We start from the raw sequence: 140,455 nt of genomic DNA on the forward strand, positions 1-140,455 counted from the left end.
GGGAAGACTGGCTTTGCCTGGAAAGCTGTTGCTATGGAAGTCTCTTGTGACAGAGCGTTCCACCAGATTGGAGCCGCGGCCGAGAAAGCCCTGGCTCTAGTTGAGGCCAGCCTAACCTCTCTGTGGCCTGGGACCTTCAGGATGTTTTTATTTGCAGACCGTAGGTTCCTCTGCGGGACATACCAGGAGAGGCGGTCCCGTAGGTACAAGGGTCCTATAATAATAAATAATAATAATAATAATAATAATAATAATAATAATAATAATAATAATTTATTATTTATACCCCGCCCATCTGGCTGGGCCTCCCCAGCCACTCTGGGCGGCTTCCATAAAAACCAAAAATACAGTAAAATCACACGTTAAAAACTTCCCTGAACAGGGCTGCCTTAAGATGTCTTCTGAATGTCAGGTAGTTTATCGCTTTGACATCTGCTGGAAGGGCGTTCCACAGGGTGGGCGCCACTACCGAGAAGGCCCTCTGCCTGGTTCCCTGTAGCTTTGCTTCTCGCAATGAGGGAACCGCCAAAAGGCCCTCGGCGCTGGACCTCAGCGTCCGGGCAGAATGAAGGGGGTGGAGACGCTCCTTCAGGTATACTGGACCGAGGCCGTTTAGGGCTTTAAAGGTCAGCACCAACACTTTGAATTGTGCTCGGAAACATACTGGGAGCCAATGTAGGTCTTTCAAGACCGGTGTTATATGGTCTCGGCGGCCGCTCCCAGTCACCAGTCTAGCTGCCGCATTCTGGATTAGTTGTAGTTTCCGAGTCACCTTCAAAGGTAGCCCCACGTAGAGTGCATTGCAGTAGTCCAAGTGGGAGATAACCAGAGCATGCACCACTCTGGCGAGACAGTCCGCAGGCAGATAGGGTCTCAGCCTACGTACCAGATGGAGCTGGTAAACAGCTGCCCTGGACACAGATTTGACCTGTGCCTCCATGGACAGCTAGGGCGTATAGGGCTTTAAAGGTTAGAACCAGCACCTTAAACCTGATCCTGTACTCCACCGGGAGCCAGTGCAGCTGGTATAGCACCGGATGAATGTGATCTCGCAGCGAAGACCCCATAAGGAGTCTCGCCGCGGCATTCTGCACCCGCTGGAGTTTCTGGGTCAGTCTCAAGGGCAGCCCCACGTAGAGCGAATTACAATAATCCAGTCTGGAGGTGACCGTCGCGTGGATCACAATGGCTAGGTCAGGGCGAGAGAGATAAGGGGCCAACTGCTTAGCTTGGCGGAGATGAAAAAATGCCGCCTTTGTTATAGCTGTAATCTGCGCCTCCATAGAGAGGGAGGTATCAAAGATTACACCCAAAGAAGAAAGAGTTAAATTCACTGACGCCTTGTGAGTTACTGCTGGCCTGTGCCTTACATCCACCCCAACACCTACTTTTGAGCCTCCATGATTATCCCCAAGACCCCAAGAGCAGAGACGGGACAGGTCTAAGCCAAAATCTGAACCAGAAAGCACAAAGCACGCTTGGCAGGAAGTGGACAGGCGCCTGAGTTGCCTCTCTAAAACCTTTCATTTGCCTGTTGTTGGGGCAACATCTCATTTCGAACAGCTACTAGATTTGCACTCTAGTTCTGGACGTCTGGGGAAATGGGGAATCTAAGCTGGACGGCAGTGGTGGAGACTGGAAGAACAACAACAACAAGACACCTAACCTCAACCACAGATCTTGCAAGAAATGCATTATTATTTTTTATACAGGGCCAGGGAGACGAGAAACGCAGAGGGAAACAAGTTTATCTCGCACAAGGGGCAAGCAGATTGAAACAGGTACAAAAATTAAAAAAAACTGACCATCTGGTATCTAACGCTCTGTCACAACAGAGGCCATGATCGGCCTCCACAGTTGTAGGCAGTATACTAGGTGCTGGGAACTGCAGTTTGGAGAGGGTACGATTTGTGCTCAGGGTCTGCTTGGTGGCTTCACATTGGGGCATCTGGTTGGCCACTGTCAGATGATAATAATAATAATAATAATAATAATAATAATAATAATAATAATAATAATAATAATTTGGCTTATTTCCTTGACATCTGATGGGAGGGTGTTCCACAGGGCAGGTGCTACTACCGAGAAGGCCCTCTGCTTGGTTCCCTGTAATTTTGCTTCTTGCAGGGAGGGAACTGCCAGAAGGCCCTTGGAGCTGGACCTCAGTGTCCGGGCTGAACGATGGGGGTGGAGACACTCCTTCAGGTATACAGGACCGAGGCCGTTTAGGGCTTTAAAGGTCAGCACCAACACTTTGAATTGTGCTCGGAAATGTACTGGGAGCCAATGCAGGTCTCTCAGGACTGGTATTATATGGTCTCGGCAGCCACTCCCAGTCACCAGTCTAGCTGAACCTGATCCAGAAGGGCTCTTTCTTATGTTCTTATCAGTTGTTTGAGCACTACATTTATTTTTTGTTTTGGTTTATTAATGAAAACTTAGCACATTCACACTTCCAACTCTATAGCTCTACCTTGCTTATACTACTAGGATGGGACTGCAGTCTCTGCAGGGGGAAAAACCCCAGAGGGATCTAGGAAAACGTTACATGCACATGAAACTGTTCTGCTGCACGACCGTATCATAGAAGTGGAGGGTACCCAAAGGGTAATCCAATCTACCACCTGCAATGCAGGAATCTTCCACCTCTCATTTGTGTGAGCAATTTCCTTCTCTCGTAAGACGTCATCTAATGTGTCATCCTCTTGTGCGCTGATTGATGCTTTTATTTTTTTCATAAATGTCAAAAAGCCGTCGTTACGTGTTCACTCTGGCGTGAATTTTCCAGTGCCGAATGAGATTTGGACTCTGAGTGAAGCTCTTCCCACATTCCGAGCACTTGTAGGGTTTCTCTCCAGTGTGGAGCCTCTGGTGCCTGATAAGATGTGAGCTCTGGTTAAAGCTTTTCCCACACTCGATGCACTTATACGGTTTTTCTCCCGTGTGGATTCTCTGGTGTGTGAAAAGGTTTGTGCTCTGATTGAAGCTCTTCTCACAAATGAAGCATTTATAGAGCTTCTCTCCTGTGTGGATTCTCTGGTGCCTGATAAGACTTGATTTGTCGCAAAAGCTTTCGCTGCAGTCCGAGCATTTATAAGGTTTCTCCCCTCTGTGGTATCTCTGATGTGTAAGGAGGCTCCAGTTGCGACTGAAGCTCTTTTCACACACTGAGCATTTATATGTTTTTTCTCCCGAGGGGATGCCTTGATGTGTCATAAGACCGGATTTGTCTGGAAAGCTATTGCTACAGAATTTGTATGGTTTCTCCTCTAAGTGAATTCTCTGATGCTTAAAAAGGTTGGAGCTCTTACTGAAGCTTTCCCCACAGTCAAAACATTTATAAGGATCTTCTTCCGCATATATTTCTGGATGTCGAAGAAGACTCATGTCATCAGAGAGGCTCTTGCTAAAGATTACGGAACTACAGAGATCCTTCTCTCCTTTGTGAATTTTCTCATGTGAATTGTGCTTAGACTGAACAGAGAAGCCCTTGCTACCTTTGGAGTGATTACGGGGTTTCTGTGTCGTGTGGATTTTCTGGTGAGCAATAAGGTTTGAGCTGCGGCTGAAGCTTTTCCCACAGTTCAAGCATTTATAGGGTCTCTCTCCTGTGTGGATTCTCTGATGGGCGTTAAGACTCGATTTTTCGCAAAAGCTCTTGCTGCACTCTGAACAGCTATACAGCTTCTCCCCGGTGTGCAGCCTCTGATGTGAAGTGAGTCGCGTCCTTCGGTTGAAGCTCTTTCCACAAAGTGCACATTTGTAGGGCCTCTCGCCTGTGTGGATTCTCTGATGAGTAACAAGGCTCGATTTGTGACTGAAGATCTGCCCACACACAGCGCACTCGTTCCTCCTCCTTACTTTGCACGCTTCCTTTTGGAACGAGCTTTCGTGGAACTCCACATCCTGCAAATAAAGGAATCTGCCCTTCCACTTCATTGCCGGCTTTCCAACCTGAATCTCTGGTCCATCTTCACTCACAAATATCTCTTTCACATCTCGAGTCTCAGTTCCCTCCGCAGCAGCCTCATAAAGTTCATCCTCGTTCTCCCTCTTCCAGCCTGAAATAAACAGAGACGCTTGTTTATTTCCTGCTTCTAAGTTGTGAAAAAATAAACGGCCTCGGTCCTGTATACCTGAAGGAGCATCTCCACCCCCAGTGTTCAGCCCGGACACTGAGATCCAGCGCCGAGGGTCTTCTGGCAGTTCCCTCATTGCGAGAAGTGAGGTTACAGGGGACCAGACAGAGGGCCTTCTTGGTAGTGGCGCCCGCCCTGTGGAACACCCTCCCACCAGATGTCAAGGATATAAGCAGCTATCTTCTCTTTAAAAGACATCTGAAGGCAGCCCTGTTTAGGGAAGTTTTTAATATTTAATGCTGCATTGTTTTTAACACTCGATTGTAAGCCGTCCAGAGTGGCTGGGGAAACTCAGCCAGATGGGCGGGGTATAAATAATAAATGATGATGATGATGATGATGTTACAAGAGAGAAACAAAAGATGAGTCTTTTGCCCACCTTTAAAACTCTCCCCTTCCTCAGTACACTGCTCAATGAGCTCCTCCTCTTCCAACCGGCAGATGAGGTCAGGCTTCGTAATCAGCAGAGCTTCTAGATATTCAAAACATTAAAAAATCAAACAGCTGGTTATGTAGGGGCCGCAAGAGAACTTCCAAGCTCTTTCCATCCACGTAGGTGGGACTGTTGCTCGGTGCTACAGCATTTACTTTTGTATGTAGAGTCCCAGATTCAATTCCTGGTACCTCCAGGTACGTCTGGGAGAGATTCACCGGCCTGAAACCCCGGACAGAGACTGCTGGTCAGGCCACATTCACCCCTCACATTTAAAAGCACTATCACGCCACTTTAAAAGGCAATACTAGAGTTTTCACAGCCGAGTCCTCAATTCCTTATCACTACGGCTTGGCTTGCTTTAAATAGGGCTGTGTCTTAAACTTGCTATTGAGGTTTTTAAACCTTTTTTGTAAACTCAGGGGAGCGTTTCAGCCCTGTTCTTGAGTTTGTTTAAAATCACCTAAGGTTTATGATTTTTCTATTTCCTTCTGAGGAAACTGAATAGTTCAGTGAAACGAGGTTTGTAGCCAGCATCCTGTTAAGGTTTTATTCAGTTCTAGGTTTTTCTACTTTTCCCCTTAAACTTTGTGATTTTTTGTTATTTAGTTTAATATTTTTAGTCGATTACTCGTTTCAGGGATTTTCATGGTATTTCATTTGTTTTGTGTAGTTTTTGGTTCCGTGACTTTTTTCTGCTACTTTAAATGAATATGGCTGCCCCCAAGGGATTCTGGGAGATGGTGTCTGATAAGGCTGCTGGGAGCGGTTAGGAGCCCCCCTATTCCCATCATAGAGTGAGAATTATAGAGTGGTTTACCTCAGTGTTCCCCAACCTTGGGCCTCCAGCCGTTTTTGGACTACAACTCCCATCATCCCTCGCTAGCAAGACCAGTGGTCAAGGATTATGGGAGTTGTAGTTCAAAAACAGCTGGAGGCCCAAGGTTGGGGAACACTGGTTTACCTGATTTGGCACGGGCTGGCCGGTGGGGGGGGGGGGCTGAGGGAAGTTGGAATCCAACAACAGGCCAAAGGCGTCCTTACCTAGAGAGGCCACCATCCCATAATTCTGCAACATGACCTCCCGGTACAATGCTCTCTGGCCTGGATCCAGCAAGGCCCGCTCCTCCTCTGTGAAACTCACAGCCACCTCCTCGAAAACCACAGGCTCCTGAAACACATACAAAACTATTTTCCTTTTCTTTATTTTCTTTATGCTTTTCGGGTTTATACATTTCAATCATTCTACAATCATTTTAACATTTCAAAACCCCTCTTTCTGCAGTCCCTTAAGTTTATTTTCAATAACTTCTGCATATCCAAATGAACTTAATTTGCTCATTTATTCATCTACAGTGGTACCTCAGGTTAGTACTTAATTCGTTCCGGAGCTCCGTTCTTAACCTGAAACTGTTCTTAAGCTGAAGCACCACTTTAGCTAATGGGGCCTCCTGCTGCCGCTGCGCGGCCGGAGCACGATTTCTGTTCTCATCCTGACGCAAAGTTCTTAATCCAAGATACTATTTCTAGGTTAGCGGAGTCTGTAACCTGAAGCATATGTAACCTGAAGCGTATGTAACCTGAGGTACCACTGTACTTTAAATGTATACTCTTATAAAAATTATTACAATAATCCTGCCAATGTTCTTATCTGTTTACAATTTATCTGTAAATATTCAATAAACCACTTCCATTCTTTTACAAAAAGTTTGTTATCTTGATTTCTTATTCTTCCGGTTATTAATTCTGCTTATTCCACACGTTTTTGAATTCATTCTTCCTTTACTGGGTCTTCTGCTTCTTTCCTTTTGGGGGCGAATAACATTCTTGCTGCTCTGGTAGGATACATGAATAAGTTTCTATACATTTTGGGTAGTTCTGTCCTTATAATACAAAACTATTTCCTAGCCAAACATCCCAGAAAATGGGGTGATGATTGCTCTCCTTCTATCACACGCACAAAGGAGACAATAGGAACAGGTGGTTGTTTTCAGGGTGGAGAATCTGCAGGTGATATTGGACTTTCTGTTCCTAGAATCATAGAATCCTAGAGTTGGAAGAGACCACAAGGGCCATCGAGTCCAACCCCCTGCCAAGCAGGAAACACCATCAGAGCACTCCGGACATATGGTTGTCAAGCCTCTGCTTAAAGACCTCCAAAGAAGGAGACTCCACCACACTCCTTGGCAGCAAATTCCACTGCCGAACAGCTCTTACTGTCAGGAAGTTCTTCCTAATGTTTAGGTGGAATCTTCTTTCTTGTAGTCTGGATCCATTGCTCCATGTCCACTTTTCTGGAGCAGCAGAAAACAACCTTCGTCCCTCCTCTATGTGACATCCTTTTATATATTTGAACATGGCTATCATATCACCCCTTAACCTCCTCTTCTCCAGGCTAAACATGCCCAGCTCCCTTAGCCGTTCCTCATAAGGCATCGTTTCCAGGCCTTTGACCATTTTGGTTGCCCTCCTCTGGACACGTTCCAGTTTGTCAGTGTCCTTCTTGAACTGTGGTGCCCAGAACTGGACACAGTACTCCAGGTGAGGTCTGACCAGAGCAGAATACAGTGGCACTATTACTTCCCTTGATCTAGATGCTATACTCCTATTGATGCAGCCCAGAATTGCATTGACTCTTTTAGCTGCCGCATCACACTGTTGGCTCATGTCAAGTTTGTGGTCAACCAAGACTCCTAGATCCTTTTCACATGTACTGCTCTCAAGCTTTCTGTTCCTCATCAGGCAACGGTGTTTCCACCTGCCTTGCCCAACCTAGCCTTTCCCAGGCTATGACTTTGAGAATAGCAGCAGCAGTAGCTGGCGACAGAGGAGTTCAGGGATATTTTTTTAAAAAATAGTTTTATAAGTTGTGCTTCTTTGTTTCTCAGCTTAATTCTTTTACAGTGGTTCCTCGGGTTAAGAACTTAATTCGTTCCGGAGGTCCATTCTTAACCTGAAACTGTTCTTAACCTGAGGTATCACTTTAGCTAATGGGACCTCCCGCTGCCGCCACGCAATTTCTGTTCTCATCCTGAGGTAAAGTTCTTAACCCGAGGTACTATTTCTGGGTTAGCGGAGTCTGTAACCTGAAGCGTCTGTAACCTGAAGCATCTGTAACCCGAGATACCACTCTACATGGTTTTGTATGTTTTGTGGTATTTTATGTGATTTGCTGTTACTTTTATTGATTGGTAATTCTTTATTGTGGTTGAAGTGTTTATTATTTGCTGATGTTTAATTTGACTGTTTATTAGATTCTGATGGACTGCTGCTTTGTTTGATATAAGTTGTTTATTTAAAAGTTATTGTGATTTTTATATTGCATCAGACTGTTACTATTAATGTTTGATGTTTTATTGTGTGTTTATGTATTGGAAGCCGCCCAGAGTGAAATATTACTACATTATTATTATTATTATTATTATTATTATTATTATTATTATTATTATTATTATTATCAGTCACCCAGCCAGCACAGCTGTCAGTCATGATGGGTGTTGCACTGCAGCGACACCTAGAAGGCAACAGGTTCCCCTTCCCTCTTCTGCAAGATTCAAAGGTTCATGCCATCAAAATGGGCTGAACTCACAGCTTTCCCTGTGGGTGGCCTTGAGGGCTTTGAATAAGAGCGGGGAACCTCCTGGGAGGCCAAATGCACCCCTCTCCCAGCCCCTCTACTGCACAAAGGTAAGAGCTGCATTTGCTGCTCCGCCTACTTTTGCCTCTGGCCCCGCCCACTGCTGGACTGTGGCCCCAGAACGGAATGTGGCCCTCAGGCTTAAAATTGTGTGCACACACAAAATCCTTGATCTTGAAGACTGAAAAGAGAAGGAGGGGGAATTGAGAGAGGTTCTTTTGTGGAATTGTGACAATAGTACTGACAAAGTGGAACGTGTCCAGAGGAGGGCAACCAAAATGGTCAAAGGCCTGGAAACGATGCCTTATGAGGAACGGCTAAGGGAGCTGGGCATGTTTAGCCTGGAGAAGAGGAGGTTAAGGGGTGATATGATAGCCATGTTCAAATATATAAAAGGATGTCACATAGAGGAGGGAGAAAGGTTGTTTTCTGCTGCTCCAGAGAAGCGGACACGGAGCAATGGATCCAAACTACAAGAGAGAAGATTCCACCTAAACATTAGGAAGAACTTCCTGACAGTAAGAGCTGTTTGACAGTGGAATTTGCTGCCAAGGAGTGTGGTGGAGTCTCCTTCTTTGGAGGTCTTTAAGCAGAGGCTTGGAGACGTGGGTGGCGCTGTGGGTAAAAGTCTCAGCGCCTAGGGCTTGCCGATCGAAAGGTCGGCGGTTCGAATCCCCGCGGCGGGGTGCGCTCCCATTGCTCGGTCCCAGCGCCTGCCAACCTAGCAGTTCGAAAGCACCCCCGGGTGCAAGTAGATAAATAGGGACCGCTTACTAGCGGGAAGGTAAACGGCGTTTCTGTGTGCGGCTCTGGCTCACCAGAGCAGTGATGTCACGCTGGCCACGTGACCCAGAAGTGTCTCCGGACAGCGCTGGCCCCTGGCCTCTTAAGTGAGATGGGCGCACAACCCCAGAGTCTGTCAAGACTGGCCCGTACGGGCAGGGGTACCTTTACCTTTATCTTAAGCAGAGGCTTGACAACCATATGTCAGGAGTGCTCTGATGGTGTTTCCTGCTTGGCAGGGGGTTGGACTCGATGGCCCTTGTGGTCTCTTCCAACTCTATGATTCTATGATTCTATATTCTTTAGGGAATTGTGAGAATCCTTATTGGGGGTGCTAATGATGGTATTTCGTGAGCGACGGCGAATTATTGTGCCACCCTTCCTCCCAAAGAAGCCCAGGGATATATAAGAAAGTGGCACCCCAGTTGTCCGAAATATGTGTCCCCAATGGGCTTTCTCCTACCTGAGTTGGCTGGACGGTGGCTTTCCCCCCTCCAGCAGAAAAAGGAGAAGATTCAGAATGTGCCACAGGTGCCATTTCACTGTCTGTTAATGAAACGGAGGTAGAATCAGAAGCAGAGAGCCAAACAAAGATTTAAAATCAGCCTCCTAGCCAATCAGGGTTTATTTTTTAATCAGCCTCCTAGCCAATCAGGGTCTAATTTTTCATCTGCCTCCTAGCCAATTTTTTTTTTAAATGATATTTATTAAAGTTTCAAAAAAGATTACAAAAATAAGAAAAGAGGAAAAAAGAAACAAAAGATACAAAATACAGAAAAATAAAAACAATTAAAAACAAATCAATTTTTCCATGTCTTATCTTTCATTTACTAGTTTCACTGACCTCCTCACACCTCCCTTTTTTGTATTCCAGTTTAGTTAGTTAATTCAGCAAATCCTTTCCCTCTTTGTTTTTATCTTAATCCTTTATTTTATTATAACTTTACATTTCACCTGTTAACAATCCATTTTTTACATACTCCTTTGTAACGTTACTGCTAAAACCACTTAGCTTCATTCCAACATCATTCTAACATTCATTAATTTTGCAATATTTCTGTAAATAGTCTTTAAATTTTTTCCAATCTTCTTCCACGACTCTTCTCCCTGGTCTCGGATTCTGCCAGTCATTTCCGCCAGTTCCATATAGTCCATCACCTTCATCTGCCATTCTTCCAGGGTGGGTAGATCTTGTGTCTTCCAATACTTTGCAATGAGTATTCTTGCTGCTGTTGTTGCATACATAAAGAAAGTTCTATCCTTCTTTGGCACCAATTGGCCGACTATGCCCAGGAGAAAGGCCTCTGGTTTCTTCAGAAAGGTATATTTAAATACCTTTTTCATTTCATTATAGATCATCTCCCAGAAAGCCTTGATCCTTGGGCACGTCCACCAAAGGTGAAAGAATGTACCTTCAGTTTCTTTACATTTCCAACATTTATTATCGGGCAAATGATAGATTTTTGCAAGCTTGACTGGTGTCATGTACCACCTGTATATCATTTTCATAATATTCTCTCTTACTGCCTCCTAGCCAATCAATCAAGGTTTATTTTAGATTCAGAATGTGCCGCAGGTGCCATTTCACTGTCTGTTAATGAAATGGAGGTAGAATCAGAAGCAGAGAGAGCCAAACAAAGATTTAAAATCAGCCTCCTAGCCAATCAGGGTTTATTTTTTAATCAGCCTCCTAGCCAATCAGGGTCTAATTTTTCATCTGCCTCCTAGCCAATCAATCAAGGTTTATTTTTTAATCAGCTTCCAAGCTTGAAGACGCAAAGCAAAACAAAATAGCACATTATAAAGTGTCACACCTTGGTGGATCGCATTAAGCTTGTGATCCACTAAAACACCCAGATCATTATCGCGCGTAGTATTGCCAGACGAGATCACACCACCTCCCCCAACACTAAATGCAGGATTTTACCTTTATCTCTGTGGGATTTCATTGTGCTGGTTTTGGCCCCATGTCCTGACCTGTCAAAGTCGTCCGACGGAACCTTATTTGCACCAGATAACGGGCCGACCACCTCCATGAACGGCTCCTGGACCCAAAACAGGAGAGACGATTAAGGGCATCAGAATATGTTCTTAATGGACGGCCATCAGTCATGGATGCTTTAGCTGAGATTCCTGCAGAGCATGGGGTTGGACTAGATAACCCTTGGGGTCCCTTTCAACTCTACAATTCTGTGATTTCCCCTTTTCTACTCCTTTCTCAACTCCATTCGTTCATTTAAATTTTATTTAGTTTTTCAATTTTGAAATTTACAAACAAACAACCAACCAACATAAAAAGAGGATTCCGAGGAATCTCCTGGACTTCCCTCCTCCCCTCTGCGGGTCCTTGTCTTGCTCCTGCATATTGTCTATTAATCCATCGTTTATTTATTTTAGGTGGGTGGCCAACAGAACAAACCTTCTGAGAAGGGCTGTAAAACAACTTCCTTGTAAAACAACAATTTCTTCATGCCCACAGCATGAACCACCAAAATGTAACCCGCTCACCGTTTGCCTTCTGTCCTCCTGCTGCTTCTGTAGAAAACTTTCCGCCAGGGTTACGGCCTGGACGCAGCTCCCTGGGCGGCTTTCCCTGACCCAGCTCTCCATCTCCGGGGGCATGACGGACAGGAACTGCTCCAGGACCACCAGCTCCAACATCTCTCCCTTGGTGAGTCTCTTGGGCCTCAGCCACCGGCAGCAAAGGTCCAGGAGCTGGCTACAAACCTCGTGGGGGCCAATGGCCTCTTGGTACCTGAACTGCCTGAACTCGGCACCAGAATTTGGGGCATCCTGATTCAAGATCTCCGGAGCTGTTTTTCTGCAGGTTTCCATGCCACACCCAGCCGGAGCGCTTTCAGTCCTCCTTCTCTCTGCTCTGAGGGCAGCTGAGTCTTGAAGAGCCTCCTCGGACTCCAGTCCCACAGCCAAAAGATCACCTCGCTTTATGGCAGCCATGTTCTCTCTCTCAGGACTGGCAATGGGGCTCAGTCCCACAGGTCAACAGCATTTCCTCTAGTCAAGCAATATATCCAGTTACCGAGAGCAGATTCTTCTCCTTATGGAAACAGAAGCTGAATACAGTGGTACCTCAGGTTAAGAACTTAATTCGTTCCGGAGGTCCGTTCTTAACCTGAAACTGTTCTTAACCTGAGGTACCACTTTAGCTAATGGGGCCTCCTGCTGTCGCCGCACTGCCACCGTGCGATTTCTGTTCTCATCCTGAAGCAAAGTTCTTAACCCGAGGTGCTATTTCTCGGTTAGCGGAGTCTGTAACCTGAAGCGTCTGAAACCTGAAGCGTCTGTAACCCGAGGTACCACTGTAATAATAAAACAAAAGGTAAAGGAACCCTGGATGGTTAAGTCCATTCAAAGGCGACTTATGGGGTTGCGGCGCTCATCTCGCTTTCAGGCTGAGGGAGCCGGTGTTTGTCCACAGACAGCTTTCCAGGTCATGTGGCCAGAATGACTAAACCACTTCTGGCACAATGGGACACCGTGACGGAAACCAGAGCGCACGGAAATGCTGTTTACCTTCCCGACGCAGCGGTACCTATTTATCTACTTGCACTTGTGTGCTTTCGAACTGCTAGGTTGGCAGGAGCTGGGACACAGGAATGGGAGCTCAGTCCATTGTGGGGATTTGAACCGCCGACCTTCTGATCAGCAAGCCCAAGAGGCTCTGTGGTTTAGCCCACAGCACCACCCACATCCTGGAAGCTGTATATTGTACTGAGTCTCAGCTCACCCTAAGAAATTGGAGGCATGGGAATGGTGTGGGGAGAGAGGAGCTGAGCTCTGCTCTCCTAAAAATGACAAAGGATCCAAACCTTCTCGTAGGTTGAGAGATGCAAGATACAGCACCTGTGTCTCTGCTGAGTCTTTTGAAAAATTGGGGAAGGGCCATATCTTACTGGCAGAGTATGTGCTTTGCATCTGGAAGATTCCAGATTCAATCCCTGGCTTCTCCAGATGGGGCTGAGAAGAAGAGACTCCCATTTCAAACACTGGAGAGCAACTGTCCGCCAGTGTCAACAACTCCAAGCTACTCAGAACCAGACAGTTTCCTTTACTCCTTAAGCGGAGATGCGTTGTATTCATTGTATTTAGATCACACCCTTCCTCCAAACATCTCAGTGTTTCATACTGTCAGGAGCAAGCTGGCAATAAATCACAGCATTCAATTTGGAGTTAACACTTTACAGTCAAACTTCGGTTGTCGAACGTAATCCGTTCTGGAAGCCCGTTCAGCTTCCGAAACGTTAGACAACCAAGGTGTGGTTTCTGATTGGTTGCAAGAGCGTCCTGCACTCAAGTGGAAGATGTGTTGTACATTCGGCTTCTAAAAAACGTTCAAAAACCACGGCGTTTACTTCTGGGTTTTTGGCGTTCGAGAGGCGAAACATTCCAAAACGGAGCTGTTGGGGAACTGAGGTTTGACTTGTACAGTGGTACCTCTGGTTAAGTACTTAATTCATTCCGGAGGTCCGTACTGAACCTGAAGCACCACTTTAGCTAATGGGGCCTCCTGCTGCTGCCGCGCCGCCGGAGCACGATTTCTGTTCTCATCCTGAAGCAAAGTTCTTAACCTGAAGCACTATTTCTGGGTTAGCGGAGTCTGTAACCTGAAGCGTATGTAACCCGAGGTACCACTGTATTAGAAAGAGCATGATCTGCACAGATTGGGCCAAATATCAGGCTTAAAGAGCCCAGCAGCTCATCCCTGTTAGGCCTTGCCCCTGCCTCCCCACAGCTGTCTAAGTCCCCTCCTCTCCAGGGCTTTTTCCAAGCAATTGGAGACTTTGCCTGCATGAAGCCAATTTCTCCTCCGCCCTTTTCATGCCTCTTCTGGTTCTGGGAGACAAGGGGGGAGAGGAGCTTGTCACACCAGAAGGAGGAGAAAACCCATGATTCTTCACCAGTCCGACCCATCTCTGCCTCTTGGCCTTCCCATTCCACTCTCCTGCTTCAGCTTCTGCCTCTGATTCTGAGTTCTCTCTGCCACAGACTCTCCCTGCTCACTAAACCTTGTTACCTCTTCAGCTTCTGACACCTTCTCCTCCCAGTCTTCTTCTTCTGACCACCATTCCTCTGCATCCAGTCCGTGACACATACATATGGGGTACGATCCAGACTTGAGTTTCAGTCAGTTCCCATTGAAACCAACTGGACTAAAGCCATTACAGTGGTACCTCGGGTTAAGTACCTAATTCGTTCCGGAGGTCTGTTCTTAACCTGAAACTGTTCTTAACCTGAAGCACCACTTTAGCTAATGGGGCCTCCTTCTGCTGCCGCACCGCCGGAGCATAATGTCTGTTCTCATCCTGAAGCAAAGTTCTTAATCCGAGATACAATTTCTAGGTTAGTGGAGTCTGTAACCTGAAGCGTATGTAACCTGAAGCATATGTAACCCGAGGTACCACTGTACTAACTTCACAATGATTTTAAGCAGCCTAAGCACAACTGACTCAAGTCTAGATCCAACTCAAAGTTCCTCCGCCTTTTTAAAATTATTACTACATCCTTGAAAAAAGATAGTGACTGGCTCATAGTCACGCAGTAACACTTGCAGGTGAGGCGATATGAACTAGGATCATACCTGTCCCACTCCAACCACTACACCATGCTGCCTCTCAGTTTAATAGCTGGGTGGTTAACATAAAGAGTTCTGTGGAACTCAAAAGCTTGCTCACTAATGGGTGACAATTGCAGTACAATCACCCTAACTGCAAATCATAGCATACTTCAAACAGCAATTACGTAAAACAAGGCATCAGTGATTTGAAGAAACGGAATCGGAATTCATAAATATAATCTGCTAGCTCAAACCTAGCTTAACATCCGCCAGACCTCTGAATCTCCTACACAACTTATTTGCAATACTGTCTAGCTCTCTCTTTCTAATCTTTCTTGCAGCCAGAGCATAAAACGCCACTCCATGTGTCACAAATCTGCCAGCGTCGCACAAACAGAATAAACCATTTCTGCCTCCCAGAGTTAGCAAAGGTTTCAGGAATTGGTCTCTTGGAATTCAGTGTTTCCCAACCTTGGGTCTCCAGCTGTTTTCAGACTACAGTTCCCATCATCCCTGACCACTAGTCTTGCTAGCTAGGAATGATGGGAGTTGTAGTCCCAAAACAGCTGGAGACCCAAGGTTGGGAAACACTTGGATAACCCTACATTTAAAGTATGCTTCCCTCCCTGCCCCCACCCCTGGAACCCTGGGAACTGTAGTTTGCAAAGGGTGCTGAGGATTGTAGTTCCGTGGGGGTCAGACTACAGTTCCCATGATTCTTTTTTGGGGGGGGTGCAGAATGGGATTGAAACATCCTTTAATTGCATGGTGTGTCTTAAATCCCAATGAATAAATGGGATTTTATTCCCAGGTAAATGCAAGCAGGAATGTGGCCTTCTCTGCTCGCGGTAAAGGTGCCTTTATTACCACCATTACTTTTAGATATTTTCCCCACCCTCTCAATAGACCAACCTGCAATTTCTTTAAACAAATATATATTTGTGACAATCATTCCTATAAATATGAAATCTGGTCTGCAATATTTTTTTTGCTCTCCGTTGCACCCTTTTCACCCCAAATGCATTTGGCACTCACCTCTTTCCAGGAGAAATTCCAAAGCCCATTCACCCCACCCCCTTTTTTATTTTTTGCAAAGGTAGAGCGAAGGGGGATAGGCAAGGTTGGCCGGAAGTGCCTCCACCAACGAATCAACCTCGCTTCCTGAAGGGACCCTCTAGGAATGCAGCACTCGGTCAGATTAACCCTTAACCTGTAAGGAGGTGGGAACCCACCACCCTGGAAAAGTGGCATCTGGCTAAATATGTATATATTTTTTTCTTTTAAGTTTACAAAAAAAAAATTATTATTTTAAATGGGAAAGGCTATTAAGAACTCAGAGAGCGGAAGTCTGGGGTTTGCAGTCAGGTGTGGAAAAAAGGTTGTTGAAACCATATTCAATGCGATTCAATCGGGCCAGACAAAATGACATGCTGTTTGGCAGAGAGCCCATCGCGAAATTATACTGTGGAAGATATGGAAGCTGCCCTACTATGAGCAGCCGGTCCGTTTAGCTCAGTAATGTGAGCTGTCCAGGATTTCATTGGAGAGGATTCTCCCAGCTGTGCCTGGAGATGTCAGGATTTGTGTTGTTTTTAAAAAAAAGATATTTATTGAAATTTTATAGACAGAAAAGGTTACAGAATAAAAAAGAGAAAAAATAAAAATAAAGGGGAAAGATACAAAAATACAAATTAACAAATACAAAATACATAAAAAAACATAGATAAAAATAAAAAAACATTAAAAACAAATCAATCTTTTCATATCTTATACGTCATTTACTTATTTTCCTAACCTCCTCGCGCCTCCCTTTTTTGTATTCCAATTTACATGGTTAATTCAGCAAATCCTTACCCTCTTTGTTTTTATCTTAATTTTGTATCCTAACATATTGAGCTTCATATTGTCATCTAATTATCAATCCATTTTTACATATTCTTTTAACTTTGTTGCTAAAGCCATCTCATTTCAATCCTACATCATTTTAACATTCATTAATTTTACAATGTTTCTGCAAATAGTCTTTGAATTTCTTCCAATCTTCTTCCACCAACTCTTCTCCCTGGTCTCGGATTCTGCCAGTCATTTGCGCCAGCTCCATATAGTCTATCACTTTCATCTGCCATTGGGATGTCAGGATTTGAACCTGGGACATTCCGCAGGCAAGGCACATATTGCACCACTACTTACACAAGGGGGCAGAGGAAACTGGCATCTTCTGAATCAGACCATAGGTCCTTATAGCTCAGTATTGTTTGCACTGACTTGCAGCAGCCATCCAGGATTTCAGGCAGGTCTTTCTCCCAGCCCTGCCTGGAGAAGCTACAGGATTGAACCTTCGGCACCCCAAACAGATGTTCTTTGTGACCCCCTGGACCAGAGCACGCCAGGCACTCCTGTCTTCTACTGCCTCCTGCAGTTTGGTCAAACTCATGCTGGTAGCTTCGAGAACACTGTCCAACCATCTCGTCCTCTGTCGTCCCCTTCTCCTTGTGCCCTCCATCTTTCCCAACATCAGGGTCTTTTCCAGTGAGTTTTCTCTTCTCGTGAGGTGGCCAAAGTATTGGAGCCTCAGCTTCAGGATCTGTCCTTCCAGGGCTCATTTCCTTAAGAATGGATACGTTTGATATTCTTGCAGTCCATGGGCCTCTCAAGAGTCTCCTCCAGCACCATAATTCTAAAGCATCAATTCTTCGGCGATCAGCCTTCTTTATGGTCCAGCTCTCACTTCCATACATCACTACTGGGAAAACCATAGCTTTTACTATACGGACCTTTGTTGGCAAGGTGATGTCTCTGCTTTTTAAGATGCTGTCTAGGTTTGTCATTGCTTTCCTCCCAAGAAACCCCTTTCTCTAGCCATCATTTAATTTCACTATTTAATCTCAGAAACAGACCCCATTGTCACGTAGGGAACAGTCAGAGATGGCTAGCCACAATATTTAGCTGATTATTTTATTATGCCTACTTGTTTTTAAAGTCTTTATTGTATCTGTGCATTCTCATGTCTTTTTTATACGATTTCATACAGTCCACTTAGAGGTGCTTTCTTTTAAAGGTGGTATATAAGTAAAATTAAAGTCAAGCTAGCTGCTGATCAGGCAAATTAATAGGATGGCAGAGTTGGAAGGGGGCCAGAGGGTCAACCTCTGCAGTGCAGGAATATTTTGCCCAACTGACATGCTGGAAATATTTTATTTTCCTCGTCCAGGTCTGCCTGAACCTCACGTAGCCAAGGGTGTGCAAACAGGTAGGTAGCTGTGTCTCCTACTTTAAAAAAGACTGAAATTTGGAATACAGAGTACCAGTTCTGGTCACCTCTCCTCAAAAAGGATATTGCAGAGTTGGAAAAGGTTCAAAAAAAGGGCAGCCCAACTGATTATTTCATCTCTATACCACTTAATACAGTCAAACCTTGGGTTGAAGATGCTTCGAGTTGAGCGCGTTCCGAGTTGCGCTCCTTGGCAACCCGGAAGTAACAGAGTGTGTTACTTCCGGGTTTCGCCGCTTGCGCATGCGCAGACGCTCAAAATGACATCACGCGCATGTGCAGAAGTGGCGAAAAGCGAAGCACATGTGCGCAGACACGTCGCCGCTAGTTACGTTTACTTCTAGATACGAACGGGGCTCCGGAACGGATCCCATTCGTATTTAGAGGTACCACTGTATTATTAAAAATATATCTAAGCAGCGTACAGAAGACTGAAGCAACAACAGACAATGATCAAGGAGGTGGGGCAACTCCCCCATGAAGAAATGTTGAAGCATTTGAGACCGTTTAGAGAAAAGACAAGGAAGAAGGTGGCATGACAGAAGTTTATAAAATTATATGTGGCATGGACAGGGTAGAGAGAGAAAAAATATTTCTTTTTTCTGTTTTATTTGTACAAAGTAATAATCATAAATAAGAATAAAAATGTGCACCCACGCCTGAGACTATTCCATTGTAACCATCCAACCTCCCAAAATTTCAACACCTCTTGTGATGGTTTGACCCCTTTCCGTTTGACAAATTCTATAAACACCTTCCATATCTCCTCAGAATCATTCCTCCTGTGTATTCCCCGTCTTTCCTTAATGGCACATGTTAATTTATCATTAATAGCTATATCCCACACCTCTTTATACCATTCTTCCATTTTATACAGTATTCTGCTTGCCCCTTCCACTTCCTAGCTACCATAATTCATGCTGCTGTCAACAAATTTGTGAGCAAGCCCTTCATGGCCTGTGAACCTTCCACCCCATCGTAAATTGATAATGATGCTACCTCTGGACTTTTGGTCAGCTTTAACCCAGTGATTTCTGTTATCTTCTTAAACACTCTTTGGCAGAAAAATTGTACTTATTTACACACCCACCACATGAGAACAGAATTCCCTGTTTCCTGGCATCCCCTCCAACCTAACACTGAATATTCCTTGTTTATTTGATTTAATCTGATGTGTTAAATACCATCTCCAAAGAAGAAAATACAGTTATAAATGGGGAAACCAGTGAAATTTATAAAATATTAGTAGAAATTTAGGATTAATTAAAAGAGGTGTGGGAAAAGGAGACAACAGGGCAGATAGATAGTCAAAGCTGGGGGGAATTATGGGAGAATCGTAGATTGAAAATGTTGTCTATAAGAATAAAAGAAAATTAATATATATATATATAAAAGATTTCTCCCTCTCTCGCAACACTAGGGACATCCAAGGAAGCTGAATGTGGGAAGATTTGGGACAGTTAAAAGGAAGGATTTGCTAACGCAGCACCACTAGGATGGCTTTAAAAGATGAAATAAATACATGGCGCATAAGGCTATCAATGGCTACTGTCTGCCTCCACAGTCAGAGACAATAATGTTGCTGGAAACCACAGAGGAGGAGTGCGCTTTTGTGCTCGGGTCCTGTTTCTCACAGACATCTGGTTGGCCATTGTGAGTCTCTCACTCTATGCTTCCTCAAAGCACTGCTGGCCAAAATACGGGGTATGGTGTACGCCAGTGTGGTGTAGTGGTTAAGAGCGGTAGCCTTGTAATCTGGGGAACCGGGTTCGCGTCCCCGCTCCTCCACATGCAGCTGCTGGGTGACCTTGGGCCAGTCACACTTCTCTGAAGTCTCTCAGCCCCACTCACCTCACAGAGTGGTTGTTGTGGGGCAGGAAGGGAAAGGAGAATGTTAGCCGCTTTGAGACTCCTTAAAGGGAGTGAAAGGCGGGATATCAAATCCAAACTCTTCTACGGCTGCGCTCTGCCCTTATTGGGCCCTTTATGAAGCATGCTAGATTCAGCACACCTCACACCATACCAGTTTAGACAATGGAAAACCCGTTTAGAAAATGTCCCCTGTCCCATCCTGTTAACACTCACTAGGGGAGAGCGCGAAAGGTGGTGAGGGAAAGCACACTGAAAAAATATAGAAGGAAGCGGACAACTCCCCCCCCCCCCACCGCTGGGGAAAAAATATCAGCGATTGTACAGGTAACGTAGCTTTATTTAGTCAGCGATTCAAAATAATCTCTTACCGATATACAAAAATAATTGGAAGCACTTGGAGCGGTGTCTAGAGCATGACTACAAAGCAGGGTTGTGGTGTGTTTTTTAAATTACAACAAGTCGAACAAGGGCTGGTAAATTTGCTAGTAGAACTAGTTACATTCAAACTGGATATTATTATTATTATTATTATTTCATTTCTATACCAATTTTTGTTTTTAAGAAATGACCGCGGGAGGAGGCAGGAGAACAAATAGTAGCTTGGTGTAAAAACTTGGTGTAAACTGATTCAGGGGCTTCCAGTTAAACTAGCGCTTTGTTTGGGCTTTTGGAATAGAATCGGCTAAAGGAGAGGAGAAATGTGCTGTGTAGCCATGCCATGGCCTATCCCACGGAATCCTTGTCTTGAGCCATGCGCCCCGCTCCCCAAATACATGGAGGAATGAATGTCTACAACAGGAAGTCCTCCTGGTCCCAATCTAAACAATGCGAGGAGCCTCTACCAGGAAGAGAGGGGCAGCAAGGATGGGACAGAGGCAGCAGAAGTGACCAAAACAACCCCACTCCTCCGGACTCCGTGCTGTGCAAGGAACACAGCTTCTAAAAGATCTTGGTATAGCCACGCAGCCAGGAAAAAGAGGCCATGCCATATGCAATGGGTTGGTTGCCACGGGACAGAGACCTCTCTCAGCGATAGGATCGTAATCCAGGGACCTTTCGTACAAGGGGGTTCATCAAGTTCATCCACCTGACGCCTTTCGGCAAGCATGCACAGATATGTGCGTACATGTATTTAATGTGTGTGTACGTTTGCATAGACACATTTCCAACTTGGCCGTTAAAAGATGAGGAGGACATGCCCCCCCCCTCAATATTTTATCCTTGCAGTCACAACAAAGGGAAGTGGAGGCTGAGGGCCTAAGACCAACCAGCCGAAGACCTACTTCATTCCAGAGTGCATGTATTTAAATTACATTATTAACGACATTTATCTATATACTGTTATATATTGCAATTTCATATATTCCGGTGCTTTTTTCTTTTTTAAAAAAACCTGCACTTAACTATAAACCACTCACAGAGGGCTTTGGGCCACAGAGCAGTATAACAAAAAACGTAATACGTAAATTAATAAAAAACTTCTTCTTTTTGTTCATTTTCAAGCTGGCAATCTTGATTGAGGAACCTGAAAAAGAAAGTGAAAATTTATTTGTTTCTAAGCTCAGGGAAACGCAGATGATTCTTCTCCCTGCTATCTATTTTATCTTCTGAATAAGGTTAGGATAAGGGATGCGGTGGCGCTGTGGGTTAAACCACAGAGCCTAGGACTTGCCGATCAGAAGGTCGGCGGTTTGAATCCCTGCGACAGGGAGAGCTCCCATTGCTCTGTCCCTGCTCCTACCCACCCAGCATTTCGAAAGCACGTCAAAGTGCAAGTAGATAAATAGGTACTGCTCCAGCGGGAAGGTAAACGGCGTTTCCGTGCGCTGCTCTGGTTTGCCAGAAGCGGCTTAGTCATGCTGGCCACATGACCCAGAAGCTGTACGCCGGCTCCCTCGGCCAATAAAGCGAGATGAGCGCCACAGCCCCAGAGTTGGTCACGACTGGACCTAATGGTCAGGGGTCCCTTTACCTTTACCTTACCAGTCCTAATGAGGGGAGTTCTAGTAAGATCTGTAGTGCCAAACAGTCCCCACACCAGTCCTAAGGGGGCCAGGATTTAATTTAATGCAGACTTTGATAACCTGATCCCCCATGCCAGATGTTCTCGACTACTGTCAGCCACAGTCAATGCCAAACTGAGGAAAAATGCTCTAATATGCACCGTCATAAAAATACATCAAGGTGGTATGTGACATACAGCCATACCTCAGGTTAACGTCGCTCAGGTTGAGCATTTTCAGGTTGCGCTCCGCGGCGACCCAGAAGTAACGGAATGGGTTACTTCCAGGTTTTGCCACTTGTGCATGCGCAGACGCTCAAAATGATGTCACGCGCATGCGCAGAAGCGGCGAATTGCGACACGCGCACGTGCAGATTGCGTTCTGCTCAGGGTGCGACGGGGGCTCCAGAACGGATCCCGTTCGAATCCAGAGGTACCACTGTATAAAAATCGTTGGCGTCCATCTGTCTCGATGGACAATGGAGAACGCACCAGGGGGTCAAGTCAAACCACTGTGTTAGCAGCACGGAAGTGACCTCCATAGGGCACAAGCCTGGGCAGTGTGTCCGGAGGTCCTGGGCTGCCCAGAAGACAAGACCCCCGTCTCAGCCTCGTTGATGTGGTCCAAAGGAAAGCAGAGCAAGACGTTTGGCGCTAGCTTGGCTGCAGGAATTGCCAGAAGGAGGTGAACAAGGCCTTTTCCAACCAAGGTTTACTCCTTAGCCTTTTCTCTTCCCGAAGATATCCCATAAGGCAGTAAAGGTTAAGGGTCAGAGTCTTCCTTCTCCTAGATGGGCTACCTTCCCAGGTGGATGAGCCCCATGTAAAATGCATATTAAAAACCCCCCAGCAAAAAACATGAAAAACAGAAAAACAAGTATTGATTCGTTAAAAAGGCAGAATTTATACTGCAAAGGCCCGTGTAAACAATATAGTTTTCAAAAGACCTCTGAAAAAAGGGAGGGATGGTTCTAGCTGAACCTCTTCCTGAAGGGAGTTCCACGGGGCAAGGACCTGCCCCACTGGAAGCTCAGTCCCCAGTGAAGGCCAAATGAATCTTAGCATCAGAGGATCTCCTAGAACAAGGGGGAGGATAAGAGATCAGACAGCCAAGATAGCTGGGCATGATGGGAGTTGTAGTCCAAGAACATCTAGTGACCCGAGAATGAAGAACACTGGACTAATCTGATTAAACCCTCATGGATACCTCATCGGTAACAGACAAGCCGGGAATATATTTAGAGATTATCTACTCAACAATAACTAACTGCTCCAAATCTTTAAAAAGATAACTTCATCTCAGGTATTACTTATATAAAAGGAAAGATCTGGAGTCGCAGAATGATGGTGGCTTTTGATTGGATAGTGGTCTTACCTCACCTCCGTTCCCCGGCGTAGCCAGTCTGAATCTATGCGGTAGTTTGCACAAAAAATAAATCACCATCCACGCTTATCTGGAATGAAAATGAGAATGAAGAACGCTACCAATCTCCCAGTCAGGCTCTTCCTGTTTTCAAAGAATGGAACTACATTCCATCCATCTTGACACAAGCAGGCCTAGCCTATGTAACAGGATGCCGCCTCAAATGTGCACATCCACACACAGGGTGGGACAAGTGGCAAGATGCCTGGAAAGAGATTTTTTATGTCCAAGAGAGCACAATGCAGGCATGAACTTCCCTGTGAACCAATACATGTCTACTCAGAAGCGAATCCCAATGGAATTTGCTCCCAAAATATATAGGACTGCAGCACCAAATGCCCCTTGTAGCATCACAATTGCAATTAACTACCAGGTGGGACCCAAAATTGTTCCTGATAATAAACCGCAACCTCTGAGAATTGGTGCTTGAGTTTGTGGTTTCTTCCTCCCACCCCATCGCCTTTTCCTTTTGTGTCATGTCTTCATACTGTAGGTCATTTTTTGTGTATTTTTCATTTACCCTTTTTCAGGGAGATGCACAGCTTATGGTCAAATCAGTGGTGTGATCACACTGCAGAGTAGCTGCTGGTGTGGGTTTTACTTCAAAATGAAAAGCAAATGTTAATTGTGCGCTAGTTCCTTGTAAGAAACAACACCTGTAAAGTTCTTGGACATTAATTTCACTATATGTGTTTTTATATGTACAGTGGTACCTTGGTTGTCAAACTTAATCTGTTCCGGGAGTCTGTTTGACTCTCGAAACTGTTCTAAAACCAAGGAGCTTCCTGCAGCCAATCAGAAGTCACGGCGGATGTTCAGCTTCCAAAAAACATTTGCAAACCAGAACACTCACTTCTGGATTTGCAGTGTTCGGGAGCCAAACTGTCTGAATACCAAGGCGTTCAACAACCAAGGTATACGACTGTATTGGAAGTTGCCTAGACTGGCTGGGGCAACCTAGCCAGGTGGAAAGGTTCTCTAGCAACCGAAAAAACAGCAGCAATTCATTTCTTACCACAGCAGTGCTTATTGCTTCCACAGGAAATTCTGTAACTTCAACAGGTTCAGCAACCAACTCTGAAATGGACAAAGAGGTTTGGCTTGTGTCAAAATACAATCATCGAGGCAGAAGTACAGGATGGAGTAAACAGAGACTGACAATCCCTGAATCGGGGTGAACAGTCCAGCCTCCACTTCCCACTGTGGGGATTTCAGGTGGTCCATAAGGCCATGACAAAAACAGTGAAGAGGGAAAGAGAGACCAGCTTCTTCAGTCAGACATTTCACCTATCCAGTGTGTTCAGGTTGATTCATTTAGTATTATTGTTATGGGTTTATTTCTTTAATATTATTTTTCTATTACAGTGGTACCTCGGGTTACACACGCTTCAGGTTACATATGCTTCAGGTTACAGACTCCGCTAACCCAGAAACAGTGTTTCAGGTTAAGAACTTTGCTTCAGGATGAGAACAGAAATCGTGCTCCAGCGGCGCGGCAGCAGCAGGAGGCCCTATTAGCTAAAGTGGTGCTTCAGGTTAAGAACAGTTTCAGGTTAAGTACGGGCCTCCAGAACGAATTAAGTACTTAACCCGAGATACCACTGTATTGGCATTACTGACAACAACAATAACCACCACTTTGAGATTATTCATTATCAAGCAATATATAAATGCTATGAAATAAAAATAATAAACAAACGTCCTCCCACCATTTTCTCCAAGGAGATGAAACAAGGTTCTCCACCCCCACTTCAGAACAACCCTGTGAGGTAGGTTAGGATAACAGACAGTGACTGGCCCAAGGTCACACAGTGAACTTTGGGGGCCAAAGCAGTATTTGAATTCTGGTCTCATAGCTCCTGGTCCAATACGCTACCTCCACTTTTATTGATTTCTGCATTGCAGGACGTCCCTTGCAACTCTACAATTCTATGGCAGCTTATTTGCAAAAAACATTAACTCTTCAAGCAGGCCTTTGGCTGATTGACATCTGATGCTCTTTTAAAAATACATTGTGAAAGGGCGGAGGGGTTATTGGTTTGTTTTTGTTCTTATTTTTATTATGTGCTTTGTGTTTTTCATACAGTGGTACCTCGGGTTACAGACGCTTCAGGTTACAGACTCCGCTAACCCAGAAATCGTACCTCGGGTTAAGAACTTTGCTTCAGGATAAGAACAGAAATTGCGCGGCGGCAGCAGCAGGAGGTGCCATTATTATTATTTTTTAAAAATAATTTTTTATTAATTTACATCAAAAGAAAAAACAAACAAAAATCATATTAATTTCACATCCAAATTTCACAACATATTCCTTTTTAGGACTTCCTCCAGCTTATCCGTAAATCATCCATAATTATAATTGAAGTTGCGCATTTCTTAATTTTGTATTGACATTGTTTATATCTTTCTTTCTATTCCCTTTAGACAATATTTCATAGTCTTTCACAGTGCTTCTTTAAATCCCGTTAGCGTTATCTGTCCCTCACTTATATGTTCCAGATATAGCAGGAGGTGCCATTAGCTAAAGTGGTGCTTCAGGTTAAGAACAGTTTCAGGTTAAGAACAGACCTCCAGAACAAATTAAGTTCTTAACCTGAGGTGCCACTGTATTGTAATTTTGTGAACTGCCCTGAGATCTACGGATGAAGGGCAGTATGCAAATTTAATTAAAAACGACAGCAAATTTAATTAAAAACGACAATTGCGGCAACCACCTCCTCCTGCCCCTTCTCACCTGTCTGCATGACGTGTGTCCTTTCGTGCCTCCTCAGCTGCGAGCACCTGATATACCTTTTCCCGCACTGCAGGCACTCGTAGGGTTTCTCCCCGGTGTGCGTCCTCTGGTGCACGAGGAGGGAAACCTTCAGCTTGAACCTCTTCCCGCAGTCGGCGCACGAGAAGGGGCTCTCTTTGCTGTGGGTGGCCTTGTGCGCCTCCAGGGAGGCTTTCTGATTGAAGGTTTTCCCGCACTCGGGGCAGGCAAAGGGCTTCTCCCCCGTGTGGATCCGCTGGTGCCGCGCCAGGTTGCTCTTGTTGTGGAAGCGCTTCCCGCACTCGGTGCAGAGCGACGGCTTCTCCCCCGTGTGGACTCTCTGGTGCGTGTTGAGGGACGACTGCTGGCTGAAGCGCTTCCCGCACTCGGTGCACTGGTACGGCTTCTCTCCCGTGTGCGTCCTCTGGTGCATAATAAGGTGGCATTCGGAGTGGAAGCTCTTCCCGCAGTCCAAACAGGGGTGGGTCTTCTCTTTGGCAGAGGGCTTGGGGCTCGCGCTGACAGCTTCCCCGCCGTTGAGGCTTTTCTTGGGGCTTTCGCGGGTCACCTCCCCTCTGTGCATTCTCACATGCAACAAGAACCCCCTTTTCCGCTTGAACCTTTTCCCACACTCTGTGCAGACGTAGGGCTTCTCTTTGCTGTGGGTCGGCTCGTGTTCAATCAGACACACCTTCTGAATGAAACTTTTCCCACATATGGGGCAGACGTACGGTTTCTCGCCGGTGTGGATTTTCATGTGCCTGATCAGGTTGCCTTTGTTAGAGAACCTCCGTCCGCATACGGTACACAGGTATCTCCTCTCCCCTGTGTGGACTGTCTTGTGTTTACTGAGGGCCTGCTTTTTAATGAACTTCTTCCCGCATTCGGGGCACTGGTAGGGCCTCTCCCCCGTGTGGATCCTCTTGTGAACTATGAGGGACACTCTGCTCATGAAGCTCTTCCCGCATTCGGGGCACTTGTAGGGCTTCTCCCCCGTGTGGGCTCTCTCGTGCAAAATGAAACTCCGCCGCCAACGGAAGCTTTTGCCGCAGATCGAGCACTGGTAGGTCCTGTCCCCCGTGCGAATCGTCTCGTGTGTGTTCCTCTTGTGCTTCGTCAAGTTGTTTCTGTACCGGAAGCTCTTCCCGCACTCGGGACACTGGTACGGCCTTTCTCCTGTGTGGATTCTCTCGTGTAAAATAAGGCGATGCTTCCAGTAGAAGCTTTTGTCGCAGTGCGAGCATTTGTGGGGCTTCTCTCCTCTGTGGCGCTTCTCGTGTCCGGTCAAGGCACATTTGGTTTTGAAGCTCTTACCGCAGTCTTGGCAAAGATAGGGTTTCTCTCCCGCGTGGGTATTCTGGTGTACGACGAGAGCTGCTTTCCCGTTGTAGCGCTTGCCGCAGTCTGAGCATTTGAAGGGCCTCTCGTCTGTGTGCATTCTCTGGTGTTCGATGAGGGAATATTTGAAGATGAAGGTTTTGTCGCAATGGGCGCAGGCGTGCGGCCTCTCTCGGGTGTGAGCCCTCACCCTGTGCGCATTCAGGTATTTCTCAAGGGTGAAGCTCTGGTCGCAATCTGAGCACTTGTACAGCTTCTCGGCCGTGTGGATTCTCTTGTGTATCCTAAGCAACGATTTCTGGTTGAAGCTTTTCTCACAGACGGGGCAGGTGTAGGTCTCTCCCGCATGGATTTTCTGATGTACGGCAAGGGATGTTTTCCACGGGTAACTTTTCCCACACTCGAGGCATTCGTACGGTTTCTCCCCAGTGTGGGTCCTCTGGTGCGTAGCAAGGGATGCTTCCTGACCGAAGGACTTCCCACAGTCGGAGCACTGATAGGGTTTGTCTCCTGTGTGAGATCTCTCGTGAGCGATGAGGCGTGCTCGCTTGTTGAACCTTTTTCCACAAACGGAACATCCGTATCGCGTGTCTCCTGGGTGAGATCTTCGGTGTTCGAGAAGGAGCGATTTGCGGCTGAAGCTTTCCCCACACTTGGAGCAGCCAAAAGGCTTCTCCGCCATATGAGACCTCTCATGAACAGCGAGTTTCAGACCCTGCAAACCATCGCATTCACAGTCTTCCAGTGACGTCGCACCACTGCCTGCCTGCCCAGGTCCTTCTGCCTGACAGCTTTCATCTTCCTTCTTCTGTGCTTGGTCGCTTCCTGCTGGATTAAATGAAAGAATTACAAGAAGATGGGATGTAATCACACAAGCTAAATGAAAAACACTGAAATCCTGGGACCAATGTTTTCTAAAACCTACATTAAGTAAGTGTTTGCAAACCATTTGCTACAATTACGAGAAATAAGAATGACAAGCACATGTTCCCATCGATAACAACATGGCAATAAATACCGTATTTTTCACTTTATAGGACGCACTTTTTCCCCTTCAAAAATGAAGAGGAAATGTGTGTGCGTCCTATGGAGCGAAGACGCCATAGCCCCGCGACCCTCTCCCGGGTGGAGAGGTGACACGCGGCTATGGCAGGAGCCTCTATAGCCGCGCGTCACCTCTTCAGCTGAGAGAGCGCGTGCGGAGCTAAAGCAGCCCCCCACGACCCTCTCCCGGCTAGAGAGGTGACGCACAGCTATGGCAGCCGCCTCTCCGCTGCTCCCTGACCTGCTCTTTGGGGCTGGTGGTGGGCTTCCCCCCGCCAGCCCCAAAGAGCAGGTCGAAAGGAACCTGAAGCCTGGAGAGCGAGAGGGGTCGGTGCGCACTGACCCCTCTCGCTCTCCAGGCTTCCAAGGTAGCTGCCTGAACGCACCTTAAACAGCACCTTGTTTTAGAGTGGGAAAACAAGAGGGGGAAAATTCTCCCCCTCTCTGCGCAGTGCCTCCTGTCACTTCGCTGAAGGGGCGCTGGGCAGAGAGGGGGAGATTTTTTTTTCTTGTTCTCCCCCCTCTAAAATAAGGTGCGTCCTATTGTCCGGTGCGTCCTATGGTGCGAAAAATACGGTAATAATAATTTTAACAATAATAATTTATTATTTATACCCCGCTCATCTGGATGGGTTTCCCCAGCCGCTCTGGGCAGCTCCCAACAGAATATTAAAAAACACGATAAAACATCAAACATTAAAAACTTCCCTAAATAGGGCTGCCTTCAGATGTCTTCTAAAAGTCAAAGAGTTGTTCATTTCCTTGACATGTGATGGGAGGGCGTTCCACAGAGCGGGCGCCACTACCAAGAAGGCCCTCTGCCTGGTTCCATGTAACCTCACTTCTCGCAGTGAGAGAACCACCAGAAGGCCCTCGGAGCTGGACCTCAGTGTCCGGGCTGAGAGATAGGCGTGGAGAAGCTCCTTTGGGCAAACTGAGCCAAGGCCGTTTAGGCCTTTTAAGATCAGCACCAACACTTTGAATTGTGCTCGGAAACTTACTGGGATCCAATGTAGGTCTTCAAAGCAGGGGCCCCCTCAAAGAATAAGTCCCCTCTTCCATTTCCCAAAATGCACTGAAGTTTGACAAAATAAAAAAGGTGTTCCATTGACCATGCAGGTGGGAACGGTGGTTCAGCAATATCTAGAACGCCAAAAGGTTCTCCACACCTGCACTAAGCCATAGTTAAGCTTAACTATGACTTAAAAGGGGAATGCTCCTCCTCCAGTCCTCCGGTTGCTGCGTTGCCAGGAGCTAAGTCATGGTTTGGCCTACCGTTTCCCCTCAAACTATGGGCAGCAAGCCCAAGAACCAACCTTGGCTACTGCTACTCATTTCTATTCAACTACCTGCCACTGTCTGAGTCTCTTTCTCCGTTGTTCTGTTCTCTTCCCCGTCTTTGTCCTTGCCTCCGCCTGGCAATTCTTCGCAGGGCTTCGCCTCCTCGCCTTGGCTCCACATCACGGTGCCTGCTAAAGAAAAACCAAAGATACACGAGAGAAACGGAGCCTCGGTTTAGTTGCGGCTTGAATTTATACATCAACTTCCCCCTCTCCTCTCCCAAGGAACTCAAGGGGACACCAAGAAATAGTTGCTGTCCCAAAGTTACTTGGCAAACTCTAGTCGCTGCTGACTTCGGATCTGAACCACAGCCTGCTTTCGATCTCTTACCACATGCGCTGCTGTGGAGGCTGTCTGAACAGGGAAGCATGCTAATAAATTATTGCTTTCAATAGAGCATGCATTTGTTCACCTTGCCCAGGGAATCTGGGGAGCTGGCAGTGGTATTTTGAAGGCGTTGCATTTTGAAAGGGGGGTTTTATTTTATTTTTAAATAATTTTTTTATTTGTTTTTAGAAGTATAAAATTATAGCAATACAACCATACACACCCACATTTACAGATTCCCCCACCTCTCCTCCATGGGTCCTATTATTAAACCTTTTCTACTGCATCTTATGTTTTATACAACTCCATTGTCTCCATAATACCGTATTTTTCACTCTATAAGACGCACTTTCCCCCTCCTAAAAAGTAAGGGGAAATGTGGTGTGCGTCTTATGGAGCGAATGCAGGCTGCGCAGCTATCCCAGAAGCCAGAACAGCAAGAGGGATCGCTGCGCTCCCTCTCGCTGTTCTAGCTCCTGGCTTAGCCTCTCAGTCCCTTCCCCCACCTCCTGGAAAAGCCCCCAAGAACCGCGCTCTTTTTAAAGAGCCACACGGAGCGTGTGTGCGGCTCTTGGGGGCTTTTCCCCGAGGTGGGAGAAGGGCAACCTGTCAGTGATGGACTGCCCTTCTCCCTCCTCAGGGAAAAGCCTGCAAACGCCGCACACACACTCCATGCGGCTTGTGAAAGGGAGCGCTGAGGAGAGCCTGGGATGCATACAGGCTCTGCTCAGCGCTCCCTTTAAATAATTCCCCCCCCTTGCATTCCCCCTCTAAAAAAATAGGTGTATCTTATGGAGCTGTTAGCACATTACAAGTGCTGTTGCAAGCCTGCTAAGGGGGAATTCTCAAGGAACTGTTGATCATGTGCTGTGCTCTTCATTTTCTTCCCCCCCTTTTTTACTGTTTTTTAAAACGTTTGATGAATTTAGGATCACATGAATTCAAATTTAATAGTGACTTCCCATCCTACCATCTTGAGGTTTCCTTTCCCATCCTTATGAGCTGCTCAATATTACGTACATTTCCAAGTTACATTTCGAAAAAATATTTCATCATTTTAGCCTTGATTTTTCCCCCCAATTTTCTTCCTTTTTATTTCCTATCGGCTGCTCGTTTTCGGTTCCTGCTAGACTTTTACATAACTGTAACATGTTCCCTCGTGCCAAGAAGAGTTACGCTTCGTTTTGTCGGCCCACAAGCTATAGCCCTCATTCGTTACTCAAAGTTATTTATTTACTGTTTTATTTAAAAGCTTTTTGAAACCACTTAAAAAAATAAGAAGCCCTAAGCAGTACACAAAACCAAGCAAAAAAGCAGTTAAATAGCATTACAAATCAGGAACAAATAAAAACAGGAAATCTGAAATAATAGGGTCTGATCTTATGGGTCAGAGAAAGTATACAAAAAGATGGCATTCAAAACTAGTCCGACCCAATGAAGTTAATGACTAAAATTAATTGCTATAAACGGATCTACTCAGTGTAAAATTTAGTTGGCTACAACCCTATATTTTTAAATTTTCGAGGCTAGCTCGTTTTTCAACATCTGGTTTTACCAGCAATTGTAACACATATTTTATATTTCGTGTAAACCGCTTTGAGGTGCAGCTGCTTAAGCGATATATTAATTTTGTTAAATACAGGGAGGAGGTAAAAGGAAGCCAAATTCCAACCCAAGGCCGGCTTGTTAATTTTATTTATTTATACAATCATTTCTACACTGCTTTATCACTGTGTTTCGCAGCAATAAAACCATAATGACTTAAGAGCTTTTTGCCCGGTCCCTTTCTGAATCCTGACAGGCTTCGCCCGAGCGGAAAAGTGTCTTATTTTTTAGGCCTGATGGCATTGCGAATCCCATCCCCCAAATAATCCTGTCACAGGATTTCTTTTTTAAAAAATAATAATATATATGAACACTGTATCCAAGCCTTCTATGCCTTGACACAGGGAAGGGTATTCGCCAGCTGCGGAAACCTATATATGTCTCCTCAGAGGTAAGCGCCACTGAGTTTAATGAGGCTTACTCTCAGGTAAACGGCCACCTGTTTTTACATTACGGCGACATTTTTAGCTCAGCTTCCTTCCAGCAAGCTCAAATCAAACACATTTGTTTTTCCCCTGCAACCTGAGGGTTAGGCAAGGCGGACAAAAAACCACTGGCCCCCCAGAAAAAGTCACCCAGACTACAAATCCCATCAGCCCCTGCATGTATGGACAGCAACCGGGCATGATGGGAGTTGGAGTCCACAGGTTCCCCCCCAGCGGTTCTCAACCTGTGGGTCCCCAGATGTTGTTGGACTACAACTCCCATCATCCCTGAGCTCTGGCCTTGCTAGCTAGGGGTGATGGGAGTTGTAGTTCAGCAACATTTGGGGACCCACCGGTTGAGAAAGGCTGCCCCCCTCCCCTCTGCTCTAACCACTATACGGCACTGTCTCCAACAGAGGCGTGACTGGCGATACGGGGACCCCCTGGAACTACCCCGAATATCCATAATGAGGACCCACTTTCAGCAGCCTCAACCACAGTGGAGACTTCCTCCTGAGAGACGACTTCTTCGGGCACAAGGACCTCCTCTGAAATGCCCTCCGCCCGGCCGTCACTCACAGTCACGTCTTCTAGAGGAAAGAGAGAAAGGGAAATAAATGGAATTAATTCTAGAATGAACAAGCCTGTCCCTCTCCCAGAAAGGAAGGAAGCAGACGATTTAACTTGTGACGTTTTCTTATGCTTTTTATATCCGTTGGGTGGGTACAAACTAATAAAAGAACGATAATGATAATAATAATAATTATTGTTCTGGACATATGGCAACCCTAACAGAACAACCGCTAAGGCGAATAGCTACTCGGGAAAATTATAAACAACTACATAGGCTATCGAGAGACACCTGAAAGTCAAAGGCAAGTATTTCAATTATATATTGTAGTTATTTTGATTGCTGTATTTCTGTAACTCATCTGAGACCATTTGATGAAAAGCAAGCTATAAATACAAATTAAAATCATATTTCTATTGTTCTATAGAGATGGACAGACTTTAGATAGATAGATGATAGACAGACAGACAGATAGTTTTTTAAAATAAACTGCAGTCCTCTTATTTATATATATATATTATTTTTTATTATTATTATGCCTTGGTAAAGACTTGACGTTTTCATCCCCCCAAAAGTTTTCGATTTGAGTTTCTACTGAAATGAGGCTGCATTTTAATGTTGTATTTTAATCTTGTTTTTAAGTTGTATTTCAATCAATTGTTTTTTATACCTGGTGTTAGCCACCCTGAGCCCGGTCTTGGCTGGGGAGGGCGGGGTATAAATAAAAAAATATTTATTATTATTATTATTATTATTATTATTATTATTATTATTATTGAAAGACAGGATCTCTTTGTGCCTGCAAATTGAGCATTTAAGACATCTCAAATGCCATCTGCATATGGGAGCGTGTCAATAAAGGGAGGCTGGAGACAAGCGCTTGCCTCACAGAGGACTAGCAGATTGCGAAAGCAAGTTCTCAAAAGTTTCGGCCTGGTGCAAGAAGAGCCAGGGGTTAATCTTGTCCCAGGACCTGTATACTCCCCCATGCAGAGACACAAGAAACTCGTACCCAGTGTGGCAGCACCCCCGTCCTCCATCTTGACAATTCTTCTGGCTTGTGCCGTACGCCGAGCCTGCGAGGGAGTCTTCTTTGCTTTGGACAAATCAGTCACTCCCTCCTGAAACTGGGCAGAGAGAGAGAGAGACAGAGAGAGAGAGATAGCAAATGGATCATAGAGTCATAGATGACCCCGAGGAATCTTTCACCCAATGCAGGATTCAAACCCATGACCCTGAGATCAAGGAGGGAGGTATGAGAGGGCAGCTCCAACCAGGGTTGTCTCCAATACTAGCCCTACTCAGTGTAGACCCACTGAAGTTAATGAATGTGACTAAGTTAGGTCTATTGATTTCAACAGGGTCTACTCTGAGTAGGACTTAGGCCACTCAGAGCTGGGTATGTTCAGCATGGAAAAGAGGAGACTGAGAGGAGCTAGGGTAGCCATATCTCAAGGGCTGTCACAGGGAAGAGAGAATCAGCTATTTTTATTTTATTTTTTGTCCTGCTCTGGAGGGTAGGATTTGAACCAATGGCTTCCAGTTACAAGAAAAGAGATGCTGACTAAATATCAGGAAAAGCTTTCTGACCGTGAGAGCTGTTTGACAGGGGAATAGTCTCCCTCAGGAGGTTGGGGACTCTCCTTCCGTGGAGTTAACAACAAACAACAAGAATAGCAACAACTGGCCCTCAAATGCTTTACTGCGTCTTAACTGTGGAGATACAGCACAGCCATCAGGGCCAGTTGCTGACGTAAGTAGGGGTGATTCCTGCCTGGCCTCTAGTGGCGGGAAGTTCCTCAGGGTAGGAACTGCCACACTGAAGAAATGGCAAAGGTAAATGCCAAATTAAGAGGACAGAAGTATTTAAGGAAGAATGGAGAGCACGGATGGTAAAGATAAAGGGACCCCTGACTGTTAGGTCCAGTCGTGGCCGACTCTGGAGTTGCAGCGCTCATCTTGCTTTACTGGCCGAGGGAGCCGGCGTACAGCTTCCGGGTCATGTGGCCAGCATGACTAAGCCGCTTCTGGCGAACCAGAGCAGCGCATGGAAACGGCGTTTACCTTCCCGCCGGAGCGGTACCTATTTATCTACTTGCACTTTCATGTCCTTTCGAACTGCTAGGTTGGCAGGAGCTGGGACTGAGCAACGGGAGCTCACCCCGTCGTGGGGATTTGAACCGCCAACCTTCTGAACGGCAAGTCCTAGGCTCTGTGGTTTAACCCACAGCGCCACCCGCGTCCCTGACCACTGATGGACAATCTATCAAATTATCACCCATATATGAAGTTGCTGGCAGGATTTAAAGCATAAGCAGTGGAAACATTTAATGGTAGCAGCGTTTAGACAATAAAAATACAGTGGTACCTCGGGTTACATACGCTTCAGGTTATAGACTCCGCTAACCCAGAAATAGTACCTTGGGTTAAGAACTTTGCTTCAGGATGAGAACAGAAATCGTGCTCCGGCGGCGCGGCAGCAGTAGGAGGCCCCATTAGCTGAAGTGGTGCTTCAGGTTAAGAACAGTTTCAGGTTAAGAACGGAGCTCCGGAACGAATTAAGAACTTAACCCGAGGTACAGTGGTGCCCCGCAAGACGAATGCCTCGCAAGACGAAAAACCCGCTAGACGAAAGGGTTTTCCGTTTTTCGAAGCGCTTCGCAAGACGAATTTCCCTATGGGCTTGCTTCACAAGACGAAAACGTCTTGCGAGTCTTGCGATTTTTTTCCGCTTTCCCCCCCTTTTTCTAAGCCGCTAAGCCGCTAATAGCCTTTTAGCCGCTAAGCCGCTAATAGCGCTAATCCGCTAATAGGATTGCTTCGCAAGACGAAAAAACCGCTAGACGAAGAGACTCGCGGAACGGATTATTTTCGTCTTGCGAGGCACCACTGTACCACTGTATATGTGTTATAAACAGCTCATAAAAAGGAGAAAAAGGGGAAAAAATCAGGAAAGGAGAGGTGGGAAGTGAAGAAGAAACACTGCATGTTTAAAAAAATGTATACTTTGAGAAACACGTTGAAATATTTTTGGAGACTTAGTAAAAATGATATGGGGGCGAGGAGGAACTGCCACATTGAAGGCTCAACCGGGGACCAGAATTGGGACCAGATGATCTGAGCAAAGCCCACTGGAATCACCAGCTGGACTAAAAGGAGCTCACCTCTGCCTCTTGCTGACTCTGTAGGAAATCCTCCGCCAGCGTCACGGCGTGGTCACAGTCGGTGGGTCCCTCTTCCTTGACGTAATCCTGCATCTCCTGGGGCAGGATGGCCAGGAACTGCTCCAGGATGACCAGCTCCAGCATCTGCAGTTTGGTGTGCTTCCCGGGCTTCAGCCATTGGTGGCAGAGGTCCCAGAGCCGGTTGCAAAGCTCTCGGGGCCCTTGGACCTCCTCGTAGCGGAACTGGCGGAAGTGCTGGCGCTGGGCGTCCGAGTTGTCGATGGGCTCCTCCGGGACGTTTGGCCCCGACCTCTCCCTGCATTCTCTCCTGATCCTCGCCTGGAGGAGCCGAGGGCTCTTCCTCGCCTCCGAGTCTGCGGTGCTGCTTTTCTCCCGGATCGAGGCCACCCGGAGATCCAAGGCGGAAGAGGCTGGAGAGGAAAGGGGGGGCATGCCAGATAAAAATTGATCGTGAGACGAGTCAAGAGGACAGTTCCCCATACTAGAGGAAAAGCCACACATTATCCATCCATTCATTCCTCTATCGTGACCAAGTAAGCTGCCTTCCACAAGACTAGACCATTGGCCTATGAAGTTCTACAGTGGTACCTCGGGTTAAGTACTTAATTCGTTCCAGAGGTCCGTACTTAACCTGAAACTGTTCTTAACCTGAAGCTCCACTTTAGCTGATGGGGCCTCCCGCTGCTGCCGCACCGCCGGAGCATGATTTCTGTTCTCATCCTGAAGCAAAGTTATTATTTTTAAAAAAATAATATTTATTGAAGTTTTAAAGGTTACAAAAAGAAAAGAAGAAAAAACACCAAATTAAACAAAACGAAGACAACACATCACAATAAAAAAACAGAAAAATAGAAACAATTAAAAAAACAAATCGAACCTTCCCATAACTTAACTTTCATTTGCTTGTTTCCTTGACCTCCTCACACCTCCCTTTTTTGTATTCTAGTTCGGTTAGCTATTTCAGCAAATCCTTTCCATCTGTCCCAATTTTTGTTCTATAATTTATCTTAATATGATGTAACTTTACATTCTCTCCTTTCACCAATTAACAATCTATTTTTACTTAATCCTTTATAACATTTCCACTAAAACCACATAATTTCATTCCAGCATCCTTCTAACATTCCTTAATTTTACAATGTTTCTGCAAATAAACTTTAAATTTCTTCCAATCTTCTTCCACCGACTGAAGCAAAGTTCTTAACCCAAGGTAATATTTCTGGGTTAGCGGAGTCTGTAACCTGAAGCGTATGTAACCTGAAGTGTATGTAACCTGAGGTACCACTTTATTCTGTCTACAGTGACTGGCAGGAGCTGTCAAAGATTTAGGGCAGGGTGGGTAAAAATCAATTATTTCTTTTTAATCAAAAATATTTGATTTGATTTGATTTTTTTAAAATCGGAATTTTAAAATAAAATGCTTTTGGAGGAAAAATATTTAAAAAAATAGTTTTCTGTTTAAGTTACATGATAGTCCAAAGGCTATTCATCAGGAAATAAGGATTTGTTTTAAGTTTTTCATTTGTGCTAAAACTCAGTCTAAGGTGTTTTTTTAATTGTTTAACCACATCAGTTAACACACATGGATACATATGCTATAATGTTATTGTTTCCGTTAAATAAATAGTTAAAATTGTTATTAAGGAAACAATTGCTTTTCTCCTTCCAATAAAGTACAGCAGAAAAGTTGTCCAAATATAAACAGTTAACTTATTAAATGTCACAATAATAGCCCTTAAAGCCCTAAACGGCCTCGGTCCAGTATACCTGAAGGAGCCTCTCCACCCCCATCATTCTGCCCGGACACTGAGGTCCAGCTCCGAGGGCCTTCTGGCGGTTCCCTCACTGCGAGAAGCCAAGTTACAGGGAACCAGGCAGAGGGCCTTCTCGGTAGTGGCGCCCTCCCTGTGGAACGCCCTCCCACCAGATGTCAAAAAGAACAACAGTTACCAGACTTTTAGAAGACATCTGAAGGCAGCCCTGTTTAGGGATGCTTTTAATGTTTGATGTATCACAGTATTTTAATATTCTTTTGGAAGCCGCCCAGAGTGGGTGGGGAGGCCCAGCCAGATGGGCGGGGTATAAATAAATAAATAAATAAATAAATAAATAAATAAATAAATAAATAAATAATTATTATTATTATTATTATTATTATTATTATTATTATTATTATTATTATATCTATGTACTGTATAACCAAATCAGTGGTTTTTGATACAGCTGTAAAAACTTCTCTGAAAATTTATTATTCCAAAAATGAAACCTTCATCTGGTTGTGAATATTAAGATTATACCAGCAAGAATGAGTCTTTCTTTAAAAAAAATGATTTAAATCAAGTCTTACTGACTAATGATAGTGATTTAAATCAATTTGATTTAAATCAAATCCACTCTGATTTCAGGCAAGGAGAACACAGAGAAATGAACCTGTATCCCTTCCCTCTGAGTAGTTTACAAGAAATTATAAAAGGCACCAGAAAGAAATTAAAAAATCCTTATCAAAATGGTATTCAGAGAGCATAAAAGCAACACAAACCAACACAGCACTGGTATAAAACCCATGCAGAACAGGGTTGGAGGACTGCACAGGGATGGGAGCCAAATGTGGCCCCCCATGGCATTATATCTGGCCCCCAGGACTCTCACTAGGCCACTGTTGTGGCACCCTTCTTCAACCTGGTGCCCGTCAGCCATTGTGGACTACAACTCCCAGAAGCCCTAGCAAGAGGACGCCATACTAGGCTGAGTTACACGTACAATGGTACCCCGGTTCTCAAACGAAATCCGTTCCGGATGCCCGTTTGGCTTCCAAAATGTTTGAAAACCGAGGCGCGGCTTCCCATTCTTGCACCCAGCGAAGGTGCGTTGCACATTCAGGTTCCGAAAAATGTTCGAAAATGGAAGCATTTACTTCCGGGTTTTCGGCGTTCGAGAACCAAAGCGTACGACAACAGAGGCGTTCGGGAACCGAGGTTCTGCTGTAGTTTGGTTTCGTTTCTGTAGGCTATGAGGACACAGGGGTCTTTGCAGGAAGAGGTGGGCTTTGAACGCTTCTCTCCCCCCTCTCCAAATAATTAAAATATTCTTCTGCTTGGCACCACCAAGCTGAGCATCTTTCACAGAGGCCTGTCATTTATTATGAACTTTTGTGGCATCGACTGCCTGGCTTCACCTGGACTTGCCGGTGCCGAGTACGAATGCTCCAGGATCACAATGTCGCTCTTGGAGGCTGCTGCTGCTGCTTCGACATCGCTTTCGCCGACTGCCAAAGTTTGGCTGCTTGGCTCCAGATCGGGCGCTTTACGGCGGACAAGGCACTTTCTCGTTTTAGCCAGACCCTTTCCAGAGCCCTGCGAAAGGAAAGTAAAACAAAGAGCAGTTAGGAAGCAGTCCTAAAATGCAACAACAACAGTAACCGAAGCCGCTTTTGCTGTAGGAGAAGAGAGCTTGGCTTTGGGCCTGGTGAGAGTCTCTGTCTCAGAAAGCCAGGCCTATTTGCAACACTTCCTGGTTGCAAATCGTCTTCTGCCGTTCTGTGTTTGTCATTTGTAAATGTCAAACAAACCAAAGAGCATCAGACCGATAGGAACACATCTTTATTTCCCCTCCTCCTCATGATCGCTAATGAAGTATACCTTCAGATACCATCAGTCCCAGCCAGCAGGGTTAATGGTCAGGGATGCTGAAATTCAACAATATCTGGGGGGACCACAGTTTCCTCAATCTTGAAACAGGCAAAAAGGAGTCCAGATGTGGTAGACTGCAACTCCCATCATTCCCGACAATTGGCCGTGCTTTCTGGGGCTCATGGGAGTTGGAAGTCCACAAATTCTGGAAGTCACCACAATGGCTACCTCTGGGGTAGGCAGCCTGGGGCAAGGTAGGCCAATGGCCTGATTTAGCAGCAGGGCACTTATAGGAGCTCTGAAGCCATTATTAAAGGATTATTGAAGGTGACCTGGAAACTGCAATTAATCCAGAATGCGGCAGCTAGACTGGTGACTGGGAGTGGCCGCTGGGACCACATAACACCGGTCCTGAGCGATCTGCATTGGCTCCCAGTACGTTTCCGAGCACAATTCAAAGTGTTGGTGCTGACCTTTAAAGCCCTAAACAGCCTCGGTCCTGTATACCTGAAGGAGCGTCTCCATCCCCATCGTTCTGCCTGGACGCTGAGGTCCAGCGCCGAGGGCCTTCTGGCGGTTCCCTCTTTGCAAGAAGTGAGGTTACAGGGAACCAGACAGAGGGCCTTCTCGGTAGTGGCGCCCGCCCTGTTGAATGCCCTCCCATCAGATGTGAAGGAAATAAGCAGCTATCCTATCTTTAAAAGACATCTGAAGGCAGCCCTGCTTAGGGAAGTTTTTAATATTTAATGCTGTACTGTTTTTAACATTTGATTGGGAGCCGCCCAGAGTGGCCGGGGAAACTCAGCCAGATGGGCAGGGTATAAATATATTATTATTATTATTATTAAGTCCACAATGATGTTTACGTTCCAAGACAGAGGGGCAAAATACAGAGTTGTTCCGGTTGTTGTTGTTTTTTATTAAAGTTTTCTTGGTTTACAAAGGTATGCGCAATGTCTCTTTTTTCAAGTTACATTTTCCATAGGTCAGTTTCATTTGTTGAGACATTAGGGTTACATTAGAAAGAAAAAGGAGGGGAGAGGTGGAGGGGGGGAAAGGCGAGAGAGGTGGGGTTGGGAGGTGATGTTTCTAATTTGCTTAATGTATGTGTGGGGTTTTGTGTCAGCGTCTTTGTGTGGGTTTTCTTTGCTATTCACTTGTGTTCCTTTGGTGGTGAGAGAAATTGGGGTTCGCCTCGGGTGCAGTTGCTTGTTTGTGATTGGCTGTGGTGAACTTTGTTTTCGTGTGTGTGTGTTTTTGAATCAGGTTAGCCATATTGATTTGTATGCTGTTGGTGGATTTTTGTCATTGTCTTTTTGGACTGTCTATGTGATAAAGGGGATAAAGGCATCTTCTTCTGTTTGTCCCCGTGTCAGTTTCAGTTTATTGGTTATTTTTTCTAGTAGGGCTGTTTCCCATACGATTTGGTACTATTGATCCATGCTTACTCCTGACAGGTCTCTCCAATGTCTGGTTATGATGTTCCTGGCTGCTAAAAGTAGGTGGGTTATGACTTCGTTATTTTACATATTTCTTGTATGGCTGTTGTCCAAAATAGTTGGATTTTAGTGCATTCCCACCACATGTGGAGGTATGTGCCTGTGGAGGTGCACCCTCTCCAGTATTTTGGTGAGGTTCCAGGGCGTATTAGTGCTAATTTCCTTGGTGTTAGGTACCACCTGTAGATGAGTTTCAGAGTGAGTTAGTTGTTCCGGTTGTTATAAGAATTTGAAGGTCTCAGACATAGAAGAAATATTCATAAAGGCACACATATCTAAATATATGAACCATGTGTCTGAAATACCACAGGAGAGCAATCCTGAAGCCATTTTGACTCTCCCTATGACCTCAGATGTTCCTCTGCAGTAAAGAAGGCAAATGGGGAAAGCTTTCCCTTTGTCTTTTTGCTTGTAAATCCTGTCTTAAGGACGTATTTGTGTATGAATAGAGTGAACCTGTGATCTGGATTCAGGAGCTAAAGTATTAACCATGACAAAAGAATGGCCAGGCTGCCAAGGTAAAGCAATCAGTGACCATTATCAGGTATCCTGGCAGGATAGGACTTCTGCTGTAGACTGCCTCCTTCTGTGATGTACGTATGATGGGGGTTTTTTTGGGGTGGGGGTGGGTCTTGGACTACAGGGTGGGCAATTTCAAAAGTTTATAAAAGGACTTGCACACCATTGTTCTGGGTTCTCCTCCCTCCTGTGTGTGGGGAGTGGGGACCCTGTTGCAAAAGTTCCTTGAATAAACTTCAAACTATGCTTCTCAATGTACTCTGGCTGGCTCTGGAATACCCCATAAGGAAAAGGGAGCAGTTTTTCTTATAACAGGAAGAAATTTGCCTTAACCCATTCCTATATTTTTAAAGGGTACATTAAATCAAATAATGATGACTGATTTTATTATTTTTATTTTTATTTATTAGATTTACGGTATATACCAGCCTTGATTTTCTCTACTATTATTTTTAGTTATTACATTTATATTCATCCAAAGATCTGAGGGCTGTTCACAAGATAAAAATACAAGATAAAAACACAGATAAGTAATTCCTGAGGATCGTCAAACGAACCATCAGGCTTTGCACACACCGTACATTTAAAGTACACAACGTTCTCAAAAAAATAATCCTGGAAACTGTAGTTTACCCTCACAGAGCTACAACCCCCCAACCCCCTGAACAAACTACACTTCCCAGTAGTGTAAATGTAGGGCGCGTGGGCACCTTCTGTTTGGTCTTTAAAAAATAAATAAATCCCCCACCTTTTTCGGTCGACGAATGACAGTCGGGATTGCTCCAGGTTTGAGTTCCCGCCGCCCGGAAGCTACTTTGCCCCAAAAATCCGTCCTCCTGAAGTGCTCTGAGCACACGACGTCGTTGTACGAGGGAGTGAAGTTCTGACGTCCGATGTTCACGAGCCACTTTTTCAACTGGTCCTCCTTTGTGAGAGGAAACCTGAAACAATTTGGTTTTGAATTTTAAAGAGTTGGGCGTTCACGTAGTCATGGAAAATGCCATCCATTATTACATTACATTAACCTGAGGGTTATGTTCCATCTCCACTTGGTTTCCAGAGCCTTGATCATCTTATTTTATTTTATTTATGATTTTAAACTTTATACATTTCAATAATTTTACAATCATTTTAACATTTCAGACCTTGGCTTCCTTCCCCCTCTTCCTGTGGTCCCTTCAATTTATTTTTAATATTTTCTGTATAACCAAATTAACATATTTTGCTCATTTATTCATCTACTTTAAATAAACTGCAGGTTATTACAATAATCCTGCCAATGTTCTTATCTGTTTACAGTTTGTCTGTAAATATTCAATAAACCATTTCCATTATTTTATTAAAAAGTATGTTATCTTGATTTCTTATTTTTCCAGTAAGTTTCGCTAATTCTGCCGATTCTTTAAATTTTTATATCTATTCTCCTCTTGCTGGGACTTCTTCTTCTTTCCACTTTTAGGAAAGTAACATTCTTGCCGCTATAGTCGCATACATGAAAAATTTTCTGTACAGTTTAGGTAGTTGTGTCTCTGTAATTCCCAAAAGGAAAGCTTCTGGTTTTTTTATACAAATGTTATTTTAAACATCTTTATCAATTCATTATATATCATTTCCCAGTAAGCATTAACATATGATAAAAATAACCTTCTTTCTCTTTACATTTCCAACACTTATTTTGATTGGGATTTATACATTTTTGCCAATTTACTCGGTGTAAATGACCCCATAACATCTTGGCTGCCCTCCTCTGCACACATTCCAGCTTGTCAACATAATAAAAATAAAAATAATAATACCTTTATTGTCATTGTACAACCTGTGTACAATGAAACATCCTTCTTAAATGGTGGTGCCCAGAATTGTGTCACAGAACTGCACTATATTTGAGCAAGGCAGGAGGAGGTTTTGCAATCATTTGTACCCCACCCACCACACTTCCTTCCAGGTGGCCCAGCTTACCTGTGAAACGTGACGTGGGATCCTCGCCAACGGCGGTTGTTGCATCTGGGCACTGCGCAACAGCTCGCCATGTCTGCGTGCGGACTCCTTCTGAGGTCGACCCAACGAGCAGATGGACGTTTACGTCTCTGTGTTAACTCCAGCCATTATGAGTGTACAGGTGAAAAGAGCTGGATCCAACCTATTAAAAAAAAGGCAAAGGAGAACGTTTGTTCCACTCACCCACCTTTCCGGAAGCACGCTGGGTCCTGGACGGTACTCAACACCCCTCAATTGGTGCTCAACACCCCTCAATTGGTGCTCAACACCCCTCAATTGCTGGGGTTCTTTCCATTGAGAATACTGCCACTATGATAGTATACAAGAGCCTAGTCAATGTCTTGCCTGTCTAGGACTTTGACCATTCACATCTTTGGTTCCTAGACAGTTATTCCTCTAGGAATCTGGACTTGGTGGATTTAACCCTCTAGAGAGAATCTCAAGGGCAAAGAATGAGAGGACATCTCCAGCTAACGCCTTGGAAAAGAAGAAACAGAAGAGGCATGAAATGCAAATATTCACTTCTCAGCACTTTATTTGGGGTAGGGAATAAAACTGAGCAAACCAACCTCGGGGTGGTGTACATGGTTCCCTCCCTTCCCATTTTATTAGGGTTGCCATATTTCAAATCCGGTGGATTTCATATTTCAAATCCGGTGGTGCTGTGGGTAAAACCTCAGCGGCTAGGACTTGCCGATCGCAAGGTCGGCGGTTCAAATCCCCGCAGCGGGGTGCGCTCCTGTCGTTCGGTCCCAGCGCCTGCCAACCTAGCAGATGGAAAGCACCTCCGGGTGCAAGTAGATAAATCGGGACCGCTTACCAGCGGGAAGGTAAACGGCGTTCCGTGCGCTGCGCTGGCTCGCCAGATGCAGCTTGTCACGCTGGCCACGTGACCCGGAAGTGTCTGCGGACAGCGCTGGCTCCCGGCCTATAGAGTGAGATGAGCGCACAACCCTAGAGTCTGGCAAGACTGGCCTGAACGGGCAGGGGTACCTTTACCTTTACCCTTATTTCAAATCCGGAGAGGAGGAGTCATTGAGCTTTTTTAGCAAAATCGTAAAGAAATGGAAATTTTTTGAGCTATTTCTGAGGCAAGAACGATACTGCCAACACATGGGCTGCAATATGTCCGGATTTGACCAGACAAATTTCACCGACTTCCACCCAGGCACTGTTTGCAGCTGCAGTATTCAGGATAAGTCCAGGAGATTCCAGACTTATGGCAAGCCCCATAATAACCTTGTGAGGTAGGTCGGACTGAGCCGAAGTCACACCCAGTGAGCTTCATGGATGAGCGGGGATTTGAACCCTGTTCTCCTAGCCTGACTCTCTCTAACCACTACCCCACACTGTTAGGCTGCAGGCTGACCGATTTCTTCTTTAGGGAGCTTACCTGTCTAACATCCCACAACCTTTAGGGGAAGGGAGTTGATTCAACAGTAACCATTTTATTTGTTCTGCTGAAACAAAGCAGGGGAAAGGCATTGATAGGAGACTCTTGAGAGTCCCATGGGCTGCAAGAAGATCAAACCTCTCCATTCTTAGGGAAATCAGCCCTGAGTGCTCACTGGAAGGACAGATCCTGAAGCGGAGGCTCCAATACTTTGGCCACCTCATGAGAAGAGAAGACTCCCTGGAAAAGACCCTGATGTTGGGAAAGATGGAGGGCACAAGGAGAAGGGGACAACAGAGGACGAGATGGTGGGACAGTGTTCTCAAAGCTACCAGCATGAGTTTGACAAAACTGTGGGAGGCAGTGGAAGACAGGAATGCCTGGCATGCTCTGGTCCAGGGGGTCACGAAGAGTCGGACACGACTAAACGACCAAACGACAACAGTTGAGCCGCAAATCTGGCTTTTAATTTCCCAGCAGCCAACACAAATACAAGGTAGCCTTCTTTTCCTTGGCCAGCAGTAAAAACCACACAAACTCAGTTGACGTAATAACATTTCCCCCACAGCTGAACTCAAGACAAATGTTTTCCAGGAGGATCTTTATAGAGGGGGCACTGGGTGATGTAATGAACAGTGTCTTGTCTTGCAGAACACACAGAAACACTGATCCAAAGAAAATCCCTTGCAGCTTTAAAGATGATTTCCAAAGGTAATCGAGAAAGGCAGAAGGCTATTAGATCAAGTCTTAATTTTGTAAATGCAATTGGGCGTTTATGGCCATGACATATCAGAGAATCTCTCTCTCTCTCTCTCTGTGAACGAGATCCCCCTCAGAGATGGTAAAGGAAGATGCAATCTTGGGCACGTTTATTCCAAGTTTAAGCCCTGTTTCGTTCAGTGGGTTTACTTCTGTCCGAGAGGTGAAATGGGGAGTGTGATTTACTGGGGGAAAGAGCAAGAGAAAATAGTGACAAACAGAGATATAGTTGGAGCTATAGACATAAAAATCCAGAATGATGCATGTTGCTGTGCCTGTTGCATTTTGCTTGGCTGGGCGATATGTATCCTGCTTGCATATCAGCAGAGCACAAGACTTTTGTGTAGGTAACTGAGCACTAGGTCTGTACAGAGAGTGCGACAAGGCAATTTTAGTGGATGTGTCTTGGGCCAGTCAATGCCTCTCAGCCTAACCTACCTCGCAGGGTTGTTGTGGGGATCAAATAATAATAATAATAATAATAATAATAATAATAATAATAATAATAATTTATTTATATCCCACCCTCCCCAGCCAAAGCTGGGCTCGGAGCGGCTAACAACAATAAAAGTAACACAGCACTCTAAAATCAATTCGCTCTAAAATCAATTCAAAATCAAATTAATGGGGGAGAACCATAAATGCCCCCTTGAGGTCTTTGGAGTAAAAAGTAAGATATAAAGGCAATAAACAGTAGTAGTAGTAGTAATATGGGATACATGACCCACCCCCAGGGACCCTCAACCTGCAGCAACAGTACCATGCTGATATATGAGCCTACTCAGAAGTAAGCCTCAGTACCTCGCAGAGCTCAATGGAACTTACTCCCAGGTAAGCGGGTACAGGATTGCTGCCCGAGAGCGTAACCGCACTGGGCTGAATTGCAAGGCTGGCACAAAACCAACCTCACAACCCACACTATGAGCAATGGATTACCTCAAAGGGATGCCAACAGTGTCCTTCAGCTCTCTATATTGGACAAACAGGCCAGACCTTACGCCAAAGAATAAACGGACATAAATCGGACATCAGGAATCACAAGACAGAGAAACCAGTAGGAGAACACTTCAGTCTCCCAGGACATTCTATACAAGATCTCAAAGTAGCTGTTTTACTACAAAGGAATTTCAGAAATAGAAATAGACTCAGAAAGAGAAGCTGCTGAATTGCAACTTATCACCAAACTTAAAACCATGGAGAGACCTGGTCTGAACAAAGACATTGGATTCTTATCTCATTATACATGACAAAGCCATTTTTCACCTTCTCGCCCCTTGCTTTTTCCTGTAAGACCTATTGCAGTCGTTAAGAGTCGTCAACAGGCTCATCACAGCTATCTGCCAATCACCCATTCCCACAACCCTTCTGAGTAATACCCCTCCCCACCTTCTCACTATATAGAAGGGTCTGGAAACTTCTGTTTCATAATAATAATAATAATAATAATAATAATAATTTATTATTTATACCCCGCCCATCTGGCTGAGTTTCCCCAGCCACTCTGGGCGGCTCCCAATCAGTGTTAAAAACAGTACAGCATTACATATTAAAAACTTCCCTGAACAGGGCTGCTTTAAGATGTTTTCTGAATGTCAGGTAATTCTTTATCTCTTTGACATCTGATGGGAGGGCGTTCCACAGGGCGGGCGCCACTACCGAGAAGGCCCTCTGTCTGGTTCCCTGTAGCCTCACTTCTCGCAATGAGGGAACCGCCAGAAGGCCCTCGGCACTGGATCTCAGTGTCCGGGCTGAACGATGGGGGTGGAGACGCTCCTTCAGGTATACAGGACCGAGGCCGTTTAGGGCTTTAAAGGTCAGCACCAACCCTTTGAATCGTGCTCGGAAACGTACTGGGAGCCAGTGCAGATCTCTCAGAACCGGTGTTATGTGGTCCCGGCGGCCACTCCCAGTCACCAGTCTAGCTGCCGCATTCTGGATTAATTGCAGTTTCCGGGTCACCTTCAAAGGTAGCCCCACGTAGAGCGCGTTGCAGTAGTCCAAGCGTGAGATAACTAGAGCATGCACCACTCCGGCGAGACAGTCCGCGGGGAGGTAGGGTCTTAGCCTGCGTACCAGGTGGAGCTGGTAGACAGCTGCCCTGGACACAGAGTTAACCTGCGCCTCCATGGACAGCTGTGAGTCCAAAATGACTCCCAGGCTGCGCACCTGGTCCTTCAGGGGCACAGTTACCCCATGTATCTGAAGAAGTGTGCATGCACACGAAAGCTCATACCAAGAACTAACTTAGTTGGTCTTTAAGGTGCTACTGGAAGGAATTTTTTTTTGTTTTGCTCAAAGGGATGTGAGGTAGCCGGATGCCAATGAGGCCAGGGCCCTTACAGATTTAACAGTTATGTAGAGGAAGGAAACTCCCTCTTTGACGTGACTAAACAGAGATCATAGAATTACAGCGTTGGACGGGACCCTGAGCATCATCTAGTCTGACCCCCTTGCAATGCAGGAAGATCCAGCTGCCCCATTCAGGGATCGAACCTGCAACGTTGCCGTCACCAGCCCCACGCTCTAACCAACCGAGCTAGCCCAGCTGGACTAATAAAGGGTGCAGGAGTCTGTGTGCACCAGGGCTCGTCGCAACCCAAGTTTCCACAACCCCGTAACACTGAGGACAGTAACAAAAATACTTTCCTTTGCAACACAAAAAGCCGCCTTGCAACTTCAGTTTTGCCTAGAGCAGACCCACTGAAATTAAAGTCAAGCATGTTCGTGGGTTTACTCTGAGCAGCAGGAGCGTTGACTCCCTCCCACGGAGCCCACCTAGCTCAGGGCGCACAGCTCCATATAGTCAACACGGGCTGGCAGCAGCTCTCCTGGTTTTGAGGCTGGGGGGCTCCAGGCTCTACCCGCAGACTGAACCTGGGGCCTTCTGCACCCAAAGCCACCGAGCTAAGGCTTGCTCCCCTCCTGGCGGAAGCTGCCTTCCCACGTGCATCTTTTCTAAACCAACAAATGCGTGATTTAAAAACAACAGCAACAACCACACATTTCTCCCTAGGAAATAAGGATGCGAGTTAGAAAATAAACACAGGAACACCCCTCCCCTGCCACCAAAATCACAGCTCCCTGTTTAACTAATAAATAATAATGATGATGATGATGATGATAATAATAATAAATAAAAATCCAGGATGTGTTTTCTCTGCTAGGCAAAGGTCTGCCTTCCTCGCCAACAAAATGGCTTCGCAAGCGACTGCGAAGTCTCCTCTGCGGACAATGAGGCTCTTCAGTCTATGCAGCCTTTTTTAATAAGTCTACGTTTCGGTGTCCAAAGACACCCAGAAATGCCAAGAGGTAACCCCACTGCTCCGCACCTTTGGGGCCCCCCTCGCACACCTGGAGGAAGGGGCAGGAAAACAACAGCACTCCCTTGCTTCTCCTTCCGATGCACTCAGCCCCTTTTGCAAGGAAACCCGCCGAAGCCCAGATTCTCCCCCTCTCTTTCCCCCCGCTTTTTTTTTTGCAAACACTGCAGCCTACCAGGAGTCGCATTCACACGTTCGCGGGTCGGGTCAAGGAAACTCTCTCCCCTCTTCTTCCTTTCTGGGGAAGCCTCCTTTCCCCCTCCCCCCTTGAGCTGGCTCAAACTATTCAAAGGAAGTCAGGAATGATTTAGGCCTTGGTCTCTTCCTTCTTTTTCCTCTCTCTATCTCCAACTCCTCTCCCCCCCCCCCGGAACAAGGTGGCGAAATGGTCTGCTCCGCTCCAGAAAGCGGGACATACCAACTTTCAAACGAAATGATATATGTAGGTCGTTTCAAAACCGCTGCAAGCAGAAAAGCAGCACGGCGTGGGGGAAAAGAAAATGTCCTACAGTGGCACCTTTCTCATTGCAAAGTGCAGCTGGTTTGTTCTTATTTATATATTTTTTAAAAAAATATAAACCTACCCCCCCCCTGTAGCCTGAAATGGCGCAGTCCATTTCAGCGCCGCTTCCCGCTTGGTGTAATAAGAGCCAGCCTAAGTGGAAGATGAAAAGGGGGGAGGCAGAGGCGCGTGTTGTGGGTTCCTTGCGCTTGCTGGTGCAAAATAATAAATGGCACTTTTAAAAATTTCTTGCAGTTTAACCCTAGATTGCATCTGTGCGTGGCCTGCGCAGGAGTAACCTGTGCTCAACGCTCGTAGGGAAATAGGAAGTTGCCTTAGCCAGCTCAGTGTTAAATTAAAAAAATATATTTATTTTTATTTTTTATTTTGTCTAGTAGCACCTTATAGACCAACTAAGTTTGTTCTGGTACTGTATAAGCTTTCGTGTTGTTTGCACTGACTGGCAGCAGCTCTCTGCTGTTTCAGGCTGGAAGTTTTCCCCGCCAGCTGTTCCTGGGATTCCTGCTTTGATGACAAACCTAGACAGCATCTTAAAAAGCAGAGACCTCACCTTGCCAACAAAGGTCCGTATAGTAAAAGCTCTGGTTTTCCCAGTAGTGATGTATGGAAGTGAGAGCTGGACCATAAAGAAGGCTGATCGCCGAAGAATGGATGCTTTTGAATTCTGGTGCTGGAGGAGACTCTGGAGAGTCCCATGGACTGTGCTGTAAATAAAAATATGCCCTTTTCCCTTAGTTGCCATATATCTAAGACCATAAAATTCCTATCACAACTGCAAGAAGATCAAACCGATCCATTCTTAAGGGAATCAGCCCTGAGTGCTCACTGGAAGGACAGATCCTGAAGCTGAGGCTCCAAGACTTTGGCCACCTCATGAGAAGAGAAGACTCCCTGGAAAAGACCCTGATGTTGGGAAAGATGGAGGGCACAAGGAGAAGGGGACGACAGAGGATGAGATGGCGGGACAGTGTTCTCGAAGCTACAAACATGAGTTTGACCAAACTGTGGGAGGCAGTGGAAGACAGGAGAGCCTGGCGTGTTCTGGTCCATGGGGTCAGGAAGAGCCGCACACGACTAAACGACTAAACAGCAAGACTAGATGACTCCTTGGGGTCCCCCTTCCCACTCTTATGATTCCAAACAGATGCCCGCAAGCAGGACTTAAGCCCAAGAGCACGTTCCCCTCCTGTGGGGAGTGATGAGTGGAAATCATAGATGAGTAGCAATGAGAAGGTGATGATGGAAATCACAGGATCTTGTCGACTGGAGTTTCAAAATTGTTGGGTGTTTGGGGCAGGGGGTTGACTTCCAGTTCCAACCCAGATATCACAACAGTGTGGCAAGCTTCCAAATATTGTGTTTATATTCTGAGTATTTATATGGTTGTGTTTATATTTGGAATATTGTTTCTGTAGCGTAAACCACCTTGTGATCTTAAGATAAGGGGTGGTACAGAAGTTAAAGAAATAATAATATTTATCTGTGTAGCTGAAGCTACATTGCCAGACTAATAAATAAACCAGAAGAAAAGACATAAAACAATAAAATGCATCGCAAAGTTAAACCCTTATCTGGCAGAATGCCTGGCAAGCCTCTGGGTTCCACAGAACCTTTCATCATCAACACTTTGTTAAGTACAGTACCAAAATTTGGCTGGATGTAGACGCAAGGTCAGCTTGTGTACACGTTTATCAGAGGCAGTTTATGCCTTAGAATCCTGTGGGAGTGAGTTCCACAGTTTAACTCTGCGCTGCGTGAAGGATTTTTAAAAAAATCTGTCCCAAATCTTTCAACATTCAGCTTGTATACTTATCCGTGGCAACACACAAACACACACCACAGATTGCTTTTGAATTGTTTTCTAGCTAAAAGAGCGGTTGGGGCAACCCAGCCAGGTTGGCGAAGTATAACTCATAAAATTATTATTGCTATTAAAAGTAGTCAATTGAGGCAATTTCCTCAAGGTCAGAAGGGAGTGCAAACCTCACAAAATGCAAAGCCTTATCTTCAGGTAGTGGAAAATCCTCTGGTTGCAGATTCAGCCTTAAACAGCTGGACTCTCTATGCTTCAAGGCTGAGCTCTCCAAACTTTTCATATTTTAGACATGCACCATTTCACGACACAGTTTTAATTCAGTTTTACTAGCAAACCAGAGGCTAAACTAACCCCTTTCCAGCTTGACTCGCTAATGTGTCACTACACACAGTTTGGAAAGCTCTGCTTCAAGGCCAGACTTGGTGCCCCCTCATATATTTTTTTCAACTACAACCCTGCTCACTGGGACTGATGGGAGTTGTAGTCCTGGAGGCCAGTCAATGTAGCTGTGAATTTCACCATCCCCTTATGGACCAGCAGCAGAGCTATATTTGCTTTTTCATGAGTTGTAGCTCCCCAAGCAAAGTGCCGTGCATATTAATGGCACCACATAAAGAACAACAACACTAATCACTTTAAAAGGTCAGAGGAGGGCTGGTGGAGGGAAACTTAATTTTTGCATTATGCTCCTTGCAGAGGCCTGAAGACAGGAGCCGGAAGTGAAGGCTCTGTTGCAATACCTCTCTTTTTCTATCTCTGTGGTGGGGCAGTTACAAAGCTGGGTGGGGTGGGGAGACCAGGAGGAGTGGAAAGGAGAAAATAATGAAAACATCCTGGGCAGGCCTGCCACAGTGTGTGCATCCATCAGGAATAAGATAGCAGGTTTGGAGAAGGGGAATATGATGAGCCCTGTGTGTTTTATCTCAGATGTAAGCCTCACAGAGCTCGATGGGCTTCTTCCTTGCAAGAAAATGTATTTTGTTTATTAAAGTATTTATTTATACGCTACGCTCTTGCAAAACTTCAGAGAGGTGAAGAGCAACATTAAAATGTTTTATTCATTTAGTATTATTATTATTATTGGCATCCATTTGTCTCAGGAGACAACGGAGGACTGCATTTTTAACAACACTTAAAATAAAGAACATAGAAAAAAAAGTGAAAACGTGATTTATATATATATATATATATAAAAGGTATGCTTAGTATACTGTATCACTATAAGAATTACAATTCCATATATGCTTATCTAATATATAGATGTTATTATCATCCAAATACATATGTCTTTATTTTTAACCTATATGTTGTAATTGAGAACTCACTTATACACTCGTCCATTCAAAGTCTACATTTACTGTGTAAGCAATCCTCTCACAAGTGGCAAGAGCAGTCATGTCTTCAATTATTCGATGCAGTCATACATTAAAACATTTTTAAGCAATACAGAACAATCAGGAAAGTGGCTGGCTACTTTTAAAGAGAAATTTAAAGAGTTTTTTTTTTAAAGAGAAAATTTAGATAAATTTTAAACAATGGCATACAGCTGTTGGCATAAAAAAAAGTTCTCAAAAAGCACTTGAAAGTCAAATACGGGACGAAGTGAAGCCTTGGTGCAGTTTAGGGAGAGAAAAATGGACTTTGGGGCAGGCGGAAATTAATTTATTGCTTTGTAACACCTGCTTGATGCAAATGGGAATATTTACTCCCAAAAGCATGTGCCTGATTTACTTAAGTTTATATCTCACCCTCCCTCCAAAAGAGCCCAGGGTGGCAAACGATGTGGATACAATACAATTAAATCTTCTAAAAACAGTTTAAAAGTCCTAAAACTCTACACCCGTTCTCAAAACCAGCAATTTCAGGGTTGCCAGGGCAGATGTTCCGGTCACCAAATCCTTGGCTAACCAGGGAAGGCTTTGAAATTCCTCCTGAAAGTTGAACGAGACCCGGGTTCAAATCCACGCTCTGCCATGAAGCTCACTCTCAGCCTAGCCTACCTCAAAGGGCTGTTGGGGGGATTCATTGAGGAGGGGGAGAAGAACCATGAACACCAGTGCGAGCTCTTTGGGGAAGACGGTGGGATAGAAATGCAACAAAGAAACCGTATTAGATAGAGGGAAGTAAAAAATCTTCGGTTTTCAAAAGACTTCTTCATCAACCAACTGGAAGGTGTAAAAGAGATGGGGCCAGAGACCCAGACCTCTGTGTGTGTTGGGTGTTTCTGTATTTTAGGGGGCCACCACCAAGAAGGCCACCTCTCTCAGAGGACACAAAAGATTTTGAGCAAGTCAATAAACTGTCAGGTTTTTTCCCCTTAAGCCAGATTTCCCCTCCCAATAACAACACCCTGATTTGTTTTTTTAAAACGAACCAACGAGGAAAGTGAAGCTTACAATCTGAAATGCCTGCCTTTCTTTCTTTCTTTCTTTCTTTCTTTCTTTCTTTCTTTCTTTCTTTCTTTCTTTCTTTCTCTCTCTCTCTCTCTCTCTCTCTCTCTCTCTCTCTCTCTCTCTCTCTCTCTTTTTCTTTCTCTTTCTCCCTCTCTCTTTCTCTTTCCCCCCCTCGTTCTCCCAACCTTCAAGATTCTTCGTCGGTTGCGCCTTCTCGTGTGAGTGCGTTTTGTAAAACGCGTGTTCCATTCCAACTTCAAAACAAAACAATACACCAACCCTGCAAAACCCGTGCAATGCAATTCTTCTTTTTTCCCCCTTTTTGCTCTGCCCCTAAATGCTTTTTTAATTTTTATTATTTTTTATGGGGTAAGTAACCCAGAAGAAAGAAACAAAAACGCGCGGGGGGGGGGAGTCCGCTGTCACCTGGCGGTTGGATCCCGCCACGAAGGAGTTAAGGCAACCAGCAGCCGAACTCTCGCCTTCCTAGAAAGGAAGCGGCCCTTCGGAGCCAAGGCCCGGTGTTGTCGGGGGGAAGGAATAGCGGGCGCACCTTCCGGTCCCGCTCCTCTCGGGCCACGAAGGAGGAGCCGCATTGCCTGGCAGAGCAGCTGGAGGCTGGTTGCATGGAGGGAGCCGCCAGCGGAAGGTGCGGCGGGGTTGGTTTTTGGGGGGTGGAAAAGTGGGGACCCCGTTGCTGTGGAGGCAGAAGGCGCTTGCTCGGAGGGCGGCTCCAAAGGCTGGAGCCCCTGGTTCAAATGCCGCCTCTCTTAGGGACTAGGAACTTGGGGGAGCAGCTCAATTAGCTGCCCTGGTGTTTCAGAAGGGATTCCTTCCTGGAGATGCCATTGCGGGGGGATCCTGGGATCTGCCTGCCTGCAGAGGTGGTGATCCGCCTCTGATTTTCGCTGCCCTTCGCCTCCCCCCCAAAAAAAGAAAAATATAACTGGGTTAGGAACCATAATGTGGTGTTACAGATAGGTAGCCGTGTTGGTCTGCCCTAGTCAAAACCAAAAAAATTCCTTCCAGTAGCACCTTAAAGACCAACTAAGTTAGTTCTTGGTATGAGCTTTCGTGTGCATGCACTCAGATATTTCAGATATCTGAGTGCATGCAGACTTCTTCAGACACCACTTCAGATATTTCGTGGTATCTGAAGAAGTGTGCATGCACACGAAAGCTCATACCAAGAACTAACTTAGTTGGTCTTTAAGGTGCTACTGGAAGGAGTTTTTCATAATGTGGTGGTTATGGTTTGCTAGGGAGAAGAGAGCAGAAGGGGAGAAACAGCAACTCCGAGGGGTTAAGGGTGGGAAGGCGTCAGAAAGAAGAGAAAAGGCGAAATTGTGGTTTGACGGTGTGTGTTGAAAATGTTGAAACTTAATAAACTAGAATTGGGGCCTGGGAACTGGATTGGGAATTAGGGACATAGGAAAGTGCCTTGAACGCAAGCGCTGTGGCCCTTATAGCTCAGTACTGTTCATACTGGTCTTTAAGGTGCTACTGGAAGGAGTTTTTCATAATGTGGTGGTTATGGTTTGCTAGGGAGAAGAGAGCAGAAGGGGAGAAACAGCAACTCCGAGGGGTTAAGGGTGGGAAGGCGTCAGAAAGAAGAGAAAAGGCGAAATTGTGGTTTGACGGTGTGTGTTGAAAATGTTGAAACTTAATAAACTAGAATTGGGGCCTGGGAACTGGATTGGGAATTAGGGACATAGGAAAGTGCCTTGAACGCAAGCGCTGTGGCCCTTATAGCTCAGTACTGTTCATACTGGGATGTCAGGAGTCGTTTATTGTTGTTGCCAGGATTGCTTTGCTGTTGTTAATGATTTAGAACTGGTCCGTGGACCCCCAGGGGGGTCTGCATAACTCACCCAGGAGTCTGTGAGCACCATTCACATAACAAAAACGACCATAGAAGTGTCAACATTTTCAAATTTAGGGGTCTGTGGCTGCGCTTTTGAAAAACAGGGGGTCCAGGGTGCATGCACACGAAAGCTCATACCAAGAACTAACTTAGTTGGTCTTTAAGGTGCTACTGGAAGGAATTTTTTTTGTTTTGACTATGGCAGACCAACACTGCTACCTATCTGTAACTTCACATAGGAATGGTCTTTCAGTGGTTCCCAATTAGATGAGTTACAGCCCCATCAGACAGGCCTTTGAAATGTAATACATTCAAATCTTTCATAAATGTGGTGGAAGGGAGGTTAGATGGCCATCTATGATTTGGTTGAGATTCCTGCATTGCAACTTTTTGCAGCTGTTGCAAAAAGAGAGAGCAATGGAGAAATCTCTGAAACAACAATGGGATATCAGCTCAGACACGATGGAGAACAGCAACAACCAGGAAAAGATAGACAAAGCATTTTACAAGGACAGGAAGAAATAACATGGACAGAATAATTGCCACAAACAGGAAGAACAAGGATATAGATTGAGTTCCTCATTTGTAGTTCTATAAATCATTTAATGTGTCAGCACGAATAGAAGTTATTAATATTGCAGTTGTTGTAGAAGGGATTATTATTTTGACTGGGATGTAATTGAAATTAATAAGATTTTGGAACTCACAAATAAAGAAAATCATCAAACCGTCAATTCTAGCACACGGGAGGCCACCTAAATTACACAATTTGGTATTTGAACAATTCGTATTAGTAATTGTATTATAATTTGGTATTGTTATAACGTGGTTATTATTGGTTTGAAATTGAAAATTAATAAAAAATATGATATAAAAAAGAAATTCCTGCATTGCAGGAGGTTAGACTAGATGACCCGGGGGGGGGGGTCATGTGTGTTTGTGTGAACGCACGCCAAAGTAAAGATGGATGTCTTTTGCATGTACTGCAAGCTGTACAATGAAGGTACCCGGCACACATCTGTGGGGGGGGAATTCCTTCTGGCACATCTGTGGGGAGCAGCCCTCTGTAGGAGCTGCTACAGAGAAAGCCCTTGTCAGAGCTGCCTCCAGGTCCCAGCTCACAGAGGACCAACGCTAGCCGGTAGTAATGTACAAAAGTCTTTATTGAAGTTCAGTTTCCATTTACAAGCCGCAGCGTGCAGCCCTACGTCTAGACGCTAGATCGGCGAAGCCCTGTCTGAGTCTCCACCCCCTGTACACCAGTTTAAGACCCTAGCCTTACTCCACCTTTTCCGTTGCTCCTTTCTCCTCTGGGTCCTTCTGCCCCCCCGGTGTCTCCTCCTTCCTGGACTCTTCTGACGCTGACCCCCCTGACTCCTGTCCCTCCTTTCGGCGGGCTTTAGGACCTGGCTCCCTATCCGGGCTACCCACTGTGCCGCTTGCCTGTACATTTGAACTTGGCGCGCGCGCCCAGCTTCCAACCTTCCTCTCGACCGTTTCCTCGCTCTCCGATGGAGGCGTGGCCAATCCTGACTCATCTCCTCCCGCTGGCGGTGAGCAGCCTGATCCCGATACCTGGGACTCCTCCCCCCTACTGCTCTTTGGTGGGGAAGCTGGTCCCGATTTCCAGCTGCTGCTCTCTGAGTCCCCTCTGGCCCCTTCTTCCTGGGGTGTCCCCCTTGCTCTGACCCTGGGAGCCCCTTTCTGTGAGTCTTCCGATTCGCTGGAAAGACTCAGAGACCTCGGACCACTGTCATCGGTTACGTTTCCTTCGGATTCCTCCCCCTCGCTCTCCGTTTCCTCCCTTTCCTGTGCCTCTGCTCCTGAGCCCCTGACATCCCTCTTTTGGGCTGCCTCTCCCCCAGGAATGAGGGTGGCGGAACTACCAAGACACCCCCCTCTGCTGATCTTAACCCCTGAGAAAGTATGTAAGGGAAGGAGACAGTCTTTCAGATTCCTCTTGTAAACTTTGTTCCATACTGTTAACTACTCTCTACCGTTATCCCTTACAGTTTTCGGCCAGCGGCTACATCTCTGCCATCATGGTGAAATCATGTTGTGCAATAAACTGCAACAACAAATTTTTGCTGGGCAACAATATCTCATTTCACAGGTAAGGTGCTTTTAGGGTTGAACTGAATTTTCTCCATACTTGGTACATTCCCTGCACATAGAAACTAGCAAATAATGGAGGATGTGCAGTGAGTGATGTGGCAGCTTCACTGGTCTGATCTGGCAGGCCCTTCTAACAATTTTTATCAAAGAGGATAGTTTATAATTATGGCTTCCTCCTGATGTACTAAGCAAGGAATCTTTAAATACATATATATATTATTAACTAAAGCGGGAAACTTCTATCATGTGAGCATTGAAATTATGTGAGCACCCGACCTGCAGCCTGAAATGGCACTGTCTGCATACAGCTTTGACTGCAAGCTCATTTTCCCCCATTGCTGAGCTGCCATCTCCACTCTGTGGTACCCCTCCACCGGCCCTGGTGATGTTCTGCTGCTCATCAATTGCACTTCAGGAGAGAACCAGGGCATAGGAAGAGTGCTGGGGACCACCTTCAGAGACTTGGAGGGCTGGATTAAGCCCACAAACTGGTAGTTCTCCATCCCCAAACTAAATCTGTAATCAACACGTTGATGCTGGCGTTGCACGGAGAGGTATCTTTTCTTAGAAGCCAGCCAGTGTTCCTGCTTCCTTGCTCCTCTGTCCCTCTCCATCAACATCAACATCTGTGGCACCATCTGCATTATAACTTTAAAGCAATATCATACCTAGGACCCAAGTACCTATGGGACCGCTTCTGGTATGCCCCGCGGAGGACCTTAAGGTTCACAAATGACAACACTTTGGAGGTCCCAAGTCGCAACGTGGTTAGATTGGCCCTAGGGCGAGGGCCTTTTCAGTACTGGCCCCGACTTGGTGGAACGCTCTGTCACTTGGGACTTGACATCTTTCTGCAGGGCCTGCAAGACAGAGCTGTTCCACCTGGCCTTTGGTTTAGACTCAGTCTGACCCTTATGTTTCACTCTCCTATGGTTTTGATCTATGGGCTATTATTAAAATGATGCTGCATTTTAAATTGCATTTTAACCTGTATTTTAAATTGCCCCCCCCCCAATATGTTTTTATTGTAATTTTACTGGTGTTAGCCACCCTGAGACTGGCTCTGGCCGGGGAGGGCGGGGTAGAAATAAAATAATAATAATAATAATAATAATAATAATAATAATAATAATAATAATAATTCCACTCTAAACAGTCTGTTGGAGCACTTGGGCACGGTCAGGAAACAGCTCCAAATGTGAGAGGCCTGAGCAAGTTCACTTTGCACCAGTGAAAGGGAAAAATAGATGGCAAACTTCAGTCAGCGGCTTCATTTACTGGCAGGCTTGAGCATACACAGTTACACATGTTTGCAGAGTCTCCTGCTAGAACACTAGCAGGGGTACTCCTTTAGATGGAAAATTGCCACCAGGCCTGCACAGCGAAACTCACAGCAAAGTACAGGTCCAGGTTGCAGGTTCATGTTTAGCTCCAAGCACAGCTCATAGCCCAGCAGCAGCAAGCAGGTAGGTGTCATACAGCAGAGATATTGTGCAGCAGATAGAATTTGCTGGTCTAGTTCCTCTTATATAGGCAGGACAATCACATTCTGGCCAGTTGCTGATTCAGCAGTTGCCATTCAGATTTGGCCAGGTATAAGCAATCAGCAGTCTTGCACTTAAAACCAGCTGCAAGCAATCAGCACTTACATTTTTCCTGGGCGAGAGTAAACCTCCTTCAACACAGTCATGGTTTCTCCCAAAGAATTCTGGGAGCTGTAGTTTGTTAAGGGTGCGGAGAGTTCTTAGGAGAACCCCCTATGCTCCTCACAGAACTATAATTGCCAGAGTTCCCTGGGGAGAAGGATTGGCTGTCAAACCCCTCTGGAGATTGTAGCTCTGTGAGGGAGAATGTGCTAAACTAGATGGACCAAGGGTCTGACTAAAGGTCAGGCAGTACTTGCCGGAATAGCTCAGTTGGTTAGAGCGTGGTGCTAATAACACCAAGGTTGCAGGTTCAGTCCTCATGTGGGCCAGTTGCGTATTCCTGCATGGCAGGGGGTTGGTCTAGAATATGATCCTGCGGTCCCTTCCATCTCTCTGATTCTATCTCTCTATCTAATTATAGCCGTGTGTGTTTGTTTCATAGTTATGAGCACAGTTTCTGGGTATCTGTGAGGAGAGGAGTTTGGGACTTTTAATCCATTTGTGCTTTGTGCCTCTGCTGCCTATGAACACATTGTATGAAATGGAACATGAATATATATATATATATATATATATATATATATATATATGCAGGTTTTGGTGTCCTCGGGTGTCTTCCCGTGTAAAAGTTGGGGTGTCTAGGCGACGTTTCGACGAGGTCTCACTCGTCATCTTCAGGCTGGTGCTTTCGGCTTCTAGGCGACGTTTCGACGAGGTCTCACTCGTCATCTTCAGGCTGGTGCTTTCGGCTTACGTCGCCTAGACACCCCAACTTTTACACGGGAAGACACCCGAGGACACCAAAACCTGCATTCCTGTACCCGTGAAAATCTACGAAAGCATATATATATATATATATATATATATATATATATATATATATGCATTTCCTACATAACACGAACAGACATTTCCCCTTACTTTCTAGGAGGAAAGAAGTGAGTGTTATGGTGCAAAAAATACGGTATATGTATATACAAACACACACACACACACACATTTTTCGCTCTATAACACACACCCGACCATAACACGCACATAGTTTTTAGAGGAGGAAAATCCGTAGGCATGCCACCCGTAGGCATTCCCTCCATAACACGCACAGACATTTCCCCAAACTTTGTAGGAGGAAAAAAGTGAGTGTTATGGTGCAAAAAATACGGTGTGTGTGTGTGTGTGTGTGTGTGTGTATATGTGTGTGTGTGTGTGTGTGTGTATACACACACACACACATACACACAGTGGATGCTCGGGTTGCGAACGTGATCCTTGCGGGATGTGTGTTCGTAACCCAAAGTGTTCGCAACCCATGTCTGTGCACGCACGGGTTGCGATTCAGCGCTTCTGCGCATGCGCAAAGCTCGATTTAGCGCTTCTGTGCATGCGCGACCGCTGAAACCCAGAAGTAACCCATTTTGGTACTTCCGGGTTTTGGCGGTCCGTAACCCGAAAAAACACAACCTGAAGTGGCTGTAACCCGGGGTATGACTGTATATCACATAGGTTTCCTCTGGGGAAAAAAGATCTGTTGAAAAAGTGGGTTTGGAACATCCGCCGCAAGAACTTCACTCCCACGCGGCACCATGTGATCTGCTCGGAACATTTTTGCGAGACGGACTACCTTGAGAACGTGGCTTCCGGGAGGCGGTACTTAAAGCCTGAAGCGATTCCGACAATGTTTAACATACCCGAGCGGCTGAAGAAGGTAAATCTCACCGTCCTCCCATCAATCTCGTGGACGGACGCCTTTGCTATACAGTACGATTGTGCCTTACGTGGGGGTCTGGCTCAGAGTGTTCTACGTATATGCAGAAATGTGTGTACTCAAACCCTTGAAGCCGTCCCTTCGCAAGTATACCGGTTTTCCTGTGGCTGGCTTGCTGAAAGGGCCTCACTGCCCCAAGGAACTCAGAGCCTCTGAAAATAGCATATTTTGCTTTTTGTTGCACCTGGAGTCGCTGGCAAGAGCAGCCTCACCACGCAGGAACCCTTTCCTCCTTAGAGAGAAGAATATTTGCCTCTTTGTCTTCCCTGGGGAGCAAGGTGCTCTCTGCGCTCTGACTCCAGATGCCCTGGGATGCTCTTGTGAGATCTCGTGGGAGCACCTTAGACCCAGCGTGTAGACTAACTGACTTCCATAGCTGGAGGTGGGATGCCTCTGAATACCACTTGCTGGGATCACAATTAGGGAGTGTGATTGTGTGCATGCTCTAGTTACCTCCCGCTTGGTTACCTCCTGCTTGGACTACTGCAATGTGCTCTACGTGGGGCTACCTTTAAAGGTGACCCGGAAACTACAATTAATCCAGAATGCGGCAGCTAGACTGGTGACTGGGTGTGGCCGCCGAGACCACATAACACCGGTCTTGAAAGACCTACATTGGCTCCCAGTACGTTTCCGAGCACAATTCAAAGTGTTGGTGCTCACCTTTAAAGCGCTAAAGGGCCTTGGTCCTGTATACCTGAAGGAGCGTCTCCACCCCCATCATTCTGCCCGGACTCTGAGGTCCAGCTCCGAGGGCCTTCTGGTGGTTCCCTCCCTGCGAGATGTGAGGTTACAGAGGGAACCAGGCCTTTTAGGTAATGGAACCAGGCCTTTTAGGTAAAGAAGACCTTTTAGGTAATGGCGCCCGCCCTGTGGAATGCTCTCCCATCAGATGTCAAGGAAATAAACAACTATTTGACTTTTAGAAGACATCTGAAGGCAGTCCTGTTTAGGGAAGTTTTTAATATTTGATGTTTTATCTTGTTTTTAATATTCTGTTGGGAGCTGCCCAGTGTGGCTGGGGAAACCCAGCCAGATGGACAGGGTATAAATTTATTATTATTATTATACCATAGACCAATGGTTGGCCACTGTTCAAAGTTTCATTTTCACACAGGGCGGTAAAAAGAGGCGGCCCCACGTCCGCCGTGATCCTCCACCAAGCCGTCAGCTGAAAACCAAGGAGAGCGATGCAGAAGTGCCTTCCCCTGGGAGCGATGTTGTGGGGCTGGAGCACTCCTACTCTCTCCCAGCCAGTCCAGGTAGGTCAGCAACTAAACTTCACAAAAGGCGCTGCTGGAATACAGCTTTCTGTAAAAAGAGACCGAGCCTATGAGTCTGTGGAATGCTCTTCCCAGGGAGGTTTGGCTGGGGCCTTTATTATATCTCTTTAGGCACCTGGCAAAAATGTTCCTCTTTAGCCAGGCCTTTGACTGACGCCCTTTTAAAATGTGTTTGGGGTGTGTGTGTTATTGGATTATGTATTTTGTGACTTTATCTTGTGGTTTTATCTTGTGAACCACCCTGAGACCTGCAGATAAATTGTGGGAATGTTAAGGATAATAGGAGAGGATACAGTGATTAAATATTATCACTCACGCTAGTGAGTCATGTAGCAGAGCAGATTCCCCTCAATTCAGCAGGAAGCAAGTTTGCAGATTCATTTCAATCCCTTTAGTTAAGCAATCCAATCTGGCTTGCCCAGATGGATTAATCCTGGTGTCCCCTTTTATACCTCTTTAAAGAATAAAGACACAAGAGAGTCAGTGTGGTGTAGTGGTTAAGAGCGGTAGTCTTGTAATCTGGAGAACCGGGTTCGCTTCCCCGCTCCTCCACATGCAGCTGCTGGGTGACCCTGGGCCAGTCACACTTCTCTGAAGTCTCTCAGCCCCGCTCACCTCACAGAGTGTTTGTTGTGGGGGAGGAAGGGAAAGGAGAATGTTAGCCGCTTTGAGACTCCTTTGGGTAGTGATAAAGCGGGATATCAAATCCAAACACTTCTTCTTCTTTCCTTAACAGTAACAAGAACTTTACTCGCATTCAGTTCACAGTATGATCCCTGAAGGCAGGCTTTAGCTAGTAGTTACATAACAAAGTGTGAGTTTATCCCATATGGGGATTGAGCCCATGTGCTGCTGGCCGAGAGCCAGCAGACAGCAAAATACATCAAGAGAACAGCATCAAGAGAAGAAAGAGAGCAGGCTGGCAGCAAGAGGACGATGGCTGCGTGACTCGGCTCTTTTATGGGGTCAGCCAGGGTCATGCCCATCTCCCTGTTCACATGCAGGGGGAGAACACTACAGACCAGTGGAACAGGAAGTTATGCTGGCTGAAGTAACACCCCCCCGCCTGTGTTCACTCTAGGAAAACAATGAATATTGTATTTGACTGCTCCAATGGATTAGTAAAGGTAAAGGGACCCCTGACCATTAGGCCCAGTCGTGACCGACTCTGGAATTGCGGCACTCATCTCGCTTTATTGGCTGAGAGAGCCGGCGTACAGCTTCCAGGTCATGTGGCCAGCATGACTGAGCCGCTTCTGGCGAACCAGATCAGTGCACAGAAACGCCGTTTATCTTCCCGCTGGAGCAGTACCTACCGTATTTTTCGCTCTATTGGACGCACCGGACCACAGGACGCACCTAGTTTTAAGAGGGGGAAATCAAGGAAAAAAATTTATCCCCCCCCCCAGCCCCAAAGAGCAATGGACAGGCTGCGCGCAGCCTGTCTGCTTCTCCCAGAGCTTCTCTGGGCTGCGGGGGAGGCCCGGGTTCCACCCCCCCAGCCCCAAAGAGCAAAGAAGCCAAGACAGCGAGCGGGATCCATAGCCGCGCAGCCTCTCCAGCCAGGAGCTAAACCTCTCCAGCGCGGCTAAAGAAGAAGACAAGGCAGCAAGCGCGATCCATCGCTGCCTTGGCTTCCTCTTTAGCCTTGCGCAGCATCTTTAGCCTTGCGCCACGGGATGGATCGTGCCCACTGTCCACCAGGGCTGGACTAGATGACTCCTGGGGTTCCCTTCCAACCCTGCAATTCTATGACCTCAGAAGGTGTTGGGGGTCTCCACCACTGGAGGCTTTTAAGAAGCGGTTGGGGGACCATCTGCCTGGCGTTCTTTAGCTGTGATTCCTACATTGTGAGGGGGCTGGGCTAGATGACCCTCGGGTGGCCCCCCCAACTCTATACAGTCCTATAGTTCTGCGGCAGGAGATCCAAGCCACTTCACACAATGCCCACTCCCAATTTTCATCAGAGAGACACTGGCTTCAGTGTCTAGGTAGGTACACCCCTACCTGCCACACTTCCCCCACCCCACTTAAGCTGAGGGAATTTCTGCCCAGAGAAGCTCCTAGGTGAGGCAAGGGTTAAGATCTACCTCTGGTGGATCACGGAGAGGCGCGCAAGGCTAAAGAGGAAGCCAGGGCAGCGAATGGGATGGATCGCGCTCGCTGCCCGGCTTCCTCTTTAGCCTTGCGCAGCCTCCCCCGCCCGGCTGGAGGGGCGTGCAAGGCTAAAGAGGAAACCAGGGCAGCGAACGGGATGGATCGCGCTCGCTGCCCGGCTTCCTCTTTAGCCTTGCGCAGCCTCCCCCGCCCGGCTGGAGGGGCGTGCAAGGCTAAAGAGGAAACCAGGGCAGCGAACGGGATGGATCGCGCTCGCTGCCCGGCTTCCTCTTTAGCCTTGCGCAGCCTCCCCCGCCCGGCTGGAGGGGCGCGCAAGGCTAAAGAGGAAACCAGGGCAGCAAACGGGATGGATCGCGCTCGCTGCCCCGGCTTCCTCTTTAGCCTTGCGCAGCTTCCCCCCGGCTGCAGAGGTTGCGCAAGCCTTTTCTAGAGGAGGGAGAAGGGACTGACTGGCGGTGTCTCTCCCTTCTCCCTCCTGGGGAAAAGCCCGCAAGAGCCGCGTGAAGCTTGTGTGGGGCTCTTGGGGGCTTTTCCTGCCTGCCTCCCCCCTGCATTCGCTCCATAGGACGCACAGACTTTTCCCCTTAGTTTTTAAGACGGAAAAAGCGCGTCCTATGGTGCGAAAAGTACGGTATTTATCTACTTGCACTTTGATGTGCTTTAGAACTGCTAGGTGGACAGGAGCTGGGACTGAGCAACGGGAGCTCACCCCGTCACGGGGATTCGAACCGCCAGTCTTCTGATTGGCAAGTCCTAGGCTCTGTGATTTAACCCACAGCGCCAATGGATTACATCCCGAGAAAATAAAAATATTTTATTATTGAGCAGCATAATTTATAGTTTGCTATTGAGCCAAGTGAATTGACCATCAAATGCCCCCATCCTGGTATTCACCTCTTGTCCTTAAAAAACTGTTAGCCCGGGATCTTCGCTTGGCATCTGTGCGGGAGCACGGCCCGACTGACGCCACGGCAGGAAAAGGCCCTCGCTTCCTCCAGCCCAGGCCTTGGAGGGAATGCAGGGAGAGGACATGGCAGAACATCTCAGAGGAGCCCGTCGACAACTCGGACGCCCATCGCCAACGTTTCCGCCAGTTCCGCTACGAGGAGGTCCAAGGGCCCCGAGAGCTTTGCGACCGGCTCTGGGACCTCTGCCACCAATGGCTGAAGCCCGGGAAGCACACCAAACTACAGATTCTGGAGCTGGTCATCCTGGAGCAGTTCCTGGCCAGTCTTCCCTGGGAGATGCAGGACTACGTCAAGGAAGAGCAACCAGCAAACTGTGATAGTGCCGTGACCCTTGCCGAGGATTTCCTGAAGAGAGGGCAAGGGGAAGAGGTGAGTTCATTTCCCCTATGGCGGATCCAGGCCACTGAGACTGGTTGCACAAACTGATATCATAGAGTTCCAATGAGAGCGGCCATCTCTAAGTGAAAGAAGCTGAGTGTTGAGCATAGACTCAGGCAGAGCTGCAACAGGGAACCTCTTGTGTGGGTGATATGTGTACTGGTTTCTTCAGAGAAGCTGAGTACAGCTGGCTTAAATCGGACCTGTTATCTCTTTCTGTCAAGGTCATGCTGACTGTAATAATAAGGCCAGAAGGAGCCTGGGTCTCACGCTTTCTCTTTCTATCTCTTTTCCTCCTGGTGTGGTATTTGGTATATAGATAGTGTTTAAGGTTTTAGTCTTATTTTATGTTCTTTTAAGTTTAAGTGAAGTCTGCTGCAACTGGATTTCTTATGGACAGTGCCAATCCTGAATGTATTGGATTTCTGACCGCTGGTCTATTTTTGGGAATCCTGCAACGTGTAGCTAACTGCGCTGTGTGAAGACGCCTCTCCTTTTGTCTGTCTTCATGCTGTGAAATTATGCATGGAGCGGAGAAAGAAACATTTTTCTTTCTCGTGATATTAGAACCCACAGGCATCCCACAAAGCTGAATGTTGGTAGGTTGTGGATAAAGTCCTCTTGCACACAGCACAGTTACCCTGTGGAACTCCCTCCCACTGGAGGCAGTGATGGCTTTAAAAGAGGATTAGGCAAATTCATGGAGGGTAAGGCTAGCAAGCAGCTTGCCCCTCAGTACCTTTTCCTGTTTTTAGGTGCGGAGGCCGCTGGCCGAGATGGCGGCCAATCTCCCCGAGTCTGAGAAGGCTCCCTCGGAGGTGCGGCGTTCGCTGCGGGTCAGGAGGCCCACCAGGAAAGGAGATGGAAGTTGTGCTTTGCTGGGTAACAATTCTTTGTGCTTCTCTTGTGGCGGGTGAAGGGGGGAAATCTAGCCCTCCAGCTGTTGCTGGACTCCCGCCATACAGTGGTGCCCCGCAAGACGAACGCCTCGCAAGACGGAAAACCCGCTAGACGAAAGGGTTTTTCCGTTTTGGAGGCGCTTCGCAAAACGAATTTCCCTATGGGCTTGCTTTGCAAGAAGAAAGCCCATAGAGAAATCTCCAGGGACCTCTTTTAAATGCTGGCGGTGGGGAGCAAAGCCTTCCCCCCCCCTCCGGCCTTCAGAAGAGGTCCAGGAAGGCCGGCGGGGGCCGAAAGGCTTTGCTCCCCACCGCCAGCATTTTAAAAGCAGTCCGGGAAAGCAGGGAAGCGCTTCCCGCTATCCCGGATGGCTTTTGAAGGCAGGTGGGGGGGAGCAAAGACTTTTGCCCCCCGCCCGCCTTCAGAAGAGGTCCTTCAGAAGAGGTCTTTGCTCCCCCCGCCTGCCTTCAAAAGCCATCCGGGACAGCGGAGAAACGCGCTGCGTTTCTCCGCTCTCCCGGGAAGGCAGGCAGGGGGGAGCAAAGACTTTTGCCCCCCGCCGGCCTTCAGAAGAGGTCCAGGACCTCTTCTGAAGGCTGGTGGGGGGCAAAAGTCTTTGTCCCCCCTGCCTGCCTTCGCGGGGGCTTATAAATCGCCCCGGGACAGCAGAGAATTCCTCCGCTGTCCCGGGGCGATTTTAAAATGCTGGCAGGCGGCAGCATTTTAAAGTCTCCCCTGTCCCGGGAAGGCAGGCGGGGAGGGGGAGCAAAGACTTTCGCCCCCCGCCGGCCTTCAGAAGAGGTCGGGGGACAGACTGTCCCCGGACCTGGTCTGAAGGCGGTTTCCATAGGAACGCATTGATTGATTTTCAATGCATTCCTATGGGAAACCGTGCTTCGCAAGACGAAAAACTCGCAAGACGAAAAGACTTGCGGAACGAATTAATTTCGTCTTGCAAGGCACCACTGTACATTGACATTGCTTGCAAAGGCTGATGGGAGTTGTAGTTCTGCAGGGCCAAAGGTTCCCCCCTCTTGTTCCTATGACATGTCTTTTCTCTCGCCTCCTCTTCCCCTCCTCCATCGCCTGCCTGATATTCTGAGGGCTGCTGTCACAAGATTCTAGTCCTGTGTGAGGGGCAATTCTTAACCCCAGCCTGTCACAAAAAGGCTTCTCTGTTTGTTTAGAAGTAGGAGGACTGGGCTATTACTTTATCTATAAAGGGAGCGGCCATAGCACAGTGGTAGAGCATGCAGGAAATCCCAGTTTCAACCTCCCCCACAGTGTCTCCAGGTACGGCTGGGAGAGACCCCAGTCTGTAATTCTGGGCAGCTGCTGCCAGTCAGTGTGGACACTTCTAAACTAGATGTGCCAGTGGACTCCTAACTAAAACAGTGCAGACAGAATCTAAAATGGAGGTGTTTTTAGGACACCGTAGCCACCTATGGAAGCGAACCAGTGCTATTTTTCTAGAACACCATGAACACCTCCTTTGTTCTCTTGAACCTCGTTTTTTGCGCAGCTCGGAAGCCCAAACGATTCGGAACCTGAACACCGAAAATCCAGAAGCAATTGCTTCTGTTTTTGAACGCGCCTCAGAAGTCAAATGGCTTCCGCTGCATGTTTTTCTATTTTTTTTCATTTGATTTTGCCGACTGCCCATTGATCCTCAGTTTTTGAACATTTCAGAAGTCAAACGGTCATCCGGAACGGATTACGTTCGAAAACCAAGGTTCCGCTGTAACGGCAATGGCGGCCACCTGAGAGGTGCCGGAACTGAGTTCCGGAAAGTTCCGGCTGAAAAAAGAAAGCCCTGAAGCAAACCATATATGGCACTCTTTGCCCGTTGGTTTCTTAGGTGATTTCTTGAGAGAAAGAGAGAGTTTTTCCCTTCTTCCTTAGAATTCATTTCTCCCGTCTCTGTCTTAATCTTCCAGAAGATGAGCCTGCGAGCGACAACAACCAGGCAGAGATCATTCAAGCCGAAGTCCCTGCATCTGAAGAAGTAGTGTCTCAGGAGGAAGTTTCCTCCGTGACTGAGGCTGCTGAAAGTGGGTACTCATGAAATATGGAGTTTGTTTAATAGAAGCAATCTCTCTCGAGAACGGATCTGGAGCCGCTGTCTGTCATACTGCCCTGAGCAAAGGTAGCGGCGCTTAGACCTGGGCTTTGTCTCTAGGCCTGAGCCTGCCAGGGTTTCGAAGGGATTAAGAATGTAAGATCAGCACTCATATTTTACCTCATGGAAGGAAAGCAGGGACTAACCAAGAGAGGAATTCTCAGAAGTGCGCTGAGCGTGATTTATTTGACCTTTGCTTATTTATTTATTTTTATTCCCCCGCCCCCGTTATTTTATTTTGACAAAGTCATAATCATAAATAAATGAGAATAAAAATGTGCACCGCACCCCCAAGACCATTCTATTGTAACCATCCAACCTCCCAAAATTTCAGCACCTCCTGCGATGGTTTGGCCCCTTTCCGTTTTAACAATACAAATTCTACAAACACCCTCCGTATCTCTTCAAAATCATTTCTCCTGCGTATTCCCCGTCTTACCTTAATGGCACGTGTTAATTTATCGTTAATATCTATATCCCACACTTTATACCATTCTTCCATTTTATATTCTTCTTGCCCCGTCCACTTCCTAGCTATCATAATTTGTGCGGCTGTCAATAAATGTGTGAGCAAGCCCTTCCACCCCATCGTAAATTGATAATGATGTTACCTCTGGATTTTTGGTCGGCTTTAACACAGTGATTTCTGTTATCTCCTTAAACACCCTTTGGCAGAAAAATTGTACTTATTTTTGCTTACCCCACCACAAGTGAATTCCCTGTTTCCTGGCATTCCCTCCAACATAACACGGAATATTCCTTGTTTATTTGATTTAATCTAACTTTATCAGATTAAATCAGGTCAGACCATTGCCTATTTATTAGTATTATTTTAAATATAATTAGGTTCATTTTCATTCTTTTTAGTGTTTGATGTTTTATTGTGTTTTTAATATTCTGTTGGGAGCCACCCAAAGTGGCTGGGTTTAGGGTTGATTTTCTGAGCAGATACCCATTCCAGAGCCTCTTACAATCACAAAGCAACTTCAACGTTAATCAGAAATGGTGTGTGTTTGGCTGTATCCCTTGTACCCCCATTTCTCCACAGCAGTTTTCAGGCTCCATTTCCGCCCTCCTCTTTCATCCTTATAGTTGTGCCGGTGAGCGATGGGTGGCAGAGCGACGATGAAGGGGAGCTGTGTGGGGCACCTTGCGAAGGAAGCGAGGGCACAGAGATGGAGGAGAACTCCAGGGGTCTGGGAAGAACAAAGAGGCGACAGGGATCTGAGGCACCTGAGAAGGGGAAGAAGAAACTGGCAGGTAGTCTCTTATTTCTACTCACTTAGTTATTTTTGCTACCCCGCTCTTCATCCTGAGGTCCCAGGGTAAGTCACAATGATGTAAAATGCTGTTCCTAGCATTCGTCTGATTGGTGTCCGAAAGACTGAGTGCTAAGCAAAAATAAGTATTTTACTTTTTTAATCTTTTTTTTACCAAAGTAGTGAAATATTGCAAACATTTGCCGCAAAAAGGTTCAGTAGATCTGAGGAAGCGAAGGCAAGGGAGGCGAATTAGAGTAAGGGTTCTCTTGTTTGACAGTGAAAGGGAGAGAGAGAGCACTCCCAGTAGCCGAAAGTCCCCCAAATTACCCCAAATTGGGTAAGACACAAGGTTTATTTACACATAGCTATGGTAACAGAGAGCTGCAGAGGAGGCGCGTTCAGAGACTTGTCAAGACAGGCCCAGAAGTGGACTAAAAATAAAATATGGAAGAGATTTGCCCGAGTCTGTGTCGGCATCAAAAGTGGCCTTTGCCCCTTGGCCACTTCCGGTGAATTCTCCTCAGAGTGCTTTGCTCTTGCAGAGGCAAACGGACAGCACCATTCCCAACACCTCGGTGAGAGAGACGGCTGCGCAGACCCCCGTGATGACTTCGTTGTTCTCTTGAAACCATTTACGGGCGGAGACCACGCAGCCCGTCTTCCTCACCGGCCAGCTGTCGAAGGCGTCGGACGACGGAGCAGCCAGAGGGCAGAAGCCTTTCGCTGCCTCCAAGCTGGTGGCGTTGACGCCGCAGGAGCAAGGGTAGAGTGTGTAATTTCTGTCCTGGAGGAAGAGGTTCAGCTTCCAGTTTTCCGGCCCGATCCATCCGCAGCAAGACATCTTGGATTGGAAATAGTCCCAGGCCAGCATGGCGGACCTGTTGGTTTCGTGCCTCAGGTCGTAGTACCGGATGAGGTGGAGGACAAAGGTGGGCGTTTTTTCCTTCATGGCCTTCGCACGGTGGTAGATGAGCAAGAAGGTGGTGGCCTGGGCCGCCAGGAGCAGGAGCAGGCCGAGGAAGTACAGCCCCAAGAAACAGCGGCTCCCGCTGAAGGCCCCCACGCAGCCCAGAAACCCCATCACCATGGTGACGGCCCCGACGCCGATCAGGGTGTAAGGCACGATGTTCATGGTGGACGTCGAGATCTGCAGGATGGTGATGAAGTTTCTCTTGTCGAACAAGAGCCATAGTCCGGAGCCCATCAGCATGGCCCCCAGGACAAAGAAGAGGTGGTTGAAGAAGAAGAGGCTGTAAGCAGTGGCTTTCTGACAGATGGGCTTCATCTTCTCACAGACGCAGCTTCCTTCTCTTTCGGAACTCAGAACCTCCAGGACAGACACACAAACACACAGTTCAACAGGCTTGGATGAGCCACAGAACAAGTGCCTTAGAGCCCCTGGGCTCACAGCTTTTTTTATTATCAACTTTGAGTTCTGCACCCCAACCCCTCTTGTTTTTTAACATCTGCCACTTCATTTATGTGGTCTTTTCCCCCTTTCCCCTTCCCTTTTCTGGAAGTGGAGCGCTCAGAAGTGGCCTTCCTCCCCCTGTCGTCTGACGTGGTACATTCCATTTGATTTCCTCACTTCTAACCTGATGACCACTGGTCAGGGATGATGGGAGCAGAAAATTCAGCAACATCTGGAGGGCCGTGTTGTTGTTGTTTAGTCGTGTCCGACTCTTCGTGACCCCCTGGAGCAGAGCACGCCAGGCACTCTTGTCTTCTACTGCCTCTCGCAGTTTGGTCAAACTCATGCTGGTAGCTTCAAGAACATTGTCCAACCATCTCGTCCTCTGTTGTCCCCTTCTCCTTGTGCCCTCCATCTTTCCCAACATCAGGGTCTTTTCCAGGGAGTCCTCTCTTCTCATGAGGTGGCCCAAGTATTGGAGCCTCAGCTTCAGGATCTGTCCTTCCAGTGAGCACTCAGGGCTGATTTCCTTAAGAATGGATAGGTTTGATCTTCTTGCAATCCATGGGACTCTCAAGAGTCTCCTCCAGCACCAGAATTCAAAAGCATCAATTCTTCAGCGATCAGCTTTCTTTATGGTCAAGCTCTCAATTCTGTGCATCACTACTGGGGAAACCATAGCTTTATATAAATCTGTCCATCTCTTTGGAACAATAAAAATACAATTTTAATTTGTATTTATACCCTGCTTGTCATCAAATGGTCTGAGAAGAGTTACAGAAATATAGCAATGAAAATAACTGCAATATATCAAAATAATACTTGCCTTTGACTTTCAGGTGTCTCAATGGGCCTATGTGGTTGTTTATAATTTCCTTGAGTAGCTATTCACTTTAGCAGTTGTTCTTTTAGGGTTGTGATACGTCAATAATAATAGTAATAATGATGATGATGTATTATTATTATTACTATTATTATTACATTGGTACCTTAGAACTCGAATGGCTTGGCTCCTGAATAAATCGGCTCCCGAACGCCACAAACCTGGAAATGAGTGTTCCGGTTTGCAAACGTTTTTTGGAAGCCAAACATTCAACGCCTTGGTTTTCAAAGTGTTTTGGGAGTCGAATGGACTCCCGGAACAGATTAAGTTTGACAACAAAGGTTGACAGATTAGAGAACTGGGCCAAAACAAACAAGATGAATTTTAACAGGGAGAAATGTAAAGTATTGCACTTGGGGAAAAGAAAATGAGAGGCACAAATACAAGATGGGTGACACCTGGCTTGAGAGCAGTACATGTGAAAAGGATCTAGGAGTCTTGGTTGACCACAAACTTGACATGAGCCAACAGTGTGACACGGCAGCTAAAAAAGCCAATGCAATTCTGGGCTGCATCAATAGGAGTATAGCATCTAGATCAAGGGAAGTAATAGTGCCACTGTATTCTGCTCTGGTCAGACCTCACCTGGAGTACTGTGTCCAGTTCTGGGCACCACAGTTCAAGAAGGACACTGACAAACTGGAACGTGTCCAGAGGAGGGCAACCAAAATGGTCAAAGGCCTGGAAACGATGCCTTATGAGGAACGGCTAAGGGAGCTGGGCATGTTTAGCCTGGAGAAGAGGAGGTTAAGGGGTGATATGATAGCCATGTTCAAATATATAAAAGGATGTCACATAGAGGAGGGAGAAAGGTTGTTTTCTGCTGCTCCAGAGAAGCGGACACAGAGCAATGGATCTAAACTACAAGAAAGAAGATTCCACCTAAACATTAGGAAGAACTTCCTGACAGTAAGAGCTGTTTGACAGTGGAATTTGCTGCCAAGGAGTGTGGTGGAGTCTCCTTCTTTGGAGGTCTTTAAGCAGAGGCTTGACATCATGGAACTTTGAAGTGTCAGGCATAGCTCTAATGGCTTTAGCCCAAACGTAGCAGAGTTTTCCTGCACAGCGAAGAAGCTAGTTGAGGTGGAAATGACTAGTCAGCTAGACTCAGAATAACTATTTACAGGATTTATTAAAAGAATTAACAGAAACTGAACATGACAACCATATGTCAGGAGTGCTCTGATGGTGTTTCCTGCTTGGCAGGGGGTTGGACTCGATGGCCCTTGTGGTCTCTTCCAACTCTATGATTCTAAAGTACCACTATATTATTATTATTATTATTATTATTATTATTATTATTATTATTATTATACCCCACTCAACTGGCTGGTTTCCCCCAGCCACTCTGGGCAGCTTACAGCATATCTTAAAACATAATAAAAACATCAAACATTTGGGACAAAGCCTGTATTCAGCCCCCTTAAGCACCTTTTCCCCTAAGGCGTATGTGGCTCTCCCCCTCCTCATTTGATCCCCACAACAACCCTTTGAGGTGGGTAAGGCTGAGAGGCAGCGACTGGCCCAAGGTCACCCAATGAGCTTTATGTCTGAGTAGGGATTTGAACCCTGGTCTTCGCATACTGCCACATCATACTGGCTTGGCAACTGTTTCATCTTGATCCTCCAGAAATTTGCTTTTCAGTTTACGTGATTTTTATTGCACTCCCCACATTTTAATTGTGTAAACTGCTCCGGAACACAATTTCACTCTAGGGCGGCATCTAAATAGGACAAGTGGCATAAACATACTATTGCTGGTATCATAATTTAATCAATTTGACTTTAAATTTGTTTGTGGGTAGAAGCAATTTGACATTGAAGTCAAATGCATCCTTTTTAGCTGAAGCACATATGTGTGTTAGAAGCGTTTCCCCTTGTGCCAGAAGGCAGAATGTCTCTTTTAAGATGGGCTTCAAAAAACAATTTCCTCTCGTGTACAGGAGAGGGAGGGAGATTCTAAAAAAAAGGTGCAGATTTTCTTAAGTTTCTTGGGGGTTTCCCAAAGACCAGCCGCCGTGTGAGAACAGCCTGATGGGCCAGATGAGTCTTCGGTCTGAGCTAGCAGGCTATTTTCATAGTTTTATGTTCCATTATCCAAGCACAACACCACATTACACGCACGTACATACACACACACGATGAGAAGCTATCAGTGGGCTGGGTGAAATCTCAAGGCTTTCAGAAATACAAAAAATCCCTAAGGTAGAGTCCACACTTCCAAAAAGCCCAATGAGGATTGGGGTTGGGGTTGGGGACCGGGGGACCCAGAAAATCAGATGGGAGAGGCAACGGAATGGAGTCTCGTAGGAGGGGGTATGGCTGGCCGACCAGAGGAACACTCCACACTGTAATGTTTTATTGCAGGACCCATTTGTGACACTCTTCTCTCTCCTTCTCATTTTGTTCTAGCAGGCAATGATCAAGTGCCAGGGAATGAAGAGGAGAGTCAGCTGGAAACAGCCGAGCGAGGAGGAGAAGAAACTTCGGGGACAGTCAGCGGGAAATCTCACCAGGATCTTAAGATTGAAGGGACACCTGGAATCCTGCAGCACACAGAGCATCTGAAGGAGGTACCAGCGAAAGAGAATCCGTATAAATGCCTCTCCTGCGAGGAAAGTTTCCATAAGCGGTCTCAGCTGGTTATACACCAGAGGGGTCACGCTGGAGAGAAGCCGTACAGTTGCTCCCAGTGTGGCCAGGGTTTCTCTTCCCGCCCCGAGCTTCTCGGCCACGAGACAAGCCACACGGAAGAGAAACCGTATCAGTGCTCGGACTGCGGGAAGAGCTTTCGGGAACAAGCGTACGTTGTCCAGCACAAGAGGATCCACACAGGGGAGAGACCGTATACGTGCTCCGAGTGCGGGAAGAGCTTCTATCGCAGAGGGTCCCTTATTCTGCACGAGAGAATCCACACGGGAGAGAAGCTGTACAAGTGCCCGGACTGTGGGAAGAGCTTCAATCGGAAGCCGCACCTTGCCGTGCACAGGAGAATCCACACGGGGGAGAAACCCTACGAATGCTCCGACTGTGGGAAGAACTTCACTGTGAAATCTGCCCTCAACGTGCACATGAGGACCCATTCCGAAGAGAAGCCATACCAGTGCTCCGACTGCGGGAAGAGCTTCCGCGAGAAAGGGACCCTCAACATACATAAGCAGAGCCACACGGCGGAGAAGCCGTACCAGTGTTCCGAGTGCGGAAAGTGCTTCCGATACGCAGCATCGTTCCGGAGACACAAGAAGTCCCATTCGGTGGGACCCGTCTTGAAATCCTACGAATGCCCCGAGTGCGGGAAGAGCTTTGGCCGCAAAGATTACCTTATCACACACCGGAGAATCCACACCGGAGAGAAGCCGTACATGTGCTCTGTGTGCGGGAAGAGCTTCAACCACGGCGCAACCCTCGTCACGCATAAGAGGACTCACACGGGAGAGAAGCCGTACGAGTGCTCCGAGTGCGACAAAAGCTTCAAGCAGATTTCGGGCCTTATTACACACCGGAGAACCCACACGGGAGAGAAGCCGTATGGATGTTCCGATTGCGGGAAATCCTTCATCCTGAAATCGTACCTTGATGTGCATAAGCGGACTCACACCGGAGAGAGACCGTATCAGTGTTCACACTGTGGGAAAGGGTTCTCGTGCTCCTCTTACCTTTTAAGACATGAGAAAACCCACACTGGGGAGCGATCGCACATATGCTCTGACTGTGGCCAAAGTTTCCATTGGAAACGGTCCCTGATCATGCACATGAGGAAACATACAGGGGAGCAGAACGTACATGATTGTACTATCTGTGGCAAAAGCTTCAGCTGGTCGTCTGCTCTTAACGTACACATGAGAACCCACACTGGGGAGAAGCCATATGTCTGCTCCGAGTGCGGGAAAAGTTTCAGCGGCAAATGGATCCTCATTCAGCACAAGAGAATCCACACGGGGGAGAAGCCGTACGAATGCCCCGAGTGCGGGAAATGCTTCCACGTGAAATCCTCTCTCCTCGCGCACCAGAGGACCCACACGGGGGAGAAGCCCCACGAGTGCTCCGAGTGCGGGAAGAGCTACAGCGTGAAAGCCAACTTCACCGCGCACATGCGGACTCACACGGGGGAGAAGCCGTACGAGTGCGCCGAGTGCGGGAAAAGCTTCTACAAGAAAGACCGCCTCATGACGCACCAGAGGACCCACACGGGAGAGAAGCCCTACCAGTGCTCCGAGTGCGGGAAGGGCTTCAACTGGAAAGTCGGCCTGATCAACCACATGCGGATCCACACGGGGGAGAAGCCGTACGCCTGCGCCGCGTGCGGGAAGTGCTTCCACAAGAAGGACCACCTGGCGCGCCACGAGATCATCCACACGGGAGAGAAGCCGTACACCTGCTTCGACTGCGGGAAGAGCTTCAACCAGAAAGTCGCCCTCCTCGTGCACAAGAGGACCCACACGGGAGAGAAGCCCTACAAGTGCTCCGAGTGCGGGAAAAGCTTCAGCTGGAAAAAGTCCCTGATCACACACAAGGCGGCTCACACGGGAAAGAAGCCGTATCAGTGCTCGGAATGCACAGAAAGCTTTAGCCGGAGATCCCAGCTTGCCGAACATGAACAGATGCACATAGGTGAGATGGAGTGGTGTTGGGTTGAAATAACGGCAGATAGGTAGCGAGTGTCATCTGGGAGGCATCTCCTGAGCAAGTCTCAAGGAGCCTCTTTTATTGATTATTACAGCATTGCCACATATGTGCTTATTGCTGATTGGTTAACACAAGTACAAAGCAAAGGTTGCATTAATCACCAATAGATTAAAGACTGGGAAAGGGAGCACAGAACTAGACAGGCATGAAAACCTCCTAATTAAATTATAACCAATGATTAATATAGTAAGACTTAAAACAATTACTAATGATTGATATAGGAGACTTAAAAGAGCATAACAAGCACGTTCCGTAGATGTGATCAACTATGCATATAGGAACAGGTCAAAGGACAATGTTTTCCTGAACTCAGTGTGAACTGAACATTCTAAGGTGGTGAGTGAATGTCTTAGTATTAGAATGGTTTGTGCAGCATTATGTACAGAAGCGAAGCTTAGGAGCAAGACTTCCCATCAGGCCACAGTCATGTGCAAGACTCATAGCATCCCATCAGAGTGGGATGATTTGCTTCTGTAAAGGCAGGTCATTGCCCTGGGGGGAGCACCTCCTTTCCAGGTTCGAACCCAGGAATCCCTGGATTAAAAGTAGTAGTCATAATAATAATAAATTTATTATTTATACCTCGCCCGTCTGGCTGGGTTTCCCCAGCCACTCTGGGCGGCTCCCAACAGAATATTAAAAACACCATCACACATTAAAAACTTCCCTAGACAGGGCTGCCTTCAGATGTCTTCTCAAAGTCAGATACTGTTCATTTCCTTGACATCTGCTTGGAGGGCGTTCCACAGGGCAGGCGCCACCACCAAGAAGGCCCTCTGCCTGGCTCCCTCTAACCTCACTTCTCGCAGTGAGGGAACCGCCAGAAGGCCCTTGGAACTGGACCTCAGAGTTAGACCCTCGGGCTGAACAATGGGGGTGGAGATGCTCCTTCAGGTATACTGGGCCGAGGCCATTTAGGGGAGGGGTCAGCAAATTTTTTCAGCAAGAGGCCAGTCCACTGTCCCTCAGACCTTGTGGGGGGCCAGACTATATTTTTGGGGGGGAAATGAACAAATTCCTATGCCCCACAAATAACCCAGAGATGCATTTTAAATAAAAGCACACATTCTACTCTTGTAAAAACATGCTGATTCCCAGAACGTCCACGGGCCGGATTTAGAAAGCGATTGGGCTGGATCCGGCCCCCAGGCCTTAGTTTGCCTACCCATGGTTTAGGGCTTTAAAGGTCAGCACCAACACTTTGAATTGTGCTCGGAAACATACTGGGAGTCAATGTAGGTCTTTCAGGACCTACTGAATGCTGCCGCATTCTGGATTAGTTGCAGTTTCTGGGTGACCTTCAAAGGTAGCCCCACATAGAGTGCATTGCAGTAGTCCAAGTGGGAAATAAGTAGAGCATGCACCACTCTGGCGAGACAGTCCGCGGGCAGGTAGGGTCTCAGCCTGCGTACCAGGTGGAGCTGGTAGACAGCTGCCCTGGACACAGAATTGACCTGCGCCTCCATGGACGGCTGTGAGTCCAAAATGACTCCTAGGCTGCGCACCTGGTTCTTCAGGGGCACAGTTACCCCATTCAGGACCAGGGAGTGCCCCCCACCTGCCTGCCCCCTTTCTCCCCAAAACAGTACTTCTGTCTTTTCAGGATCTCTGGCAGCATGCCAAGGAACAGCCCATAGCTCAGCCTCCTTTTTAACCATCCTATATGCCCTTTTAAAATGTGGCTCTTGGGGGGGGTGTTATTGAGTTGTTTTTATTTTGATTATACAGGATATTGTGGTTTTTATGTTGATCTCTGCAAACCGCCCTGAGACCTCTGGGTATAGGGCGGTATATAAATTCAATAAATAATCATCATAATCTCAGAACGTGACATGTCTACATCCTCCTCCTTGTTCCCCCACCTGCCCCTTTCGTGGTTTCCCCACTCCCCGTGAATAAAAACGCTGTAGCAGTTTATTTTTTGTACATTTCAGGCTTCATTGCCGAATCTACGGAGCTCACCGTGGAGGAAATCAGCACCGCTGTGGTAAGGGAGAGCTCTCGTTTTGCTTTGCCGAGAGAAGCTTTTAATGACGACGCATCATTATTTCCTCTATGACAGGAATCGGGGATGACCTTTTTCATTCCTATCTGGGGAATCCCCTGGGGTCACATGACAGTGGTGGGTGGGTCCAGAGGGGGGCAGCCAATTAAATGTTACCTTTGCTCAGCCAGCAAGTTTTATGCTCGCTCCCTCACCTCCCTGGAGCTGTTAACAGAGTTCAAGGAGACGCTTGGAGGGGCACAAAGCTGGATCAGCAAGAAGGGGGCTTGGGGAAAATTCTAATATGGAGTGACAATTCCCAGAATTCACTAGGAAGAAGGACTGATTGTTTAGCCACCCTGGGAAATGGAGTTCTGGGAGAGGAACAGAGAGTCTCCTCAGCACCCATAACAGACTACAGTTCCCAGGATCCTTTGGGGGAAGCCATGACTGCTTAAAAGGGACGCGGATGGTGCTGTGTGTTAAACCACAGAGCCTAGGGTTTGCTGATCAGAAGGTCGGTGGTTCAAATCCCCGCGACGGGGTGAGCTCCCATTGCTCGGTCCCAGCTCCTGCCCACCTAACAGTTCGAAAGCACGTCAAAGTGCAAGTAGATAAATAGGTACCGGTCTGGCAGGAAGGTAAACGGTGTTTCCGTGCACTGCGCTGGTTCGCAAGAAGCGGCTTAGTCATTCTGGCCACATGACCCGGAAGCTGTACGCTGGTTCCCTCGGCCAATAAAGCGAGATGAGCGCCGCAACCCCAGAGTCGTCCGCAACTGGACCTAATGGTCAGGGGTCCCGTTACCTTTACCCTTTATGACTGCTTAAAGTGGGGGATGCGGGTGGCGCTGTGGTCTAAACCACTGAGCCTCTTGGGCTTGCCAATCGGAAGGTTGGCGGTTCGAATCCCCATGACAGGGTGAGCTCACATTTCTCTGTCCCAGCTCTTGCCAACCTAGCAGTTCGAAAGCAAGCCAGCACAAGTAGATAAATAGGTAAACAGCATTTCTGGCTTAACTCATAGTTTACTGTTGCACCAGAAGCAGTTTAGTCATGCTGGCCACATGACCCAGAAAGCTGACTGTGGACAAACGCCGGCTCCCTCGGCCTGAAAGTGAGATGAGCGCCACAACCCCATAGTTGCCTTTGACTGGACTTAACCATCCAGGTGTCCTTTACTTGAGAGCCAGTGTGGTGTAGTGGTTAAGAGCGGTAGTCTCGTAATCTGGTGAACTGGGTTCATGTCTCCGCTCCTCCACATGCAGCTGCTGGGTGACCTTGGGCCAGTCACACTTCTCTGAAGTCTCTCAGCCCCACTCACCTCTCAGAGTGTTTGTTGTGGGGGAGGAAGGGAAAGGAGAATGTTAGCCGCTTTGAGACTCCTGAAGGGGAGTGAAAGGCGGGATATCAAATCCAAACTCTTCTTCTTCTACTACTTTTTAAAGTGGTAATGCAGATGAGATCCTGTGTATATGATGTCTGTCTTATTCATAACACTCTTTGATTGTTCCAGATGAGCTTGGATTGCAATGCCATTATTTTGACCACCGCTGTATAGAGCAGGAAATGTCGGGAAGCTGCACTTGGGTAAGACAAGCAACAGCCAGCGTGTTGAGGAGCCTGGAGTTTTGTGTGAGGACCAGGGAGACAAAGGATCAAATCCCTGGTCCATCCACGGAGTTTCCTGTATGACGATAGGCCAGTTCCTCCTCAGTTTATCCTCCATGTTGCAAGGATAAAACAAGGGTGAGGAAGAGTGGAGAAGCTGCTATATCCCACCAGGAGAATGGGATATAAGCACAGTAAATAGTAACAATTCCCAGACCCCATTAAAAAATGCTGCTTTTATTACCTTGAAATCCCTCAGATATCTTAAAAACCACCTTCTCCCTTAAGAACCTGCTGGTCAGCCTTGTCCAACTGATTTTATTAATAATCTCTGGAGAGATGTTTATTAGCATACTGTTTAAGCAGAATAAATGTATAGAAGTAGGGTCTCCTTTTCTAATGCACCTTTGCCTCCCAAACATTCTGATTTGTTTCGACATACAGTGGTACTTCAGTTTTCAAGTGTCTCAGAAACCAAACGTTTCGGTTTTTGAATGCCGAAAACCCGGAAGTAAATGCTTCAGTTTTCAAACCCGCCTCAGAAGTCGAACGGCTTCCACTGCATTTTTTCCAATTTTCTCCATTGAAACTGCAGACCACCCTTTGCGCCTCCTCAGTTGTCAAACGTTTCGGCAGCCGAACAGTCTTCCGGAACGGATTATGTTCAAAAACTGAGGTACCACTGTATTCAGAAAGAATATGCTGTTAGAAATGATAGGAATGAGATGGAAAGAACGACAAAGCTGTAAAAACAAATAGCTTCATTGAACACCAGAGGGTTGTCTCCTGCTTACTCAGAGTAGACTGATTGAAAACAATGGACATGACTAACGTAACTCCATTCATTTCCATGGGTCTGCTCTGAATGCAACTTCATAGAATTGATAGCATAATAAACAACTTGCTGTATTTTTTGCTCTATAGGACACACTTTTTCCCCTCCAAAAATTAAGGGGAAATGTGTGTGCGTCCTATGGAGTGAATGCAGGCTCCTTGGCTTCAGCGATAGCAACGTGAAGCCTCCGAAGCGCAGAGGGAGAGCTCCCTCCGCGCTCCTTGGCTTCGCATTGCTTTCGCTGAAGCCTGGAGAGCGAGAGGGGTTGGTGCGCACCGACCCCTCTTGCTCTCCAGGCTTCAGGGATAGCCGCCTGAAGCTAAGGAGCGCAGCGGGAACTCGCGCTGCGCTCCAAAGGCTTCGGGTTCCTTTTGCTGAAGCTGGGAGAGCAAGACTCTCCTGGCTTCAGCAGAGAGAGAGAGAGAGAGCTGCGCAGCGCCCCTTCAGCGAAGCGGGAGGAGAAATGGAAGGGGCTCCATTTCTCCTGCCGCTTTGCTGAAGGGGCGCTGAGCAGAGAGGGGGAGATTTTTTTCTTCCTGTTCTCCCCCTCCTATGGTCTGGTGCGTCCTATGGTCCGGTGGTGCATCCTATAGAGTGAAAAATACGGTATTCCCTTTCGTATAGTAATTATATGTTCATATATTACACTTTTCCCTTTGTATTTATAATCAACGCAATCAGACAGTACTGTGAAATTTTGTTAAAGAAGTATAGGTACAGGTAGGTCCCACTATCCACCCACTCACTCTTGGAAAATTCACTTATCCAAGCATAAATATTATGCCCAAACCAGCAGATTCAGATATCTGAATATCCAGGTTTTGCCCACTTCCTTTCTTCCTTGTTCTTTGCTGGTCAAAGGCAGCCATTTTGGGGCAGAAAGCATGCAGAGAGGGAGGGAGATTAGAAAAATCAGGGAGCAGGGGAGATCGGAGAAATTTGTTTTTCCTATTGTCCCTTTTTTGCTGGTTGGCTGCAGTCATTATCGGGAAGGAACCACAGAGATTGTAGAAATCCCCAGTTAGAAATATTCCCATAGGAATCAATGGAAAACATGGATTTGTTATGCGAACACTCGCTTAACGAATGATTTCCAGGGAATGCAGTGTGTTCAGTAAGTGGGACCTGCAGGTATATAGATAGTGCACTCAGGTCAACAATGCAGTCCCTGACTTGTGTCTCCAATGGCACAAATGATTTTGGGAGTTATGGTTGGCTAAGGGTTGTTAGATCCCTATTCCCCTTACAGAGCTACAGTTCCCAGATTTCCCTGTGAATAGGGATTGTCAAATAATAGTCCTCTGAGGGGAATAGGAGTCTCCTAACAAACTTCTGCACCCTTAACAAACTACAATTCCCAGAATACTTTGGGGGAAGCCATGGCTATTTAAAATAATACCATGGTGCTTTATATGCATGGTATGGAGGTGGCCAAAGCAAAGATATATACCGTATATAAAATACTGAATAAGTTATGCAAGTTAAGACCACGTTACATGATAATTTACACAAGGCTCAAAAGCTTTGACTGGGGCAGAAATTAGATTTCCTAAATGCATAAATCTGTGTTTCATTTTGCTTTTTAAATAAACATGGCATTCACATAGCTGTGGACATTAATCTACAACTGTTTTAGGAACAGGCATTTTATTACTTGTGCAAAGGATCCTTGCAAATATTTTCATGCCCTGATATTAGAAAGATGTATTTGTATATATAGTGGTGCCCCGCAAGACGAATGCCTCGCAAGACGGAAAACCCGCTAGACGAAAGGGTTTTCCATTTTGGAGGCGCTTCGCAAAACGAATTTCCCTATGGGCTTGCTTTGCAAGACGAAAATGTCTTGCGAGTTCCTGTGGGGTTTTTTTCCCTTTTCCCCCCTTTTCCTAAGCCGCTAAGCCGCTTATCAGCTGATCGCTAAAAGCCGCTAAACCGCTAATCCGCTAAGCTGTCAATGGGCTTGCTTCGCAAGACGAAAAAACCGCTATACGAAGAGCCTCACGGAACGGATTAATTTCGTCTTGCGAGGCACCACTGTATTCTCTCTCTCTCTCTCTTTTAGCAAATCGTTGTGATGCTCTTTTGTTTTCTTTCCCATGCAGGATTCTGGAAGCTTGCCAGTTTGCTGAACCTGATTTTTAAAAAAAAAAGAAAAGAAAAGAAAAAGCTTTTTACATATGCTGCTGCAGCAGAGTATCTTTAACCTTCTCATGAGTTCTGTGCAGAAACTCAATCCCTTTTCAGGGCTTGGTTATCTTGCAACTGCTTCAGAATTATTGAAATATCTCCCAAGATCATCTCCTCCCTCCCTCTCAGTCCTTCTGGTCTTTGAAGCCCCCATCTGGCTTTTAGTCCATATATAAAAACCCTTGTCTTCGCTTGCATTTTCCAAAGGATATAGCTCTGAATAAAACTCTTTAGAATCAAATGGGTGCATTGCATCTTCTGGCTTCCGTGTTTGGTTCTGCCCAGCTTGAGCCACAGATTTCTACGAGTTTATACATGCCACCTGCCTTTTAAACCTCAGGCCCTGGCAGTAAAAAGCGGCCCTCCAGACCCTTCTCTTTGGCCCTTTGAACTTTCCCCGACCACCCACACCGTGTCCCCAGGCTCTGTGACCTTCAATGGTGTTTTGTTTCTTTGCCTGAATGTAATATGGCCTTAAGGGACGCGGGTGGCACTGTGGGTTAAACCACAAAGCCTAGGACTTGCTGATCAGAAGGTCGGGGTGAGCTCCCATTGCCTGGTCCCAGCTCCTGCCAACCTAGCAATTCGAAAGCACGTCAAAGTGTAAGTAGATAAATAGCTACCACTCCAGTGGGAAGGTAAATGGCATTTCCATGCGCTACTCTGGTTCTCCAGAAGCGGCTTAGTCATGCTGGCCACATGACCTGGAAGCTGTACGCCAGCTCCCTCAGCCAATAAAGTGAGATGAACGCCGCAACCCCAGAGTCGGCTACGACTGGACCTAATGGTCAGGGATCCCTTTACCTTTTAATATGGCCTTAAACTCTATGATTAATGCGTCTCTCTTGTTGAGATGGAGCACAGAGCTGTGTAGAAACTAAATCTGTATGTTGCTGTGCATACAAATTTGTATTTTTGCCTCTGGTGCCATATGAGCCCTGTAAAATTTCCCTCTGGGAATGAAAACAGTCCAACTCTACCAGCCCCACCTTAGCCAATGTGATAGAAGAAAAGAGTGGAAAAATAGCAATCAGCCCTGTCAGATTTCCCACAGTATTAACTGCAGGGTATTTTCCCACCTTACCTCAAGCAGCTCTCTCCCTCTGTGTCACAAGTATTTGTTTTCTGGTTTTCAGGTGTATATATGCACATATTTTAATATTTGTAGTTTAGGATTTTCCAAGGGGCTGGAGATAGTCGGGAGAAATGTATTGCTACCAACTCTCACCGAATCTCCTTTTAATGTGGATTTCCCCACCTGCTTTCCAACAAGTTCAGCACTGTTAACAAAACGGCAGTCCTTAGGATCCTTTGAGGAAAGCCATGGCTGTTTCAAGTAGTAAGATGCATCTTTAAATGTATAGGGCAGATTGGGGCCTTAATTGGACACACACACACCCCGCCTTTAACACAAACCCTTCAGTCAATAAGCATGCATGCATCACAACTAACTTTTATTATACATCCTTGTTTCTAGAACGGCCCATGTCCTCTTGCGTGGGGCTGGTAATATTAGTCGAGATCCAGAAACAAAATGTGCAGAAGTGAAACCGGCCACATTACGGAGGAATTATTATTGCAGAGTTCCAAGAGCTCAGATGAAGAGCTGTGGATCTTTCAAGTTCCGTTTCAAGTTCACGAAAGAAAGACGGCAGTTGTTTTCATGGCAGCAGACAAAATAGGGAGAAATTCCACCATTTTTAGGGGCTCCATTGTTTCTCAAACTTGGGTCCCCAGCTGTTGTTGGACTACAACTCCCATCATCCCCAACCACGGGTCTTGCTAGCTAGGGATTCTGGGAGTTGTAGTCCCCAAACAGCTGGAGACCCAAGTTTGAGAAACACTAGGTGACAAAAGATGTTTTAGAGCAGGGGGAGGAACCTGATAATTCCAGTCTTTGTGTATGTGTGTAAAGGGGAAGAAATAAGTCCAAGAAGGGGCATGAATACTGAGGTTTATAAAAATATGCATAGTGTCTCAACTGGATGCTCCCAAGATGCTGAACTCCGGCTCCCATCATTCCTGCCCATTGTCCGTACTTGCTGTGGCTAATAGGAATTTGGAGTTTTATTTTTTAGTTGCTATAATCTGCCCTTGGACCTTATGGTAAATGGTAGATACGGAGTCAAATAAATAGCAACATCTTGTGGATACCAAGATGGGAAAGGCTGTTGTGAGAGTAGCAGATTTTTGCCCCCTTCCCAAAGGAGACACGAATTTGGGGTCGCCACGGAAATCTGGGGGTGGCAGATTGGCAATGGAGAAGGGGGAATTCTTTGCTCTCGGTGCATAGTTAACTTGTGGGCAAGGGATGCGGCGGTGGCCACAGGCTGAAGGTGGTTTTGGAAAAGTGGGTTAGATCCAAACCCCAGGTAGGACAGGCCTATCAACCGCTGTTCAGTATGACAGCAGAACAAAACTCCCTTAGACAGAGGCAGTATACCTTAGGCTTCCAGATGCCAAGAAATACGACCAGCGGGAAGAGGGACTGTGGCCTGCTTCTTGAAGACATAGAGAAGCTGCTATCAGAAAACAGATTTAGATGGATGGACCTTCCATCTGCTCTAGTCAGGATCTTCATTTTCAGCCCACATAAGGAACCACAAATGGTCCCATTCTGTCCAGCTGTCCCTGTGGAGTTTGTCTTCCAGGCAATATGATCAACCAACCCCAAGTGCTCATTCAAGAGAAAATATCAGAAAGGTCAGCTCTGTTTCAGGTGGTTCAGAAATCAACTTCCTTTTCAGCTCCTCACAAAACTTTCTAGGCAGCCTCAACAAAAGGTTCCTCCCTTTGACCGTCCCGCTGTTGCTGGACTGCAACTCCCATCATCCCCTGACCACTGAGCATGACTGCTGGGCCTGATGGGAGTTGTAGTTTGGCAGCACCTGGTGGGCCAAAGATTCTGCACCGCTGATGTCCATAGGAGCTGATAAGAGGGGCAGCTGAATCCTAAACCAATACAGTTGCACCTTGGATCCTGAAAGCCCTAGAATGTAGATGTTTTGGCTCCCAAGTGCCGCAAACCCAGAAGTGATTGCTCCGGTTTGCAAACTATTTTTGGAAGCCGAATGTCCGACGGGGCTTCTGTGGCTTCTGACTGACTGCAGGAGCCAATAAGAAGCCGCACTTTGGTTTCCGAGCATTTTGGAAGTTGAACAGACTTCTGGAACCGATTCCGTTCGACTTCCAAGGTATTCAGTGCTAGTCCTACTCAAGAATAAACCCATTGAAGCTGACAGGCATGACTAACTTAGCCAATGGTTCCCCACCTCTGCTCTAAACATTTACAGTGGTACCTCTGAATGTGAACAGGATCCGTTCCGGAGCCCCGTTCGCATCCAGAAGCGAACGCAACCCGCATGCACGGGTCGCAATTTGCTGCTTCCGCGCATGCGCGTGGCGTCATTTTCACCGTCTGCACGAGCGGCGAAACCCAGACGTAACACGCTCCGTTACTTCCGGGTCGCCGCAGCGCGCAACCCAAAAATACTTATCCCGAAGCTACTTCAACCCGAGGTATGACTGTATACCGCCATAGCTCCACAGTCCTTTAAAAAAATATTCTGAGCACCTGGGCATTTTCACACAGATTTTCTGATATTTTGCAAAGGTCAGAGGGACTTGAAGGTTGGGGTGTGTGTTCGTTTGTCTTTCCCCTCCCCACCTCCTGATCCGGCTACGGCCTCTCCCCGCCATGTGTCTTTTTATGCACGGTCAGGTGGGACGTGCGGCTGAAGCTCTTCCCGCAGTCCAAGCACTCGAAGGGCTTCTCCCCCGTGTGGGTTCTCCGGTGTGTGATAAGGTAACCCCGGTCGTTGAAGCTCTTCCCGCACTCGGAGCACTCGAAGGGCTTCTCCCCCGTGTGGGTCCTCTGGTGCGTGACGAGGGAGCCCTTCTGGTTGAAGCCCTTCCCGCAGTCGGCGCACTTGTGGGGCTTCTCGCCCGTGTGGATCTTCTCGTGCCTCAGGCGGTCGGAGCGGTGCGAGAACCACTTCCCGCACTGGGAGCACTCGAAGGGCTTCTCGCCCGTGTGCGTCCTCTCGTGCCCCACGAGGTACGACCTCTGGCTGAAGGTTTTCCCGCAGGCGGAGCACTCGTACGGCTTCTCGCCCGTGTGGACCCGGCTGTGGCGCACGAGCTGTGAGCTCGTGCAGAAGCTCTTCCCGCAGTCCAAGCACTCGTAGGGCTTCTCTCCCGTGTGTACCCGCTTGTGGCTGATCAGCTGAGAGCTGATGCCAAAGGCTTTCCCGCAGTCAGAACATCCGTAGGGCTTCTCGCCCGTGTGGGTCCTCTGGTGCTTCAAGAGGTTGCCTCGCTCCGTGAAGCTTTTCCCACAGCTCAAGCACTTGTAGGGCTTCTCCCCTGTGTGGACGCGCTTGTGGTTGATGAGGTGGGAGCTGGTAGAGAAGTGCTTCCCGCACTCGGAGCACTCAAACGGCTTCTCCGTGACAAAGTTTGTCGCGGGCATGTTGCCCGGAGGCCCTTCTTCCACCGGGAAAAGCTTCCCGAGGATGACTTCTTCCAAAGATATTCGGGTGGGGTTTCTGCGCTCGGGTCTTTCTGCTGGGAGCACCCCCTCTTCGTTTTCTCCGTCGGACTCATCAACTTGTGGAATGAAAAGAAAGAATCGTGGGATGAGTCAAACTTCAAAGCAGAGAGAGAGAGAGGGGCTGCCAAGACCAAACAAAAGATGATACAGTGGTGCCCCGCAAGACGGAAAACCCGCTAGACGAAAGGGTTTTCCGTTTTGGAGGTGCTTCGCAAAACAAATTTCCTATGGGCTTGCTTCGCAAGACGAAAATGTCTTGCGAGTTCCTGCGGGGTTTTCCCCCCCTTTTCCCAAGCCGCTAAGCCGCTTATCAGCTGATCCGCTAAGCCGCTAAACATCTGATCCGCTAAGCCGCTTATCAGCTGATCCGCTAAGCCTTAACAGCTGAGCCGCTAAGCCGCTTATCAGCTGATCCGCTAACAGCTGATCCGCTAAGCCCGCTAAGCCGCTAATAGCGCTAAGCCGCTAATGAGCTTGCTTCGCAAGACAAAAAAACCACAAGACGAAGAGACTCGCGGAACGGATTCTTTTTGTCTTGCGAGGCACCACTGTAGTTCTTAACCTGAGGTACTATTTCTGGGTTAGCAGAGTCTGTAACCTGAAGCGTCTGTAACCCGAGGTACCACTGTATTACTTATACCCTGCACACCTGGCTGGGCCTCCCCAGCCATCCTGGGCAGCTCCCAACAAAATATTAAAAACAATAAAACATCAAACATTAAAAACTTCCCTAAACAGGGCTGCCTTCAGATGTCTTCTAAAAGTCAGATAGTTGTTTATTTCCTTGACATCTGACAGGAGGGCGTTCCATAGGGCGGGCACCACTACCAAGAATTATTATTATTATTAATTATTATGAGCCGTTAAGCCAGCCATGTAGAGACTCATCTGGTATGCATGGCCATTTCGGGCAAATCACACCCACCTGCTTTGCACCTGGTGCGGGGAACAGGTGAATGCGACCGGCCCTACCAAAACCCCGTACAAAGTGCTTTACAAGCAACAACAACAGCTGGTTGCCGGGGCTTGCCTAGCGCTGTGCAGAGAAGAAGGAAAACCGTGTGGTCCCATCTGCCCTAAACATTTGCAGCAGTAACATACCAATTTAAACAGTCATAGAATCATAGAGTTGGAAGAGACCACAAGGGCCATCGAGTCCAACCCCCTGCCAAGCAGGAAACACCATCAGAGCACTCCTGACATATGGTTGTCAAGCCTCTGCTTAAAGACCTCCAAAGAAGGAGACTCCACCACACTCCTTGGCAGCAAATTCCACTGCCGAACAGCTCTTACTGTCAGGAAGTTCTTCCTAATGTTTAGGTGGAATCTTCTTTCTTGTAGTTTGGATCCATTGCTCCGTGTCCGCTTCTCTGGAGCAGCAGAAAACAACCTTTCTCCCTCCTCTATGTGACATCCTTTTATATATTTGAACATGGCTATCATATCACCCCTTAACCTCCTCTTCTCCAGGCTAAACATGCCCAGCTCCCTTAGCCGTTCCTCATAAGGCATCATTTCAAGGCCTTTGACCATTTTGGTTGCCCTCCTCTGGACACGTTCCAGTTTGTCAGTGTCCTTCTTGAACTGTGGTGCCCAGAACTGGACACAGTACTCCAGGTGAGGTCTGACCAGAGCAGAATACAGTGGCACTATTACTTCCCTTGATCTAGATGCTATACTCCTATTGATGCAGCCCAGAATCGCATTGGCTTTTTTAGCTGCCGCGTCACACTGTTGGCTCATGTCAAGTTTGTGGTCAACCAAGACTCCTAGATCCTTTTCACATGTACTGTTCTCAAGCCAGGTGTCACCCATCTTGTACAGTGGTGCCCCGCAAGACGAACGCCTCACAAGACGGAAAACCCGCTAGACGAAAGGGTTTTCCGTTTTGGAGGCGCTTCGTAAAACGAATTTCCCTATGGGGTTGCTTCGCAAGACGAAAAAAATCTTCATCCCCCCTGCGTTTTTTTCCGCTTTTTTCGCCCTTTCTTATCAGCTGTTCCGCTGATAAGCCGCTTAACAGGTGATCGTTGGAAGCCGCTTGACAGCTGTAGCGCTAATCCGCTAAGCTGTCAATGGGCTTGCTTTGCAAGACGAAAAAACCGCTAGACGAAGAGAATCGCGGAACGAATTCTTTTCGTCTAGCGAGGCACCACTGTATTTGTGCATCTCATTTTTTTTGCCCAAGTGCAATACTTTACATTTCTCCCTGTTAAAATTCATCTTGTTTGTTTTGGCTTCCCCCAGAGAATCCTGGGAACTGTAGTATGTTAAGGATGCCGCGTGTTGTCAGGAGAGGTTCCTGTTCCCCTCACAGAGTTGTAATTACTGCAGTTCCCTAGCACAAGGGATTACATTGCTAACTGTGAACAGGAACAAAGGCATCTCCTAACAACCCTCAGCTCCCTTATCAAACTACAATTCCCAGGATTCCTTGGGGGAAACTATGGCTGTTTAAAGTGGAATTATATGGCTTTCAATGTATGTGTGGGTGTGTAAGAAAGCCTTTTAAAAAAAACATCTCCTGACATGCAACTACCTTAAAAGTCTGTCTTCTTTTTTGCTTTAACTTCTCCCGTGCCATTTTCATTTGTTGATACAAGTACAACTTGCAACAGTAAGAACAGATTGCATCCTTGATAAGTTTAACAGCCCCATTAATACATGATAATAATTTATTAACCCCTAAAATTAAAAATTTGAGCCTCCGAGAACTACCAATATAAAGATTGTTTTGCGTGAAACAGTATACTTTCTCATAAAACTGTAAACACATGTTAGTTAATTGTCCCATGTTTGCTATTCCATGGTCCTCTCAACTTTCACCAATTGTGTTTCACCTTCTTTCCTCCATATTTAACCTATAGAGTCCAGCACATTTTGCTTAAAGTGCTCACTTCCCACAGCTTAATATGCCATTCTCTGGTGCACAGGATTCCCCGCCCGCCCCCACCCATGGCAGTATTTTGCATTTAGCATTGTCGCTAGTTGTTGTTTAGTCGTTTAGTCGTGTCCGACTCTTCGTGACCCCATTGACCAGAGCACACCAGGCACTCCTGTCTTCCACTGCCTCCCGCAGTTTGGTCAAACTCATGCTGGTGGCTTCGAGAACACTGTCCAACCATCTCGTCCTCTGTCGTCCCCTTCTCCTTGTGCCCTCCATCTTTCCCAACATCAGGGTCTTTTCCAGGGAGTCTTCTCTTCTCATGAGGTGGCCAAAGTATTGGAGCCTCAGCTTCACGATCTGTCCTTCCAGTGAGCACTCAGGGCTGATTTACTAGTCACTGCTAGTACCATATTAAATAACAGATTTTTCTTGTCCTTTAGGTACGTTTTTAAAATAAGCAAGTAACAAAAAAAATGATCATTTTGAAGCAGATACTGCAAAATACTCCTTACGTTTGCTATAATTTTTCCCCCACACATGGGTGTCTTTACCTAATAAGGCAGTCTCCCCATCATATTCTTCCGCCTCCTCTGCCTGCTTTTCTTCCTGTGCCTTCTTGGAATCTGAAAGATTCTTCTCTGAGAGCTGAGGCGCCTGGAATGGAGGGGAAAGGAGGAGTAGGCCTGTTATTCTGAATGTTAAGCTGCTACTTTAAACAATGCTTTCTCTGCAGAAATCATTACTAGTCCATGTGCTTACAATACAGCTTTTTCTCACAATTCTCTTTTTTTTTTTTTTGGAAGATATTTATTAAAGTTTTGCAAATTATATAAAAACAAAACAATAATACAAACAAAACACAAACAAAAAAAACAAGTATAATTTCAATCCCTTATTTTCTTAAACTTACTTCCCCGACCTCCTCATACCTCCCCTTTCTGTATTCCAATTTCTAATTAATAATTCAGCAAATCCTCTCCCTTAATTTTCAATTAATTTTTAACCTTTCTTTTCTTTTTACATAAACATTTCTCACAATTCTCAACATGCCCATGCTTTTAAATATGCTGCAAGCTGCTCTGAGACCTCTGCTGAATACAAATACATCTCTCAGTACCGCCCAAAGTATCCTTACGTTTTGTGCTTCTCCGTCAGGCTCTTGCCGTCTCAGGAGGAAATCCTCAGCTAGGGCTACCACCTGGGCACAGAGGTCTGGGCCAGAGTCCTTCTCCCAAGTCTGCATTTCTTGGAATGGAATGGTGAAAAGATGCTCCTTTTGGTTATCTGAACTGGGGGGGGGGGGGACACAAAAAACACAATCCACACTGATATGCACAAATGCACAGGACGAATAATTCAGTAGCAATCGATATGAAACCTGCAGTTATCTTTCCATCTATATAATTAATAATAATAATAATAATAATAATAATAATAATTTATTTGTACCCCGCCCATCTGGCTGGGTTTCCCCAGCCACTCTGGGCGGCTTCCAACAGAGATTAAAAATACATTAAAATACATTTAATACGGAGATTAAAAATACATTAAACCATGGCAAAGCTAACCTCGTTCCGTTTGTTTCTCTTTCTGAACATAATACCAGCATGAAACAAGGTTTTAGAGTGCCCATGGCCAGCCAAGTTACTTGGGCACCTGAGAGAGAAAGCCCTATGGTTTCTCTCCCCCTGCAAAAGTACAATAATAATTAATTAAACAACAGTTTGATGTATAATTGTATGGTATCACTCCCAAAAAAAAAAAAAGTGGTGCTATGATCCGTCAAACCTCGGAAATAACATTTTCCCCAAAAGGTTTCCACAATTTTGGCCACTAGTGTATGTACCTCCTGGGACCCCCAAGGGGTCCAACGAGACTCACCCCCTACTCATTCCTCCCTACAACCCTGCAAGGCTGCGTGCATCTAGGACCTGATCCAGCAGAGCGTCTCTTGCACTCTCCAGCCCTGGGGGAGAGGAAGGTGATAAAGAAGGGAGGGGGATCCCTTCTTTTTTTTGCCCCCCTCCCCAAAGGCTGCCCCTTCCATGCGCCCAGCAGCTCCCCTGGCAGAGATGCCACCAGACTCACCGAGGCCACTTCCTACTTTCCCACGGGGGGGGGGGGCAAGGCAAGGAAAAAAAGAGAGGAAGCCCCTCCCACTTCCGCGTTGCACCTCCCCCCCATTTCCTGCCTCTCTAGGAACCGCTCTGCTCGCTGCTCTTGTTAACTCTTAAGACATTCCCGGTTTCAAGAGCAAGGCGCTGGTTCTCTGGGGTTTGCGAGATCAGGATGCTGTGCTGTTTTACTTTTTCTTTTTTTATAATATTTATTGAGGTTTTACAAAAAACAAAAGTTTACAGAATGAAGGGGGGGAAAAGCATGTAAGAAAGAAAAAATAAGGAAAAAAAATACAAAAATTAGAAAAATACATAAAAAGGAAAGATGAAAAAATAAAAATAAAGATTACAAGATAGAAAGAAAAATTAAAAACAAATCCATTTTTAAGTATCTTTAAACTCATTTGCTTGTTTCGTTGAGCTCCTCACACCTCCCCTTTTTGTATTCCCATTTACATAATCAAATCAGCAAATCCTTACCCTCTTTCATTTATCTTATCTCTAAATCTTAACATATTATTATATATTTTCATATATTATCAATCCATTTTTGTGTATTCTTGTTAACTTTGTTGCTAATGCCACTTATTTTCAATCCAACATCATTTTAACATTCATTAATTTTACAATATTTCTGCAGATAGTCTTTAAATTTCTTCCAATCTTCTTCCACCAGCTCTTCTCCCAGGTCTCGGATTCCGCCAGTCATTTCCGCCAATTCCATATAGTCCATCACCTTCATCTGCCACTCTTCCAGGGTGGGTAGATCTTGTGTCTTCCAATACTTTGCGATAAGTATTCTTGCTGCTGTTGTTGCATACATAAAGAAAAATCTATCCTTGTTTGACACCAATTGGCCAACTATGCCCAGGAGAAAGGCCTCTGGTTTCTTCAGAAAGGTATATTTAAATACCCTTTTCATTTCATTATAGATAATCTCCCAGAAAGCCTTAATCTTTGGGCACGTCCACCAAAGGTGAAAGAATGTACCTTCATTTTCTTTACATTTCCAACATTTATTGTCAGGCAAATGATATATTTTTGCAAGCTTGACTGGGGTCATGTACCACCTGTATATCATTTTCATAATATTCTCTCTTAAGGCATTACATGCCGTAAATTTCATACCGGTGGTCCAGTCGGCAAACATAATGTTATGTCCAACATCTTGTGCCTGTGCTGTTTTTCTTTCCTAGAATTGTGGAATCGCAGAGCTGGATGAAAGGGGACCCGAGGGTCATCTGGACCAACCCCGCTTCAATGCAGGAATGCTGCCCACAGCCATCCCTGGGTGGGCTCCAACCACCAACCTTCTTGTTAACAGCCAGACGCACTGACCCACAGAGGAGCAAAAGGCGGGCATCATATCCTCCCCCCACCATGCACAGTTTACTCAGAAGTAAACCCCACTCAGTCCAGTGGGGCTTACTCACTATGCCGCAGCTGGACATTATGGCTGACTCTGTGTAATTTATCTGTGTTTTCATTGGAATTTTTATTTTAAACTTAGAATCGTGGAATTGCAGTGCTGGAAGGGCCCCTGATGGTCATCAAGTCCAAACCCTTTCGATGCAGGAATCCCAGAACAGCTTGGGGAAAACTCCTAATAATAATAATAATGATAATGATAATTTTTATACCCTGCCCGTGTGGCTGGGTTTCCCCAGCCGCTCTGGGCGGCTCCCCACAGTATATTAAAAACACGATAAAACATCAAACATTAAAAAATTCCCTAAACAGGGTTGCCTTCAAATGTCTTCTAAAACTCCCTTCCTGAGAGCTGCTGCCAATCAGTGTAGACAATGCTGAGCTAGTTAAGACAGGTTCCTTATCCCTGACAGATGACCATCCAACCTCTGCTTAAAAACTTTCAAGGGAGCGCCTCCCACCTCTCCTGGGAGTCTCCTCCACTGTCAGAAGATTCTTCCTGACATCTAGTGGGAATCTCCTTTCTTGTTTTTTAACTGCCTCCTTTTTTCACTTTTGAGTTCCCATCTGCTGTTGTCCAATTTTATTTTTACGCATTCCGTTGTCTCACCTTGTGTGTTTTCCATAGGCAGCTGACTGGCCAAGGTGAGGATGCTGAATGGGGACCACTAACCATCATGGCTCTAAGTTCTGCCTTGGCTGTCGGAGCCAATACGCCTCTCAAGACCAGATGCTGAGCATCAGCAGATGGAGAAAGTAGTGCTGTTGTGTTCGGATCCTGTTCGAGGGCCTGCTATTGGCATTTCTTGGCCACCATGAGAGCACGATGGAGAGAGATGGGCCTCCAAGGCTCAGTTCCCACCATGCATTTAAAACACTATGATACCAACTTAAATAGTCATCGTTTCCCCAAATAATTAGGGGAGCTGTAGTTTATTAAGGGTGCTCATCGCTCTTAGGTGACCCCCCCATTGCCCTCCCAGAATTACAATTTGCAGAGTATTTTAACAACTATCACATCACTCTTCATAGGAAATTCCAGGAATGCACCCTGCTTGATCTAGAACTCTGGGTAAGGATACTTTTTCTCTCAGCTGATGTGAAATTTTCTCCATGTCCATGGAATTGGTTTATTAAATTCCTACAGAGGTTTCACTGCTGAAGTCCTAGGGGCCTAGTTTCTGCAGGGATGGGAACATTTATTTTTATTTATTTGTAGAAGTATTTGGCTGCATGCACACCACAGCCCCAAAAAGAACCCTGGGAACTGTAGATTGCCCCTGACAGAGCTAGAATTCCTAGCACCCTTAACAAATTACAGTTCCCAGGATTCTTTGGGGAAAGTGTGTGTGTGTGGTGTGTATGGACTGCCAACTTGCCTAAGAATATGAAGGAAGTGGCCACATAAAATCCCGTAAAACAGAGGAAGAAAGAGAGGCTCATGCCAAAAGAAAACTTCAGTTCTCTGGATTATTTGGAGGAATCCATGACAGTGCTTTAAATGTATGGTATGGATGTAACCTAGTTGCTCTCTGAGTCTCTTTGCTTACTCTGTGCAAAGTTACATGACAGGAAAGTTGACATCGTGATTGCAGGGGTCTCTGGCCTTATCGGGATGCTGTTAATTTGTAACGTACAAGGAAGGCAGCAGACCTCTTGGTTTCTCAAAAGGCAAAGTCCTGTTTATTTGAGATGTTACCTATCGATAGCTTTTGGCAGTTTCAGCAGAGCAAACATCTATCCAAACATTCACTCAGCATAGAATCGATGACATTAAAAGGAACAATATTATAAAGATTATGGAAGTGTAAGGCTGCATACACATCATAACTTTAAAGCACATTACTTCCAAATAATTTGTTGTTGTTTAGTCGTTTAGTCGTGTCTGACTCTTCATGACCCCCTGGACCAGAGCACGCCAGGCCCTCCTGTCTTCCACTGCCTCCCGCAGTTTGGTCAAACTCATGCTGGTAGCTTCGAGAACACTATCCAACCATCTTGTCCTCTGTCGTCCCCTTCTCCTTGTGCCCTCCATCTTTCCCAACATCAGGGTCTTTTCCAGGGAGTCTTCTCTTCTCATGAGGTGGCCAAAGTATTGGAGCCTCAGCTTCAGGATCTGTCCTTCCAGTGAGCACTCAGGGCTGGTTTCCTTCAGAATGGATCTTCTTGCATTCCAAATCATAGTGTCCAAATAGTACTAGCCCCAGTCTGTTCTGCCTTGGTCAAACCACACGTGGAGTCCTGTGTCCAATTCTGGGCGCCACAATTTAAGACAGATATTGACAAGGATTAGCAGCAGCTTCCGAGCACACAAAAAGTAGATTGTGCCATTCAGGAGATGATAATTCTTTCCTATGCAAATCACCCTGTGCAGTTTGCGTAGGAAAAACTTACCAATTCAAATTTTGCAGGAAAGCCTGCAGCACTTGCACTTCTAAAACTATAGGAGCATCTATGCTGCTGTTGAAATTAAAGAAATTGATAAGGAGAAGTTAAATTATATATATATCACACACACACATAATTTAACCTCATTATTAGTTTCCTTAATTTCAGCAGTTACAGATATATACCGTATTTTTTGCACCATAACACTCACTTTTTTCCTCCTAGAAAGTAAGGGGAAATGTCTGTGCGTGTTATGGAGGGAATGCCTACGGGTGGCGGGGGGGGGGATCTGCTGCAGTCGTGAGCAGAGGATCCATGGTTCCCCTTCCTTCTCTCCTCCGTGGTTACAAAGCATGGATCCACATGTATCCTCAGGATTTTTGCATTGGGCTACTCCAAACTCACTGTCAGATCACATGTCTGTGGCCACAGCATGAACCACAAAAATCATATATCCACTATTTCGTTTAGAATATTTTTTTCCTTGTTTTCCTCCTCTAAAAACTACATGCGTGTTATGGTCTGGTGCGTGTTATAGAGCGAAAAATATGGTAATTTAACTTCCCGTTATCAGTTTCCTTAATTTCAGCATATTATATATATAAAAAACCATATATATGGATATTTAATTTAACTTCTCATTATCATTTTCCTTAATTTTGGCATATATTATATAAAAACACATATATACAGATACATAATTTAACTTCTCATCAGTTTCCTTAATTTCAGCAGATATATATATATATAAAACAGACACACACACACACATATATAGAACTTCTCACTATCAGTGTTTCCTTAATTTCAGCAGATATTGTGTGTGAGGTTGCTATTGGTTTCTATTGATGTATTGGTTTCTTTGCTGCACATCATAGCTGTCAACTTTTCCCTTTTCTTGCAAGGAATCCTATCCGGAATAAGGGAATTTCCTTTTAAAAAAGGGAAAAGTTGGCAGCCATGTAATGCTTGTATAGGATATTCTGTTTCTTAATGTTTGGTTGTATTTTTATATATGCTGTAAGCCGCCCAGAGTGGCTGGGGAAACCCAACCAGATGAGTGGGGTGTATTTTTATTTTAAATCCTATTACTATTATCTACATATTTACAAGTTAGCTTCTCATGGTGACAGTTTCCTTAATTTCAGCAGCACCATTTAAGGAAGGCTGCCATATATATATATATATATATATATATATATGTATGTTACGGCAAAAATCTGGGTGCGAGGCTGCTCTGCCACCCAGCTCATCGGACTAAGTCCGTGGGTCCCTGCGGAGGAAAATGAGCTCAGCCGGGCACAGGAGCAAACTGCAGAAGATCCAAGTTTATTGCGCAACAGGTTCAAGGCGAGATTGAACAGCGAGAAAGGGGGTGACATGAACTTTTGAAACTCCCTCCATGTCCCAGAATACAGTGCAAAACACGTCAGGAATACATTAAAGAGAGGTTTGGTTACACAGGTTAACATATGGAGGAGGGAGGGGGGAATATGCAGAGCTGGAGATATGCACAGATAAACACTTCCTGGGGATGAGAAAACAATGGTCTCAAATATGCATAGTCTGGCACCTGACATTGCCTGGAGGAAAGGCTGATCAGAGCGATTTGACAGGATTTGGGTCTTAACACCTTGCTTGAGGGATTATGCTGGACAGGGGAGGTGTAATGGAGTCCTAGAGAAATTAAGCAAACTGGCACGTTGATTTTCTATGAATTTTATAGATTTTGGTCCCTTTTGACATTGACAATTGGAAATAAATTGATATATTGTAGCGAAGAAGAAGGTGAAGAAGACATGCCCCCCCTTCCGTATCTATCTATCTATCTATATATCTATATCTATATATGGGGACACAGGTGGCGCTGTGGGTTAAAGCCTCAGCGCCTAGGACTTGCTGATCGAAAGGTCGGCGGTTCGAATCCCTGCTGCGGGGTGCGCTCCCGCTGCTCGGTCCCAGCGCCTGCCAACCTAGCAGTTCGAAAGCACCTCCGGGTGCAAGTAGATAAATAGGGACCGCTTACCAGCGGGAAGGTAAACGGCGTTTCCGTGTGCAGCTCTGGCTCGCCAGATGCAGCTTTGTCACGCTGGCCACGTGACCCGGAAGTGTCTTCGGACAGCGCTGGCCCCTGGCCTCTTAAGTGAGATGGGCGCACAACCCCAGAGTCTGTCAAGACTGGCCCGTACGGGCAGGGGTACCTTTACCTTTACCCTTATATCTATCTATCTATCTATCTATCTATCTATCTATCTATCTATCTATATATTGTCCTTCCCATTTGTAGTGTGCTCAGAAATCCTCACCCACCCACTGCCCAAAAAACCCCCCCAACCCAAACCCAGTAGACCCAGATCTCCCTCCTGGCACCGCATCCCGCCCCCCAACATTTGTGTCTCTCTCCCTGTGTGTATCTGGGGGGGGGGGCGGGTCCAGAGCAGAGGGTTACATAACCAGCGAGGCGGGGTGGACTAGAAGGGCGCCGCGTCAGCGAGGACTCCTTCCTGTCCCGCCCACCTGGGAAATGCAAGGGGCGCCCATGTGAACCTCTTTGTGCTTCCCAGAGATTCGCGTCTGCAGCGATGCCGGACCGGGCTGTTCCTCTCGCCGGGGGAGCCCCGTCTTAAAGGTGCACCCTGGGGGGAGGGGGGAGGGGCTGGGGAAGGAAGTGCAAACCCCCACCCTCTCCCAGGGGGGTCCCTGCAAGGGTGCCCCCCAACCCCCCCAAAAAATAATTGCAAGCAAAGCTCCCCTGAGCCGCCCCCCCCGCCCCTCCCTTTCCACAGCAGCAAAAGAAAACTTTTATGCTAATAGCTTGCAAAATCTTTTCCAACAACACTCTGCTTCCCCCCCCCGCCTCCCCTTCCTGGTGTTTGCAATCTTTTTTAAAAATATATATATATTTATTTATTTGAAACTTCAAAGATCCGTTTGCAGGGGAGGTTGTTGGTGGTTGGGATTCTGGCTGGAGGTTTATGGGGGAAGAGGGGGGGTCTCCTCCAGCTTTCCAGATTTTAATCCTTTAATCCCCCCCCCCCGTGGGTCGTTGTTGTCAAATAAATTCTTTGTATTCTTCCCCTGGCTGGTTCTGTTTGCTTTTCCTGGCATTAGAGGGGGGGGGACCCCAATCTTGCCACTTTCCCCCCTTTATTAAAAATAAATAAAATTCTGTTGTTGTGTACCCTTTAACAGCTTTTTGCCATGAGGAAGTTCTTCAGGTGGGGCAAAATGGAGAAGGAGGCTGTGTACACACCAGGCCTTTAAAGCACATCACATCACACCCCCCAAAAAAAGAAATTGTGGTTTGTTATGAGTGCCAGGAATTGAAGGTTCGGGAGGGGTGAGCTACGGTTCGCAGGATTTTTTGTCGGGGAGAAGTGATGATGTGCTTTAAACATATGTTTTGTATGCAGCCTAAGTCATGTGGAAAAAACTTATTTCCCCTTCCTCTCTCCCTTCCATTTTCTTCTTGCTCTATTTTTTTGTACATTTGTGAGGGTATCAGGGCGGTTTTACGCAATCCCGATTTCAGTACGGTTTGTGCTTGAAAAAGTTTCAGGGCTTTGTTTACGATCGATTCTTGTAACATCCTGCTGAAATCCTGTCACTTTGCATACCACAGATGTTGGGGTGTGTGTGTGTGTGTGTTGTTGGTCCTGTTTTTGTTGGGCTATATGCAGGAGCATCCCTCAAGACAACAGTGATGAAATGCCGTTAGGGAATTGTCACAGAACCACTAATAAAACGGACTGATGTGGAGGCGGTCCAGTATGAAACTGCTTGTCTGTTTTTTCCATAAAATTTATACAGTAGTACCTCGGGTTACATACGCTTCAGGTTACATCTGCTTCAGGTTACAGACTCCGCTAACCCAGAAATAGTGCTTCAGGTTAAGAACTTTGCTTCAGGATGAGAACAGAAATCGTGCTCCGGCGGCAGCAGGAGGCCCCATTAGCTAAAGTGGTGCTTCAGGTTAAGAACAGTTTCAGGTTAAGAACAGACCTCTGGAATGAATTAAGTACTTAACCCGAGGTACCACTGTACACCTCTTGATTGCAAGAAAACCTCAAAGCGGTTTGCAAATTGGCCATTTATGTGCTGTTATTGCCTCAGTGATCGCGGGATGCGGGTGGTGCTGTGGGTAAAACCTCAGTGCCTAGGACTTGCCGATTGTCAGGTCGGCGGTTCAAATCCCCGCGGCGGGGTGAGCTCCCGTCTTTCGGTCCCAGCTCCTGCCCACCTAGCAGTTCAAAAGCACCCCCAAGTGCAAGTAGATAAATAGGTACCACTTTATAGCGGGAAGGTAAACGGTGTTTCCATGTGCTGCTCTGGTGCTGGCTCGCCAGAGCAGCTTCGTCACGCTGGCCACATGACCCGGAAGTGTCTGCGGACAGCGCTGGCTCCCGGCCTCTTAAGTGAGATGAGCGCACAACCCTAGAGTCGGACACGACTGGCCCGTACGGACAGGGGTACCTTATTGCCTCAGTGACAGCTGTGCTGGTTTGCCAGTTCGATTCCGGGTCCGATTCAAGTACATAAGTGTCATCTAGTCCAATGCAGGAATCTTTTGCTCAATGTGCTCGAACCCACGACCTTGAGATTGAGAGTCTCATGTTCTAAGTACTGAGCTATCCCAGCTTCCAGGTGTTTAAAACCCTGAGTGGCTCAGGCCCTGAACTCCCTGAAAGACTTCCGTAAAATAAATTCTCCTCCCAATGCAAATCTCTTTTCATGTGCTGCGTGAGCATCCAACAAATGCAGAACTCTTTGAAAGCTGCCTTAATAGAAATGACGGAGAATTTGAATCCTCAGATACGATCTTCCAAGGGCCCCTTTAGTAATTTCATTTGGGTACCTAGCATAGGAGAAAGACCTGGAAATGGTAGCTCAATGGCAGCTAGAATGCTAATCTGTCAGTTAAAAGAATATGAAAAAATGGGTTTATATAAGTTAAAATTCAAGATTGTAATAATTTAAGAATAAAGATTTGGGTAGTATAAAGAGGGAAAGAAACTGCTGAGCTAATAAATCGAATTGGAATACAAAAAAGGGAGGTATGAGGAGGTCCGAGAAACAAGTAAATGAAAAATAATGTGATGGAAAGATTGATTGTTTTTAACAATTTTTATTTTGTATTTTGTATTTTTTTATTTTTTGTAATGCAAAAATCTTAATAAAAATTTTATATATAAAAAAATAGAATGCTAATCTGTCAGAACTGGAGAAATCCCAAACTACATTCTGAAGATAATATATCAAAGAAGGGAAGTAATCTTTAATCGCTTCATTATGTTTATAAAACTTAATAAATACAAGAAAAAGGAAAAAAACGGGAAAGATGAATAATGACATATTTGTGCAATATACCGTATTTTTTGCTCTTTAAGACTCACTGTTCCCCTCCTAAAAAGTAAGGGGAAATGTGTGTGCGTCTTATGGAGCGAATGCAGGCTGCGCAGCTATCCCAGAAGCCAGAACAGCAAGAGGGATTGTTGCTTTCACTGCGCAGCGATCCCTCTTGCTGTTCTGGCTTCTGAGATTCAGATTTTTTTTTTCTTGTTTTCCTCCTCCAAAAACTAGGTGCATCTTGTGGTCTGGTGCGTCTTACAGAGTGAAAAATACGGTATTTAGTCATATTTAGACACTTTTTAAACATCAACATAAAAACCACAATATATATAATCAGAATAAAAACAACAACCCAATAACACCCCCCTCAAAAAGAGCCACATTTTAAAAGGGCACAGGATGTATCTATAAACCTTAATAAAATGTATTTTAAAAAACTATAAACCTTAATAAAAGTTATTTTTAAAAATGAAATGTTTAGGAGGAATCTCAGAACCCAGATGGCGTGTTGGCTGAATTGAGATTTCCATTGACAGGAAGGTGATAAATATTTCACAGCTTTCACGTTTTCTTCACTCCCATCTCCCATGACTAAGGAAGCCCAAATTGTGCAAAGAAGATAAAATATCAGAATAAAATCTGCAAAGTGAGAGTGGTGATGATGATGCCATTTGGCACCGTTTATAAGGAGCTTGCAGACCTCAGGACTTTCGTATTTGGATTGCCTTGACGCAGACTTGTATTTGAGGAAGGAGCGTAGCTCAGTGCTAGAGCACCTGCTTGGCGTGCAGAGGGTCTCAAGTTCAGTCCCCAGTATCTCCGGGTTGTCCTGGGAATACTCCCTGCCTGCAACTTGGGAGAGCCTCTGCCAGTCAGTGTAGACAATACGGAGCTATATGGACCAAAGGTATAAGTTCCTATTTAAACAGAACATCGTTTAAACCAGGAGGACTAGGATCTTACTTTTTATTTAAGAGAAGGCACCGCAGCTCAGCGGTAGAGCCTCTGCTTTGCATGCAGAAGGTCTGTGCAAGAGGGAGAAGCTTAATTGCAAAGATGTGTGTGGCTCTGGGCTTTAAGCTCTGTTTATTTTGGATTGTCGCTAGTACGCACAAGCGTTTTCATTACCTTTGTGTAATCGCCTTGTAGGTCACAACAGTCCATCTCATAACACTCAGTGCAGGCAGCAGTGAGCCCCATGGACCAGTGGTCTGACGCTGCGTAAGCAGGGCTGGATTGCACAATAGGCAGAATCAGCACATGCCGAGGGCCCTGCAGGGAAAGAGATTTTTTTGTAAAGAAGAAATTGACTTTAAAGAAAACACATCAAAGTTGTCATAACGGAAAAAACACCAGAATTTGTTAGATATCCTTACACTTCATTCCCCACCCCCACCCTGGTGTTCGAAATTCCCCGGACGTGTTTTGCTCCTGGTGCGGGCCCAGCTGGAGATTTCGGGGCGCCAAGTTGGTGAACACAGTTTAAAAGCTTCCATAGTTAATACCACCTCCATTTCCCTGTGTGTGTGTTTCTTCTTGCATACTGGGAAGAGTGGACTGTTGTAAGAGCGAGTTGCAGTGTAGTTGAGAGAATTATGGCGTTGGAAGGGATTTTGAGGGACGTTCCGTTGGGGCAAACATAACCTAGATTTAAAGTGTGCCTAGCTTATATTTCTTTAGCTCCCAACACTACTTCCCTCATTTTTCTCTTTGCAGTGCTTAGCCCCACCTAAACCAGAAGGCCTCCTACTAATGTAAACTGAAATAATGCGAGGAGATCAGATTCTGCCACGTGCTGCTATAAATCTATTTTGTTTTAAAATCATATTTTATGATTTAGTGTTGGTTTTATTTTGTATTGTGTATGGGGCACACCATAATCTTTCCCTTCCTCTCAGGGTTTTTAATGAAGGCATTTGTACAAAGCAGGTTCTTGTGTTACGTAAGTTTGTGGGGTCCACTGAACTTATCTGAACCATAGCTGTCAACTTTCCCCTTTTTTAAAGGGGAATTCCCTTATTCCGAATAGGATTCCTCTCAAGAAAAGGGATCTGAACATCAGTTTCAAACTCTGCATGTGAAACTGCTCGGCTTCCCACACCCGCTTTCCATTTCTGGGGGAGAAGGAGATGGTTTTCAGTCCCTGCCCGCAGCGTGGAAGGAGACGGTTTTCTTCTTCTTTTTCTTCCAGGGGCTGGTGGAAGAAAAGGCGGCCGTGCATTTCACCGAGGAGAAGTGGGGTCTGCTGGATCTGAACCAGAGGTCATGCTGGAGATTCACGACTTGGTGACCTCTCTGGGTAAGGATCCCTTTCCCCCGTAGCCAGGATACTAAGGTCCTGCTGTGTCCGGCCTCACAGCCTTGCTATTCCCAACATCCTGTTCACAGAATTGTAGAGTTGGAAGGGACCCATAGCTGTCAACTTTTCCCTTTTCTTGTGAGGAATCCTATTCGAAATAAGGGAATTTCCCTTAAAAAAAGGGAAACATTGACAGCTATGAAGGGACCCCGAGGTTCATCTAGTCCAACCCCCTGCAATGCAGGAATCTCAGCGAAAGCATCCATGACAGATGGCCATCCAAACTCTGCTTAAAAACCTTCAAGGAAGGAGAGTCCACCACCTCCAAACCGAAGCCATTCCACTGTTGAACAGCTCTCGCTATCAGAAAGTTCTTCCTGAAGTTTAGTCGGAATCTCCTTCTTTGTAACTTGAAGCAGCTTGTTTGAATCCTCCCCTGCGGAGCAGGAAAAAACAAGCTTGCTCCATGTGACAGCCCTTGAGATATTTAGAGATAGCTATCACATCGCCTCTCAGTCCCTTATTTTCCAGGCTTAAACATACCCAGCTTCCTTAACCTTCTCGGGCCTTCTCGGTAGTGGCTCCCGCCGTGTGGAACACCCTCCAATCAGATGTCAAGGAAATAAACAACTACAGTGGTATCTCGGGTTAAGTACTTAATTTGTTCTGGAGGTCCGTTGTTAACCTGAAACTGTTCTTAACCTGAAGCACCAATTTAGCTAATAGGGCCTCCTGCTGCTGCTGCCACCGCCGCGCGATTTCTGTTCTCATCCTGAAGCAAAGTTCTTAACCCGAGGTACTATTTCTGGGTTAGCGGAGTCTGTAACCTGAAGCGTCAGTAACCTGAAGCGTATGTAACCTGAGGTACCACTGTACACTGGTACCTCGGGTTACAGGCGATTCAGGTTGCGCGCTTTCGGGTTGCGCACCGCGCCAAACCTGCAAGTACCGGAATGGGTTACTTCCGGGTTTCGGTGCTTGCGCATGTGCAGAAGCGCTAAATCACACTTTGCGCATGCGCAGAAGTGACGAATTGCGACCCGTGCATGCGCAGACGTGGCACTGCGGGTTGCGAACGTGCCTCCCGCACGGATCACGTTTGCAACCCGAAGTTCCACTGTATCTGACTTTTAGAAGGCATCTGAAAGCAGGCCTGTTTAGGGAAGTTTTTAATGTTTGATATTTTATCCTGTTTTTAATATGCTGTTGGGAGCCGCCCAGAATGGCTGGGGAAACCTTGTACAGTCATAAAAAGGTAAATGAACCCCTGACCATTAGGTCCAGTCATGGACAACTCTGGAGTTGCGGTGCTCATTTCGCTTTACTGGCCGAGGGAGCCGGCGTACAGCTTCCGGGTCATGTGGCCAGCATGACTAAGCCGCTTCTGGCGAACCAAAGCAGCGCACAGAAACTCCGTTTACCTTCCCGCCGGGGTGGTACCTATTTATCTACTTGCACTTTGACGTGCTTTTGAACTGCTAGGTGGGCAGGAGCAGGGACTGAGCAACGGGAGCTTACCCCGTCACGGAGATTCGAACCGCCGACCTTCTGATCGGCAAGTCCTAGGCTCTGTGGTGTAGCCCACAGCGCCACCCACGTCCCTCTGTACAGTCATACCTTGGGTTAAATATGCTTCAGGTTGAGCGTTTTCAGGTTATACTCTGCGGAGACCCGGAAGTAATGGACTGTGTTACTTCCGGGTTTCGCCGCTTGCACATGCGCAGATGCTCAAAATGATGTCACACGCATACGCAGACACAGGTTGCGCTCGCTTCAGGATGTGAACGGGGCTCCGGAACGGTTCCCGTTCGCATCCAGAGGTACCACTGTACGTCACTCCTACATTGGGTAATCTGAGCTCGTTGCCACTGTGCTTTCTGCTCTATCACTCTCAAAGCCTGTCTAGTCTTAGGCAAAGGGGGGTCAGGAATGCTTTCCAAGGACACTGAATCTGCCAACCATCTCTCCTGGTGTTTCCTCTTCTAGCTGCTCCTCACCCAGTATTTCCCAGCTTTTCCCCTCTGGACTATGCCCTTCTGCAAACCACTGTTCTAAATCAATACTGTCCTCCTTGCCTTGGGAACGTTCAGGAAAAGCGGGGAGGGCTCCCACTATTCTTTCTCAGTCCAGACCCTGACATTACTGCATCTCTATTTCAAGATGGACATGTGAGCTCCAGACCTGACCTCATCTCCTGGCTGGAAGAAGACAGAAAAGACCTCTTTGCCAAAGGCTCCATGGAAGAGATCAGATCCACAGGTGAGTGTGTGTGGTGTAGTGGTTAAGAGCGGTGGACTCATAATCTGGGGAACCGGGTTCGCGTCTCCGCTCCTCCACATGCAGCTGCTGGGTGACCTTGGGCCAGTCACACTTCTCTGAAGTCTCTCAGCCCCACTCACCTCACAGAGTGTTTGTTGTGGGGGAGGAAGGGAAAGGAGAATGTTAGCCGCTTTGAGACCCCTTAGGGTAGTGATAAAGCGGGATATCAAATCCAAACTCCTCCTCCTCCTCCTCCTCTTCTTCTTCTTCTTCTTCTTCTCTGAGGCCACGCCAGTCCCTGACACTTAAATCAGCACCGTGCAACTTTAAGCCAACAAGAAATAATAGCGACGGCAATAACATACTTGCTTCGTATTTCAACCCGAAATCTTTGGGCACCTTAACGGATCCCAGCAAAAAGGACTCAATATAAGAAATACAGGGCGGGATTCAACTCACAAGCCCCGATAGTGGAAACTCGTAACAGGGACTTTTGCTAGCAGAATGGGACTCCCCTTCCCTCGCATGCCCGCCCCCGCGCCAATTGGCTCAATCAACACAATTAAATAATTATACGTAAAATGACTATTATTGCTAATTAATAGTCACAATTCCATATTGTGTGTCTGGTAATTAAATATTTCTAGTAATGATACTCATAATTCCACATTTTACCTAACGTAAATAAACACAGGTAAACCGCGTTTGTAGGGATGCGGGTGGCGCTGTGGGTAAAACCTCAGTGCCTAGGACTTGCCGATCGCATGGTCGGCGGTTCGAATCCCCGCGGCGGGGTGAGCTTCTGTCGTTCGGTCCCAGCTCCTGTCCACCTAGCAGTTCAAAAGCACCCTTAAATGAAAGTAGATAAATTGGTACCGCTTTACAGCGGGAAGGTAAATGGCGTTCCGTGTGCTGCTCTGGTGCCGGTTCGCCAGAGCAGCTTTGTCACGCTGGCCACGTGACCCGGAAGTGTCTGCGGACAGCGCTGGCTCCCGGCCTATAGAGTGAGATGAGCGTCCAATCCTAGAGTCTGTCAAGACTGGCCCGTACAGGCAGGGGTACCTTTACCTTTACCTTAAACTGTTTGTATTTAGGTAAAAGAATCACAAAAAACAACTGGATACAAAACACGAAAATATATCAAAATTCCTAAAATGCAACATCGTTACAATACAGTGGTACCTCGGGTTAAGAACTTAATTTGTTCTGGAGATCCGTTCTTAACCTGAAACTGTTCTTAACCTGAAGCACCACTTTAGCTAATGGGGCCTCCCGCTGCCGCCGTGCCACCGGAGCACGATTTCTGTTCTCATCCTGAAGCAAAGTTCTTAACCTGAAGCACTATTTCTGGGTTAGTGGAGTCTGTAACCTGAAGCGTCTGTAACCTGAGGTACCACTGTATAGCATTTTTATTTTTTTTGCAAATACTAAATCTAAAAATAAGGTATTTAAAATATATTTGCTTACATATTGTGTGTGTGTTATTTATATTAATATTTTACATTAATGTAAAAAATGTGACTTTTCCCTTTAAGAGCTTTGGTGGAAGCAGAAGACTGCTGTCTGCCAGTAGGGATTTGTGGTTATTTGATGCTGCTTTTGTCAATCCAGCAAGTAGTTACATTTTTTTTTTACCTGTTTGTCAATATTTCTGCCATTCTGGAAATAGAACTGGGTTTTCAGGTATTTCTCTCTCTCTTCTTTCTCTCCCTGCCTCCATATCTGGTTCCAAAGGTGCCAGATCTCTGAAGAAGATCAAGGTGGAGAGCTTTCCGGACGAAGCTCCTGTGATCAAGGAAGAGTATGAGGCTCTTCCAGAAAGTTGCCAGGAGAATATTTCTTTCCCCAGTGAGGCCGGTGAGGAAGGTGAGTCCCAGTTGCCGCCACAACACTGGGGTGGACCGGATAATAATAATAATAATAATAATAATAATAATAATAATAATAATAATAATAATTTATTATTTATTATTTATTATTTATACCCTGCTCATCTGGCTGAGTTTTCCCAGCCACTCTGGGCGGCTCCCAATCAAGTGTTAAAAACAATACAGCATTAAATAGTAAAAACTTCCCTAAACAGGATAGGAGCATTCAAGCAAGTGCATTCAGCATAAGGATGAAGTTATGGAGGCACACAGGAATTACTGTATTTTTCGTCCCATAGGACGCACCTAGTTTTTTGGGGGGGAAGTAAAGGAAAAAAATGTTTCCTTTATTTTCCCCCCAAAGGCAGGTCGGGGAAACCGAACCAGGTCGAGGAACAGTAGGATGGCGGCGCGGCGCCTCCCTGCTGTCCCCCGAGCTTGTGGGGCTGGCCGATGTCTGCCCGGCACGAGGGGCGCTCTGCTTCAGGGTGGGTTGCGCGCCGGGCGGCAGGCTGCCCTCCGCAGTGTGGGGAGCCCTGTGGGCACTCCTGCAGGGCTCCCCACGCTGCGGATGTGTTTCCAAAGTGCCGGGCGCTCTGCTTTCAGGGCCCCTGACGCTCTGGGAAGCAGGCTACTATCCGCAGCCTAGACATCCCTGCGGGAACTCTCGCAGGGCTGCCTAGGCTGCGGATGTCTTCCTGAAGCCTGGAGAGCGAGAGGGCTTCAGCGAAAGCCTGCATTCGCCCCATAGGACGCACCCAGATTTCCCCTTCATTTTTGGAGGGGGGAAAGTGTGTCTTATAGGGCAAAAAATACGGTATGTCGAGCTCCTTCAGGATAAGGGTGGGATCTGGAAAACAAGCGAGGTCCCAACCAAAGAAAAGTGGCAACATAAGTTGATGGAATATGCACAACTTGCAGACTTAACCTATAGAACAAGAAGAACATACATTTAGACAAGCTCTGGTGTAAACGACCGCACTGCAGATTTGCATAACACAATTTCCCTTCCTTCCTTCCTTGGTTTTTTCCTCTTTCTTTTCGGGGGGGGGGATAATTTTTATTAGATTTCAATTACAAAAATTGAGTAAAAGCCTCATTATAACAATGCCAAATTATAATACCATTAATAATGCCAATCGTTCAAAAGCCAAATTATACAATTTAAATGGGCCCCCGCATGCTAGAATGGATGGTTCAATTATTTACTTTATTTCCGCGTTCCAAAATAAGAAAATTACAAATTTTCTTAACCCTCGTCAGAATAACACAACATCACTCGCATTAGCACATAAAATGATTTACAGTCCTACAGCTGAAGCATTCAAACTCTCTCTTTGTTCCTCTTGCGTGTGGTAATTATTCTGTCCGTGATGTTTCTTCCTGTCCTCGTAATATACAGTGGTTCCTCGGGTTACATACGCTTCAGGTTACATACGCTTCAGGTTACAGACTCCGCTAACCCAGAAATATTACCTCAGGTTAAGAACTTTGCTTCAGGATGAGAACAGAAATCGTGCTCTGGTGGCACAGCAGCAGCAGGAGGCCCCATAAACTAAAGTGGTGCTTCAGGTTAAGAACAGTTTCAGGTTAAGAACAGACCTCCAGAACGAATTAAATACTTAACCCGAGGTACCACTGTATTATGTCTAGGAGGTGAATTTTATTGTTTCGGTTACAGACCAGTTCCACATACAATATCGAGGAAGTCATAAAACACAATAGGGATACATGTGAATTTGCAATTCATTGTAATATATTCTATCTTCTCCCTTCTTTCCTTGTAACCCAAGCGCACCTGCTGAGCCGCGCCTCCGACCCCGGTTTCCCCGAAGGCATGTCCCTCTCGAGCAGCGGCCGGAAAGGGCGAGGCGTCTCCTGGAGGCACCAGGAAATCCTGGACCTCTTGGACATTTGGGGGGAGGCGAAGATCCAGGAGCAGCTGCGTGCCAGTCACCGCAACATTGAGGCCTTCGAGATCATCGCCCGCAAGATGGCCTGCCGCGGCCACCGGCGCAACGCCGTGGAGTGCCGCTCCAAGACCAAGTGCATGAGGCTGGAGTACCAGCGGGTCGTGAACCACAACTCCCGGACGGGGAAGCACACGGCCACCTGCCCCTACTACGCAAAGCTGCACAGCATCCTCCACAACGGGGACGCGGCCGTCCGGCCTAAGCGCATTCCTAGGAACATTAAGAAAAAAACAAGAGCCTCGGGGCCGCTCGCCAAGGAGGCTGCCGCTCCCGAGTGCACCGTGGAACTTTGTGCCCAGGATGCGCAAGCAGGAAGTGCCGAGGAGTACATGGTGAAGCAAGGTCTTGTACCTGGTGGGCAGAATTCGTCTTATTAGGGACAAAGGAATGTGGGGAGCTGCCTTAGACAGGGGTACCTTGGGTTAAGAGCTTGCCTTATTTTTCGCTCCATAAGACGCACTTTTTCCCTCCTTAAAAGTATGGGGAAGTGTGTGTGCGTCTTATGGAGCAAATGGAGGCGGGAAAAGCCCCCAAAAGTCGCACACACACTCCAAGTGGCTCTTGGGGGCTTTTCCCCAAGGAGGGAGAAGGGACTGACTGGCGTTTAGAGGGGGAATGCACAAAAAAAAATATTTTAAAAGGAAGCGCTGAGCAGACCATGGGATGTATACAGGCTGTGCTCAGCGCTCCCTTTAAAAATACTTTTTCCCTTGCAATCCCCCTCTAAAAACTCGGTGCGTCTTATGGTCGGGCGCATCTTATGGAGCGAAAAATACGGTAATTCGTTCTGGAGGTCCATTCTTAACCTGAAACTGTTCTTAACCTGAGGTACCACTTTAGCTAATGGGGCCTCCCGCTGCCACTGCGCGATTTCTGTGCTCATCCTGAAGCAAAGTTCTTAACCCGAGGTACTATTTCTGGGTTAGCAGAATCTGTAACCTGAAGCGTCTGTAACCTGAGGTACCACTGTACAGATCCTGCTGTCTGTGTATTATCCACACTGGCCGGCAGCAGCTCTCCACGGGTTCGGGCAGGGGACGATTCCCAGCCCTACCTGGAGAGGCCAGTGGGATTTGAACCCAGGACCTTCTGCATGCAAAGCAGATGCTCTCTCTCCGAGCTACAGCCTTCTGCCATTCTTATTGGGAGTCAGCAGGGGTCCTCCTTTCTGCAGTGGGGTGGGAACTTTGCGTGTTGCGGTGGCGGAACTGGTCGCCTTCCAACTATTGCTGTGCTCCCATGGCCTCTGGCCATTGGCCGTGCTGGTTGGGCTGATGGGAGCAGAGGCGGTTTTAGGGTGGGGCCGGCGGTGCTGTTGCCCTGCAGGGGGTGTCCAAACAAGGATGGAGAATGGAGCCCCAGTGGTGGCGTAGGTGCCAGGGTGGTGCTAAAATTTGAGAGGCCAAAGTCCGCCACTTAATAGGCAGCTGCAGGAACACAGCTTCCCCACAGGCATCCGCTTTGCATCTTAACAGTTTGCCTGATTTGTATGGGTCAGAATCCCATGGCACCTTCTCGGGGTCCCCTGGTTTGTACGCAGGCGGTCTAGGCTCAGTCCCTTGCATTGTCAAAATTAGGTCGAATGGAGATGCGGAACCTGTAGTCCACCCAGATATTGTTGGGCTACAACTCCCACCATCCCTCGCCAGGGAGGACAGAAAAGTAACTCGCACAGAGGCACACGGCTTTCTCCTCCGAGGGCTATTCATTGCTCTGTATATGTCATGGACTGGATGGATGCTGAGGAATGGTGGGAGGAACCCAGGGAAAGAAGGCTCAGAGCCCAGGGAGTGGTGGTGGGATGACAATGAGGGGTCGGAGGGAGAAGACTGGGAGGAGGAAGTGTTGGAAGCCAAAGAGGTAACAGGGCTCAGTGAGCGGGGAGAGTCTGTGGCAGAGAGAAGTTCGGAACTGGAGGCGGAAGCTGAAGCAGGGAATGAGGAAGGCCAAGAGGCAGAGATGAGTCAGGCTGGGGAAGAGGCACAGGTGTCTCCCTGTTGTGCTGTGACAAAGTCCCTTCCGCCTGATCTCCCAGAATCAGGAGAGGCATGAAAAGGGCGGAGAAGGTTGGCTTCATGCAAGCCCAGTCTCAGATTTGGAAAAGGCCCTGGAGAGGAGGGGACTTAGGCAGTTGTGGGGATGCCTAGAGATGGGAAGGCCCGGGTTAAAAACCTGGTTTCCCCCCAGTTTTTTCCAGGCCTTCCGAGTCTCTGCAACCACCTCATGGGGGCCAGACTTGCCAGAGATGAGTTGCTTTGCTCAAGAGCCAGTGTGGTGTAGTGGTTAGGTGCGGTAGACTAGTAATCTGGGGAACCGGGTTCGCGTCTCCGCTCCTCCACATGCAGCTGCTGGGTGACCTTGGGCTAGTCACGCTTATTTGAAGTCTCTCAGCCCCATTCACCTCACAGAGTGTTTGTTGTGGGGGAGGAAGGGAAAGGAGAATGTGAGCCGCTTTGAGACTCCTTAGGGTAGCGATAAAGCGGGATATCCAATCCAAACTCTTCTCTTCTTCTTAGGCCTGACACTCCTGTGCTGATCCTGTTTTTTTTACTAATAAAGAGTTAACCGCACTTGCTCGGCGTGGTTTACTGCTGGCTCGCTCCTGTCAGTATGCTCTTCAGAATAAAACTTCTCACATGGTCTGAGTGAATCATGCCTCACATTTAGAGAAGAGTGTTTATTTATTCAGCTCCCAACAGCCCCAGCCAAGGATAGCTCAGCTGGCAGAGCATCAGACTCTTAATCTCAGGGTCTTGGGTTTGAGCCCCACGTCGGGCAAAAAGATTCCTGCATTGCAGGGGGTGGGACTAGATGATCCTCGGGGCCCCTTGCAGCTCTGTGATTCTGTGCAAAGCATGGCCAGCGGTTGCAGATAATGGGAGCTGCAATATCTTGAGAGCTACACTTCCCCAACCCTGTTTCTATATGCTTTAGCTTAATTTTACCCAATTTTCTTTTCTAGGAGATGGTCACAGCGAAGAAAAGGCCATAGAAGAAAGCATTGAGACGTGCATCGTTGGAGATCGCTCTGGTGAGTGCTGCTGGCATCAATAAATGTCAAGCGAGTAGCTGCTTGGGCTGCATGCACTTGGATGTGGTTGAGTGTCCGTCAGTTAATTCATTCCCCACCCGCCCGCCCCCAAACAGACTGCCTTTCCCGTTTAATAGATGCAGCCTCCAGCGGAATAGGGGTGGAAATGGAAGCCGACCAGGCAGACACAGAGGTGGAGAAGGAACAAGGTATGGCTTTTAAAATCATTGGTATCTTCTACACTCGATTATTGTGGGACTATACTTGGTGCCTGTTATCTTTGTCCATGGAGTTTTCTTGGCAGGGATACTGGAGTGGCTTGCCGGTTCCTGCTCCAGGTCGATCACGTTTGGTCAAAACTCTCCACTATGACCTGTCCATCTTCGGTGGCCCTGCACAGCATAGCTCATAGGTTCTCTGAGTTATTCAAGCGCCTTTGCCACGGCGAGACAGTGATCCATGAAGGGGACCTTCTTAGGAAAAAAGCAATGAGAAACCTAGACAGCATCTTAAAAAGCAGAGACATCACCTTGCCAACAAAGGTCCGTATAGTTAAAGCCATGGTTTCCCCAGTAGTGATGTATGGAAGTGAGAGCTGGACCATAAAGAAAGCTATCACCGAAGAATTGATGCTTTTGAATTATGGTGCTGGAGGAGACTCTTGAGAGTCCCATGGACTGCAAGAAGATCCAACCTATCCATTCTTAAGGAAATCAGCCCTGAGTGCTCACTGGAAGGACAGATCCTGAAGCTGAGGCTCCAAGACTTTGGCCACCTCATGAGAAGAGAAGACTCCCTGGAAAAGACCCTGATGTTGGGAAAGATGGAGGGCACAAGGAGAAGGGGACAACAGGACGAGATGGTTGGACAGTGTTCTCGAAGCTACCAGCATGAGTTTGACCAAACTGCGGGAGGCAGTGGAAGACAGGAGTGCCTGGCGTGCTCTGGTCCAGGGGGTCACGAAGAGTCGGACACGACTAAACAACAACAACAATAATCCTTGGTGCAGAATGCTGCAGCTGGACTGTAGGTGGGAACAAGCTACAGTCAAACCTTGGTTGTTGAACATAATCCGTTCTGGAACACCGTTCAATTTCTGAAACGTTCGACAACCAAAAACTGAAAACAGAAGCCTCAATACAATAGGGAAACTCAAAATGGAAGCTGTGTAGCATGTTCGGCTTCCAAAAATCGTTCGACAACTGGAGCATTTACTTCCGGGTTTTGGGCGTTCGGAAGCCGAAAAGTGTGATAACGGAGGCGTTGGGGAACCGAAGTTTCGCTGTACAACAAGTACCTAACTTGGGTGTTTCGAAAGCTTTGCTTGCTGCTTTGTGCTATCGGGCTCAAGGATCTTGTATTAGTTTGCAAGGCTCTTAACAACTTTGATCCAGGATACAACCAGGGCAGCCAAGATCTTCTGATGGAGCACTTTTGACGCCCCCCACATGCCTGAGGTTCAGCTGACCGAGCCTTTGGTGTGGAAGGCGCTTGCCTATGGAACTCCTTGCCAATAGAAGTTCAGCAGGAACCACTCCTGCTTTTAGATGTCTTTTAGACAGCAGTTTTGTTTGAACTTTCCCACACCCCAAGCCAACCAATTTTTTTGATGTTGTATTATTATATATATTTTATTTTGTTCACCAATTTGTTTTAAATAGAGGCGTGTGCATGGTTTTGAAAGTGCAGTTTATAAATATTTACGTTTGCCTTAGGGAGGGCCTGAGGTCTTATTTCTCTGCCTGATCACCAAGGTTTTTGGGGCTGTCTCTCTCACACACAGCTCATATCCCACTCGGAGCTGGGCCTTCCGTATTGTGAGTCTAAGGCCCTATCTGCGCATTTAAAGCAGTATTATGCCACTTCAAACAACCATGGCTACCCCCAAAGCATTCTGGGAACTACTGCTAAGGGTGCTGAGAGTGCTTCAGATAGGCCCCTATCCCCTTCACAGAGCGACCATTCCCGGTGTTTCCTATGGAGAGGGATAGATAGTTTTTGTGTTTTTAAAATTATTTACACTTTCCAGATATATACATTTAACTGGTTTTACAATCATTTTAACATTTTAAAACTTGACTCCCTCCTCCCTCTTTCTGTGGTTCCTTAAATTTATTTTTATTTTCTTCTGCATATCTAAATTCACTTAACTTACCCATTTATTTGTATTCTTTAAATATATACTCTTATGTAACGGCATTGCTGGATGTGACGCCCCCAAAAAAGCTAAACAACTTAGTTTCTTAATTTTGGGTTTAAAAAAAATAGGGGTTTTCTTATACACAGAAAAATACAGTATTTGATTTGGATCTACACATTAAAAGGTTGAGAGGGATTGATAGTTAAGCCACTTTGCGAACTGTAGGTCTGGGAGGGAAATAAGGGGTCCCCGAGCAACTCTCAGCAGCCTAGCAAACGACAAGGTTTCAGATCCGTTGGAATTAATGGACGTGACGAACTTACACCCAAGTTGCCTCTTGCAGGAACAATTTCTAATATTTTACTAAGAAGTACTTATGTCTGTCCTGAACCTTCAATAGATGCGCCCAAATTCTGGTACGACGAGAGGAGGAGCTTTCTTTCTCCGTGCCTCGTATAATTTTTACACACCTGTACCGTGTCTCCTGGCCTTTAAAATCCCCCACTGTTACCACCTTTCCTCATATAGGCGAGTCTCTGTGTCCCCTTCAGGCTCTCCTCTTTGTTGCCCTTCCAGACGCTGCCGCCCCGAACCGCCCGGCTCCTGCCCTGTCCCCCGACACTTGCATGGCGATCCTGCGGACCAAGAAGAAGCGAAAAGGCGAGAGCGACATGATCGAGCGGCTGATGAAGCACTCCTCCATGGAGAACGCCCGGCTCCTGTCCGCCATGGAGAAAGACAGCAAGGTTTTCTCGGAGTACGTGCAGCTCATGAAAGAGGAGGACGCGCAGATCAAGGAGGAGAGGAAAGCCTTTCTGAACTCCATTGACAATCTCGGCACCATCTTGCAGAGCCTCGTCTCCGGCCTGAATAAAATCGGAGAGGCCCTGCTCAGGCCTGACCAAAGCCCGGCCGCCGGGTTCGCAGACAGCTTCTCCTCTCTGAACTTGCCCTCAGGCTGCGTGTCGCCGGTGCTTTGCAACGGAGAAAGCACCCCTTCTCAGAGCACCCATTTCCCCGGCTCGCTGGAGAGGGCGTCTCCGGAAACATCGAGCCCGGCCAAGGAATCGGTGTACATTCCAGACTGCCAAGGGTAGCTGTGCCTAAAAGGCCAGGTGTGGACGACCCTTTTCGAGCCTTCCTTGTGGCTTAACCTTCCCCAGCCCCCGGGGCCTGCATGCCAGAGGTGGGGGGAGCCAGTGCAAAAGGGGGCAGAGCCGACGCAGAAAAATAGTAACAGTAGGCCGACGTCACCTCTCACGCATATGCCCCCCCTTGATACAGAAACACAGGGAAATTAGATCTGTCCCCCTGAGCTGGACTGCTTGTGGGTGGAGATCTCTTGAGCCGCAGTTTTCAAGATACAATCTTTACAACAGAGCAATGAGGCTTGAGCTCATTGCAGAAACGAAGAGTCTTCCCCCGTTCCTCCAGCCTGAGCGTTTTTGTCAGGGTGTGGGTTGCGGAGTAGGGGTGGGATGTTAAAAAAAACACCTTCCAAATCTCCCAGTTGCAACCGACCTGCAGCGATGGATTCGCCGTGCATGGAGCCACTGGGAGGCGGGTTAATGGGACCGAGGATCAGACCGCTGGTCCCTCACCTCTGGCACAAACCGGCAAGCTACGCTGCTCCCCGCTTGCGGTTTACCCGAGGTTATCCAGTCGCGTTAGACGTTTGGGGGAAGAGAGTTTGGCAAAATGTCCTCGGCGTCTCACATGGGATTTGGCCGAGCCTCCGTTCGGCAGCCTAATATTGCTTTCCGGCACCGAAACCAAAATAAATTCAACCGAAGTGCGGAAAGATATAACCTTCCTCCTCAGCCCGATTGGGACGGGTTGCCTGAGGGGGGCGAGGGGCTTTGTGTGGTGTGAGAGAGAGTGTGTTTGAGAAGGGGGGCAGGCGGCCGCATGTGACGTTTCTCTGTGGCCCCTCGGCTGCCTAGCCCAGGCTGCGGACAGTAACTGTTTGCTGCCCCTGTTCCAAGTGCATGTTCTTTACTGGGGTTTTTAATAGCCTAATGAGCGCAGCTGCATTCAAATGAAATAAGCCAGAGTGAAGGATTTCTTTTTGAAAAAAATAGATCTCTGTCTCTCTCTCTATATATATTATGCATTTTTCTAACAACTCTAATTTTAGCACACACCTGAACCCATTTATATTCTGTGTTTTGTGCAACAAAAGCATAGGTTCCCTGATTTATAAATAAGAAGCACCTTTCCCTCTGCCCCTCCCCCCCCCCGTTGTTTTAAAGAAGATTTTTTAATAAAAGAAATGGTTCAATAAAAGAAATTACTCTTTTCGTCCGAACCGTCCTGCGTCTTATATTCACAGTTGGTATATCTTTTGACCTCAGCATTTTCCCTTCGTGGCACAATAGTTGCGCCTTCAAGTTCCTTAAATTATGATTGACGGAAGAGATATGGGTGTTAAGATTTCTTATCTGCCCTTTACCATAAGGTCCCAGAATGGGTTGCAGTAACATATACAGTTACAAAAACGAATAAAAATGGCGTCAACAGAGAGACTGTTCCAAAATTATCCTCTGTACTAGAGTGAGGAACTTTTCTCAGCCACGTAATCTCCTGGACATCTTTTTGGGGAATGGGGAATATGCAAGTGGTGGGCAGGGAAAAAAGCAACAGCGTGAGGCACAATAAGTGTAAATTTCACCTTTGTACGGAAGGCTAGCTTCTCCACACAGAAACAGTAACTTCCCACAAACAGCTCAGTGATCATGCAGTTTATGGATGCTCCCGCCGCCCCCGATGTTTTACTTTAATTATTACTTTAGTAATTTTTGATGGCTTTTGACAGTTTTTTGATTAATAATTCTATTTTTGTTTTGTAAACCGTTTGAGGTTTTCACAATAATTGAGCATTCTGTATGTTTCATTAAATAAAATAATAAATAAATCCAAAACAAAACGCAAGGCCCGCAATCCCTGCACAAATAATCCCTAGCTTGCATACATAAATAGTCTGCACGGATGTTATTGGCCCAGAGATGGAAAGAAGACAAAGTCCCTACCAGAGAAGAATGGCAGATCAAGCTGACGGATTATGCCGAAATGGCCAGAATGTCCGGAAGAATCAGAAATCGGGAAGACCAAAATTTTTAATACGAGATGAGGGAAATTTATGACTTATCTTAAAAACCATTGTAAACAGTTAAAATCATTTGTAGGACTGGAATATCACTTGTAGCTTAATTATGAATGCTGGACACAATGGAGATGTAAAAGATTTGTATTATTATAAAAGATGCAGGAGGAAATGATTAACAATAGGAGCCACAAAGGGAAGGAGGGAAGTCCCAAGAGATTCCTTAGAATCTTGTTTTTATGTTGTATGTTCAATATGTGACTGTAAAATTTTAACTTGAAAAACCATTTAATGTATTTTTAATCTTTGTTGGAAGCAGCCCAGAGTGGCTGGGGAAACCCAGCCAGATGGATGGGGTACACATAATAAATTATTATTAGTAACCAAATAAATAATTTAATAATAATAATAATCCCTAGCTTGCAAAGGTGACAGAGGCTATCAGCTGTGTTATGAAAGGCGACTCTTTCTACTCCTTACATTTTTATTGCAAGCTCATTTTTTGAGATAATTTTACAGGCTGAGACTCGTGGGTATCGAACAAAGCTGAATGTTGGAAGACTTGGGACCGGGGGGGGGGGGATGGGAGGGAGTCCTTCAGGCGGCAGACAGTTAAGACTGTGGAACTTCCACAGGAGGCAGTCATGGCTACCAACCTGGATGGCTGTAAATAATAATAATAATAATAATAATAATAATAATAATAATAATAATAATTATACCCCGCCCTCCCCAGCCAGAACCGGACTCAGGGCGGCTAACACCAATAAAATCACAGTAAAAAACAATGGGGGGGGACCCAATTTAAAATACAGGTTAAAATGCAATTTAAAATGCAGCCTCCTTTTAATAGTAGGCCATAGATCAAAACCATAAGGGGAGAGAAACATAAGGGTCAGACTGAGTCCAAACCAAAGGCCAAGCGGAACAGCTCTGTCTTGCAGGCCCTGCAGAAAGATGTCAAGTCCCGCAGGGCCCTGGTCTCTTGTGGCAGAGCGTTCCACCAAGTTGGGGCCAGTACTGAAAAGGCCCTGGCCCTAGTTGAGACCAATCTAACCACCTTGCGACCTGGGACCTCCAAAATGTTGTCATTTGTGAACCTTAAGGTCCTCCATGGGGCATACCAGGAGAGGCGGTCCCATAGGTACGTGAGTCCTAGGCCGCATAGGACTTTAAAAGGATTAGGATTAGTCCTGAATACCAATCGCTGGAAATCGCAGAAGGGGAGTGGGCTCTTGCAGACAAATCCCACTTGTGGGTTTTGTTGGCCACTGTGGGAACAGGAAACTGGACCAGATGGGCCATTGGACTGATCCTGCGGGCTCTTCCTGCGATCTCAATATGGGGAAAAGCAGGTAAGAAATCAAATAAACAACATTTAGGAGCATTGTATAGACTCGCCTGTTCTCCCAGGCACTTGATGGCTGAAAGAAACTGTTCCCTGAAATTATTAGCAGTGAGGATATCTGGCTCCTTATAAATGTTCTTGGCTCTAAAGGTAAAGGTAAAGGGACCCCTGACCATTAGGTCCAGTCGTGACCGACTCTGGGGTTGCGGTGCTCATCTCGCTTTATTGGCCGAGGGAGCCGGCGTACAGCTTCCGGGTCATGTGGCCAGCATGACTAAGCCGCTTCTGGTGAACCAGAGCAGCGCATGGAAACGCTGTTTACCTTCCCTTCCCTATTTATCTACTTGCACTTTGATGTGCTTTCGAACTGCTAGGTTGGCAGGAGCTGGGACCAAGCAATGGGAGCTCACCCCGTCGCGGAGATTCGAACTGCCAACCTCATCGGCAAGCCCTAGGCTCTGTGGTTTAGACCACAGCGTCACCCGTGTCCCTTTTAGCTCTACTTAGTGCTTATTATATATTTTTATTTGTGGTGTTGTGCTGGCCTGGCCTTCCGGTAGTGGGGTGGGGGTTTTACAGGGTAGGAGGGAGAGGAACAGAACTGCAAACATTGTACTAGATAATATTTATTTTAACAAGTTTACACACTGTGACGCTTAAGATATCAACTTGTCTGAACTGCTTTCTTGGTGACTTTATTATGCCAACATTCCTAAATCCATTAAAGTGAAACCAAATCGAGAAAAAAAGTTAAAAGCATAACTACAAATTAAAAACAGCTTTTTAAAAAAGCGACAGAGAACTATCAGGAACATTTGTTAAAAATGTAATGAAGGAAAAACATGGGGGGGGGTTGTCCCCTGAAGCTGTATAGATTTCTTAATGGTCAGATGATGCGGTGGTACCACCACAAACAAGGCACTGTTCCTCACATCCAGGCTGTGACAATACAGTGGTACCTTGGGTTAAGAACTTAATTCATTCTGGAGGTCCATTCTTAACCTGAAACTGTTATTAACCCAAGGTACCACTTTAGCTAATGGGGCCTTTCGCTGCCGCTGCCACGCAATTTCTGTTCTCATCCTGAAGCAAAGTTCTTAACCTGAGGTACTATTTCTGGGTTAGCAGAATCTGTAACCTGAAGCGTCTGTAACCCAAGGTACCACTGTACTTTTGAGCTGAAGTTCATTTGAGGTTCTTGTTGGAAGAGACATGACAATACATATATAAAAGCAGGCGTTTCACAGGGCCAAAGCTCAGTGGTAGAGCGTGTGGAGCGTGTAGGTCCAATAGTGTGTGGAGAAGTAAGTTCAGTCCTCAGTATCTTCAGGCAGGACTCAGAAAGACCCCTGCCTGAAACCTCCAGTGAACAGCTGACAGTCAGTGTAGGCAATACTGAGCTAGATAGGCCAAAGGTGTGGATCAAAATAAAACAGCTTCTTGTGTTCTTATGTGGTTGAGCATCTGCCAAGCTCAATCCTCAGTGATCTCTCCAGGGAAGGCCGAGATGGATCCCTGCCTGGAAAACCTCTGTCAGACAGCACTGATGAGCTAAACGGGCCAAAGATCTGATTCAGTTTGATACAGCTTCTTATATTCCTCTTGCGTTTGTATGATTCTGCTCATGTCCTCTGGAGGCTTCTATCAGTAAGGAGAGGTGAGCTCCCTCAATACTTTCCCCACAGCTCAGACATTCCTCAAGATTCCCCCAACTAGCAATCTATGGAGTTGTGTGGAAAAGCGAGCTCCAACAGCAAACATTTTCCGCCCGCGTGAGCACAACTATTGCTCCTGCCTTGCGTGGATAATCTGATGTCTACGAAGGTGGTCGCTCCGGCCAAACTTCTTCCCACACTCCAGACATTTATACAATTTTTCCCTTGCATGAACCGCTTGATGGAAAGTAAGGCCTGAGCTCACACCACAGCTTCCTCCGCACTCGTACTGTTTCTCGCCAGCATTAATTATGTGACGGTTAACAAGATACGATTTGCAAGATAGACTCTCGTCACACTCTGAGCAACTGTACAGTTCCTCTCCCGGGTGTAAGCTTTGATGCAAAATCTGGGAGTCGTACTGACTCAAGCTCTTTCCGCACATGAAGCACTTGCGCAGCTTTTCCAGCGAATGGATTCTTCGATAGGAAGAAAGGTTTGCGTTCTGGCAGAAGCTTTCATCGAAGTCTGCACACGGATACAGTTTCTCTCCAGAATGAATGCGTTGATGTGCAGTAAAAAGCCGGCTCCACCTAAATCTCTTTCCGCACTCCAAGCATTTGTACGGTTTCTCCCCCGTGTGAATTCTCTGATGTGCAATAAGGGACTTATCCCAGCTGAAGCTCTTTCCGCACTCCAGGCATTTGTACGGCTTCTCCCCGGTGTGGTTTCTCTGGTGACAAGTGAGGCTTGCGCTCTGACGGAAGCTCCTTCCGCAGACGGCGCATTTATACGGTTTCTCCTCCGCGTGGATTCTCTGATGGGAAGTAAGGGAGTCGCACCGGCTGAAGCTCTTGCCACACTCCAAGCATTTATACGGTTTCTCCCCTGTGTGGATTCTCTGATGAGAAGTAAGGCTTGCACTGTGGCTGAACCGTTTCCCACAAACTGAGCAGGCGTACGGTTTCTCTCCGGTGTGAATTCTCTGATGTGAAGCAAGGTTGTCGTGCCTGTTGAAGCTCTTTCCACATTGTGGGCACTTGTAAGGCTTTTCTCCCGTGTGAGTTCTCTGGTGCAGATGAAATGCTGACTGGCAACTGAAGGCTTTTCCACACTCGGCACACTTGATCCTTTTCTTTCCTCTGCACGTTGTGTGTTGTTTTGGGGCGCTGCCACCATACTGGAAAGCGGCAGATTTCTCCCCCTGCGTCTGAGTTTGTTTCTCCTCCTGCTTCTTTGCTCCATCTTGACCCTCCAAGTTCTCCCCACCGTACTGACCCGTGGCTGTTTCCAACGACACGCCCAATTCTGCTCCCTCGTTCTCACTCTCCCAGACGTAACCTGCTGGAATATAAGGAGAAAACTGGATAAACCCTCCAGCGGCGTAGCGTGGGTTGTCAGCACCCGGGGCAAGGCAAGTAATTTGCACCCCCTAACCTGCCGCCGCTGCCAGCTTCTTCTTGCTGCTGCCTGGGCTGGGGTATTTACGGTAAGGTAGCCACGGCGGCGGGGGCAGGTCCGTGTCAGGTGATCTGAGGCGAGTTGCCGCTGGCGCTGCTGCCCAAACGACGCCGCTTGCCCAGAGGAGGAGGAGGGCAGAGAGGCGAGGAAAATGCAACATCGGCCAGCAGCTGCAGCGGCGGCGGCGGGGGGGCTGTGAGGAGGGGCTGCCTGACGCGCCCTCCGCGGCCAGCGCTGAGAGCCGCTACCTGCCGGACGCCTTTAGCCCGGACGCGCGCACAGCTCTTCGGTTCCGCGAGACATGGGGCTCTGCTACAACCTGCGCCCGAGGCTCTTCGGCGACTCCGGAGGCGGCGAGCGCGCCCCCCCAGATGCTGCGCCCGGTGCGGCCGGCCCCCCCTGCACCCGCCACGCTACGCCACTGAAACCCTCTGATCAAGGGAAAAGCAGAACTGATTGTTCTTTTCAGATGGGGCTTTCCATATTCCATCAGTGTTAAAAGTTTTCAAGGCAAAGGTGATTGCAACAATAGCATATGCAATCCCAATATGGGGGTCCTTTGTTAATCTAACCCAATTGGAGGTAATCCAAAACCAGCTGCTAAGAAGGTTGCTAAAATTACCCAGGTGTGTAGGTAATACTGCTATACGTCTCGAACTAAATGTTACATCTCTAGAAACCACATTATGGAAATGTATCCTCTGTTACTGGTTGGCATTATGGCATAAACTTCCAAATCTCCACTTGATACAGTGTCTCTGGAGAGACGACTTCCCTAGCCCTTGGGCAAAAATAATACATGGGAAACTTGTGTCCTTAGGACTATCTCCATCTGAACTACTAAAATTGGATTTAATTTCTGCCAAGAGAATTATAACTCACAAATTAGAGGAGATGGATTTACAATTTAATATTGCGACAGGTGGTGGCACCTGTTCGCCGATAAACCCTGGCTTAACACCACCAACGAAGCTTCCATCTTATTTAACTACCTTATCTGGGGTGACGCACAGGTACGCCTTTATAAAGGCTAGATTCAATGTTTTCCCATCAAATGTGTTGGGTAACAGACTCTCCAACGGACAAATCTCACTCCTCTGTGACTGTAAAAGTGGATCTACAGAATCGTTATATCATATAATCTTCTGTTGTCCTATACATTCGGCTTCACGGTCCAAGTTTCTGGCCCCATATTTATCGAGAATAGCTGACAGACCTCAGGAAGCCCAAATAATATACTTATTAAACGACGAAGACTCAAGTAGATCCCTTGCAGTCGCTAGATACCTGATTAATGTCTTATTTCATAAGAGGAGAAATGGATCACTGTATGACTCTGACAGCTTACCCAAACTTAAGAACCATCAATAAGTGCCAGAACTAAGACACATATCCCCCAAAATCTGAGGGATTTGAATTGCGGTTGACATAGAGGGAGCTTATTGTGTATAGTTTACTTAATTGAAGTAAAATTGGTTTTATAGGGGTGTTTTAACTTGGAACTGTTTAAATTGTATTGTTTATGGATAAATTTTGATGTATTGTTTTTAGATATGGGCCAATGGCCGTAATAAACCAATCAATCAAAGGCTCTACCTCCGTGGACCACGAAGGCAACCCTCTGTCTCCACTGTTGGAAGGTGTGATGGCCTGGGACTCGGGCTCAGACTCGGAACCAGAACAGTCTCAGTCCGCACTGGATCCTTTGCCTCAGGCGGCATCTGAACCCAGTCTGGGGCCTGATTCTGAAGAGCCCCAGTCTGCACAGGTTCCCCTGCAACAAGCACCAGCTGGGCTGAGTCAGGGGCCTGAGCCTGCCCTGGCTCCAGATGCGGGGATTACCTCGTTGCCTCCAGCTGGGCCATCACTTACAGCTACTCCACTACCTGTTGGGTCAGGAGAGGCTGAGGCGGCCTCTGGGTATGGTAACCCACCGACATCTCCCGAGCTGCAGAGACTAAGGTCTGAGAGAAGGAGAGACCTGAGTACTCGCAGGAGGAGTGCTCGCCTTCGGGCTGTCGCCATCCACCACAGAAGCCCTGTTGCAGAAGCAGAAGTCCATGCACAGGGCTTCATCTTATGGGTCTTGTAAGCTGAATCCTGCCCAACATTACAAAACATACAGAAGAACAAGCCTTGCTCATGCAGAACTGGCATGGCTTCTGTAAGGGCGAGAGATGTCACCCAGAGATGGATGTTTTTTGTTGGGCAAAAAGCACTGCTGAGGGGAGTTCATACCTTCAGCATCTCTAAATAAAGGCCAAAGGGATACTTACCCAAGGTAGTCACCATCCCAAGAATCTCCAGCATCACCTCCCTGTACAGAGTCCTCTGGCTGGGCTTCATCAGGGCCCATTCCTCCTCCGTGAAATAGAGGGCCACCTCTTCAAAAGTCACTGGTCCCTGGAAAATAAAAAGAAATGTCCTTCCCGCATCAATATTCACAGGCAGGGTGTGAAAAGTCCTTCTCCCTCACTAATGATTTGAAGGGATTTTTGGACACCGGCTTGGAAACTTCAGCTGAAGGGCAGTTTAAATATAAAATATGTTCGATAATATTTTTAAGACTGCAAACCTGAGGGGGAAAGCCTTATTGTTTTCATTGATCTATAAGCTACTCAGAGATCCTTCTATCACTGTGCCATTGAGAGCGTGCTCACTTATGGCTTGTGTGTGTGGTACGGAAGCTGTACTACCCAGGACAGGACGGGGTTGTGCAGAGTTGTTAAGGCAGCAGAGAGCATTGTTGGCTGCCCACTCTCCACCTTAGAGCAGATTTATGCCACAAGGTGCCATAGGAAGGCACTGGACATAGTAAAAGATCCATCGCATCCTGGTCATGTCTCTTCGAGCTCCTGCCGCCGGGACGGAGATACAGGACGATGAAGACAAGAACGAGCCGTCTTAAGAACAGCTTCTTCTCCAGAGCGATCTCGGCCCTGAATGGGAAGCCTGGACTTTGAAAGTCATCTAATCTTCCTTGCTGTATTATACTGTATTGTTTTAATTAGTGTTTTTATAGTTGTTTTGATTTTGTGTGGAGTGCCCTACCTGGGTGGATGGAGCAGCCAAGTAATTTCGTTGTCCCCAAGAGGGGGCAATGACAATAAAGATATTATTATTATTATTATTATTATTATTATTATTATTATTATTATCCTTTTTCGGCTGAAGAGCAGGATAAATATATACAGTCATACCTTGGAAGTCGAAGGGAATCCATTCCGGAAGTCCGTTTGACTTCCAAAATGTTCAGAAACCAAAGCACAGCTTCCGATTGGCTGGAGGAAGCTCCTGCAACCAATCGGAAGCCATGGAAGCTCCACTGGACATTCGGGTCCCAAAGAACGTTAAAAAACCAGAACACTCACTTCCGGGTTTTGATTGTTTGGGAGCCGATTTGTTCAGGAGCCAAGCTGTTTGAGATCCAAGGTAAAACTGTACAGCGGTACCTCTGTTGTCAAACGTAATCCGAACCAGAAGACTGTTCAACTTCCGAAACGTTCGACAACCGAGGCGCAATGGGCTGTCGGCAAAGTCAAAGGAGAAATTTGAGGGGGAGAAATGCAGCGGAAGCCGTTCGACTTCTGAGGCGCGTTTGAAAATGGCAGCATTCACTTCCAGGTTTTTGGCATTCGAAAACCGAAATGTTTGGCTTCTGAGATGCTTGAAAACCGAGGTACCACTGTATATATATATCAATAAAGAGTATCCCTCCTACCTGAGATGACTCCACAGCCTCCATCCCAATGCAAAGAGGAGAGGGTCTGGAAGACATTTCAGATGCCATTCCACTACCTATGAGGGAAGATGAAAAGGGTCAAACTATTTGCAACTTTCACCTCAATGGGGGTATAAGGAGAGTTGGGGAAAATGGTTCAGAAATGAGCGATGGAAATGATTGAGGGGGTTGGAGAAACTCCCTTATGAGGAAAGGTTACAACATTTGTGACTTTTTTTACGTACGAAAAAAAGGATAAGTACGTGTGGAGGCAGAGACACACACAACAGAGGTATGTAAAATTATGCAGGGTGTGCATATTTAAAGTAGGATTTTATTTTATTTTTATACTTACTAAATTTGTATACCGCCCATACACCCACAGGTCTCAGGGCGGTTCACAGGATAAAATTACAATATAAAACCACAAAATACACAATCAAAATAAAAACAACCCACCCAACACTTTTTAAAAGGGCATCGGATGACCATCAACCAAAGGCCCGGTTAAAGAGGAACTTTTTGCCTGAATTCAAGCTCGTCCAGTTGAAGTTGGAGGTCAGAAGATTCAGGGCAAGACAAAAGGAAGGCCTTGTTCACACAGCACATTACTGTATTAAACGATGGAACTCTCTTCCACAAGAGGCAGTGACAAACTTGGATGGTGTTAAAATACGATTGGAAAAGATTCATATAGAGGAGACGGCTATCAATGGCTGCTTGCCACAATGCTACCATACATTCCACCTCCACTGCAGTGATGCTTCTTGGTCCAACTTGCTGGGAACTCCTTCTCTCAGTTCCGCCTTCCATTGGCCAGCTTTCTTGCGCACGCAAAATTGATTAGGATTGCCAACGTTGTTGTTTTTTTCCCCTGGCCTTGCTCCTGTGCAGTTTAACATTCACCACCAGGTACCTGGCAATGTGGCATGAGAGCCTCCTGTTGCAGGCATTTATGTATAGATTTGGGAGTGGGATGCCCCTCCAGCAGATATCATGCCCATGCAACCCACTACCAAAATCAGCACAATCACTTTTGTGACTTTTGTAATTTGTCCCCACAAAACACTTCATCACAGTTTCTTCCTGTCTATTCAAAGGGCCTCTGCTGCACGATACCAAATGTAAGAATTTGCTGATAAATGTATCTATGTACGGGCTCACTGGGAAAACTTCAGAAATTCATATAGACATGTGAGCTCAGCTACTCAGCAGCCCCTCTGCCTGGGTGATAATCCCTGGCATCCTGATATCTGAGTGCCAGACAGGTAAAAAGTAAAGGGGACCCCAGACCATTAAGTCCAGTCGTGATCGACTCTGGGGTTGCGGTGCTCATCTCGCTTTATTGGCTGAGGGAGCCGGCATACAGCTTCCGGGTCATGTGGCCAGCATGACTAAGCCGCTTCTGGCAAACTAGAGCAGCACACGGAAACGCTGTTTACCTTCCCGCTGGAGTGGTACCTATTTATCTACTTGCACTTTGATGTGCTTTCAAACTGCTAGGTTGGCAGGAGCAGGGACCAAGCAACGGGAGCTCACCCCGTTGTGGGGATTCGAACCACCGACCTTCTGATTGGCAAGTCCTAGACTCTGTGGCTTAACCCACAGCACCACCCACGTCCCTTGCCAGACAGGTAGCCATTCCAGAAAAAACAAAGCCAGATAATGATAAAAGGGTATGATTAACTTGGCTGGGAAACAGGGAAATGTAAATATCTTTTTTGTTACACTTGATGGGTGTTTGGTGGAGGGCAAGGAGAACCATGGGGCAGGGTCCAGGATGCTCAGATTACTGCCACCAGACCTCCCCTTTCATGATGTAACCATGATGTAGTTTTGGGAGGGTGTAACATGGGGATTAGCAGCTAATAAAAGTTTGGGTTCTCTTTTGTTCAGGGCTTCCATCTTGTTGCACCTTGTGGCAGGTGGGAGTCCTGTCACGACAGTCTTCAATAAAGACCAAGCCTACTGGCTGCTGTTTTGCTCTGGTATTCCTGGCTGGTGTCCTTGTTTTTTTGTCCAAGGGAGCCCTCAGATTTCTCCGTTAACACTCCCAACCCCGTCCCCCTTCCCATTTGTGGAAAAGCTTCGTTTATGCCTTTCTGGAGTCTTTTGAAGGCACAGGAGCAAAGAGAGAGATGTGGAAAGTGGCAACCTTAATTTATGCAGCATAAGGAAATGATTGCAGATTACTAGTGAATAATAATAATAATAATAATAATAATAATAATAATAATAATAATAAAAAATAATTTATTAATTATTTATACCCCGCCCATCTGGCTGGGCTTCCCCAGCCACCCTGGGCGGCTTCCAAAAAAAATATTAAAATACTGTAATACATCAAACATTAAAAGCTTCCCTAAATAACGTCCCCAACACAGGAAACAAGAAGCTGTTGTAGGTTGGGGGGAGATCATGGAGGGATGCTTACCTGCGGAGTGATTAACCTACCTGGATCTCTCAGTGCACGGAGCGCATCTCTCTAATGAGCCTAATAATTCGGTTAGGGGAAGAGAATGAGGGAGTCCTGCTTTCCCCAGCACGCGGAATTATTTGCCTTAATCTTGCATTTCCCTCCCCGCGGCCGCCTTCAGCATCTCTGCGAAAGCAAGAAGAAACTCACGTGGAACACTTTGCATTTTTTCCCCTTTCAGATCTGCGGAAGAGGAAAGGGGCACATTCCCTCTCCCTCTCCCCCCCTCCCCAAATCTCCTCCTCTTTGCAATCTTCTGCTCTAGGAATGTGGGCTAGGATGCTGTTGCTGCTGTTAACCATTGAAGACCAAACAGGGAGGGAGCTGCCTCTTTTTGGCATCGTGTAAAATAGCTGAATGCCTCTCCATGAAAGAAGCAGTAGCTCCTTGCTTATAGAAAGCTAGCTTGCCAGGGAACAGGGGAAAACAAAACCTTTCTCCCCTGATCCCTGGAATTTAAATTTGTGGCAACTGTGAAAAGGGCAAATTCTATGTTAGGGGTTATTAGGAACCTAAGAATAACTCTACAGTCCATGAGGCAGACTGAGGCAGCCACTTCAGGCCATAGCTGTCAACTTTTCCCTTTTCTTGCGATGAATCCTATTCGGAATAAGGGAATTTCCCTTAAAAAAAGGGAAAAGTTGACAGCTATGCTTCAGGCAGTGGAAGCAAATACTAATACTAACACTAATCATTTATTTATTGTACCCCATCCATCTGACTGGGTTGTCACAGCCATTCTGCACCTGGTTGATCCAACAGAGTCATTCTTAGGTTCTTAATAACCCCTAGCATAGGATTTGCCCTCTTGGCAGTTGCCACAAATTCGAGGGGAAAAGGTTCTGTCCTCATCTGTTCCCTGACATGCTGGCTTTCTATCAGTGGCGTAGCATGGGTTGTCAGCACCCGGGGCAAGGCAAGTAATTTGCAGCCCCTAACCTGTGGATTTGCACCCCCTAACCCGTGGATTTGCGCCCCCTAACCCCCAGATGTTGCGCCAGGTGCGGCCAGGCCCCCCTGCACCCCCCACGCTACGCCACTGCTTTCTATAAGCCAGGATTTGCTGCTCCTTTCATGGAGAAGCATCCAGCTATCTCCCACAGGCTCCCTAAGTCTGCTCCTCTCCCAAGCAACCTGAGATTTCTTCGCCTTATCTGCCTGTGCTCCGCCCTCTTCATCCCTTTGCAGATTCTGAGAGATCAAGGGGGAGGGGAGTTGGTCAGAGCAGGAGGGGGAGACCCCCTAACTTAGTCACCAGCCTGACTCATCTCTGCCTCCTCTCTGCCACAAAATACTTTTAACACCATACAGCTTCCTTCACCCATTAATACCTTGGTTCATGAGGGTCACTTTTCCTCAGTTACCCACTCTCTAAGCCAGGGGTCCTTAAACTTTTTAAACATTGGGCCGGTGCGCTGTCCCTCAGACACTGTTGTGGGCCGGACTATATTTTTTTTGGGGGGGGGGGAATAATGAACGAATTCTTATGCACATTGCGTGTTATAGCTAATGACTTGCAGTTCAAACAATGTGGATTAAAGGCAAAGGAGGAATTGGCTAAATGGTAGGGAAAGATGGAGTTTTCCCACTGGAGCTATAGAAAGTGGAAACAGTGCCTTTTAAACTTGCTCATAAAGGATCTAGGGTTAGGGGCAGAGATAGCCAAGTTTGACCAGGGAAAAGAGTCGGCGGAAGAGGACTGGAGGAAATTTAAAGACTATTTACAGAAATATTGCAAAATTAATGAATGTTAGAATGATGTTGGACTGAAATTAAGGGGTTGCCAGCTGCAATGCAAAGGCTGAGTAATAAAATAAAATAATCCATATCAAGTTACAATAAGAATTTGCTGAATTATGATTTGATTTGGAATACAAAAGGGGGAAGTGAGAGGAGGTTCGAGACATAAGGTAATGGAAATAAGTGATTGGAATTATATTTGTTTGATTTTGTTTAAAATTGTGTGTTCTTGATTTCTTTGTATTTCCTTTTTTGTGTATTTTTGTGTGTTTTTTGTGGTATGTATGTTTGTATTAGGGGACGCAGGTGGCGCTGTGGGTTAAAGCCTCAGCGCCTAGGACTTGCCGATTGAAAGGTTGTCGGTTCGAATCCCTGCGGCGGGGTGCGCTCCCGCTGCTCGGTCCCAGCGCCTGCCAACCTAGCAGTTCGAAAGCACCTCCGGGTGCAAGTAGATAAATAGGGACCGCTTACCAGCGGGAAGGTAAACGGCGTTTCCGTGTGCGGCTCTGGCTCGCCAGATGCAGCTTGTCACGCTGGCCACATGACCCAGAAGTGTCTCCGGACAGCGCTGGCCCCTGGCCTCTTAAGTGAGATGGGCGCACAACCCCAGAGTCTGTCAAGACTGGCCCGTACGGGCAGGGGTACCTTTACCTTTACCTTTATGTTTGTATTAATTAGAAACTCTAATAAATATTTATATATATAAAAAGAGAGAGATAGCCAAGTTCGCCTGTGACACAGGAACTTGCCAAGCTGAGTGAATGCGCTGCAAAATAATTAAGACAGCAAATGCAATTCAGTTTCCATGAGCGTCAAGTGAGGTCGGTCTCTGCTGAAAAGGCTCGATTTCCCTCGGTGTCCCAGTGGGTCAAGGAGCCTTCCCTCCCTAGCTACTGGGCCCCCCAGGAGCCCCAATACTTCGCCTATGAGAGCCTGGAAGATGCCGATGACTCTCTCCACAGACCTCTGCAGCTGCCCCTCGTCTGCCCGGCTCAGCTTGGCCTGCACTGTTGCTGCAGGAAGCCCTTCTCCACCCCACCCGGACCCCAGCCCGGCTCTTCCCACACAGGCGGCTGCGCCCAGGGATGCCCTCGCTGCCTTGCTCGATCTGCACTCTGCACGCACTCAGAGGCTCCTGAGCAGCGGCGACACCCACATAGGCGCCCCGGAGGCAGCAGCGGCTCCTCCTCCTGCCCCGCGAAGGGGCAGCTCGGGGCCGGGCGAGACGGGGGGAAGCCATACAATATTTAAAATGATTTTAATCAACATAAACTTACAGTGGTACCTTGGGTTACAGACGCTTCAGGTTACAGACGCTTCGGGTTACAGACTCTGCTAACCAGAAATAGTACCACGGGTTAAGAACTTTGCTTCAGGGTGAGAACAGAAACCGTGCGGTGGCAGCGGGAGGCCCCATTAGCTAAAGTGGTGCCTCAGGTTAAGAACAGTTTCAGGTTAAGAACGGACTTCTGGAACGAATTAAGTTCTTAACCCGAGGTACCACTCTATAAATATTTCAATGGGAAGTATGGGCCTGCTAATTTATGTTGGTCAGGAGAGAATCAGCTAAATAATCATGGGCGGGCGTTTTTCTCTCCCCCACCCCCCAAAAACTGCAAAACGTGGGAGCAGTGGGAATGGCAGTGAAAGGGCAAGCCTGGAAAGTGAGAGGAAGATAAGGGAGAGGGGCTTAGGAAGGGAGAAAGCAGAGTGGGGTGTTTGTGTGTCCAATTCAGGAGGTAGCAGCACTTTTCCAAAGGTTTCTCTGCTTTGGAACTTGCAGGGGCTGGAAATAGACAGTTGCACCCCAGCCCGGCTTCTTCCGCCACCCCAGAGATTAAAATGGTAGCGCTGGGTGACAGCCGCCCACTCTCGCTAACCTGCAGCCCTTCAGGGATCTCTCCGTGGAGAGAGCCAACCCCTTCCAGAAGAAGTTAATACTTGCAATGGCTACCAAGGCAGGGAGCTGAATTCTCCTCACACCACCCACACCCCCGCCATAAAAAAAGGACAGGGGAACTTGCAAAAAGGGCGGCCTCACATGAGCAGACTGGCGCCGGTGCGCAGAGAAAGAGACGCTGAGCTTTTCTTGACAACATTCTGAACTCCTCCAACAGCGGCAGGTTGCAAAGGCAAGACGCGCATGCTGGGTGGGTGGGCTATGCGCGGGGGCTTGAGAGATGGGAAGGAGAGTGGTGGGGAAGCGGGAGACCTGGAGGGGCGGCGACTGAGCCGCGAGGACCCCAGCAGCGGTGCTGCCTTCCGCCTGAAGCGCCTGCGCACAACGCCTGCTGGCCGCTGCCATTTCCTGCTCCGCCGTCTCCACGTCTGGTCTGGGACCCCCACAGCGCCAGACAGCCAGACAGCCAGCAGCAGCAGCGAGAACTGAATTTAGGACCTTGGCGGGCCTGATCCAGCCTGTGGACCGTAGTTTGAGGACCCCTGTCTTAACCTGACCATAAGCCCTCTCTCTTCTCAAATCCATCCCTATCTTCTCAAATCAAGCCCCATCTCTTCACCTGACCCGTAGCCCTATCTCTCTCTCTCTCTCCCTCTTTTTATCCTCCCCTTTTTGTGACTTTGTAGCCAATCGGTGACAGGCTCCTTCACTCTGACAGAATTTCAGGGAGACTGCACCTACACTACATTAACTCCCACAATTCCAAGTGTTAGTGCTGACCTTTAAAGCCCTAAATGGCCTCGGCCCAGTATACCTGAAGGAGCGTCTCCACCCCCATCGGTCCTCCTCAAAGGGCCTTCTGGTGGTTCCCTCACTGCAAAAAGTGAGGATACAGGGAACCCTGCAGACTGGCACCCATCCTATGAAACGTCCTCCCTTCAGATGTCAAGGAAATAATATTGATGTTTTATTGTGTTTTTAATATTCTGTTGGGAGCCACCCAGAGTGGCTGGGGAGGCCCAGCCAGATGAGTGGGGTATAAGTAATAAATTATTATTATTATTTATTTTCACTACTACTACTACTATAGGATTCTGCGGCAGTAACCAGTCAGCTTCTAAAATGTTAAGGCATGAGAAATACTATTTTCTTGTTACTGACTTTTGCCTATACATTCCATCTATCTGTACGTAACTGTATCTGCAAAAGCCTACAAGCTGTATATGTTTATTGTTTGGACCATTATGGTCATATGAAATATATACATAAATATGGCATTAAAATACAGTATCAGTCTATATTACACACACACACACAAATAAGTTTTTAGATGTCATTCCCAATTAAATCTTTACAGTCCACCATGTTCTCCTCAATGAACATTCTCAATTTTTGGGCAGCAACTTTGTCACAGATTTCTCAAACGAGACAACAAATATGTGACTTTCAGTTGATCATCTGCATCAGGTATCTTACATAACAAATCAAGGATAAACTTGGTTCAGAATAGAGAGAGCATATTGGTAGAGATCTACTGCTTAGTTAAGGCATACACAAAGATGCTGTTCTGCGATAATTTTTTATAGCGTCCCTCTAAATATTCTGAGCACATAGTCTGAAAACAAAAGTCAGAAATGCTTGCCTAAATGAACAGATTGGTAAATCAGAGGGGAAATTCTCAAGTTCGTGTCTTATTTTAATTAAATACCAATGTGGGGCAGTGTTCAAAATTAGCCAGGCGCCACAGTTTGCACCTGGCTACTGGCGACTTATCACTAGACAGATGGATATACATACTCCCAAAACTGTTTTACTGAGCCTGAACTTTTGCGACAGTAAAGTATTTGGTCCTTAAGCTGCTTCCTTGCTGTACTGGAAAAGCCCTCGTGCATGGATGAAGGTGAAGAATTGCACATCGTCAAAGAGTGAGCTACTAACTACCTATTAGGAAACACTGGTCTGCGAGCACTCCAATTGGAGAACAGCTTTTACCACTGTAACGGAAGCTCTTTCCACACATCAGCTTTCATAGGGTTAGTCTCCTGAATGAGTTTTTTCTCGGTGTCGAGAAAGGTGATTACTGCGGCGGTAGCTCTTTCCACACTGCAAACATTTATATGATTTGTCCCCTGTATGAATTCTCCTATGTGCATGAAGGGTGCTAGAGTCACTGAAGCTTTTTCTACATTCCAAGCATTTATACGGTTTGCCCCCCGTATGAGTTCTTTGATGCAAAGTAAGGAGGCTACCGTGACCAAACCTCTTTCCACACTCCAGGCGTTCATGCAGTTTGTTCCCTGTATGAGGTGTCTGATGTCATTTAAGGTGAGAATTGCACTTGAAGCTTTCACCACACTCAATGCACATATGGCTTCTCCCCTGTGTGAATTCTATGGTGCATGTTAAGGGACCTGCTGTGACTGAAGCTCTTTCCACACCCCATGCATTTATAAAGTTCCTCCCCTGTGAGTTCTTTGATGTTTAGTAAAGGTACTATAGTCACTGAAGCTCTTTCCACACTCCATGCATTTATAAGGTTTTTCACCTGTATGAAGTCGTCGATGCACATTAAGGGAGGCACTCTGATTGAAGCTCTTTCCACACTCCATGCATTTATATGGTTTTTCCCCTGTGTGAGTTCTTTGATGTTTAGTAAGGGTACTACTGTCAAAGAAACTCTTTCCACATTCCCAGCATTTATAAGGTTTCTCCCCTGTATGAGTTCTTTGATGCACATTAAGGTGGCTACTGTTTCTGAAGCTCTTTCCACACTCCATGCATTCATAAGGCTTCTCCCCTGTATGAGTTATCTGATGCACATTAAGTTGGCCACTGTTTCTGAATCTCTTTCCACACTTCAAGCATTCATAAGGTTTCTCCCCTGTATGAGTTCTTTGATGCACAATAAGGTGGCCACTCTTTCTGAAGCTCTTTCCACACTCCATGCATTCATAAGGTTTCTCCCCTGTATGAGTTCTTTGATGTCTAATAAGGATGCTTCTGGCACTGAAGCTCTTTCCACACTTCATGCATTCATAAGACTTCTCCCCTGTATGAGTTCTTTGATGTCTAATAAGGATGCTTCTGGCACTGAAGCTCTTTCCACACTTCATGCATTCATAAGATTTCTCCCCTGTATGAGTTCTTTGATGTCTAATAAGGATGCTTCTGACACTGAAGCTCTTTCCACACTCCATGCATTCGTAAGGTTTCTCCCCTGTATGAGTTCTTTGATGCACATTAAGGTAGCCACTGTAGCTGAAGCTCTTTCCACACTCCATGCATTCATAAGGTTTCTCCCCTGTATGGGTTCTTTGATGCACATTAAGGTGGCCACTGTATCTGAATCTCTTTCCACACTCCAGGCATTTATATGGTTTTTCCCCTGTATGAGTTCGTCGATGCACATTAAGGGAGGCAGTCTGAGTGAAGCTCTTTCCACACTCCAGGCATTTATATGGTTTTTCCCCTGTGTGAGTTTTTTGATGTCTAATAAGGATGCTTTTGGCACTGAAGCTCTTTCCACACTCCATGCATTCATAAGGTTTCTCCCCTGTATGAGTTCTTTGATGCACATTAAGGTGGCCACTGTATCTGAATCTCTTTCCACACTCCATGCATTTATATGGATTTATATGGTTTTGCTGTGTGTGAATTATATGATGCATTTTAACAGACTTGCTGCAACTGAAGCTCTTTCCACACTCCATGCATTTATAAGGTTTTTCACCTGTATGAGATCTTCGATGCTCATTAAGGGAGGCACTCTGATTGAAGCTCTTTCCACACTCCATGCATTTATAAGGCTTCTCCCCTGTATGAGTTCTTTGATGCTCATTAAGGGAGGAACTCCGACTGAAAGTCTTTCCACACTCCATGCATTTATAAGGTTTCTCCCCTGTATGAGTTCTCTGATGCACACTAAGTTGGCTACTGAATTTGAAGCCCTTTCCACACTCCATGCATTCATAAGGTTTCTCCCCTGTATGAGTTATCTGATGCACATTAAATTGGTTCCTGGATTTGAAGCCCTTTCCACACTCCATGCATTCATAAGGTTTCTCCCCTGTATGAGTTCTCTGATGCACATTAAGGTGGCTACTGCTTCTGAATCTCTTTCCACACTCCATGCATTCATAAGGTTTTTCACCTGAGTGTACTCTTTGATGCATAGTAAGGGCTGAGCGACTACAGAATCTCTTTCCGCACACAGTACATTCATGTTTTTTCTCCACCCTGTTAAGTTGATTTTCATCTTCTTGGGAAACACTGTGTTCATCCCTTGGCTTCACTGTTTCTCTCTTCTCTTGTTTGTTGGCTCCATCTTGAACCCCCAACTTCCTTTCCTTCTCTTGCTCCTCACCTCTTTCTGGCCAGACTTCTGATGGCTCCTCCTCATCCAGGACCCCCCAAACATCTCCTGATGGAATAAAAATTTTAAAATAAAGGTTGATACAGCTGTTTCCTTATCAAAACTCAAGGCCTGGCACTATGTTAAAGGTGTTTTACATGAAAACAAATGATGTGATACCTGGTTTTAATAAAATATCACCATTTAATCAAGGGTTATTTGTATCAGAAAAGTTCTGGTGAGCAGTCCCTAAGATTAACCAAGCCATAAATAACACAATTTAAACCAGCAGGCAATAACATCAACAGAGCCTGCCTGCCTATGGACCTGTGTGAGGCGGCTGCCTCAGGTGTCACCCCCAAATGGGCTCAGCTTTGCTGCTAGTGTCCCCGGCCTCCAGGGGCGAAGTGGGACGGGCAGCAAAGCTCTGAGTCCTCTCTCCTCCAGCCAAGTCCAGAAAAGGATCCTCCCCCAACAAGGGCAAGTCCACAAGAGGGCAGACATTCCACCACTCAGCTTTGTCAGGATCTGAATAGGCTCTTTGCCAGTGAGTGGGGGGAGGCGTCTGCACCCCTTGGAGGTCTCGTGGGGTGAGGGGGGACCACCCCACCCAACTTGCAGGGGTACACTCCTTATGGATTTTGAGCCCCCATTGTGGGGGCAGAAGTGAGGCCACCCCTGAGCATTGAAGATACAGCACTGCAACTCAGAGAAGCTTGAAAAGCCTAGATCTGCAGAGCTTGTTGAAAAACCAAAATGAATAATAACAATAGTAGCATTTATTTGATTTATATCCCACGTGTCTGGCTGGGTTTCCCAAGCCACTCTGGGTGGCTTACACCATATATAAAAATGCAATCAAACCTCAAATATAAAGAAACAGAATATTCTATATATGCAACAAACAAACCAATACATCAATAGAAACCAATAACAATAACAAGATACTCAAGTATTCTACAAATTAGGATCCCCCACACAGAAGATTGTTAGTATGCTTTTTCTACCATTCTCCACGCTAGATTGCCACAATGCCTTATACTTCAGGCTGCTTTAGAAGACCGTTCAGAAACTACAGAGTGCTGACCGGTGCAAGAGGCTCTGAGCATATCTGGGTTCCTGTCTTCAAGTCAAGGTGCTGATTTTGACTTATGTAGCTCAATGGCTGCTTCTCATGAATCCACCGAGAGCCTGCACTCATCATCAGAGTCCTTCTCACAGTGCCCTCTCCAACTGAGGTGCAAAGAGAGGCAGTACGGAATGCATCTTTCAGTGCTGGCTCCCCACCTAAAGAATGCTCTCCCCCAGGGAGGCAACCCAGAAGCCATCACTGGCTAATTGTAGCAGAGAAGTAAGAATATTTATTCTCAGCCAGGCTTCTGGCCTTTAACTTGGGAGAAAAACAAACACTTTGACCTCCTTTAGCGGAGCTGAAGGAAGGCACTCCGAGCCACTGAGGAACCCATACCTATTATAACTATTAATGAAGGCGAAAAGGATCCTTACCCTGAGAGGTCACCATCTCACGAACCTCCACCATGACGTCCTTGTACAGAGCTCTCCGTAGGGCCCAGTTGTCGTCAGCGAAATGCAAGGACACCTGTCAAAGCTCACTGATCCCTGGAAGGACAGAACAATTCCCTTCTTTATACACACTCCAAGGCAAGGTGTGGAAACCATCTCTCCTCAGCTCCCCCTCCGATGATAGATGGGGCAACTGGAGATTTGACCTTCAGTGTGTGTTTGTTTTTTTAATAAGAAAGACATGAAAATCTGGATAACTAAATTTAAGACTGGGGGAAATGAGTGTTTTGTCCCACCCCATACTCCCTCCTTACTCCCCTTCCTCAGGTGTTTGAAGACCAAACATGCTGCCCAGCAGGCAAAATGGGAAGTGGAGAGGGATGATTTTTTTCAATGATGGCTTTATGCATACTGGTTTCTAAATTGGTTTGTGGGTTTTAGTTGTGTTCTAGCTACCATTGGATCACTGCGCCACTTGAAGGACCTTTTGGATCAGGTGTTTAGAAATCTTGAACATAAGATAAAATTACTACAGCTGCAGATGGCTAGTTACAGTGGTACCTCAGGTTAAGAAAATTCGTTCTGGAGGTCCGTTCTTAACCTGGAACTGTTCTTAACGTGAAGCACCACTTTAGCCTCCCACTGTTTCTGCACGATTTCTGTTCTTATCCTGAAGCAAAGTTCTTAACCTGAGGTGCTATTTCTGGGTTAGCGGAGACTGTAAGCTGAAGCGTATGTAACCCGAGGTACCACTGTATATCCCCAGGGGCCCACCTTTTTTAAAGCCCTAAACAGCCTTGGCCCAGTATACCTGAAGGAGCATCTCCACCCCATCGTTCAGTCCTGACACTGAGGTCCAACTCCAAGGGCTTTCTGGCAGTTCCCTCGCTGCAAGAAGCCAAATTACAGGGAACCAGGCAGAGGGCCTTCTTGGTAGTGGCACCCGCCCTGTGGAAAGCCCTCCCATCAGATGTCAAGGAAATAAATAACTATCTGACTTTCATAAGACATCTGAAGACAGCCCTGTTGAGGAAAGCTTTTAAGGTTTGATCTTTTATTGTGCTTTTAATTTTCTGTTGGGAGCCACCCAGTGGCTGGGGAAGCCCAGCTAAATGGGCGGGGTATGAAGGAATAAAATAATAATAATTATTGTTCCTCCTGCTCCTCCCTGGCTGGCAGGAGCCTCTCCTGGCTCCCTGTTTACTCCCTGCCATTCCTCCCCCTTTCCTGCCCTGCGGCCTTTGCTGGGCGCTCCTTCTGCTTTCTCTGGACAGAGGAGCGGGAGAAAAGGCCGCAGGA

At 46.6% G+C, this 140,455-nt stretch overlaps 6 protein-coding genes and 1 pseudogene across 19 annotated transcripts in view; 2 read left to right on the forward strand and 5 right to left on the reverse strand.

Annotated features, from left to right (window-relative positions):
- Positions 1–2,406: 2,406 nt before the first annotated feature.
- On the reverse strand, positions 2,407–13,040 carry LOC309364483 (uncharacterized protein). The gene is made up of 7 exons (XM_081901871.1): positions 12,302–13,040; positions 11,499–12,269; positions 10,920–11,041; positions 9,456–9,538; positions 5,617–5,743; positions 4,519–4,611; positions 2,407–4,061 (listed from the first exon to the last, which is right to left on the reverse strand). The coding sequence occupies exons 2-7, from the start codon at positions 11,948–11,950 to the stop codon at positions 2,758–2,760; spliced, it is 2,181 nt and encodes a 726-aa protein (XP_081757997.1). The 5' UTR covers positions 11,951–12,269; positions 12,302–13,040; the 3' UTR covers positions 2,407–2,757.
- A 6,986-nt stretch (positions 13,041–20,026) lies between these two features.
- LOC309364350 (uncharacterized protein) lies at positions 20,027–49,195 on the reverse strand. 8 transcript variants are annotated; one of them, XM_081901412.1, is made up of 12 exons: positions 48,850–49,195; positions 43,330–43,510; positions 42,119–42,311; positions 38,899–39,076; positions 35,703–36,133; positions 33,551–33,659; positions 32,447–32,554; positions 29,619–29,738; positions 25,870–28,053; positions 24,151–24,212; positions 23,088–23,166; positions 20,027–21,235 (listed from the first exon to the last, which is right to left on the reverse strand). In XM_081901412.1, the coding sequence occupies exons 2-11, from the start codon at positions 43,398–43,400 to the stop codon at positions 23,122–23,124; spliced, it is 3,501 nt and encodes a 1,166-aa protein (XP_081757538.1). In that variant the 5' UTR covers positions 43,401–43,510; positions 48,850–49,195; the 3' UTR covers positions 20,027–21,235; positions 23,088–23,121. The 8 variants fall into 8 exon arrangements, with proteins under 8 accessions (XP_081757538.1, XP_081757535.1, XP_081757537.1 ...); XM_081901409.1 differs by having other exon boundaries at positions 29,619–29,741; XM_081901411.1 differs by having other exon boundaries at positions 25,870–28,050; positions 32,447–32,557.
- A 4,892-nt stretch (positions 49,196–54,087) lies between these two features.
- Positions 54,088–83,827, forward strand: LOC309364349 (uncharacterized protein). 2 transcript variants are annotated; one of them, XM_081901403.1, is made up of 12 exons: positions 54,088–54,221; positions 57,449–57,549; positions 60,701–60,902; positions 62,080–62,224; positions 65,282–65,700; positions 66,465–66,591; positions 68,547–68,660; positions 69,821–69,988; positions 74,697–76,895; positions 78,905–78,957; positions 80,470–80,543; positions 83,502–83,827. In XM_081901403.1, the coding sequence occupies exons 2-11, from the start codon at positions 57,479–57,481 to the stop codon at positions 80,512–80,514; spliced, it is 3,543 nt and encodes a 1,180-aa protein (XP_081757529.1). In that variant the 5' UTR covers positions 54,088–54,221; positions 57,449–57,478; the 3' UTR covers positions 80,515–80,543; positions 83,502–83,827. The 2 variants fall into 2 exon arrangements, with proteins under 2 accessions (XP_081757529.1, XP_081757530.1); XM_081901404.1 differs by having other exon boundaries at positions 74,700–76,895.
- On the reverse strand, positions 70,131–71,551 carry LOC309365117 (CD82 antigen pseudogene; annotated as a pseudogene). Its single transcript has one exon. The product of its transcript is annotated as a CD82 antigen pseudogene (transcript).
- Positions 83,828–87,144: 3,317 nt separating the features above from the next.
- Positions 87,145–93,134, reverse strand: LOC309364981 (uncharacterized protein). Its single transcript, XM_081903048.1, has 4 exons — positions 93,114–93,134; positions 92,161–92,314; positions 91,577–91,679; positions 87,145–88,194 (listed from the first exon to the last, which is right to left on the reverse strand). The coding sequence occupies exons 2-4, from the start codon at positions 92,266–92,268 to the stop codon at positions 87,266–87,268; spliced, it is 1,140 nt and encodes a 379-aa protein (XP_081759174.1). The 5' UTR covers positions 92,269–92,314; positions 93,114–93,134; the 3' UTR covers positions 87,145–87,265.
- A 6,330-nt stretch (positions 93,135–99,464) lies between these two features.
- LOC309364832 (uncharacterized protein) lies at positions 99,465–117,776 on the forward strand. The gene is made up of 8 exons (XM_081902774.1): positions 99,465–99,587; positions 104,499–104,606; positions 106,767–106,865; positions 108,600–108,731; positions 110,527–111,060; positions 113,669–113,737; positions 113,875–113,946; positions 116,454–117,776. The coding sequence occupies exons 2-8, from the start codon at positions 104,573–104,575 to the stop codon at positions 116,972–116,974; spliced, it is 1,461 nt and encodes a 486-aa protein (XP_081758900.1). The 5' UTR covers positions 99,465–99,587; positions 104,499–104,572; the 3' UTR covers positions 116,975–117,776.
- A 3,230-nt stretch (positions 117,777–121,006) lies between these two features.
- Positions 121,007–140,455, reverse strand: part of LOC309364871 (uncharacterized protein) — a 22,331-nt gene continuing 2,882 nt past the window's right edge. Inside the window, exons 1-5 of one of the 5 annotated variants that reach the window (XM_081902832.1) lie at positions 133,423–133,659; positions 129,616–129,767; positions 127,166–127,238; positions 125,721–125,847; positions 121,007–123,327 (exon numbers count right to left, since the gene is read on the reverse strand). In XM_081902832.1, coding sequence (XP_081758958.1) covers positions 122,111–123,327; positions 125,721–125,847; positions 127,166–127,234 — 1,413 coding nt within the window. In that variant the 5' untranslated portion in view covers positions 127,235–127,238; positions 129,616–129,767; positions 133,423–133,659 and the 3' untranslated portion in view covers positions 121,007–122,110. Of the gene's footprint in view, positions 123,328–125,720; positions 125,848–126,815; positions 126,971–127,165; positions 127,239–129,615; positions 129,978–130,972; positions 131,305–133,422; positions 133,660–140,455 lie in introns of those variants that run through there. The other 4 variants (XM_081902834.1, XM_081902836.1, XM_081902833.1 and 1 more) reach the window with 4 other exon arrangements.

The sequence above is a fragment of the Podarcis melisellensis genome (genome assembly GCF_964234715.1).
Source record: "Podarcis melisellensis genome assembly, chromosome: 2".
NCBI lineage: Eukaryota > Metazoa > Chordata > Lepidosauria > Squamata > Lacertidae > Podarcis > Podarcis melisellensis.

Bases quoted from the DNA above. Each gene is read 5' to 3' on its own strand.
- LOC309364483 (XM_081901871.1), bottom strand. From the start codon at position 11,950: ATGGCTGCCATAAAGCGAGGTGATCTTTTGGCTGTGGGACTGGAGTCC. The intron at 11,042-11,498 runs GAGCGGGTTACA...CCTGTTTTGGGT, and splicing joins GAGGACAGAAGGCAAACGGT to CCAGGAGCCGTTCATGGAGG. The intron at 5,744-9,455 runs GTAGGAGAAAGC...TATGTGTTTCAG, and splicing joins CCACCGTCCAGCCAACTCAG to GAGCCTGTGGTTTTCGAGGA.
- LOC309364350 (XM_081901406.1), bottom strand. From the start codon at position 43,400: ATGGCGAGCTGTTGCGCAGTGCCCAGATGCAACAACCGCCGTTGGCGA. The intron at 29,742-32,446 runs GTGGGTCCTCAT...GTTTTTCTTTAG, and splicing joins TGTGGTTGAGGCTGCTGAAA to CAGGCACCGTGATGTGGAGC. The intron at 24,213-25,869 runs GTGAGAAGGGGC...TGTCCATTTCAG, and splicing joins GACACACGTCATGCAGACAG to AGTTGGTTGCTGAACCTGTT.
- LOC309364349 (XM_081901403.1), top strand. From the start codon at position 57,479: ATGGTGAAATCATGTTGTGCAATAAACTGCAACAACAAATTTTTGCTG. The intron at 60,903-62,079 runs GTAAATCTCACC...ATTTTCACACAG, and splicing joins TACCCGAGCGGCTGAAGAAG to GGCGGTAAAAAGAGGCGGCC. The intron at 65,701-66,464 runs GTGAGTTCATTT...TCCTGTTTTTAG, and splicing joins AGAGAGGGCAAGGGGAAGAG to GTGCGGAGGCCGCTGGCCGA.
- LOC309364981 (XM_081903048.1), bottom strand. From the start codon at position 92,268: ATGCAGACTTGGGAGAAGGACTCTGGCCCAGACCTCTGTGCCCAGGTG. The intron at 91,680-92,160 runs GTAAGGATACTT...CCTCCATTCCAG, and splicing joins CTGACGGAGAAGCACAAAAC to GCGCCTCAGCTCTCAGAGAA. The intron at 88,195-91,576 runs GTAAAGACACCC...TCATTCCACAAG, and splicing joins TGGGGAGACTGCCTTATTAG to TTGATGAGTCCGACGGAGAA.
- LOC309364832 (XM_081902774.1), top strand. From the start codon at position 104,573: ATGCTGGAGATTCACGACTTGGTGACCTCTCTGG. The intron at 104,607-106,766 runs GTAAGGATCCCT...CTCTATTTCAAG, and splicing joins CGACTTGGTGACCTCTCTGG to ATGGACATGTGAGCTCCAGA. The intron at 108,732-110,526 runs GTGAGTCCCAGT...TTGTAACCCAAG, and splicing joins CAGTGAGGCCGGTGAGGAAG to CGCACCTGCTGAGCCGCGCC.